The following is a 130,803-nucleotide window of genomic DNA, read 5'->3' on the forward strand; positions in this document are numbered from 1 at the left end:
CGGCCTCCCCAGGGGCCTGGGACTGTTGCACTATGTCATTAGGCACCCCGTGGTGTCAAACAGGGGGCTGCAAAGGGCCCTCTGGGCCAGCCGTGACCCCACCAGCCTGAGGCTCTCAGCACCAGAGACGACTGGAGGTTGGAAAAGAGCACAGATTTCCTCTGAGCTGATTGAGCTAGCATCCCGGTTCCACTCCGGACTGACTGTGAGATTGTCAACAGGTTTCTTGAACTCTGTGAGTCTTTTCTGGAGTATGGAGCTAATATCCTCTGCCACCCAGGAGGCTCAGAACTACTCAGTGATCTATTATATATAAAGAGCTCAAAGGGACACAGAAGGCAGAATGCCCTTCTCACCCCATGCCCACCTCCCAAGAACGAAGAGCCTTACAAAGCATGCCTATGTTATAGGGTGGGGACAACACAAAACCCTACTATCAGACAGCAGAGGAAGCACATTTTAATAAGGACAGGAAATCAGGAAAAATCTGGAATGTGGAACACTGCAAGGATTTATGCTGCAGTTTGGAGATAACCAAACTGGGGGTAGCCCAAGGGCAATGGTTGTAGTTAAGGGGCTCGCTAAGACAGAGGAGGGGGGCCAGGAAGAAAGGAGGGTGTTACAAATAAATCTGGTCTCACACCTTGGCCTATAGCTAGCCCTATATCTGACATCAACCCCTAAAGCCACAACACGTGTGATGCTCCTCTTGATGACAAAGCTCATCTCCCTTGCCAGACCTGCACCAGCAGGACAGGGGGCTCGACTTCTTCCCTTGCTCCTCTTTGAGACTTCTAGCCCTGACATACTCACAGCCTGATGTCCCAGGGGTTCACTGAGAGCAAATCTGTGACAAGCATAAAGAAGTTATAGGGATACATGAATGGCAGTCTATGGAAGCGGTCATTCATCAGGCCACAGAATCTAATTTGAAAAGCCATCTGCCTCTGTCCTCCATCAGGATGCTGTGCTGGAGCAAGGAGCTGCCCCCACAAACACATCTCCTCCGCATGGGACTGGAGAAGCCAGCCATATGGTGACCTGGGGAGCGGTGGCAGGCGCAGCGTGGAGGGGGAGCCCTACTCCAGTGTCACGTGGTGAGGGGTGTGGCTCTGAGGCCCAAACCACCACGGGCCCCCTGCCCTCATGGGGACTCACTTCTCCACACTGGGCCAAGTGAACATTTCCACTCTGCTCTTCCCTGCTCATTCTTTGCTTTGTGCTCTTGGCTGCTCAACTTTTGAACGCCAAGCCAACCATTTAAATGTCTGTATGTTCCGGGCATTCCTCCAGGGGAGCAGTGTTGCAGTGAATGTAATACAGGGCACTGCCTGCCCCCTACCCAGTTCATGGAGGGGACTCAGAAATCCCCCAAGGATGGGGATGACTTGATCATCTCAATCATGGAACTCTGGGGGTCATGATGTCACTTTGATTTACCCCAAACTCTAGACTTGATCATGATAAGCCAAATAAATATATGATTGATAGTCTCTCTACATAATCCAATCACACGCATCCCCGTAGCAGGGAGCATTTGGACGAGATTGCCAGGTTTTGCTCATTTAACAATTCTGACTGGCTCAGAGGTAGTACCACTAAGATATTGATTTCCTGGGGGAAATTTTCTTCTGATCGTGCATACTGAGCTTGAAGCCCTTAGGCATATGCAGATCCAAAGATTTTATTTTTTTCACCTGAAGCCATTTTTTGTTTGTTTTAGTCTGACATTTCAGAGCGTTTATTATGTTAGCTTGAGGAAATGTGCCCCCACTCTTTACATGTAGGTCCTCAGTCATTTTGTCATAAGACTGGATGTGATTTTTCCCACTACCTTTTGACCACACCTCTGGAAGCAAAAGATGGCAGCTGCCAGGGCTCTTCTTGCCCATAGTTCAGATTTGAGAAGGCAGGAAGATATGTTTACCAGTTAGCAAAAAGGCAGGTGATTCGGTCTCCTGCCACACAGCTTATGGAAAGGCTTCTCTCTTGGGGGGACATCTCTAAAGGATCACAACTATTATTCTCCCCATAAATCTTACTTAGAAGCTAATTACCAAGCATCCACCCACCACCTCCAAGGCAGACACAGTTATGTTAGATAACCTGCAGCTAGTTAGATGAGAGTCAGACCAAGATAAACTCTTCATTCTACACACCAAGAATAAATCAATAGCATAAAAGATTCCAAAAAATTTAAGAAATCCAAATATAAAGTAGATTCAGTCAATATGAGCTTCTAGAGCCTCTTAGCTATTGCTCTAGGAGAAAGTCCAAGTGTAGGATTAATGTAAATAGGTTCCACTTGGAGTGCTGTGGAAATGTTGCCTCATCTTTGTCACATGGTTTGATTTGGGTTGTGCCACTCGCAGGGAAGCTGGAATATGTGTGAAATGTGTTTGGGAATAGCAACCAGTGTTTGGAAACGGTAACCAGTCCAATGGGGGTTAAGGTCTAAGTTTGAAGGAGCAACCAGTTGGAATTAAAGAGAGGTCAAAATAAAGACAGATGGGTAAGTCTGGAAAAGTTGTTTGCTTACAGTTTTGAATAGGTATATTGTTGGTTTTCTTCTTTCTTCTTCATTCCCATAACGCTAATAGCATTGCTTCAGCATTGGCTTAAAGAATGGGGAAGGCGGCAGGACACACTGGGAATGTTCTGGGTAAAGGGTGAGCACTATGTGTACTTGTCCTGGTCTCCTCCCCCATGCCGGGCTGGCCCCCCTGCAAGGGTCTGTTAGCTTATGATTCTAAGTGATCATCCATCACATGCTTAAAAATCAGCTTTGCAGGGTTGCCCTAGGTGGCTCAGTCGGTTAAGCATCTGAATCTTGATTTCAGCTCAGGTCATGATCTCGGGGTCGTGGGATCGAGCCCTGCATCGTACTCTGTGCTGGGCAGGAGTCTGCCTGAGACTCTCTCTTGGTCTCCCTCTGCCCCTACCTTTGTTCACGCTCTCTGTCTCTTAAATAAATAAAATAAAATCTTCCAAAAAAACTCAGCTTTGTGGATGAGCTTGCTCCAATCCATTTGTGATAGCCTTTGATGGCAAGGTATAGTAAGTGGTCATTTGGGGTTGAATTGTATCCATCAAAACGATATGCTCAAGTTCTAACCCCAGGTATCTGTGACATGTTTTGGAACTAGGATCTTTGCGGGTATAATGAAGTTCAGGTGAGGTCATACCGCATTAGGGTGGGCCTTTAGCTGATTGCCGGCATCCTTCTAAGATGAGGGAAATCTGGACACAGACACAGGCAGAGGGGAGGCCATGTAAAGGGGGAGGCAGATGAGGCAGAGGTCGGAGGGATGCGTCTCCAAGCTGAGGAAGACCAAAGATTGGCAACTGCCAGAAGCTAGAAGATAGGCACGGAATGAATTCCTCCTCAGAGCTTCCAGAAGGAACCAAACCTGCCATTCCTGTTGAAGGGAACCCTGTGTCATCCCAGAAGCAACACCTTGACTTCAGACTTCTGGTGTCCAGAACCATGAGAGAATAGATTTCTGTTGCGTAAGCCCCCCAACCTGTGGTACCACGTGAGAGCAGCCCCAGCAGACTGGCCCCAAGGCTAACATAACTGGACGAAGCTTAATTAGATCCTTTACATTTCAAGGGGACCCTTTTTGGTCTCAACGGCAACTTTATTTTGAGAGGATTATTGTCCTTGACATTCCTCACTAGGTGTTTCGGGGATGAAGATGCATTCTGTACTCTTAAAAAGATTAAGCGTGCACGTGCACACACACATATATTCACCTACTCAGTTGTATTTCATCTAAAAAATACATATATCCAGGGGGTTTCTTGTTATAAGGAAATTAATTAATTAATTAATTAATACATTTTTCCAGAAGAAGGTGACCCACGTTACATTTTTAACATCAGATTTAACAGCTCTGGTGCAGTGTTAGTGCATCCTCTAAGAGTACTAGCCAACCCCCAGCCAGTGGGGCCCCGCTCTCTTTAAGGCAATTTGAGGAAGAGTGATCATCCCCTGTGTGGGACACTTGAGACTTAGATTCAGATCCACTGGAAACTGCACATCTCCACCCAAACCAGAGGCCACACTCGCCCATTTTGTTTTCTGCGACCCAAAAAGATATAGACATCTGATGATGATTTGGTGATTTGCATAAATGAACACTCACCGAACTTGATCATCTGGACCTCAAAGTTAATTTTTCTTTTAAACTTAATGATCGGGCTTAAGGATTAATTTTTTAACTGACCGGTCTGATTTTCTGTCACAATGTCATTTTTTACTGGCTCATTGAAACAGCCATGGACTTCTGCACTCAGTGGAATTCAATCCTGCTTTCCATACTTTCTGTCCTATCATTGTTTTATTTTTGGCTTTTTGTTCTTTTTTTTTTGTTTAATTTGTTTTTCTGGCTATAACTGATTTAAATAAGAATAGGGAGCTTTTAAAAGTAATTCTACAAGAGTTCATATTATCACTGGGAAATACATACAATATTCCTTTAAATGAAACAAGTAAATACAAATCAGTTTATGATTCTAAGTAAACACATTTTAAAATCAGCTTTTTAAAATGGTAAAATTTCAAATATACTTTTAAAAATCTTTTTGAACTAGAAAGAGAGAACTTCTGGCATTTTCACAGTTGAGAACTTTTTATGTGCCCTCGAATTAACAAGAGAGACTAACTACCCATCGCTGGTCAGTTGGCCTGGCAGAGTGAGAAAGATAGTCTTTAAAAACAAAATAGCTTTCTTTTTTTGTAGAAAGTGTGTTTTGTATATTCATCATATATCTGTATAAAAGACAAATAATCCTGAGCATAGAAACTGACGTATATTCAATGTCAATGTCATAATGTCAATGTCAACAGGGTTATTTTAGGGTGCTGGGAATGAGTGATTTCTCCCTTTTATTTACTCTTCTGTATTTTCTGCAGAAAGATGTCATTGTATGACAATGGCAAAATATAATATAATTAATTGTTAAAATGATCTAAGAGCAGCCTGGGTGGCTCAGTTGGTTGGGCGACCGCCTTCGGCTCAGGTCATGATCCTGGAGTCCTGGGATCGAGTCCCGCATCGGGCTCCCTCCTCGGCGGGGAACCTGCTTCTCCCTCTGGCCCTCCCCCCTCTCATGTACTCTCTCTCTCTCTCTCTCTCTCATTCTCACTCTCTCAAAAATAAATAAATAAATCTTTAAAAAAAAAAAAAAAACCTGATGCTATGAAACATGTCTACAGACAGCCGGGAAACAACCACAGTTGACAGAACCTGCTGTTCCACTGTTTTCAAGGATGAAGAGTGGCCCAATTTGGGTGAAAAATGCTCACACCAAGGCCAACAGACAGGCCAGCAGCAGCAGGCTCTGCAGGTGAAGTCCCAGCTGGCCAATGGCCTAAGACCAGCCTTCTCCAGGCTGGAGTGTCATGGTGTCCAACTGGCACTGTTTTTGTGGCGTCAAGCTCATTTTGTCTTTAATCCCAGCCTGCTTTGATGTGTTCAGATGAAATGCTGAGAATTTTTAGAGCAGAGAAAGCAATGAAGAGTCTGGCTCCCCAATCTGTCCATCTGGATAGACACACTTTGAATCCAGAGAACTTCTGGCACCTTCACAGTTGAGAACTTCATGTGCCCTGGTATTAGCAAGAGAGACTAAACTATTTATCATAGGGTATTTGGACCGGCAGGATGAAAAAGATTGTCTTCAAATAGAAAAAAAAAACTGCCTTCCTTTACTGTAGGAAGTACATTTTGCAGAGGATATACCTATGGGCAGAAACATTAATCCTAAGGATATTAAAGATGCCGCTAGGGGCGCTTGGGTGGCTCAGTCGGTTAAGCATCTGACTCTTGACTTTGGCAAGGGTCAGGATTTCAGAGTCCTGGGATCGAGCCCCACGTCAGGCTCCCTGCTCAGTGGGGAGTCTGCTTGTCTCCCTCCCCCTCTGACCCTCCCCCCGCCGCCACCTCTCTCTGAAATAATTAAGTCTTTTAAAAAAATTTTGAAAATAAATAAATATGCTGCTAAGGAGGACTTTTATTCATTCATTCATCAGTCACTCACTCATTCATTCATGCAACCAATCATTAACATGAGCTGTGTGCCCTAGTCCTTAAAGCAGAGATTCTCCAATTCACAGACTCAGTCCCAGAACTACTGAAGTACGGTCATGGGGGTGGGACCCAGCAATCTGTGTTGTAACAAGCCCTCCACACGATCCCCATGGACACTCAAGTTTGAGGACCACCGGTCTTGTGCGTGGCTGTGTTACTGTAGGGTGGGGAGGAATTGCTAACACGTATTTCAACTAAAAGAGCCAGGAATAGGACATGGAGGGAGCTCACTGTTCTAGAGGAGCACAGTGTGTAAGGCAGTCCTTTGCCGGATGGACAGGGTTTTCCAAAAGTCGTTTTGTGGCCCTGGATGCCTGATTCGGTGGCAGCTGCAGTGTTTATTTCTCTGAGATTCAGTAATATTAGTCTCTTAAAATGTCAGACAATATGTGATCTTCTCAATCCAATATGGTATTGATTTGAAGTATTTTTTCAATTTGCTTCTAGAATGAAGTCAAAGGATCCAAATTAAGAATATCTCTACTCTTTCTTGCTGATGTTCTCCGATCAGAATGTCTTTGTGCTATTACGGAATGGCCACAGTCCAGCCCTCACGGCCCAGCGGAAGTCTGCCAAAAGGTATTCTGGGAACTCGAAATGGCTCTTAGAGATGTCACCTGATAGGTGGCTACAGCCACACGACTCCCTTAGAACAAACATTTTCCACTTACAATGACATCCACTTATTTTCTCTTTTCGTCTTGTCTTCTTTCGTCCTTACTGCACCAGACTTAGTCGAGAAAGGGGTAATTCTACAAACTACCTCTCCTATCAAATTTAACAGGCCTGGGCCCAGCTGTGTGGGAAGCAAGCCTGCCTGTGATGTGAGCCACGTTGATCTCCCAGGTCAAAAGGACTTGTTCTGCAGAATCTGTTGTGTCTCCCATGTTCTCTCCTTCTCTGCCCGAAGGGGCGTGGCTGCGAGGTTAACCCGGCTATGCCGTGGCAGCTGGCTGCTTCCTTCATCACCTCCTAAGGGTTTCATTTTGGATCCTGTCCAACCAGCCATGTTTTGGATAGAAAGTGCAAAACAATCCAACTGAAGTCGCTTTCGTTGCCTATACGGTGGGCGTCCTCCTCATAGGTTTCAACTGGAGGGTTGACGTTCTGTTTCCAGTTCCTATTGCATGTCTTTCTTTAAATTCCATCACAGAACTTAATACCTACAGCTAGTCACAGCAGTTGAAAAATAGTATAATCATGACCATTTATTGAGTGCTTGCAACGTGCGAGGCATGATGTTAGTATTTTCTGGTATAACCTCACAACAACTCGCTGAGGTGGGTTTTACTAGCTCACATTGCTGTTATGGAAACTGAAGTTCAGAGAGGTTAAATGATTTGTGCAAGGTTATATGACAAGGAAGCTGCAGGCCTGGGATTTGAATTCATGTCTGACTCCCTCGTGCTATGGTGCCTCTCTGATATGCCTACAGTGAAGGGGTAGAACGTGATGACTCATTTGGCTGAAGAACACATGATTCTGTGTTCTATAAATGTGCTCTGGCCAGGCCTCAGACAAAGCAGTCCAAACTAATGACTACATCTCTGAGATTTCTTATCAGCCTGAGATTAATCAAAGGGGAATTTGCCAATGAACAATAGATTCCAGAGCTGGCAAATAAGTTTCTCCTCACTAATTCTGATTATTTGTTAGTTGGTTCCTGGCCTGCTGTGTTGAGAAGGAGTCAGAGGCCATATGTGAGCCCAAGGACAAAGAATGCTGTAATGCATGAGGGATATCTGTCCTGGCCTCAAGAGAAGCAACGACAATGAATCTGCTACTACATACATCCTATCTTTGATGTATCCTGTTGGGTGCCAGGGGTCTTAAAAAGTAGGCTCAGCCCCTGAATTTAGATTACATGCTGAGTCAATAATATTTAATGCATAATGAGGTACTATGAAGATGAGCTCAATAAAATGTGGTGTTCACTGGTTCTGTGTGACTTGGGGACAATGAAACACCACAGTAGATCAGATTGGAATTAATGATACAGGCCTGCCTCGTTTCAAAGAAACCTCATTTTGAAAACGTGAACTCAAAATGATAAACAGTAAGGTTCTCAATTTTACAAAAGGATTGCTAGGATGCTTTTAAACAGTGGTGTCCCACCACCATGCCAACACTTGCAAAAGGTTATTTACAATCCCCAGGAGAGGGAAGCAGGCTAAGAAGCTTAACTGTCAGAAGACATTCCTTGGGGCGCCTGGGTGGCTCAGTTGTTAAGCGTCTGCCTTCGGCTCAGGTCATGATCCCGGAGTCCTGGGATCGAGCCCCGCATCGGGCTCCCTGCTCAGCGGGAAGCCTGCTTCTCCCTCTCCCACTCCCTCTGCTTGTGTTCCCTCTCTCGCTGTGTCTCTCTCTGTCAAATAAATAAATAAAATCTTGGAAAAATAAAATAGAAGACATTCCTCATTGGAGAGCAGTCGAGAATGAGCACTTATAAAACTAAGACTGGAGTGTTAGAGAAGGGGAACCATGTTCAGTGTATCAAAATTTAATGTACATGACTTTTCAAGAACAGATCTGTCAAAGAAAGTCTTAGCTATCAATATTCTTGAAGAGAAGGAAAATGTCACTGGATGAGGAAAGATCTTGATACCAAATCCTCATAGTCTGTTCAGTTAGGCTCATCTTCACAGCATAAGCTCAGAAAGGATGATGCTATCTTTGGTGTAATCCAACATCTCCAGGAAATTTTGACATATGTGCAGCAAACTTACATCTGGAAACAAATCAGAGCCCCAGGGGCTTTGGGACTACAGGTGATTCAGGGTGGAAGGCTTGCCCAGTACCACTGGGACCTCCCCAGCCCATCTGGGACCATCACCTGAGACAGGCTCTCAGGGACCAGATTGGAATTGGAAGCTATCTATGTAGGCATGCTTGAATTTACGAGAGTCTTGTGTAACTTTGCTCAGAATACTGTGAAAGATTGCTTGATTTTCTGTTTCTTTATCTATTGAATACTTTCAACTGTTACAACTATGCAAGAGTTACTGTTCGCCAATTAAAGAAATAATTTCATATTGAGAACATCTTGTACATTCAAAATAATTGGGGGTACTGTTTATATTTAATGAGCTTTCAAAGTACATCTGCAATGTACTTTTTACTACCAGAAGAAGGGGTGACCAAATGGCATACAATTGTAGTTTGAAAGCCTGCAAAGCTAATTTGACATTTCATTGATCATTAGTATTGACTTTCCAAAGGCAGTTCTCTTCTGGGTAACTGGTCTTACAGAACATCCTGGATGTACCCAGTGGATCACTGAAGTAATCCTCCTAACTGGCCCCATGCAGGGCCAGGAAACTCTAACGGGAGTAGATACATTGGGCTGGGTTGGATATGGAAAGCTGAGAACATCTACAGCTGTACAGCGCTGGTCTCTCCGACTCACTGAGAAGAATAAACCAGCAGGACAGCTGTATGCACCTATTTGTGCTCTCTGCAGTCTCACACAAAATACTAAGAAGCATTAGGTTTACAAAAATCCCACTTGGTCCACAAAAGGCCTTATTTATCCTTCTTCCTCTAACAATCTCCCCTCCTCTCTTCTGTTCTCCACATCTGTAGCCAAAGAAAAGAACTTGTCTTTTTCAGAGGCTTTATCATGACACATGGTGAGAAATACATTTTACACTATGTATTATGGAAACAAAAGACCCATGAAAGAGAGGTTAGCTTTGTTCTATAGAATGTACTCGGACACTTTCTATTTTATTTCATTTTTTTAGAAAAATGCTGGCATTTTGGAACATCCAAGAAAGAACATGATGGAAATGTTCTGTATCTACACCGTCCTTATGGTCACCACTAGCCACACAGGGCTATTGAGCACTTGGAATGGCCGGTGTGACTGAAGGGCTGAATTTTACATTTTATTTCAAGTAAAATTTAAATAGCCACATTTAAATTTAAAGAGCTATGAGGGTGGTCTCTGCCCAGTGGCTATCATTCTCCATGTTTGGTAGCGTTTACTCAAGGTAAACATTTACTAAAGCAATTCCAGTCCTAGGAACATACCCAAGGAAAGTAAGTGCCTATGTCCACCAAAGGACATGTAACAAACATGTAAAATAATAGCACAAAACCAAGAATAAGCCCAATGTTCATCACCAGTAAGATTAAAATTTTTAAGTACAATATACTCTTACAGTAAAATACTATAAAGCTACAAAAAAAAAAAAATGAACTGCTACCAAATGGGTATAATGTCTGGGTGAAAGAAGCCAGACAGAAGAGTAAAGCTGTATGTGTGATTCTGCTTACACGATGATTAAGAATAGTCAAGATTAACCTCTGGTTATCAAAGTCAAACAGCGGTTGTCTCTGGAGGGGGTGAGTATTGCCCAGGAAGTCACATGGAGGAAATTCCTGGGGTGCTGGAAATGTTCTATATCTTGATGGAGATATTGGTTTTACGGGTATATACATATATAAATGACTTACTAAGCCACACATGTAAGATTTGTGTACTTCATCATGTATATTATACTTCAATAAAAAAGCTTTAAAGAACCTTGGTTCTCAGCCACTAAATTGACTGCATGATCCTCTCATGGGTTGGGAACTGCGGTTTGAAGAACAGTGCTGAAACAGATATAGCTCAGCATCCCTCCCAAGAGCACAGTTCCTTCCTGGAAAGGAAAGGCACAAGTATTAAACGGTGTTTTCTTATTCCAGCCTGGATTTCTTTAAATTTGCTCATGGCTCTCCTTGCTACCGCATTCTGATACCATTCTGCCTTTGGGTGGAAGAGCTGATATAAATGTATATAAAATCAAATCAACTCACTCATCACCCCCAGTTTGTTTTTCTTTATTTCATATGGTTCTCTCTGTTCTGCTTCTCCTGCTTTGTGTGGTCACAGTATGAAGGCACTCTGGAGGCATGAGCTAGAACTGTATTTCACCTTCTCCTCCTCCTGCAGCTGCAAGACAAACAAATAGTGGATTCATCTACATGCCCACAGGCACAGACAGCCAAGTGACAGGAAGTGCTGTCCTCCCTGGCCGGAAGGGCAGTGGGTCCGCACCACACTTCCCTAATGGCTGACATTCTGCCTAGCACTGCCACTCGCTTACAGAGGACCCACGAGGCTAGATATGCCAGTGCCACAAGAGGCTCACTGGCCACCGGAAGGAAAGAGCAGAAGCATCACAGAATGGTTGCCCATAAAAACACTGGGGTGGGAAGTGGCCCAGGAGGAGAGAGAGAAACTAGCAGGGGAGCACCTCAAGAACCAAAGGGCAAAGAAACAGGATGTAGAAACAAGGTGGGAAATGCTAGCCTTGTCAGCATGGAGCCCAGGGAAAATGGGAGTGAATGGTGAATGAGAAGGGAGTTTGGGCATACACACACGGTGTGAGACCACCAAGGGAAAAAATGAGGGAACTCTTTAGGGCAACAGTGAGGAGAACAGAGATTTATTAAATGCCTATTATGTGTAGATTCTTTAATTCTTGTGATCTCATTTAATTTTCATAATAACCCCGTGAGATAAGTGGTATTCTACCCGTTATACAGATGAAGAAGTTCATGTTGAAGACCTTGGTCGAGGTGCATAACAATTAGGTGAGTGACCCTCGGCCAAGGAAGTAACAATCTTCACCAGGACCCTCCACTTCCAGCCCTGCCTTCCCAGATCTCAAGGGGCCTTTGGACTAGGAAAGTGGTGACTTACTGAGGAGTAAAAAGCATGCTCCCTGATGTTTGGCAAGCAAGAGGTGATCTTGTGTGATTGAATGCATGTTACTCCAGCAATTCCAGGCCAAAGAAGATTTCTCTGCCCTAGGAAGTTCATTCTAGTCTGAAGACATCCCAAGAGATTCTAGCTCTCTCTGAAGAGAACTAAAAGTCCTGCCCAATCCGAAAGGATTTCTGGAAGGGCAGTATGAGGAGTTTCCAGTTCACTCTGAAGGGTATTCTAGAAGGCAGAGCAAGTTCCTCTTCCAAGCTTTCCCAGAGACTTCCAAACCTAACTGTGTTGCCCTAAAACTTGATGTCTCAGGGCTTGCCACTGGAATTTCCAAAGTAAACCAGGAATCAAGAGAGTCCCTGCATTTTCCAGGATACAGGCATACTCCTTTGGTCCAGTGTTGGCAACAGTAACTTTGGTCCACTGTTTGGTGATTTTGAGTCTAGATTCAGATTCAGTTAATGGTTACTAGGACCTACTAGGTGCCAAAGGTACTCATATATATTATTTCATTCTTTCAATAAGCCCAGAAACAACGTGCGATTATTTCCATTCGTAGATGGAAATCAGAGAGATGAAGAGAACTGTCCAATATTAAACTGCTCATGAGTGGCGACTGGTATCCAAGTCCAGGCCCTCCAGCCATGTGATCTGAGTCCATTCCATTGTGTGGCTCATCTTCACATGGGGGGTGTCCATTTGAGGGACCTTCACTGTATCATCATGATCCTTACTTAGCAGGCACTTTAAAAAGCTCATGATGGCCTGATAAAAGAAGGAGAAGGTGCACCCACCTCACTAAGAGTTCTAGCTTACAGATGGCTTATAATCACCACCAGAGTGTGATCAATGAGTGCCTGTCCTGCACCAGGTCCTCAGCCCTGACAGTCAATCTCTGATGTAATTTAGCTTCATGATAGGAATACAAATGGTGGGGCGCCTGGGTGGCTCGGTCGGTTCAGTCTCTGCCTTCATTCAGCTCAGGTCATGATCTCAGGGTCCTGGGATACGAGCCCCACCTCAGGCTCCCTGCTCAGCCGGGAGTCTGCTTCTCCCTCTCCTTCTGCCCCTCCCCTCCTCCTGTGCACACACTCACTCTCTCTCTCTCTCTCTCTCAAATAAATAAATAAAATCTTTAAAACAAACAAACAAAAAGAATACAAATGGTTATACGCATAGAGTTCACCCCAGGTTACTCCTCAATCTTTTGATACTTATGATACCTTTGAGATCAGCCCAATAGAATCTCTAATATTAAAGGGTTATGCTAAGAATTACTTCATTCCTGCTGATCGTCATAGGGCTACAAGAGATGGCATCTTTAGTAGTACTCTAGTCCCTTACAGTGAAAGAAGTTGTATTTTTCAAGAGGGAGTCAGACTATATATATACCTGATCCCTATCTGAGAAAGCTTTATAAAATAATAGAACTAAAAATAGTAAAGTATTAATTGAACCTCAGTGGTTTCACGTCAAATTTCTCTAGTGCATCTGGCAACCAGATGACAAGATTTTTCAGTTTTGTTCAAGTATGTATGAGGTAGATTATTAACCACATAACAAATTAAATCCACTCCAGCAACATGGTTGTCCAGGTTGTGTGGTCAAGCCTAACCATCCCTGAAACGTGTTCAAAGATGTGAACACCTCCTTTGTGAAATAGCATTGAATCCAATAGACCCCAGATTATCATGCTTAGCTCATTGGTGATCATGAGACAGATGATTGATGAAGTTTGGAGTAGATCGCAAATATTATTCCCTTCTACTCAATAAGTAATTTTTCTATAAGGCTTGGTGATAAACATTTCATTTACCGCACTAGGAAGGGAGCTTTAAGTGGTTTTTTATTTAAATACATATAAAATGTGTATTTTACATATAGTTAATATAATTTAATTATAACATACACTTATAAATGTTTAAATATATAAATTCTCTTTCATATGTAATATATTATATGTAATTCATTACATAATTGTATAAAATACCTACCCCTTCATATTCACAATGAAGTTTCATGAAGATAAAACCAATGATCTATTTACGGTAATGGCAGTTATTCTATGCAGAACAAAGAAAAGTTGAATTAATTTAGGTAAAACAAAGAAAAACAGTTTTTGTTCTCTCTCTTTAAGATTCAATCAATAAGGACAACATACAAAATGTTGGCAGCAGAATTTTGTGGTGTTTGCCATTTATATAAAAGGCCGATACAGTTAAATTTTTAAAAACTGTAATCCGGAAAGTTGTCACCTGATCGTGTGAAAGTTCCTGGTTTTCATCATACATATTGTGGTACACTTACGTTTTTAATTGTGCTATTGACTCTGCCAGTTTGCAGCGATATTTGTGGCATACGTGGGGAGTGAGAATGGGAGAAAAATAAGGATAATGAGTTTAAATGAAGTTGGCATCAACGATGGCTGTAGATCTTAGAAAAATGTTTCCTTTGCCAAGAAAAAGGAAGCTATTAAAGTGTGACTAGATCTCATAGAGAGTGTTGAAAACCACTTGAAGTGGGCAGTACAACTAACTACCAGCAGTTGGGAAACCAGAGTGGTTGCTACTCGGAGTCAGCGTGAGCAATATGCCATCCGCCAGGTCTGAGGCCACGGTCACCAGCTGCATTTTAGGCCGTTTAAGCAGATAATGGACAATAATACCTATGGAGGCTTCACATAAATCACATTCAGCAGAGGGTCCAGGGCTTAGTTTGAACAATTGCTTCCATATTCATGGGGCAGCTTGTCCTTGATCCAACCACCCTTTTCTTCAGTTTATGAATTCCAACATTATTAAAGCAACCCTGGGAAGAGGCAGGTTAGCAATTAATATTGCATCCCTTTCTATTGGCATCCTCAAAGGTTTGGTGAATATTTTGTCTTTCCAGTATGGAGAAGAGTTTCTCAAAAATTAAAGACTTTTAAAAATTCATGTGAAGGTGAAGGATGGACTGAGACAAGGAAGTACTTACCATCTTGGTAAACGACATAGACTATGTCTATACAAGACCAACCATATGGTGGAAAAGAAGAAATCATGTCTTCCAGATGTTTTATCTGCATAACATGAAAAACTTCTTTGATTAAATTTTTCACTTTCATTCATGTGTTTGATGTTCTATGGACAAAGTCACAGATAGGAGAATATGAGAAGAAAATGAAAGGTGTGCAGAAATACATCATCAAAAATGCTTTTTGATGATAATAAAGTTCCCCTTTAATATTTTAGAGTTTTCTTCCAACCAAGATTTGACGGGTTTGATATTTATATAGGACATATATCAACATGTTTTTTGGCCTTTAGGAGCTGTTGCTCTCAATGTCTAAAAATCAAAAATCAAAGAGGAGAGAGCCACAGACTGATTTTTGGAATGTCCTCATCATAAAAAGCTTGCTCCTGGTGGTTATTTTAGAAAATAAGCCATTAAACCAGAGGAGAAGCTAAAGCAGGAAAACAAAGTTTACGGGGGAGAAAAATCAAGAAGTTGGAGGAAATGTGTGCAGCAAAGGAAACAGAAGCAGAAAAATAGAGACACACAACTATGACACACAGTCCTGGAAAGTCCATGGGTTTGAGGCCTTATCATAGAGAAATTTGGAGGCCAGGCTCAGGAGCTCTCCAGGAACCGTTCAATATTTATTTTTAATTTTTTGTTTATTAGTCGCCAATAATAAAATGCCCTCTGCCTCACCCAAGCTGAAGGAGAATTTTTCAAACAATATTAGGTAGCTTATAGAATCTTCAAGTGAGCCAAGGAGTCTGGCTCTAAAACTAGCTAACAGGAGCTACTGTCATAAAAACACCATCAACCCTCCCAAAGATCCAGAAACCTCCCCACACTGCCTTTGGCAGAAGAATGGATCCCAGTATGCAGTCACCTCCTCGTGTTACTGACCTTTGGTTCCGCTTCTCTTGCAGGAACCTGAGGCCCTTGAGAGTCACAGAACTGAAATCATAAACCTGAACCTTAGCTGCAAGGGAGTCTGGGATATGAGGTTTCTACTTGAGGAAGCCATTGACCCAAATGGCGGGAGGATGTTCAGTGATGTTGGGCAGCCACTAATGACAAATGTCCACTATAGCAATGAGAGGACCCTAGCTGTGCTTTACAAAAGTTAATTCAGCAGGATTTGCGTGGAAGGATTGGAACGGGACAAGTGGGACATGGCACGTGAAGACAAGTTGGGATCCTGTTTGCAATTGTCCAAGGAAGCATTAAGACAATCTTTCACTACAGGGTTAGTTGTGGGAGCACAAGAGAAAGGCAAGATTCTGGAATCACTACAGAGGTAGAATCGACCACATTTAGCAATGACAGTTGAGGCCAGTCAGCAGAAATAGGGAAGTCAAGAGGAGGTGCCATTCTGAAGGGGAGGGTTGAGTCCAGCCTGGGACACAGCAAAGTACACATGAGGTGGACAAATCCAACAGGCCATGGTGAAGATCTGGAGCTCTAGAGAGAAGTATCCAGATACAGGTATCAGAGTCACCTACAGAGCGATGATAGTTGAAAGAACGGGACTCGGAAGGTACAGTTCAAAATTAGTGCTTTTATTCCTTTCCAAAACTGGTTTCTTTTTTTTTTGTACCCATGTTTCTGGTTGTCAGCTTTAGCGATTTAAAGAGACCTTAACCCGGAGCCTTTTTTCCCCTAGCAGAAGAGGGATGAGTGGAAGCTTCACTCTTATCCAAATAACACCTTCTTTTGCATTGTGAGGAGCCAGCCTTCAGATGATTCCCGTAGTCTTTGTAGAACTATGTCTTGGGGGTTTGAAGACTTAATTGTTTGAGTCCAGGTGACAGGATGTATCATAAATAAGGAAAACGAAGGCTGCTTTTATTTCGGTCACTTTTCACCTGGTCCGACAAAAAGCTAATGACACAGTTGGTAGATCAAAAGAGTCCACATCACAGGAGAGAAAGTTTCTGAATCTCCAACCTGGTCGGGGCTCTATCTGAAAGGAGAGGGAGGGGCTTGTTCCCACGCATTTAAAGTGCCCCAGGGGCTCACAGCACGGGACTTACTGTCCTACATTTCTACTTTCCAGTCTCCTAACGATGAGGCCCTCTCTGAGGAGAAAGACCCTCTGGAAAGTGAATGGGAAGCTTGTGACCCACAAAGAGTGACCTAAAAAGTTGGGACCAGCATTTTCTTTGAGATCAAGGGACACGTGTTTTGAAGGACGCGACTGCCTCAGAGCAGCTGAGCTGCTGTGCTGGGAAGGAGTCCCAGCCTCCCTCTCCGCTCTGATAGGGACCCCAGGACCCCCCGGCCTAGGTCAGGGTAAGGGTTCCGCATACCCTGGAAAGATCCTGAATCTTCACTTCCCTGAGAAGTGCGGACCAATCCGTTGCTCTGAGTCGGTGACTTGGGCACAATGTCACGGGCTACCTCCTTCCGTCTGAGAAACTCACCTTCTGACATGGAATCCTTTCAGCAGATGCCTTAGAGAGATGGACCTACCCACACAGGTGAATGCCCTGCCACAGAACCGACTTTCTTAATGTGCCATTTGTTTGCTGAAAAGTAAGATGATCTGCAGGTGCTCAGCAGGGAGGCACCACGGAGACCCAGGGGTTGAGTCCAGCCGGGTGCTGCTTCTCTATGGCAAACCATCCGTCCTCTGCACAGTACGTAGTAGAGAGTTGGGTCCGTCTTCGGAACTCTGTCTTCCCAGAATGTCAGGGGAAGCAGGGCATTATTATTTAATATCTCGGAGCATCACAAGTGTGCATTACTCCGAACAATAATTAACATTGTTCCTGAGACGGAAAGTCCTTTGCCCAACTCAAAAGACACAATAGGACAGCTTGGCAGGGCGGTGTGGGGGTTTCCTTCGGGAGGCTGGATGACCGAAGAAGGTCAGGACTGGCATCTCTGCTCTGCTTAAACTCCAGTTGTATACTCTTTCTGTGAGGAGGACTTCTGCTGTCAAAAGTTTCAACAGACGGTTCTAGATGTGGCCACAGAACAGTAAAGGGAAAAGCAAAGACTTGCTTGGCAGGGCTTACACTTTCTCAAGCGTTGACCTGGGTTTTAGATTTTCACGACTGTAATTTTAGATGGTGTGGGACACTCAGAGAAGCTGCCTTAGAGGTGTCGGGAGACAAGGAAAGACTTGCTATGGACTCAGTCCTCAACACTCAAGGCAGGCGGTAACACACGGGGCAGAGCACCAGGAATAAATCAGTTAGTTGGGTATGAATAGGCATGGCTTCCTTTCCTTCCCAACTGGGGCATATTCTTAGACTTTTGTGGAGGCTTCTAGGGGCCCCAGTAATGGCCGCATTGCCATGTTGGCCCTGACAATGTGCCAAGGCACTTGGGCTGACACTCACAGTGCTTCCATCCAGCAGAGGCACGGTGGAGAAAAAAAAAAAAAAATGTGATGTTTCCTGCAGAAACCTTCAACATCTCCCAGCAGTGGCAGTAAATCTGGGGTCCGCTTTTCTGCCCCTTAGGGATTAAGCAAGCTACAGGAAGAGAGAAAGATTTTAGCTGGCGCTTGGCCCTGCAAATCATGAAGCGTATCCCAGTACACTCGGCTGCAACCCCCGGAGGAAAATCAGGATAACAAAAGGGACAAAGGTGTCAGAAGAGAGGAGTGAGAAATCTGAGTCATCAGCTTACTCAAGAATGGTCTAGGACAAAAAAGAAAGGGGAATTTTGGGGCTGGGGGGCAGTGTTAGGCCAGAGCTCCGGCGTGGTAACCCCCTGCTGCTCCTTGCTTCACACCAGCCAGCCCTGTACAAAGATGTCGTTTACCCACCAGCATTGAGCAAATGCCCCTTCATGGGTGGTCCGATCTGGGCCACAGGTGAGGTGGAGAGAATAAGGCAAAGACACGATGACGACTTGAGCCCACTCACCCTTCACCTTATCCCGTGTCTGAGGGTGGTCTGGTTCTCCCGGGGCTTCGGAGAAACCGCAGTGGTCCCCTTCCTGCCAGGAGTGGCTGGAAGCCTTGGCTTCATATGTGTCCTCCTTCCTCTGGCAGGCTGTTGACAAACAGCACCCTAACATCCGGAGAAGGGCTTACAGACCGCAGAACACTTAAGTACCTGTTAACCCTCACCACAGCCCAGCGGCTGGTTACTGTCCTCACGTTCCCCGTGTGCAACCTGAGGTTCCAGAGGGGTGAAGAGACGTGTTCAACACCACACCATCTGAAGAAAAAAAATCTAGATTTCTTTTAGCCCAGAGTGTGTGTGGCAGGGGTGTTCTTGTCCCGGTTTGCAGATGGGGAAGCTGAGGCACCCAGAGCCCACCCACGCATCTTGCCGGTGGACTCAGCATTCGTGGGAGGTCAGTATCGGGTGATGACGTTCTATACTACAGCTACATTGTATTGTTATCTGTCTGCCAAAATCCATTTCTTTCTCTCCCACTGCCCAAATCCCTTGTCCCCTCCCAGGCACACTACTGCCATGCCTACTCCTAAATGTACCTCTCTGTTCAAATCTGACCTATTCTGTGGTTGCATTCATTAGGACAATGGCCCCTCACCAAAAATGAATGTAATAACTATTTGGGGAGCTCTTTGAACACAAAAACACTCTTGTCTCAGTTGCAGTCTGATCCAGTATAGCAGGAGCAGGGCTGGGGTAAGCAGAGAGTGATTCTCTGCTGTTTCTAGGATAAATCAGTCTATCCTTTCAATTCACCCATTACCCAGGTAATCTACCTAACAACCCCCCCAAAATGGGCTAGCAAAGTCAGAATTTGTGGGTGGTGAATACTCTTCCTTGAATGGTTCTTCTTTCCCCGCCGCACGAGATAGGCCCACTTCTCTGCCAATCACACAGTGCAGGTGCAAAGGATTGGCTCTCCTGCCTCCACCCCACCTCCAGTGACACAGCTCCCTAACCACAGACTTCATTCTCCTGTCACCTGTCAGCTTAGCCAATAGGCATAAATCTGAGCCTTTCTGGAAAGGATCAAAATCACTTCTGATCTAACAAGTATAAGACTGAAGGAGCATCGGTGGTTTTTCTCTCTCCCTTGAAGCCCTGAGCCCAGTAATCTAGCTGTTCTGAGCCTTGGCCTGAGAAATAAGAACTCTTCAAGAAGAGCCCTCTCTCTTTAAGGATTTTCAAAGACCAACTCCTTATTTGGTTATGTTTTCCCCGGACTTTTTTCCTACAATTCCAAAGAAAGCCTCACATTGAGGAAAACTAGAAAGGCATGATTCAGTGATGTCAAATGCTCTCAGGATTCCTCTTTCCAAAGTCTTTGTTAATTGTGCCCAGTATCTATAGTGATAAATTTAAAGACACCAAAGCAGCGGGATCCCAAAGACACTAGACTGTTGTATTGTCCCATTAAGTTGAAACAATGGAGCAGAGTCTTGAGCCTGTCTCCAGGGCAACTGAAAATGCCAGTCACCGTCAGGTGGGCTTTCTGATGAATCTTTAAAAATGGACTTCCACATAACTTTGTTATTTTAAATATGGGAAAGTTAACTCATAAGTATTTAGGTAAAATTATGAATACTTTGAACCAAAAATGTATCTTTGCTTTAATCCCGAATTTTCTTTTTTGGCATTTTGTTGATCTGTGGCAAGATAAAATTTCTCAAATCAGGAGAAAGAAAAGACCCCATGAAAAACACAAAAGCAACATATTAGCCAAACAAAAACAAAAACAAAAACAAAATAACAACGAACATAACCTTTTTTTTTTTTAACTTCATCTATTTTAGGATTTAAATATGGCAACATCGTATAATCTGCTGGTGCTCTGAGATGTAGTCTTAAAATCTCTATCTATTGCCAAACGACTTTACTTTGCTCTGGACATCAGCCTTGAACCTTCCAGGAAGGCTGAAACAATCAGATGTAAGTGAGGAGCTCTGAAAATACAGCTGTAGGCTGAGAACCCCTGAACCCTGTGTAGGGGAAAGCACCATTGCATCCCATCTGACACTCTGCCCCCAGTCTCTCAGGCTGGCCTTGTCCCTGTCTGGCCCCAGCTGGTCCCCTGCACTCAGCTTTGAATCCTTGCCATGACCTCTCGTGCATGTCCATGCATTTTGGCAGCATTATTCTTGGCTGACCTCAGTATTCTCTTTTGGATACAATTTTAAATCCTTGCTCTCCAGACACATTTATGATGACAAGGAATGAAAACTTCTAGAGCTATGCTATCCATGCTCAAGATGGTAGCCACTAGCCACGTGTGTCTATTTAAATAACTTAAAATTAAATGAAATGTAAAAATCCAGTTCCTCAGTCACACTAGGCATATTTCAAGTGCTCAACAGCCACATTCCCTTCTGTGCAGAAAGTTCTGTTGAACAGTGTGGATTTAGAGATATTCTTACTTTCATTCCAACCCCAAGGGACCAATCTGACTTTACTTAGCAGCTTCCCCAAATGCCCCTAATCCAAGTAATACGAAACTGAAATCACTGGAGTCTGGAATAATCTTGTTAGTATCCTCCTGAGATAGTTCCAGCAGTGGCTCAAAGTTCCTTCAGATGACTCCAGAATGCCTACAGCACCACTTTGGCCATCTAGACACCTAAACACTTCAAACATGGCGTAGCTAGATCATCATTGAAGAAAACTTAGGTTGAGGAACTCAGAGCGGCATGGAAAAGATGATTCGAAGAACAGCAGAATACCACATTTATTACAACACATACGGGCCAAGCCAGACAATATTAGTCAGCTGCTTACTTGTCTATTTATTTGGTAAGGTGCAGACATTCCACCATTAGAATTTTATTCCTTTGGATTTTACAGGTATCTTCTTTAGTCTCTAGACTGGGACAGGTTACATGGACTACACCGTGGGCAGGAGAGAAAGAGACAGAACTCTAGTGCAATAGGGGTAGTTGTTGATGTTCTCTTGACTTACTGACACCTAGAAACAACCCTACAGGTGAGAGAGAGCAAGAATGAGGTCCAAGAGTGCCTCCTCATATATCATATATGATAAGTGAGAAATTATGTTTTAATGTTACCTATTATATACTCTGCATAGCATTGGGCCCATAGGTATTCAACACATACCTGATAGATACTCAATGTTAAGAATAGTTTTAAGATTAATTTAGCATTAGAATCATTCTGAAGCACTTTTATCCACCATAAATTTTAAACTAATTTCTTTTTTTAATTCATGTAAGAAATATATTCTGAGCACATAGTAGGTGTTGGTGCTGGGTTAGACACTGGGTAATAAAAATACATGTTTTGACTTGCAAAGCTGCCCATTATGGAATATTGAGCTTAAAAAACCATTTTACAGTGTACAATATATCGGTATACATGCTATTATGCATTTCTATAAATGTAATAGTAAACATTTCTTGAATGCTGAGATTCACTATGCCTGAAAAAGGAGGCTAAGCCGTCATACATGAGAACTTCATTTAATGCTTATATCTGTGAGGTATGTATTAGCCTCTCCATTTTGCAAGACAAGTGAGATTTAGGGAGGTTAAGGAACAGTGCTAAGTCATACACATACCCTTAAGCGGCACAGTTGGGATGGCCTCTAACTACAGAGCCTGAGATCTCTGTCACTGTGCTGTATAGTTTTTCCAAAAATATACACATACGAGGAAGAAGTGATCTGTGCTTTAAACTAATTTCTTAAGTACCCAAAGCAAGTTTTCTCAATGCGTTTTGGGTCTAATGAGCAAAAATCCTCTCTTTCGCACCCCCTATCCCAAACAAAACTTCATTTTATTCACTCATTTGTTTATTTCTTCATTCAGCTGCTATTTTGTGTACATACTCAAACACTGTCCAGTCTCTGCAGAGAATACAAAGTTTAATAGTACCACTTGGTCTAGAAGCTCGACGGGTGACTTTACGATCCGAATTTGGACCTGAAACTTCTAGAAGAGAAGATTCCTGGCTTTGCTATCTCAGGTTTGTAACCTCCATCCCCAGTTCCTGAATCCCAGTCTTTCAGTTAGAATTCACTTTGGGTGCCTAATTGAGGAAAGTCTAAATAGTAGTGGCTTACACCAGATGGAACTTTATTTCTCTTTAGGTTAAAAAACCAGAGTTAGACTTCAGGACCAGCATGGCAGCTCTTCTGGAATCCAGGCTCCTGTCTTCGTGTTTCACCAACCTTATTCCACACTTTCATGATCTAAGATATGCATTCCAGTGACAGAGAGAAGAGAAACGGAAAAAGAGCATCCCTTCACCCTTTGGGGGGAGGCTTCTTCTTAATCTCATCGGGCAGGATTTAATCCCATGGCTGCACCTTGCTACAAAAGAGAATGGGAAATTTCACCTTTTTCCCATCAGGCTTCTGTTCCGAAAGAGAACATTTAGAGCATGCAACTCTTGATCTCCGGGTCGTAAATTCAAGCCCCGCGTTGGGTATAGAGTTTACTGAAAAAATAATAATAAGTAGGACAGGGTGATAGAGTAGGCACCTAACAATCTCTGCCACCTGTTACACACTGTGCCTAAGGCACTGTCCATTCTAAGCACATTGCCTTCCGATGCAAAGGTAATAATCCACGTCCTCTGGTGATGGAAACAAAAGTCATTAACCTTGAATGATATTATTCACATCACCAACTTTCTTTCAATTGTGTATATTGCAAAACTCTAATCTCATCTTTTGCACACTTACTTGTTACTGTAAAATAAGAGTAAAATGGATGTCAGTGGACAAAACTACTAAAACCTTTCATAGATATTAAGACAAAACCCTTGCAGAGGCAATAACAAAGTCGTAAAACACGAAAAGCTATAAAATTAGAACATCTAAGTTTTTTATAAAAAAATGAAACAAAACATTAAGTTGGTCATATTGACCGAGGTAGTTTAAATTTCCAATTATCCTGCTAATTGCAATATCTTAGAATAGGACATGGAAAATGGGGAAGTAAATTAATGTTACCCAGAGAACTCTAATTTTTCGGACCATGACTTTGAAATAACTCCATGTCTTTAGTTTTTACGCATAAAAGGAAGAAACAGAGCACAGTGAAAAACACTAGCCTGTGGAATACAAAGACAAAGTCCATGGGGGCTTTGATGTTAATATATGACAGAGTTTTAAAACAGAAGGGGTTGGGGAGCCAGATCAGACCTCACCTGCTACTGTTACTCAACTGAGGATAATTAAACCACCACCAGGTTTCCCAAGCAGAGAAGAAAGGCGTTTTCTCATGAGAAGAACAATGCTTCTCTAAGTTCTGCTCAAATCATACTCTAAATACACTGAAAGAACATCTCTTTAAATTGTGATTTATTGGGGCGTCTGGGTGGCTCAGGCCATTAAGCATCTGCCTTCAGCTCAGGTCGTGATCCCAGGGTCCTGGTATCGAGCCCTGGGATCGAGCCCGGCATGGGTCTGGGCTCCCTGCTCAGTGGAGAATGTTTTTCCCTCTCCTGCTGCCCCTCCCCCTGCTTGTGCTCTCTCTTTCTCTCTCTCTCTCTCTTGCTCTCTCGATCACTCTCTCTCTCTCTCTCAAATAATAAAATCTAAAAAAGAAAGGTAAATAAATTGTGATTTATTGAAGATTTTAACTGTTTGTAGCCCAAGCTTCATTTGCTTTGGTTAATGTCAGATTCCCGCCTTCTCTTGTCTCCAAATGTTTCTGAGACTTCATGTGCTCCCTGTGCTTGTGGAAGAGCTTAGTTGAATTTCAAGAGGCAACTGTGGTGTTTGTTTTTTTCAGGCTCCCTGGTATCCTGGCCCTCCTCTCTCCCAGGAGAATGCCACACCTATAAGCCGGTGACTGGTGGTCATGTCCATGAGCGCTGGGGCTCCCCCTGCACCCTGCTAGCTCTGCTGGTCACTCACAAGCTCTCCAGCCTCTCACCTCACTGACACAGATCATAGATTCCTGGCCAGTACTACCTACAAAATCAGTAGAAAGCTACAGCATGACTGAAACCCAGCAATGGGATGAGCATACATGGGAGCTGTAATCCTGTGGCAGAGACTCTTGTCTCCCAGTATCCTTTCCCCCCTCTTTCTATAATATCAGAATCCATAATTTTCACAGGACAAAATAAAAACCATACTTTCTAGCATCTTCTGCATTTACACGTAAGAGCACATGTCTATGTTCTGGCCAAAGAGATATGAGTGAACATGCAAGAAAGGAATCGTGCCCCCCCCTTTTTTTTTACCCTTTTTCCTTTCTGTGGATGAGAATATAAATGCAATGGCTGGAGCTCCAGCAACAATCTTGAGCCGTGAGATGACCTGGAGAATAGAAACTGTATATGAAAAAACAACCAACCAAACAAAAAAAAGTTTAGGTTCTCCTGACACTATGAAGTAAGTCTATCTCAGAAGTAACTGTCTCTGGACTTGCAGAACATAAAAGAAAAGCACTCTATTTTGCTGAAGTCACTGTTACATGTTACTTGCAGCCAAATTTAATCCTAACTATATGCTACAAATAAGAGCTAGCCATGCTCAAAATAGCAACTAGGTGGATTGGTTTTTCATCCTCTGGGCCCTCTATTACGATTTTTCTCCCAGAGCCCCTGTTCTCTGATGCCTTTTGTCTGCCTCTGAATGCCCTCCAATGAAGTGCTCATGCTCTGCAATTTTTCCAATCATTCTTTTTCTATCCAGATTTACCAATCCTACATCCCATTCTTTTGGGATCTGACTAGGTAATGTGATAATTAAACTTATACTAAGTTATTCATGTGAAATAATGAGTGTTTTAATTCTAATATAGCATTCTAACAGGGGATTGGGTGACTAGACTGGAGAAATAACTAAACATGGATACCCTAGCAGGTAATTATGGTAGGTATTTTCAGGCAGGCAGGCTTTTTGACATTTGATATAAGAAATATGGTTCTGCAAACTGTCAGGCAGCTGCAAGTTTACATAGCATGTCAGATTCAATTAGGGTTCCCAGATACTTATCTCTACTTGCTCCTAATACTGTTTACCCATATAAAGAACCACACCAATGTTGTTCCAAATAAGATACATGAGCCTAGGTACGATGCATTATGGAAGTTAACAGTTGGAAAACTTCAAGTTTTCAGAAATGATATTCTTTTGATTTTCCCACCTTGGAAATTAGAAACAATGTTTGAAAAACGCCCACATCCAACACAACAATGTGTGTTGGGAAGCCTCAGGCTCCTCCCATAACCTCCATCAGCTAGCACTCAACCCCCCAACATAAGCATAATCTAAGTGGAACCCACTTAACCCACATAACCCACATAACCCAACATAACCCAACATGATCTAAGTGGAACCACGTGCCATATGGGAACACCCCTTCTAGATAAATCCAGGCCTTCCAAGAAAACCATGCCCCCCCAATACCCTTCCATTTGGAGAAGACAGGGCTACCACAGATCGATGCAATATTGTTTTTCACTGCGTCAAACCATCAAAGCCAAATCTACTAATTCCCTGCGCCCCAGTAGTGATTTGCGGTTATTTCGGTCCTCATACTCACGGGCTTTTCTCTAGCTTCTTATGACTCGAGCTAGCTCACCAGGAACTATGTACTGAAGAAATGCAGGAGACCACCTGAGTCATCAAATGCTGCCTGAGTAAACACCCACTCTTACTTAGACTCCACGGGCCTCACTTCCACTAGAATTACGGTAATCTGAGCCTATGTCTTAGACCCCACCGCAACAGCTAATGACCGAGGTGTAATTGTAAACCAACTTCCTTGAAGATTGCAGTGAAACGTGAGGCCAGCCCTTGGAAAGGAGGGAAGCAAGTAACCGCCCGGTGGCCTCTTATCTTTCCTGTCAGCACCCCTTATCTTGCGGCCGTCTTCCGTCTTCCCCTCTCTCATCCCGCTACTGTTTACGACAGTGGGCCCCCCGCCTGGAAAGAGTTAAAAAAAAAAAAATCTGTCGAAATATCTTGTTACCCACAATTAAAAAAATTGTTTTAGCTACCGTCTCCTCCTCTTATTTTCCATTTTAAGAAATGTCCCTGACTCTATAATTGCTGTTATTTTTTAGGCCCTTACTGCTAGGACCCCCAACCCAGAGTATCACGCTGGACTCACACCTTTTGACTGACCGGCACTCCCCTAGGCACTGTGGGGGCGGATGAGTCCTCTGGTCGCCTTGTGGGAGGCAAGACAGAATGGATGGAACGATTAGAAAACCATGTCAATTGAAGATAATGAACAATGATGTCACGCTATAAACGCGTCCTTGAAACAATGTACATGTACATGGCTAAAAATAGAGCTCAGGTGAGTCAGGAACGAGGTGGGTGGAGAGGTGTCAGAACGGGAAAGGTCCAGTGAGGGCAATGTGAGCCATGCCAACTTCAGAGAGTTTACAGCACTGCTGAAGGCGATTGTTCTGGCCAGAACTTGATCCTGTGAAGGTCTTTGTGCATTTTCAGTTTTCTTTCCTTCTTTTTTTTTTTTTTTCCCCTCAGTAAGTCTAAAGAGAATTTTCAGTTTTGAGGCACTTGGCAGTGGTTAAAAGGAAAAGGATTCTCATGTATGCCCCTTCTTGCTTCTCGACTCGAGGGAAAGCCACTCAGGTGACTGCGTGGGAATGACCCTTCATTCTCTTTTGTACCCACCTGCAGGAGAGCTCGCTTTTCCTATTCAGCAAAATCCTTTGGGATGTGAGGAAAGGAAGGAAAGAGAAACACTTCCACTAAAAAGCTATTAGAGGAAAGTCAGTGAAAATGAAATGAGGTTTTAATTTACTTCTAAGCCATATTATGCATATATAATGTTTCATTCTAATCTTTTTGTAAATGAGCGATAATTTGGATGCACTAAAGTCAATATTTAATTACACCATGAGTTCAACTTAATTTGTCCCTTTGCAAATGTAAAATTCTTGCCATTAGGAAGAAAAATCCAGTTTAAAGTAAGATTTGGCTTCTAATTCTAGATTTAAATAACGGTTTCCTTTAAACATGGTTTAAATGATTGAATTCATCAGTTTATGACTCTATGTTAAATGAGATAGAGAAAAAAAATGCCTCGCACACTGGCTGACTGTGGTGTGTGGTGCTCAATAAATGTTTAATTTAACTTATTACTTTATAACAAAACAGCATAAACTATACTCTGCAATAATACAAATTTATTGAGCATTCCAAATTTCTCATTAACTCACCTTGTGTTTTTCCATTTAGATGAGTTTAAAGTGCACAATGGAAAATGTTTGAAAATGCTCATAGTTTTAGATTATACTGGACCCCTGAAACTATTAGCTCGAGATCGTGCCTTAGAACTAATTATTCCTTGTACACTTTTGTAACCATGCTCTCTTAGCCAAGAACTCAAAGCTGCAACGTAGAATTATCTCACCCGTCAAACAAGTCTTCACTGACTGACAAAACGATTTTGCTTCTCCAAAGTGGGGACATTTTTGTGGATATGCATGCGGGGGATGTCTGTGGGCCATTCGTATTTAAAGAAACTGCTGTAGATCTGTGTGGTAGTTTAACAGCTGTTACCTTTCAGACTTTCTTTAGTGAGTGGTTAGCATCTTTGGCCATTTGCTGGACATTGCCGGCTTTACCCAACAGAAGGACTCTTGGTATAAATGAAATGTAGGTAAACCGAACTACTTTAAATGCAACAGAGCTTTCAAACAAATCCTCTGGTTGCGCCTTTGCAAAGTGAAGGATTCTCTTACAAACCCAATAATCACTTCCTAATGCATGGGTTTTTGCAAATGTGGAATTTAATCCATCAGATTTACTTAAAACAGGTAGACCCCTTCTTTATTTGCTACTCTGAGAGTTGGTCTTTTGGTTTAATTGTAATGTAAAGAATAAAAGAATCAAGACCACATAGCTCCAGTCATGCTGTGGTTTTGGCAGGGTTGATTATTCATGTACAAAGAGTAGTAATTTGGTGTCGATGGAAGGGAACGTAAGGTGTAGAGGGTGGGCTGGTGGGGCAAGGGAGGCTATGACACAGAACCGTAAGGTCAAGGTCCTGGCACAGCCAAAGTTTGAGTACCTTTGATTTTCTTTTTAAATTTACCAGGCTGTTTGGAAAAAATTACACCGTACAAAAACAAACAGATGAATGCAAAACCCAATATTCCGCATAGCTGAGAAAGTGGAAAGGAATCTACAGCTGATTCTGTTCATGGAGTGGTAGCAACAAGAGTGGATGAATCCAGCACAAAAAGACACGTAGGTAGAGCAAGGAAATATCTAAGTTGATGTTGTGAAACAAAACCAGGGAGATGGAAAAGGACAAAATGAGTTGCAGAAGTATGTTTTTCTAACCTGGAGAAGAGAAAACCAAAGAGCCAGACCTTCCACCTATCGAGAAAGGCTGGACCCTGTCATTTACATTTCTCCTTTGTTCCCCTCACTCACGTGCTTCTGTCTTCTGTTACCGCCCTGCAATCCTCAGGGGAGAAAAAGAATCTTGCTTTGTCCCCGCCAGACCTTCAAGGCAAACGTAGCCCTTTGTTTCAGAGCTCTTTCACCTTCACAAAATGCTGATACAGTTTCTACAAATCAGAGGAAATCTGATGGTGGGAGTGGGGGCAGGTTTTGCAGAAAAAGAATTTTCCTTCCTGCAGCCAAGACAGGATATATTTAAAGTAATCTCCTCTGGGATAAATACTGATTTGTGGGTGGCCTAGACCCTATATGTTTTAAGGATTCCTTTCTGAGACTCTCTGCCAAGCGATGTAGGAATTAGAAAAAAAAAAAAAAATCTTTTCCACCTAAATGCCCCTCTCTCTAGCCATCTAAATGTTTCTCAAGATTTTTCACTGAATGTTCTTCAAGGTGATGCATTTTCAAAAGGAAACCTCTAATTCTGACTGCTCAGCTCAATCAACCTCTTTGAACTTCACTTTTGGGTTCTCTAAATCCTCAGTGTGCTTTACTGCTTGAAATTGAGCGAGAGGGCATTTCAGGGGATCAATCAAAGGTAATAGGAGGGTTCTGAGCTTTTATAGTTGAAAAGAATGCTGTTTTCAGAAATCATGAATAGGAGCACGATTATGAGCATTTAATTATTTCTATGAATATATTACAAACTCCTCCATCACTAGAATGTAATAACTAAAAACTGCCTTATAATGAAATTTAAATGAATTTCATTCCATGAAATGAGACTTTAAAATCAGCCAGGCAAACAATGGCATTTTTTTCCCTGTTGGCTCCTCAAAACTGTTGCTCCATCAACACACAAGAGGAATGTTGTTCCTGTCATGTAAGCGTGCTATTAACATAACTTCCGTCAGAGCTCTGAGACCCTGGTTATGTAATATTTCCAGGGCAACTTCAACTACTGCATGGTTATTGTGAAATCTCTAAAAATAAAAGAAGAAGAGAAAAAACTAAATAAAGTTTAATACACATTGAAAAGACAGACAGGTGGCATGAAGGATTTTTGGAGGTAGAAGCATCAATTACCCATGACATGAATGTATTTATTCTACTGTGTACATAGTCAAAATATAAATCTGCTAATTGCTAAGAGCTCCAAGGCCTGGCATCTAAGGATGTTAGACTGAGCTTGAAATTGGAAAAAGTAAGAAAATTAATGAACATTTGAAATATAGTCAAAGTTCACTGTTTAAGAGTTAATTATGCAGTTTCCGGACCTTTTATTTTTCTTCCTGATTATGCCCGGACCTTAGGCCATTATTCCTTAGGATCTCCCCGAGACGCTGGGTTTGGCAAGAGAGAGGATATGAAAGTTCATATGCAGGTAACTGTTTCAGCTCAGATAAAAATGTTAAAGGGAAATATAAATATAAAAATGTACACATGTGGTGACATGGCCTTATGACGGAACAATATGCAGTCTTTCACTACAGTATTTACAAAGAGTTATGATACTGACAAAGTGTTTATGGGAGTGAAAACAGGCAAGAGTCCAAATTTCATGAGTACAAGTCCAAACATTTAAAAGAAATGGAGAAAACAAAACCGATGGAGGGGGAACGGGGGTAGAAGTTAGGCTTAGGGTGGTGGTGGAACTCGTTTTTCCGACTTTATGTCTTTTCAAATGTTTCTAGTAAGGATATATCACATTTGTGGGATACTTAACAAAGTTGTAAAGGACAAATTCATGTCTGTACCTTTTCTGGACTCAGTCATTCTTAATTAATCCTTCTGTCGTTTTTGCAAAGGTTGGAGTTAAAGAAGGCCTTTATGTACTGATACAAATAGAGACTCCAAAGGACCATGATAGGTATGACCCAGTTTCACAGACAGGGTAGATCAGAAGGCCTTAGGCAGCGTCCATCTAGATGCAGTACATGGTACCGTGTATATATCTGTTAAATGGCTGTCATGATTAATAAGGATTACCTTTTAATGGGTAAACAAAAGATACTCTTTTTATTCTTCTAGGAAAAACCAGATGGCTTAGAGTCTAGTGAGCAACAGCTTCAAAGGGAATACAGGCAGAGAACAGAGGACAGTTCCAAAAGAGAGACTTGGTGTTTATTTCAGTGGAAGCTGAGAATCAGAAGAGAAAACTCTTTTTTTGGGTCAGAGAAGTTTAAGTGGGAGCCCAGCCAAAACTGGGACTGGAATCGAGGGCCCAGCGGAAACCCTGCTTTGGCATTCAGGAGGAACAGCTCGGCCTAGTGTAGGACTGCACAAAGATCAGGACTTGGCTGAAGTCAAGCAGAAGTCAGGATGACGGTGGCTGAAGATGGACCTGACTTATGAGGCAGGACAGAGCGCTCCACATCGCGGTTTCTGAGTCACCTGAACCAAACTAGGCTCTATTTTATTACCTAGAACCACCCACCCTTGGACAGATTGCACTGTTGTCAATTACCATCTAGAGGAAAGTTGTTTGCATCACTATGCTCACAAAGACTGGCCTGCGTGCGTGCTGCTAGCATGAGGGTGACCTCCCCGGGAGCAAAGTACATACAGGCAGGCTGGTAGACTTCAAGCCAGAGGGAGAAGGAAGAACTTCAAACTCTTCAGGAGAGAAAAGCAAGGACACGGAGGCCTTCGTTACTGCACCATGCTCTTGGATTGTCCTGCCACAAGCAGCAACGCTAATTAAATTGACATTCCTTATAGCCACTTCTGTAGTTTGCTGGGGACATTCATATTTTGACATATGAGTTTGTCTCTGTAATGCTATCATTGTCTTTTAAAATAATCCTTTTCCTTATATGACCACTTGCCACGGCTGTGAAAGGGGAGCCGTTTGGTGGGTCCTATAGACTCTACCTTAAAACATACCCAGAATCCAACCCCCTGTCCTCCTCTGCTCCTTCCCACCTAGATAGTTCAACTCATTATCTTTTCTTACCCAGGTGATGGTTAAAAAAAAAAAAAAAATCTCCAGATGTATGTCCCTGCTTCTTCTCATGCCCCCTCTATAATCCTTTCTCTATATAGTAGTCAGGGCGATTTATATAAAACCTAAGCCAAGCGTTGACCCTGTTCTGCTGAAATCCTCTGTGGTTTCCCTGTGCATTAACCTCAAGCCACACTCTTTGCTGGGTCTCCGAAAACCTGCATAAACTACTTGTGATGTCATCCCCTGCCATCTCTCCCACCCTCTCTCAAGCTCCACCTGTCTCCCTATTTCTTGGACTCACCAAGACCCAAGCCTGTCCCCATCCCAGGGTCTTGCCATTTCCTGATACCTTTGCTTGGAAAACTCTTACCTCTACTCTCTCTCTCTCTCTCTCTCTCTCTCTCTCTCTCATTTTTTTAAATTTGATTTTATCACAGATATTTTTTTAAGATTTTATTTTAAGTAATTTCTATGCCAAATGTGGGGCTCAAATTCATACCCCAAGATCAAGAGTCCCACTCTCTACCAACTGAGCCAGCCAGGCACTGCCGTCACAGATGTTTTTTAAGACTATGTTTTCAAATACAATTATTGTTCAGAAATACTATGTAAAATCATAACATTTTGCTATGTGACCACAGTACTTGGCAACCATGTCCAAGTCGGCCTGAGTGCACAGTAAGGTGGGCGGGGAGGGAGGCTCAGGGCTCTTCACTGGGGAAAAACACACCTGGCTGCCCCCCCCCCCAAGAGGCCTCTATGGTGACGTCTCCTTGGTAACTTTACCAAAATCCAGGTTCTGGACTTCAGTTTTCCCTCGATTCTTTATGTGGCTTTTCTTCTCGCCATCACAGATATCCCTCCTCAGAAAGTGAGGCCTTTTCAGCCACCCAGTTTAAGTTAACCTCCTCCCATCACTTCCTGTCTCCCTGTCATTTTCTTCCTAGCACTTAACCCAATCTGAGGTGGTCATACTTAGTTACCGTATTCCTTTTCAAGGGTTGTCATAATAAACTACCACAGACAGAGTGGCTTACACAACAGAAAGGTCTTTCCAGGTTTATTGAGATATCATTGACATACAGCGCTGTAGAAGGTTAAGGATACGGCCTAATGATTTGACTTACATATATCACAGACTTATGTGGCCGTTTGGAGACGGCCGTCTTCCTCACATGGTCACCACACTGTGCATGCATCCTTTCTGTCTTTCTGTGTGCCCTAATCTCCTCATCTCACAAGGTCACCAGTCAGATTGCAGTAGGGCCCCATGCTAACGGCTTCATTTTAACGTAATCACCTCTTTAAAGGCCCTATCGCCAAATCCAGTCACATTCTGAGGTACGGATTAGGACGTCAACATAGAAATTTTGAGAGGAACCCGATTCAGCCCTTAACAATGATTTATTTGCTTTTTCGCTTACCTGTTTACTTTTATCTCCCATACTAGAGTTTCAGCAGTGGTTTATCTTTCGTTCTCAGCTGCAGCCATGATGCTAACCCCATGTCATTTCATGCGAAGTGCTAAGCGTTTGTACTAAAGCAGTGAACAGTCAGTGGTTTTGCATAATTTTTTAATACCTTTCGCCACTGTACCCCATTTTTCTGAAAGCTTTTTATCTCCTAAAATGCATTTGTTAAGTTTTTATTGATAGATTTTCCCATGAGATAATCAGCCCAGACCCAAGAAATCTGACATTTGAGTACCTTGAGCAGCTTTGTCAGTCATAAATACACAATTTCTATTAACCTTTTCAAAGTGTTGAAAGTATCTCAAGGATTGCTCCCTCCTCTCTTCCTCATCACCATCTTGTCAGATCCCTGGCATGAAGAAATCCAAGCCGGAAGCCCAGTGGATTAACCCTTCTGGGTTTTGCTGCTCTAAATTTCCCTGGTTATGGTACAGTAGGTTGCATCGACTGACCAAAACCTGAAAATGTCACCCTCTATCAGAACCATGTTTTCCCATGTCTGTCTGTGGTAGTTAAAGTGAATTCCAGACCCTCTCCCAGTCAGCTTAGCTGAGGTAAAAACAAAGGCTAAAAGGAAATCATCCACTTAGCTTAAGAATCCATGGGGAATCATCCTATAAAAAATGATCCATTTCAAGAACAGTAGGTCCCTATTCTTTGAATGCTTTGTCATATCTCGCAGTCAGCAAAAAGTTTTTACAAGAATGAATATAAACACACCCATGGTGCTATAAATAAAAGGCGAATCAGGAGCCAGCTCAAAGGCACACCAACCCACGAAAGCACGGGGGATCACCAGACAGCTGTGCTGAGAAGCACAGCACAGCCCTGGCAATGGAGGTACTGAAGGTTTAGAATGAAAGATTTTAATTTTATATTCAGCCTCACAAGAATCATCACTCCTGCAATTTGTTTGTAAACTTGAGCCTTCACACATTTGATTGCCACAGGAACTAGGACAAAATAACACACACCCACGTAAAAAGAACATACACATACTCTCATATAATTGGAAAAGTTTTGGGAAAAAAAAACCCAACAAAACTCTCTCAACAACAAAAACAAAAATGTGTTATTGTAACTGTGATTTGGCATATTCCAAGGGAATAATTTTATTCAGAGTGAACTGGTCTCTTAATTTAGTGACCATACAGTATAAGCCCCAAAGAACCACCGGATGAGGGGTGAAGCACACTCAGGCTTCCAACAGAATCATCCTTCGCTTTATTCAATGTGCCGCCTGGAAGAAAACTTGAATTTGAAATTTGACAAAGACTTCTTTAGAATACTCTAAAAAACGAGCTTTGGGCCACTTGCTTATGCATCCTAGCAGGATAGTGCTTACCAGAAAAAGAAGGGCCAAAAGTCACAAGATCTGTCCAGGCCTTCAAGCATTTTACAGTGTCAGCAGATGTGTTTAAGCTTGCCATCATTTTATTCTAATAAATGCTAGCGGTGTGATTCGGTTTTAAATAAATGGTGAATTTTTATTCTGATCACATTTACTGCTTTATAACGCAGAGCTACCTGTAATCCTATTTGTAGAAACACCCTTCCAGGAATAAGACAAACCCAAGAGTAAATGTGATGGATAAATTATATCCTTATAAGAAAGGAAACTCAAAGTCCCGCATTTTATTAAGCCAGTAGCATTTCCAGGTCCCTAAAGCTACTTCTCTGTTTTTGCTGTCTATGGAAGAAAAGCCTATATGCATGAACTAAGGAGAGTGAAGCTTATGTTCTTCGAGGATTTTAGCTACACTTGGCATTAGTGAATTAGTGCAAACTGTCACACAGGACCTTTTCTAATTGTTACACACACAACCCCCATCTAATTGTTAACGTCTAATTGTTACCTGCTCTTCTCCTTCATCCTGCTCAGAATGAAACAGACCTCCGTATGAATCCCAGTGACCTTGACAAAGTTATCTAACTTCTGAGCTCTTTTCTTCATCTGTAAAAAATGGGCAGAGGGATGTGACTTTCCAGGGTTGTCATAAAGATTACAAAAGCTAAGGTTCTTAAAGTCCTAAACGATGCCTGACACACAGAGGTCATGTGGGGAGGGCTGGCGCCATCCAGCAGTCTTTTGCCGCTGCTCCCTTTTCTCTCGATTGTTCTCTTGTCTTTGCCTTCTCCTGTCTTTGCCTTCTGTATGCTTAAGACAGGCAGAGAAGTGGTAGTAGAATCCAGGAGAGTTTATGAGGGGTTATTCCATATTCTTTGCCATTCTGCTACTTGATTAAAGCCTCATGCAGTATGAAAAATTGCAAGTAAAAGAGCTTCACAAATTCATTCATGTCTGTGATTTTGTAATGGGTATGAATCCCCTTGGGCAAGTTAACGAACAGCTCCGGCATAATTTACAGATGTAAGTGTTGAGAGCTAGGAGGAGTCGGAGAGGGTCAAGGACACTTGGCCTGGCTCCTCAGGGGAGAAGCAGAACCACTAAAGGGGGTTGCCACCATCCTCTGCCTTCTGCCCAGGGCATTCTGTGCTTGTCGCGCCTGTATTTCAGTTAACTCACTCTTTTGCAAACTTTATGTCTAGGGGTACAGCTCTGTTTCTTTTATTTTTCTTCTGTTTATGTTTGACTTTTTAAAAAAGATTTATGTATTTATTTTAAAGAGAAAGAAGGAGAGAGCGTGAGCAGGGCTAGGCGCAGAGAGAAAGGGAGACAAGCAGATTCCCTGCTGAGCACACACCCCCCCCCCTTCCACCCCCAGGTCTTAGGACCCTGAGATCACGACCTGAGCCGAAATCAAGAGGATCAAGAATCGGTCGCTTAACCACCTGAGCCACCCAGATGCCCCTATATTTGACCTTTTTATGGAGCACATAGAAGTATTTGGGGCGAAGCGTGCTCTGAGCTCCTTAGGATTTAGGGAAAAAATGACTTTGCTAAAAGATAATGAATCATGGAGATTCTCAGTAATGAAAACTGCTGGGGTTCACTATTCAGATCTTCAGACTATCGTTGTGTACAATGAGAACATCTTTGTTCAAATTGCAGCAGTGTTCTGAAGTCCTCACAAAATAAAGTATTGGAGGGAAATCCCATGTTAGATTGTCTATCCGTAGGGTATATATCCGTAGGGTATATATCCGTAGGGTATAACCTTTTTCTTCAACCTTGAAGGTGATTTAAAACCCACGCAGGTCTTAATTTTCAAGCTCATTCAGAGTGTTTATGATTTCACTTCTGTTTAAAGATGGCAAGACACAAATTCCACTAAATAGATTTATGAAATGCTCTTCTGGGGATCTAACAAATGGACAAAATTACTGTGTTTCTCTACCATGCCATCCTGATCTCACTGAAGTACTTCTATTCCTACTTTAATGTCACTTGGGGATAAGATCAGGGATGGAAATGTGACAAAGGAAAAAATAACAGTGGGAAACATACAGAGAAACATTTCATGAAAAACCTACCCACAAAGACAAAATAGAGAATTCATCTCCAAATCCCCATAGAATTTTGAAACAGTCAGAACTGGCCATACCCTAGAGCCAGAAGCAGCTTAGCTTGCAAGTCTGAAACATACTAATGCCCCACTGACCCTTTTTCTTTGCCTGCCCAAGACAATCCAACAAATCTTGTAAAGCAATATTTTCCCAACAGGGGGCATGCTAGAAGAGTCCTAAGAGATGCAGACCCCAGTCACCTAGACTTCCTAGTCTCTTTGGCTTCACAATCCAACTCATAGAGTTTATTGAGCAACTACTATGTGCCAGATTGTGACAGCATATCAGGTAAAGTTAGGAATTTAGATGTTTCTAATAGTTCCTTTAAGTGAGGAATACCTGCTACCTTCTGCCCCCCAAATCTTCACTTGGCTGGTGGTCCCTTGTTTTCATTTAGTTCTGAGAATGTCATCTTTTCCAAGGCCTCGGACCATCCAACCTAGAACTGCCTCCGGCCCCCTGCACCTGTCACTCTTCATTTCATTATTTCATTTTGTTTTTATTTTCTTTGAACATTTATGACTACTTAAAATTATCTTGTATACTCGTGTGTTTTACTTTTTGGGTATATTAGCTATCTCCCCAGCTAAAATACAAGCCACATAAGAGCTGGGCCTTTTCTGTCCTATCCACGTACTCACCAGGGGCCTGACACTAGTAGGCAAATGAGGGCAAAAGCAGAGTACATACCTACTAAGGCAGTAACATTCAAGCAATGCCACTTGGCCCAGGTGGTCCCCAGTGTCTTCCCCTTGCTCCTTCTGAGGCTGCAACTATGATTGAGGTTTGGGAAGCGCATGGACTAATTCTGGTGAGACACTGAGTTTCAGAGGATGAGCAGGAGTTAGTTGGGTGACAACAGGGGAAAGATATACCAAAGGAAGAGCTCGCACAAGGGTAGGGACCCTTGAAAGAACTTTACAGAGTCTCAGATTTACAAGTTTTTTGTGCAACTGTAACAGGTATTGAAGGGTGAAGACAAGTAAAAATTTAATGGGGGAAGAAGGAGGAAAATCAAGAAAACAGAGGCCAGACACGGAGAGAGACAAGCGAGGGGATTTGGGATGTGATTGAAACATTTTTAAGCAAGGAAGCAAAAAGTACAGTGGCAAAGACTAATCAGAGGCTCCTGAGTGAGTCAAACCTGGGTCCAAGCCCCAGTTGCACTGCTTACAGGCCATGTGACCCACTTACTGTCTGTGCCATCTCTAAATCGGTATAAGACTAAAACCCACCTCACACACCTGCTTTGAAGGTTAATGCATGCAAAGTTACTTTGCCTTGTGATAGGCATGTAAAAGTGTGCAATCACTTTACGCTTGGATGATGATTACCGGGGACAACAAAATTGTTTGTACATTTTAGAAAGAGCCCTCTGGAATCAGTGAAGACTAGATGTGAAAAGCTTTCAGATCTCATGACCTGAAAAACAGTTCATTCGTTTGTTTCTTTAAAACTTTATTGAAGTATAGTTGGTGCACAACAAACTGCACATTTTAAGTATATTATTTGACAAAACATTTTAAGAGTATTTGGAGACCAAATAAGAAAGTTAATTTATAAAAAAATATGTAACGATGATAACCTACTTTCGACTATTTCAAAAGAAATTGTTTCAATGCCAAAGAAAAGTCGGTAGAACATTCTCTACAAACAAAGGGCAAATGTTTAGATTGGAATATATTACTTTATGGAAAAACTTACTGCATTATTTTCAACAGTTTCCCACAGATCAATGAAAACCCTATCCTGCATTGGTGTTTGCAACCTCTGACATTCAGACTTTATTAGAGGGTGTGAGCCTGGATGCAGGGAGGCAATCTGGGGGGCAGTTGGTTCCAGGAAGAACTTGTGAAGAAATGGACCGAGGTTATGGGAATGGGCATGGAGACGGGGGTGACAGATTCGAGAGATACTTAAGAGGACAGAATCAGTAGGAATTGGATATTGGAGGTGAATGATAGAAAAAGTCAAGGATGGACTATGGGAAGAAGGAGGTGCAACTCAGGAGGAGGAGGAGGTTTGGTGGAGAAGCATCTGATGCCTTTTGGTTTGTAACGTGTTAACTTGTGAGTTTCTGCGGGCTATCCTAGTAGCCAGGTCTAGCGGGCAGTTGGGATGCATGGATCTGGAGCCCAGGAGAGCAGTCTATGCTTGAGAAACAAAACTGAGCACCATCAGGTTCAGGGAGGTATTTGAAACCCCTGGAGTAGAGGGTGTGCAGAAGGGGGAGGGAAGAGCAGCGTAAGAAGAGCCAGTGGTATTTTCTTAAGCTCCCCTGACCCAGGGAATTTTAATAAGCAGTCAGGAGAGAAAAGCACCATAAAAAGAGGCAGGTGAGATATTAAACTTTGATAGGAACACCTCATATTTGTAGAGGGATTTAAAGTTTATAAAATTCTTCTGCATATATTGTCCTATTGAATTTTTGCAATCATACCCTGAGGTGAGAGGTACACCCACCCAGGTAAGGAAACCAAGACCAAAATCAATATTTAAGGATCAGATATGGCAGAGAAATTGGGCAAGAAGATGGAGAAGGAGCAAAGTAGTAGTGGGAAAACCTGGGAAGGGTGGTATTGTTGCAAACTGCGTGTCAATTTTTTAAAAGATAATGATAGTGAACGTTTCTAGAGTGCCTTTTTATCTCTCAGACATTGTGCTAAGTGCTTCACAAACGATTTCATTTGGCCCCGAGAACAACCCTCTGAAGAAGATACCATTATTAACCGTATTTTACAGCTGAAATGCTCACATTTGGCTCAGATTAAGTAAACTTGTTCACAATTCTGTGAGGGGTACAGTTCGAATCTAGGTCCACCAGGTCTGGTGCCAGACCCATCCAAGAGCGAGGGAGCAGCCAGTTATGTTAAGGACTCAGCGAACTGGTCAAGGACAACCAGGCCTGAAATGTGCCCACGGTATTTGGCAGTTCAGTATCTTAGCTCGAGAGTCTGGGGGAAGTGGGAAGGAAAGCAAAAAGGACAAATGCCACACTGATGTGGATAGGGCTGCCATGTGGGGTCTTGAAAAATGTGTGTCACCTCCATTACAAGAAGCATCACTCCTCTGGGGTTGTGACAGCCCCTTGCCGCAGCCCTGAGTGAGGGTTAGACGGAGTACACAGGACATACTCCTGTATACTTTAGAGAAGCTGATGTTAAGGGAGAAACAAGAGAGGGTAGGAGTTAGAAAGAGTACTGAGCCTCTTTTTTGTTTTTTAAGATGGGAGAGATGTAAGCATATTACCATGGTAAAGAAGAGCTGCCTGGGACAGTCCCAGCCTCCCCGTAAAATTGTCAAACATGCCCCCTTTCCTCTAGCTTTTCCTGGTTAGGACAACCTATTATACGGTCACCCTAGGTAGCAGAACCTTGAGAGGGAGAAGCAGAAGAGAGAAGCGTTGTTTGTTGGAACAAGGTTCTGGAGACAGAGGGAGTGGCTCTGGGCAAGTAGGAGGCCATAGGAAAGAGGGCCATAGGGGCCCCCCCGCCCTCCCCCAGCAGCAGGAGAGCGATGAGGTAAGAGTAAGTGTGGATGCTAATGGGTCAGGGGCTGGATATAAATTTGTGAGATTTCTTGCTTGACTTTTTACTCTGTGAACTGAGCGGCCAAGGGGTCACAGTTTAGTGTTCACATTCATGCTCAATTTGCTTTTCAGGCTGTTCGCTATGAGGCCAATCTTTTCCCATAGGTATTTCCAGTGGTCTCCATAACAAAAGGCAGACAGTGTGGAGAGATCCGAGCTGAGCATGAACCACTAGCTGAAAACATGTGCCCTAAGAGAAGGTGATTTAGTCGTGCTACTATGGCCCATGAAAATGTTAGCACAACAGCATAATACCGTGAGACAAATCTACACCACGAATGCTTAAAAGCATCTATCCTATTTCACTGTCATTACAATAGCAGCTTATTATTGAGAGCTTATTATGTGCTAGGAAGAGCTCTATTTTAAATCTATATTTTCATGTAATATTATAAATGTATGCACTTTTCTATTTTTATGACTCCCCCATTTTTTAATTGATGAGAAAATCCAGTAACTCACCCAAGTTCACACACCTAGTCAATAGCAGAACCAATATTTAAATTCAGGGCTCACACTCATAATATGTTACCTTCCCCCGGCTCTCTCTCATTATAATCTGTTGATTTAAGTTCATTTCAGGTCTTCTCCTTTATCTGTGGCATTAACCAAAGGTTGACATTATGATACAAATGACCACTGACTCCCCCCAAAAGAGATGAAACAGTAATCTGATGTAAAGCCTGCTGGCACGTGGGACTAGACCCCCTATTAAAGAGGGAATCAGTTCCTTGATGGTTGCTAGCCCTTTGAGACGGTCAGGCCCTGGCTACTCTGCAAAGTCTGATCGGCATGCTAGAAGAGGCATGTGCTAACCGGATTATTCAGTTTAGGAAACACGGTCGTGAAATCCAGCCATGTGGGCAGTTGCCCAATAAGGCCTGACTAAAAAACTGAATCAGCGATGACAGAGGCCACTCTCTGGCTCCGGTCGTTCTCCAACGATGGTGAGCTCCCTGTCGATGTGATGCGCACTGGAAGCGTTCAAGAGCAAACAGGAGGCTTTGAAGAAATGTCTTTGATTCGTTATTCTGCTCTCTTAAATATCAAGATAATATGCAACATATTTGTTGATAGACAGTGTCACTGTCTCCCTTGGTGAATAGGAAAACAATTTGAACAGTGTGGGAGAATTATGGATCAATCACTCAAAAAAACTAGTGTCAAAAATGACTAATGGTAGAGGTTACCGGGGTAAAAAAGAAATTGAATTTACAGTTCATGCCACAAGATTAGTGGTAAGGAGAGTTTTCTTGCCTACATTGATGGGAACATAATGTTGATTTAGGATTTTAGTGTTTTTTTTTTTTTAAGATTTAATTTATTTATTTGAGAGAGAGCATGAGAGGGAGAGGGAGGGGGAGAAGCCAACTCCTCACTGAACAGGGACTCCAATACTGGATTCTGTCCCAGGACCCTGGGACCGTGACCTGAGTCAAAGGCAGATGCTTAATGGACTGAGCCACCCAGGCAGCCTAGGATTCTTTTTAATTGGATAGAGTTTTACTACTTTTGGCATTAAAAATTTTTTTTTCGTTGAATAACTCTATGATGGTGGGCTGATTTGTATGACAATGAAAACGAAGAATAATGTCGTGCTTTGTGATACCAATTCAATAATACATCTTAAGCTTATTTGGTGTGTTTGTCATAACCTAACTCAAAATTATAAAATAATAAGAACCATTTCATCTCTTTGTTTCTTGGAACATCTTGGAGGAAAGTCATTCTTATGCATATTTGAAAATTATAGAGAAAGTGTGGCTGCTTCTCAAGAGGGTTCTATTTCTTCACTTGTTAAAAAAGATGGAGATGATATCATCTCTAGGTCCCTTCCAGCTTTAGCACTGGATGCCTCAATAGCGTGAGCAAAAGTAGGGTCAGGTCAGGAAGGAAGGCATTGTGGGACATCAATAGGAGGCAAAACACAAGCACTACTTTTCTGGTGGCTTATGAATTCTTAGACTGCCCAATTCATATTGCTGTATGTTAGCAAGCAAGCAAGCAAGAGCTAGAAACATGTTACTGTTAAAAAATACAACTTTTGTTTTTTATCAGAAGTGAACTCCAGGCTTCACACACAAATTGTCTTCTTCTCTGTTGGCATACACTCTTATTCATGGAGAGCAACTGAGCTAAGCCATGAGTATCATTTCTGTGTGAATGAGACACACTTCTAGGTCTGAAGATAACATGATAATGTCATCCCTCATTTAACTGAAATCACAGAAGTAGGAAAGGAATTCTAAAAGTTCATCTCTTCAGTGTAAGCACTGACAAGTTTTTTGGGGTGCTATAATTCACTGTTAGGCTCTGGGGGATACAAAGGTGAGTACAACCCAGCTCTGGCCCTTCAGAAGTTGGTAGCTGCAGTAGGTGGAGACCCATGGCACACACACACATGGAAAGGTGGAGGTAGCCTATGAGATAAATAACAAAGCTGCCGATCTGCAGCAAAACTTGGTGCCGCCCCCTCCAGCCCTGATGCAGTGGCCCGGAGGCTGTGTTATGTCAGTACATTTTTGTAAATAAGAACGTAACTTCGGAATTTTATCAAATTGGTATTTGCTCTAAAATGACCCCTCAGGGTTGAGACAGTGAGTCTACAGTCCAGAAGCAAGCTCCCAAATGAGTGGTCTTCTGGGGAACTAGCAGGTGAACCGGCAGTCCTGCCGCTGTCCTTGTGCTGCGTCCCGCATCTCTCTCCCAGGTCCCGCGGGTTGGAGAAAGTACCCATCTCATCCCAAACCGGGGGTGGGTGGGGGGCCGCCCCAGCTGTGAGGTAGGCCTTCCGGGCTTAGTCCCGCACCCGCCGTAGACATCACTGCATTTGCTGCACTCTTTCGACGTTCTTAAGGTCAGTCCTTCAGAAATGTTTATTTCTTAGGCACACAAAAAAGATCAAAATCCTCGAACTACAAAATGAACAACCACAAAGCCCGGGGTTTTTTGGGGTTTTGTTGTTGTTTGTGTGTGTGTGTGTGTGTGTGTGTGTGTGTGTGTGTGTGTGTGTGTGGTATTCTCATTCACAGGTAGCTTTCTCAGCAGGAAAAGAACTTGGCTCTGTAGTTCAAGAACCACAGGAATGCTCACAGACTTTGACTCAGTGATAACAGTTTCTGGACTCTCGCCGGAACACGTAATTCAAAATGCGGAAAGATTTATATGCATAGAAACCAAACAATTGGGAGCACATCTTTAAGTCCTCCAAAAAGAAAATGATTTCCTACACTGTAGCAAATGGATGCAACAGAATAGCATGCAGGACTTAAAAGTGAGGAATAGGAAGGTTAGGTAGCCATTTGTAAACACATTTGTTTTTGTGTTTAAGAAATGAATTTTCATTTAATATTTACAAGAAAAATGTATGTATACATAAATATATGAAGTCACGTACACACACACAAAAAAAACCTGGAAGAAAATACATAAAAAGTGAAAATAGTGGGGGGCCTGGGTGGCTCAGTCATTGAGCATCTGCCTTCGGTTCAGGTCACGGTCCCAGGGTCCTGGGATCGAGCCCCGCGTCAGGCTCCCCGCTCAGCAAGAAGCCTGCTTCTCCCTCTCCCACTCCCTCTGCTTGTGTTCCCTCTCTTGCTGTGTCTCTCTCTGTCAAATAAATAAAATCTTTTTTAAAAAATGTGAAAATAGTTTTTCTAATTTCTTGTATTTCTATAATATTGATATTACTCTTTATTTTAGAAATAGTGGACAACATGATGGCTTATGTAGAAAGTCATAAGGAATTAAAACAAATAAACAAACATGACTAGAACTAAAACATAAGTTTAACAAGGTCTCAGAATACAAGGTCAACATATAAAACACCAATTGTATTTCTACATATGGGCAGTAAATAATTGGGAAAATTTTTAATTCATTTCCAATAGTGTCTATAATAAATAAAGTTCTCAAGAATGAGTTTCATAAAAGACATGTAGAGTGTCTATGTTGAGAACTATTGAACATGACTGAGAGGAATTAAAGAAGACCCAAACAAATGGAGAGGAATATCACATTCACGGAGCAGAAACTCAATAGTGTTAAGATGTCACTTCTTCCCAAATTGACTTATAGAACCCATGGAACCTCAATACCAGCAGGCTGCTTTTTAAAAATAGAAATTGACAAGTCTACTCTGAAATTTATATGGAAATGCTAGGCATCTAGAATGCCAAAACAATCTTAGACGAGAAGAATAGATCTAGAGGACATATACTCCCTGACTTCAAGACTTGGATAGACAAAGAGATCAATGGATAGACCAATGCAGCCGAGTCCAGGAATGGACCTATTCTCATAGAGTCTGCTGATTTTAAGCAAAGATGCCACATAAATTCAATGGAAAAAGAAAAGTCAGTTCTCCAAATGGTGCTGGAACAACTATAAAAATATATAATAATATAAGAGCTGAAACAAAGTAGAAAACAAGGTAATTTCATGACCTGGAGGTAAGCAGGGAGACAGAAGAAAAATTGAAGAAAAATACTGGTAACTAAGACTTCATTAAACTGAAACAATCATGTTTATCAAAAGATACTGTTAAGAAAATGAGAAGGCAACCTACAAACTGGGGAATATATTTGCAAAGGACTTAGTTCTAAAATACCTACAATGGAATAAAAGAAAGTGTCAAGAGGAAGACAAATACTGTATGATCTCACATATATGGAATCTTTAAAAAAAAAAAAAAAAGCAGAGGGAAAATACATCCTGGACTGAAAGACTTTGTTTTTGTGGGACTTTGTTGGCAGGACGGGGAGTAGTCGAATAAGCACTGTTTAAGGAGTCGGTTCTGGTCTCCCAAGAAACCAGTGCCTTCCTGATCTGTGAAATGAAGAGCTGGGGGTTGGACAAGCTCCAAGACCCTTTAAGAGTTTTTAAATTATGTGGATCCAAGAGGACACACAACAGGACAACTAACCCAAAACATACAGACAAAAGTTACCATTAGACTTTTTTCTCTATCTCTTACTGGACTCTGAGCAAAGGAGAGAAATGACCTGGGAGAGAGTGACTTGGGCTATATCAGAGGTGAGGTCAATGCTCTGGTTGCTAAATGAGCACAATGGGGTGGGCGTCAGGGGTGGGAGAGAGAAGTGTGAAAGATTATTCCTTAAACCACTATTGCTGTGGCCAAGGGCCACCTGGACAAATCACCGTATCTTCAGTTTATCAGTTCTATAAAGGAAACTTGATGGGGGGAAAAGGAGTTCCCTCCTTGGACTTGAAGGTATTTGGCTTACATAGTGTCTCTACTGTGGTTGTACATGAGAATTATGTGGGGGAGCTTTGAAAAATACCAGGTCCAGGTCCAGCCCTGGAAAGTCTGTCTTAGTTGTGCTGGGGTAGGGCTCAGGCATCTGTCTTTTTAAATGGCTCTTTGTGACTCTTATGAGGACCATATTAAGAATCTCTGGTTACGGAAGTATAGTGTTAGAAGGGCGGGCCATATTTGCAGTGTGTGTGTGTGTGTGTGTGTGTGTGTGTGTGTGTGTGTGTGTGTGTCGGGGGGGGTGCTTCTGGGAGTAAAATTAAGTCAGTCAGAGTGTCCCATCTATTTCCTTGATTTACACAATTTAATTCTGTTCTTCAGATCCCAAACTCCTTCAGATCACAATTCTCAAACCAGAAGAACACACACATTCATTCTGCTCCGGAAAGAGTAAAGACTAAAGGGGGGAAAGCCCATTACTAAATTGGTAAGCAAATTTTCTCTACTTTGGGAGAAAAGACCTTGACCAGTTGTGGCAGGGAATTAACATCTCTTGAGACCCCTTCTATGTTGGGGGTCTTTATATGGGTATTAGGGGGCTTCATGTAGATTTTCTCAAGAGAAAGAAATGTCTAATCTTACAAAATGAACCTTTGAAATGATTCTTCCACTGGAACTAAAGAGGACAAGGCCAGCCTTGGGCAAAGTTGGACAGAGGTGGCAAAAGTTGTCTTCAGAGCTGAGCTTCTACTTTCAGCAATGCTGTTGGGTCTGTGCCCCCTTGCCCCCAGCCCCTTTCCCCCAGGCATTGTTGCAGACCTTTCTCTGCCTCTTGTGGCATTTTCCTAGTCCCAGATCTTTAATAACTGAGACTGGATGGAATAATGAGATAATCCACCCAAGTAATACTTGATTAAAGGTTACTGGTCTCACAGAAAGTAATACTTCTGTCTAGTTAAAATTCATGAGTTTCCTTGAGAAGGCCCTTAAGGAATGATCCTTAGATAGAAATCATTTCAGACCCCTTACACGGCAGATGGGGGAGATATAGTTTTAACGGCTTCATTGAGATACAATTTACATATCATAAAATTCACCCATTTTGCAAATACCCGAGAGGTGGAAGCGACTCACATGTCCATCAATGGATGGATGGAAAAACAAAATGCGGTACATACGTACAATGGAATATTTATTCAGTCTTGAAAAGGAAGGAAATTCTGACACGTGCTATAACATGGATGAAGACATTACGTTAAACGAAATAAACCATTCACGAAAGGACAATTACTGTATGATTCTGCTTATATAAGGTAACAAGAGGAGCCAAATTAATAGAGACAAAAAATAGAGTGGCTGGAGGGAGGAGGAAGTGGGGAGTTGTTCAGTGGGGATGGAGCATCAGTTTTGCAAGATGAAGAGTTCTGTGCATGGATGGTGGTGATGGCAGTACCACAGAGTAAATGTATAGAGTGCCACTTAATTGTGTACCTAAAAAAGGTTAAGATGGTCAATATTATGTGTCTTTTACCATAATTATAAAATAAAAAAATAGATTCGCCAATTTAAAGTGTACAATTTAATGGTTTGCAGTATACACACAGAGTTGTGCAACCACTGCAATAATCTAATTTTAAAACATTTTCATCACCTGCCCCTCCTCCCCCCAAAACCTTCCACATACCCATGAGCAATCACTTGGGGAAGATATTTTTAACACGCCATAGGTGTCATTCAACACTCATAGACTCTTAGAAGGCACCTGAGAGATTTAGTCCTACCACCTCAGATGAAAAAGTTGAGGGTTAGATAGGCAAAGTGTCTTGGCAAAGGTCACATGACAATTCCTGACAGAGCCAGGTCCTTTGGTTTTCTGGGAAGTTCTTTGTCCTGCTACAAAAATGCTGTCCCTTCCTTTCTTCAAATTGACGCTTACGGTAGATAAATAGTATCAGGAGATACTACTGTTGCCTGCTGAGGACAACTGGGCTCTTTCCTCAGCCTCCCTTTGCATCTGCCCAAGTTAGGAAGCAGAGAGTAAAAACAGTATAGTGGAAAAATTCGAAACTGTGTTCGGGAATGCTCCCTGATACTTTAATTCTGCTAGGGAGGAGCTATAACAGGTTTTATAATGAGAATCATGTCTCAGCCTCTCTTAGAAGAATGACTGGAAACACAGCTAGGTGCAGTGATTTTACTTTTGAAGGATGTGCCTTTTGTAGTGGTGGCAGGGGTAACCGGCAGCAAATAGCAACGTCCTGTGTCAGCACTGCCAAGGTCTTGGGCTGGCCGTGGTGGTCACGACGCCCCTTGCTGTCTGGCTGTTGGGAGAGCTGAGGGGAAGTGGGAGCTGGAGTTTCTCTAAGTCCTGTTCTCTTCTGCTTCCAGTAGCATGTAGGCCCAGCACAGGCTTGGCCAGGGCAGTCACTGGATAAAAGGCGGGGTTAGGGGAGTGATAGATAACTAACTTTGCCAGTGAAAGCCTTCCAAATGTGTTCCAATGTTCCTTCTGGACTCATTGGTCAATTGAAGCATTTTCAACTGCCCTTATTTCCAGGAGGGCTGGTGGGGAGGGCTCTATGGATGTTAACGATGGAGAATGAGCAACCAAGTACCAGAGGCCATGGAAAATCATGTTGTGGTAGATTTGGAAATTTCTAGACCAAGTCCTGAGCCTAATTGTGAGATATGGGCCTTTCTTTCTCTCTCTCTTTTTTTTTTCTTCTGTCCTCTTGTTTCTCTGTGAATTTGAGCTATCCTCCTCCTTCCTGGTTATCACCCTAACTCACTACAGGCTGATGGAGATCCCTAGGAGTGCTTGGAATGTCTTCATCCAGGCTACTCAAGAGGCGAATACTCTAAACGTCCTGTGAGCTTCCATCCTAATGAGACAAACCTGCCTGGAGAGACTGCTGTGGGGAATGACATAGGTTTCTCGACAATGAGTTCCCTGAGGACAGTGTCTGGATTATTCCTTTTTAAGCTCCTGGTGCCTAGCAGAGCGCCTGGATCATGTGTTTGCTCAATGAATGAGTAGTAACATTTCCTATCAGGTGATGCATTATTATTTACAAAGTGATTTGTTTCCCATGCATTAACTCATCCTTGCAACTGCTCCTACCTTACCCCTGGAAGGTAGGCAAGACTGTTTTACAGATGAGGTCACAAAGCTGTAGGTTGGTTTTCAGACTCTAAATCCGTTGGCATTCTCATACAGGTGTCTAATTTAGACTGCCCTTGCTAAAATATTCTGCCAAAGCCCTGAGAGATCTGAATATGGATTCAGATAGACATTGGTGGTTTCTGCATTTCGTTCCTAAATTTGGAATAGACGTATTCTTCATCTAAGTCTAGTCTCACCCATAGTATGATTTTGTGCTATTTGCTAATCACTGTGGGTGTGTAGGTTTTTTATTACATTTTGAATTAAATAGAATTTAGGGACTAGCCTGGTAAACTGGTGAATCCCCATGTAGTTTGTAGCAGCTATTTCCTGATATAGATTTGGCATGATATACTATTGTACCTAATACAGTTTTTGGTAATTTCAATTAACTAGATTGTAGCTTTATGGCCCTAGGTCTTCAAGAAACACATGTTCAAACATTCTGCCTGCTTAATGAGATCCTTGTTCCTGTTGAACTTCTACAACCTTATTGGAAATCAATGATTGCTTCTGATCTTCCAAATGTAATGCTGAAAAGACCTATTTGAAATCACTGTATAAAATGCTTTGAGATTGCAGGATGTGGAGAGCGTGCTGTCATTAAAATGAATGATTCTGCTTGGAGGTAAACCGTATTTTCAGTCTGTATGTGTATTGTGCATGAGGGAATTTCTCTGTCCAGAATTATTTTCTCCAAATAATTCGCACGCTCACAGCACTCCGGGTAGCGGGTATCACCTAACTCCTGGGCTGCAGCTTGGCTAAAGCGAGCAGTTCTTTCCTAGCAACTGTTGCTAAGAGGGGCGTGGCTAGGGAGTCCAGCGAGGACGCGTTAGGTCGCCCCCCCCCCACGGCGTAGACTACACTTCCCATGATGCTCGAGGGTGGTCTCCGTAGTGACGCACCGGTGTCCGCGGAGGGGAGAGGGAAGGCGGGGGCGGTGGCGGCGGCTGCGAGGAGGGGTAGTGTTCTCTCCGTGTCCCCGACTTGCGCTCAGGAAGCAGCCGCCGCCGCCGCCATGTTGGCTTGAGAGGCGATGACAGGAGGCGGCTGCGGCGTTTGGGACTGAAAAGTGGAGGAGGAGGAGAGACAAAGCTCCGAGAGGAAACCATTCCCGGGCTGAGGAGAGGGAGGACCCGGCCTCTTCCGGGGACCAGCCGAAGTCGGCGTCGAAGGGGAGGGGAAGGTGGCGACGCGGGGAGGCGGAGGCAGGAGAGGAGCGCCGAGAAGCCGGAGACGATGCGCCCCGAGACCCGCCGCTGCCCGGAGGCGCCCGCGGCCTGAGCCCCGAGGGGCCGTGGGGTCTCCCGCCCGACCTGAGCGCCCCGCGCCCCCCGCGCCCCCCGCTCGCCGCCCCGGGCTTTCGCTTCGGCTCCCAACTAGTTAAATGCCCTTGAGCGCGGGTTTCCGCGGCCCGGCCGCCAGCCCCGGCAGCGCGAGTTGAGCTGTTTGCCCCGCGCCGTCCGCCGGCGCCGGCCCCAGCGCGGCCGCCACTCACTGCTCACGCGTCCATGTGTAGCCACATAGTTATCTATGTACATCCACGCCGGGGCATTTTCTTCCTGCTTAATGAGGACTTGACTCGGGAGCAAGTGTGAATCACTGCCGGGCTGGGAAAGGAGGAAGGCGATTTAACCCCCTCCCACCCCGCTCCATGTCCGTGTGTCACTCGGCTCGGTCTACCTGGCGCGGCCGGTCCTGGGGCTGCTGCTGCCGCTGACGACGACGGGGGCTGCTGCTGCTGCCATCCCGGGAGTGCTCTCCGGCGCCGGCCACACAGCTCCTGGGGTTGTTCTCTTCGCTCAGAACCTCGGCCAGCCCGGCACTTTGGCTCCGAAATAACTTATTTTTTGGAAAGCACATCACGAACCAGTCAAGATCGTTAAGGCTGATTGCTGTACCTTGAAAACTTTTGCTCTTTTTTGTTTGTTGTATTTTTTTTTTCCCCGGTAAACATCTGGGTGTATATCAAACGGCAAGATGTCCAGTAATGTTCCGGCAGATATGGTAAGTGAAGGATGAGTTATGACATTCTTTGATTTAATTGTGGTTTCCAATCTTATTTAATCAGGATGCAGGCGTGGGGTGACGGTTTGCAGGGGACTGTTCAAAAGCCATGGTGCTGGGAGATTTGGAGAAGTTGCAGGTTCTCGTTCCCCCTCTTAGGAAGTACCTCTTTTAATATGGCTTTTCTCATTCGGTTGTGTTTTCTAAATCATTAAAGACAGTGGAGAAGTAGGGAAAATGTGGCAGTGTAGCTCGAAGTGGAGAAAATATCTCCCTCTTTGCCAGAAACCTTTGAACATTTGTATCTTAAAGCTTCTGAAAACGTCAGTGACAAGTAGGCAGAGCTGAGGACGGGTGTCCCTACTACATACAGAGGTAGACAGGGAAACCGGAATCTTGTTCTTTGATACGAAATCGTTAATGCAGTAGATACAGACTTGGTGTTTTCAAGAGAAGGGACGTGTATGTCTTCAAGAAAAAGTCTACTAGAATTTGCCGTGAGCTTTTCGAAATGTCTGGGTGAACAACTATGGCAACAGAAATATTAAGATGTTTTGGAATTTTCACAAATCTAGACCTACCGTATATTGGTACTACTTGTGAATTTACAGGACTTTTTGTACCAGATATTTAGTACTACATCATTGGACTTTTAAAAGCTAATAAAACACAGTATTGAGCCTTGATCTTTGAATGTTGAGATCTTGAAACAAAAAGTACTCTTGTTTATTGATGCTTTTCTTTCTGTTTTTAAAGGTTAATGTTTGTTAATGTGAGTCTGTTGACTAACAGGAATCCTGTAGGCTTACAGTGCCGGGAGGTGGTGGGTTTGTGTGAGTTGAAATTACACTTTGCAGTCCTAGGGACAAACATAATGCAATTAACAGGAAGATTAAAGATCTTGTTTATGAAAGAATTGAAGTTAGCATAACATTAGGATTTGAGTGTTCGTGTATTCCAGTGAAGAAACAAAATTGAACTTTGCTGATTAAATTTTAAAAATGTCAGATGTTTCTGTAGGAGCGAACCTCACAGACTTAAAAGACAAACCTAAATAGCTGTAAATGGCATATTTTGACCTTGGTTTAAAGCCATTTTGCTTATGTTTGATTTGCCATTTGATGTACTGTTTTAATGTATAGGAACCACAATGTTCAGTCTGTTGTGTGGCCACACAGCAACTTAAACTCTCCTTCCTGGGTCTTAAAACTCTTGCATTTTCCCTTTAGTTTTCCTTTCTCTCCTGGTGTGCACAGGGGATAATAGTCTCCTACCCATTTAAGGATAAGCTGGACATGGTTTCCTCTACCCTACTCTTGAAGTTGCCTGGAAAGGTGTCTGGACTGAGTTGGAAAATGCTGTTTCCCGTCTGATGAGTATTTTTTTGGGCTCATCGCTTCCAGCAAAGATTTGTTCTCCACAGTCTCCATTTTTTATCGTCATGCACGGTGCAAGATATGTTCACTCTATTCTGTCATAGAAATTGTAATGAAATAGATTTGTGTCCTTAAAACAGTGCCACTACTTTCTTTAGGCCCAGTGTTGAAGTAAAGCTGGAATGTGCGTAGCATCAGTTACAAATTGAAATGATTTGGGGAATACCATTTCCAAGTCAAAAGAAGGTTTTGGAAGCTAATGTTCGGATTGGGGAAACGGGAAGTAGTGGCAAGGTTTTATTAAGAGGTGCAATTATAAAATACAACTATTTCTGTTTTAGACTGTATTTTAAGGCCTTGATTCGGTGGTGCTTTGAGATCCCTTGATTAAAGGTGATATGCAAGGGCAAAGCAGTATTATGTAATAAACATATAATGCCCTGATGATGCTGTTTCAGAGTATGTCTAATCTACAGCTCAGATTAGATTGTTCTGAGTATTTTTTATGTTTCATTTTCTAACTGCTCAACTTCTTGGAAGTCTTGAGGTTTTTTTTCCAATGTCACAACCTCTTAAACCTTCATTTGCTATTACTTATATTGCATTTTTGCTTAAAAAGTGCCTTTATTTGGTAAGTGCCTACAATTCTCAACTTTTTGAAATATAACATGATAAATACGGTTAGAAGTTGTTGATTAAATGCTTTGTATTTGTTAAACTCTTCATATTAATAATTGACAGTTTGCATTTACACTCATGACTTAAAGTGAGAACAGTTTCACCACTTTGAATCTTGAACAACCTTAGCTTCCCTACCCCCCATCTCCTTCCACAAGTTGACGTTTCTTTTGCAACAAAACTCCTAATTGATTAGGATATGTACTCTCCTAAGTATGAATACATACATTTTTGCAAGGTGTAGTAAAATGTTTAAGTTTCTTAGTGGTGTCAGCTAGTCTGTGCTATGTAGAAACAAATGTTACCCTCTTTTACATGTAAATGGTGCTTGGCCTTGTATAGGAAAATCATAGTTGGGAGATAAGGTGGGGCAGTGAAATTATAAACTCTGTCATTTTTTCATTAGAGATAATTCATTGTTGAGCTACAGTAATTGCTAGATCAGTTGATGTTTTTGGTAAAGTCTTCATATAGCAATGATTGTGACTGACTTTAAAACCGATTTTTTGGCATCTTTTTTTGTTTTGTAAATATAACTCACATTTCAAATTTATTTCTAAACATTTAGTAAATTTTTGTGTTTACCATAAGGAATCTCTTTTTATAATCTGAATTTAGTAAGTTGATCTTTTTGGAGGGGGAGTGGCACCCCTAGTGAATGGATTTGCTGTACTCTAAAAAAATTTACAGTTGGTACTTTAGCAATTAACATTCTGTAAATATGTCCTTTATATAAGTGTATTTACATAAAATATTCGTTTTCTTTTGCTAAAAGGGATTGCGTTTGAACTAAGAGATATACTAACATTCCAGTGTAATAACTTACTTGTGGGAAAAAAACCCTAAAAATATCTGAACAGAATATCATTGTAATACATTGTATTGAAATGATTCATTTCCTTTTTTTTTTTTTCCCCAGCCCAAATCATAATTCATGATGGGGCAGTATTCATTGTTAATAATTGTAGGATGAATTATGTTAATGACTGTAGGTTTTCTGAAAGAAAATGTTTACTCTTTCTGTTAATCGTAAGGCCTAAGGCTGGATAGATAAGGTGGTGGTTTTTTCTGGACTGGGAAAATTAATCAAGAAATAAATTATTTATATGAGTATTATAGAAAACATTTGAGCTACTGTTTAGAGCTTTGGACTAAAATTATATTTCATGATATCTATAAAATTGAAAGCCCTACCTAGGAAAGAAATTGACAGTGTGAGAAAAATAGCAAAGCGATTTTGGTATTTGAAACATTTTATCTTTTTAAGCTATCAATATAGAAATTGTAATAGATATAATAATTTTTAGTCTGGGGTTAAATAAGATATGAATAATTTGAGTTTTTTCAGTGCTTAATGATTATTTTTATTGCAATGTTAGATCTCTTTTATTTGTGGAGAAATATGGGAGCCCTCTGGTGGACAGGAAATTACTAAAACGAATTTCCTTTCAAAGTGAAGTTTTATCACTTTTCCAAGTTAAAGTAAAATGACAGATGTAGTGTATACCAGGGGAAGATGTCATGCTAGAAAAAGGTACAGACAAAAGAAAATTTTTAACTTTGAAGAAAGAGTATATTAAGATCTAGTGCCCCAAATGCTCTCTTTACTTACAGCTTCTTTTAATTTTTCTTTATTTTGCTGGAGCTCTTATTTCAAGTATAAGTGGGGAAGTTTTATGAAGCTAAAGCGTAGATAAGTACGTTTACATATGTAAGTATGTAACAACGAACGGTTTAATAAATAATGTATCTCAAATGGCATGTTCTTCTAAATTGTTTTTATTTGAATATGTCTGACATTTGTTCTGAATTAGACATTTTTCATTAAGAAAGCAAAAGACGGGGGCGCCTGGGTGGCTCAGTCGTTCAGCATCTGCCTTCGGCTCAGGTCATGATTCCAGGGTCTTGGGATCGAACCCCACATCAGGCTCCCTGCTCAGAGGGAAGCCTGCTTCTTCCTCTCCCCCTGCTGCTCCCCTTGTTTGTGCTCTCTCTCTACGTCAAATAAATAAATAAAATCTTAAAAAAAATTTAAAATTAAAACAAAACAAACAAACAAAAAACAAAAGACAATTTACCTCAGCTTTGAATGCCTTTTCCTATCTGGCTCTAAATCCTACTCCAACTCATGTCCCTCTCCTGTGAAAACCGCTTTTAGTTCATTTCTAGCCCTCAGGTGTGAACCATTTTCTGTCAGTGTGTTTGAGATTCTTCTTATACAGTGTCAAATTTATATGGATATGTGTCTTATATTACATCTCCCATGATTTTTAAAACACATTTAAAAGCCAGTGAGTGATTTTCTTGACTCATAGAGCACTATTACTCATAGAAAAGTAAATGTTGTTCCATACTACTACTACTGATTATGGTGTTAAATATGAAGTATATGATGTCTGCTTCTGTTACTACTTTGAATATCAAAAATGTATTTTTAATATTGAGGCTAGAAATTCTTTTAAATTGGTGATTGGTTAATGATGGCTCTAATTTTCTTAATATGGAACAGTAAATATGTTGTAGGAAACTGAAGTATATGCTTCTTAAATATATTCTTTAAGAATTCCTCTCATTCTGGGGGAAAAACCTGAAAGTGACTGTAGAATTCATGGTAACTGGAATCCCTGAGGAATATCATTCTGAAACAGTAAATTTTCTGAATACATGAAGGTTATTTTGGAAATACCCCAATCTAACAAGTTAGACTACTGTCCTATTTACTTCAGTGTGATATACTGCACATAATTTAACTTCTTTTTGATGACCTAGAGCCATAATTTGAATAATATTGATTCAGTTCAACGTATGTTCTTCATTGAGTACTTCTCTGTGTAACATGTCATTATTCTATAAGCTACAACTTCAAACCCTGAGCATCTAATATAGATTGTGAAGCTTTATGCCCCTTCACTAGGTCAGTAATTTACAAAGTGACATGAGGCAAGTCAGTTGAGATGTGAGAATAAAAATATTAGAATTTCTGTTTATTTCTTTTATGCTCCAAAAAGTGGGAGCTTTCGTATTAATATATGGATTGGCTCTGAGGCTTTTCTAGGTCCACATTCAGATGGTTACAATGAGTATGGTTTGCTGAGGGAACTTGTGGGCGTTCTGTAATGTGGAGGCCAACAGCAGGTTGACTTTCTCAAAAGTTTTTGTAGTTTTTCTGTTACAGTATATTATATAGTTACTTTAAAAAATGCTTTTTAAAAGAATCTATGATACTTTGAATTGAGAAGGGGAGCAGAGGTTCACTGTCAGTATTTAAGAGTTGTAAAAAAAAAAAAAGAGTTGCAGAACTCAAAGCGGAATTACACATTTTTATTTCTCAAAAGAGGAATATTATAGCTGCTGATATTTTCCATGATGACAAGAAGTTATCAGTATTGTGCTACCTAGCAGATATTTTTGAGAAAACAAACACTAAGTTGTCTCTACAAGGCAAAATTGACATTTTAATCAATAAGTGAGAAAGTGTCTGCTTTTCAGAAGAAACTAATGTTATGGAGAGAACATTTTGAAAACATGTTTAGACATTTCCAGTCTGTTGAAAAATCTTACAGAGAATTTCAGTGGACTTTGGACCCATTTGTTAGAAACCTAAAAACACATTCTACTGAGCTTGCAAAAATATCTGACTGACATCAGGAAAAATAAAATTTTCATAACACTGACATCTGGTAACTGACTTTTAACAAACACTTGTGCATATTTGGTGATAGAATAGAAAAGTGATACGATTTAGTAAACCAGTAAGTGACATAGTCTTCTATAAAGATCTGTGCATCTTTGTGAACTAAGTTTTTCAGTTATGACTTAACAATAGTTCTTAAAATGTCAAAATACATTGAACTTCACAAATTAGGAAAGCAAAATTAAAAAAAATAGACATATTGAATAACAGTGCTCTCACTTAAAATGTTAATAGTAATAGCATTTTTAGTGATTGCAAGATTAAAACAAATTAATATTTAACATAGTTAATAGTTAAAATTAAAACAATATTGTAATCTTTTGTGTTTTAGTATTTGTTTTACAATATACATAAAATATTTACAAATGAATATGCATATATTGGAGGTATATGCTCAAGTATTTTATAGTTTGGACATTCAATCAGAAAAATTTAGGAGTGTTTGGGTGGCTCAGTCAGTTAAGTGTCCCACTCTTGATTTCAGCTCAGGTCATAATCTCAGGGTCCTCAGATCAAAACCTGTGTGGAGCTCTCCACTCAGCCAGGTGTCTGCTTGAGAGTCTCTCTTTCCCTCTCCCTCTCCCTTGCTCCCCCACCCCCGCACCTGTGCTTCTCTCTCTCTAAAATAAACAATTAAATCTTTAAAAAAATAATAAAAAAAATGTAAAAGTCACTGTATAAGACAACTTCAGATTTCTGAGCATTTTAAGTTCCTGTGCTTGATGCTTAGTTTTAATGTTTCCTGCTTTGTTGAACAGTTACATTTTTCTGTGGTCAGTATGCCTACCTATCCCTCTCTAGCTATTTACAGTTGCTAATTCTAATTTGCTGTGGGTGTGGAAACCAGATTTTTAAAGTTTATTGAAGTATGTTAAAAATATCAGATGGTGTCCGAATAGGATTTTCAGGAGTTGCCCTATAGTAAAGTTCATCATCTTTGTTTCGTGGACTTCATCATGTCTGTTTTGGCTGCTTAGAGTTCTTTTTCCCTGAAGGCCTTATTTTCTGGCCCTTAACTGTGTTTTGCACAGAGGCAGATTTTTGATAGTGAAGAACTAGGTAGATGACTTAAAAAATAAAATTACACATATAGCTTTATTTTGAGTGCATAGGAGAGAGAAGGTAATATTTGTTGTGCACTTGCTATACCAGGCAGCTGCTTGGCATTTTCCATGGTAATATTTTATTTAATCCTCACAGTGACCCTGGATAAATTTAGTTGGTATATAGGTAAAGAAGCTGCTACTACCTACCAGAAAGGAGACCATCAGGAATGCATCTGTAGTGAAACAAATTAGGTTATTGACTTGCTCTAGCAAGGAAGAGCACATGCCTGAGGAACCATGCCTAGCCTCAGTAACAGGAAATGCGAGAAGTTTGGGGTAGGGTTTGGGTTGTGCTGAATGATTCTGATGAGAAACCAGAAGTGGAGACTAGCTCGGAATTGTATACTACGGGCCATGAAGTGGAGTTTAGTAATTGGATCTGTCAGCAGTCTTTGTTTAGGAGGCAGGAGAAATGAAGGGGACTGGGGCAGATGTTAGTCATTTTGGAACTCTGGTGTGGCCGTGGGAGAAATTTTGTTGCCTATTGGTCTTCTGTTGGCCTTGTCTGTGTCTTTTAGAGACATCACAGTGTGATTATCAGCACAGCTGAGTTTTACTTTCTCACAGTCTAAGTTCAGAGAGGTTAAGGAGGTCATAGAGCTAGTAAAAGGTAGAGCCAGGATAGGAATTTGGTAGTGATAAACATGCTAAGCCCTTTCCCCCTACCATACCTGAGCAAACATTGCTAAATCCCTGAGGCAGAATACCTTAGATTCCTTACCAACCCCTTGCTCCAGACATTCACCACTGATTGGTCTGAGCGAGGATGGCAGAAATGACACCTGTTTTATATATCTTTGCAAAATACTATGTAACCTCTGGGTTGGAATGATTTTAATTAGCATGGATTATCTTACTAAGTGCTAGAATTAAAGGGAATTTTCTTTAAACTTGTTGGAACTTTGTGTATATACAATATAATACAGTACAATAGAATTTTTTCCTGTAAACTTATTATTTGAATGTAGAAACTGTTACTGCTTTATATATATAACATGGATTTTTAATGGATTCAGTGCTTTCAGAGTATTTTGTTTTTGTTTTTATACTTTAGCTACTTATGTATGGTGCAGATTTTCTATTGGTTGATTCAAATCCAGTAGCATGTTTTATCGTCTAAATAAAATATATATGTGGACAACTTTCTATGACTAGGTTTTGAGAAGAAAATGTTCTTTCTGCTGATGAAAATTGTCTAAGTTAGGCATTATATCTTTTGTTTATGAACTTAAATTAAGATGGCAATTCATTGTGTCTAGACAAAATGTTCTCATGATATATGTTCAATTTTCTTTACTTTCATATAAAATTGGTGTCTTTGCCTTAGAAGTATTCCTGCTTTTGTATGCTCCTTTTTTCATTTAGTTGTATATCATGAACAGCTATCCATACAAATAAGTATAGAACCATATTATAATTTTGAACTGATTCTGATAGATGTACATAAATTGTTTAGCTAATTCCATACCCATGGGCATTTAAAAGCTGTTATAAGCAATGACATAATGAATATTTAAAAACATATTTCTATGCCTTGCCTGATTTTTTTTTTTTTTTAAGATTTATTTATTTATTTGAGAGGAAGGGAGGGAGAGTGTTTGAGCTTGTGCCCAGCTTGGGGGAGGGGCAGAGGGAGAGAATCCCAAGCAGACTCCCCACTGAGCATGGAGCCACGGAGCAGGCAGTTCTGGCAGTTCCGCTGGATCTTGCAACCCTGAGATCATGACCTGAGCAAAAATCAAGAGTCCAACACTTAACCGACTGAGCCACCCAGGCACCCCTGTCTGATTATTTTCTTAGGATAAAATTCTTAGGAATGTAGTTGCTCTTTGTTGGATATGTGTTAAAATTTGGGGATGATGTCATATGAACTACTTTAAAGCATCCTTGAATTTCTGGATAACCTTAACTTGTTTTTTATGCATTATCCTGTTAATATGCTGCATTATACTTCATTTACAATGTTTGCATTTTTGTTCATGAAAAAGATTGACTAGTAAAGATTTAGTTATCAAGCTTATGATGTCTTCATAAAATGGGCTGGGAAATGTTTTTTATTCTTTGGAATAAAAGATTGTGAAGATTAATTTTATTTCATCCATAAATGGAAGAATTCACTGGTGAAGCCATCTGAAGTTTTCTTGTGGGGATTGCTGAAACTATTTCTTATATACATATATATATAGGACTATTCACATTTTTTATTTTGTGTCAATTTTGACAAGTTTTGCTTTTCAAGAGATTTGTCCATTTTATCTAAATTTTCCAGTTTGGTTTATAATTCTACACGCTATCTTTTTATTCACTTATTTTGATGTTCATAGTATCTAGTGATACCTGCTTTTTAAATCTGCTTACTGGTAATTTGTGCTTCCTCTTTATCTTGATCGGTTTTCAGAGAGCCAATTTCAGATTAAAAATATTCTTTATTTTCTAATTGGTTCTACTTTTAGCTTTATTTCTTTCCTTCTAGTTCTTTTTTTAAATTTAATTCACTGTTCTTTTTCAGGTTTCTTGAGATGGATACTCAAATCATTATCAGTCTTCTTTTTTTAATGTATGCATTTAAGTCTATGAAATTTCCCTGTAAATGCAACTTTAGCTGGATCTCACAAGTTTGATATGTCATATTTTTATTTATCACTCAATTCAAAATATTTTAGAATTTCCTCTCTGGTTTCTTCTTTGATCCATGGATTATCTAGAAATATATTACATAATATCTAAACATTTGGGGGATTTTCTAGCTATATTTTTGTTGTTGATATCCAGTTTAATACAACTGTGGTCTAGGATTATTCTGTGATTTTATTTGTGGGCAATTCATTGACACTTGCTTTATGGTCAAGTTTTAGAAAATTTGAGTGTGCTGTGCTTAATGTCACTTATGTCAAACTTATTAATCATGTTCAAATCCACTATATTGCTACTTTTTTCTTTTTTTCACTCAATTGAGAGAAGTGTATTAAAATCTCCAAATGTGTTCTTTTGGTTCTCTCGAATTTTGCCTTATATATTTTGAGGCTAAGTTATTGACTGCAAATAAATGTACAATTATATCTTCCTGTTGGATTGATCCTTTTATTGTCATTCTCTAGTAATCTTTGTTTTAAAGCTTATTTTTTTGGATGTAGTATACTTTTCTTTTGGCTTCTTTTTCCATCTTTTTTTCTTAAAACCTTTCTTTGTCCTTAGAGATGAAGATGAATCTCTTCAAGTATCATATAGTTGGGTTTTGTTTTTTACTAAACTTGATACTGTGTGTTGTTTTATATTTAATTACTTTAGTACATTTTTGGGGTTTAAATTTACCATTTTACAATTTGTTTTCTACTTGTACTGTCATTCCTTCATAACATCCCTTCTCATTTCTTGCTTTCTTTTGAATTAATCAAACTTTTTTCCCCTCATATTTCCCCTCTTAGCTTGTTATAAATTCTTTTATTATCTCCTTATGGATAACCTTAATATACATCTTTGACTTGAGTCTGCCATAAGTTACTTCCTTTACCGCTTCCAGGAAAGTGGAAAGGCCTTAAATACTTGAATCCCAATTCTCTCTTCCATGTTTTGTTTTATTTTAAACCTCCAAAGACATCATTATTGTTGCTATTGAGATAATAATAACAGTAGTAGTAGTAATAATAATAATGTTGTTATTAAATAGCCATTATTCATTTCACTTTATCCTCACACTTACCCTTTCTGGAAGCCTTCATTTCTTCCTCTTTTACTGCATTTACCTCTGGGTCATTTTCCTTTGATATAAGGAATTCCCTTTAGTATTACTTATAGTGCAGGTCTTCTGGTCATAAATTCTGTCTTCATATGCCCTAAAAACTTATTTGTTTTACCTTCATATTTAAAGGGTCTCTTCTTTCTGCACCTTCAAGTTACTTTATGACTTCTGGCTCCCACTGTTTCTGTTAAGTCAGCTTTTGGTTTTACTGTTGCTTCTTTGAAGTTAATGTGTTTTCCTTTCACTGTGTTTAAGATTTACCTTTGTCTTTGGTTTTCAGCAATTTTACTGTTGTGTGCTTATATATGACTTTTATTGTAATTATTCTTTGTAAAGTTTCTAGAGCATATTGAGTCTATGGCTTGTTATCTTTTGTTTCTTTGGGAATTTTCTTAGCTGGTATTCTTTAAATACTGTTTCTATCCAGTTCTCTCCTTTCCTTCTGAGACTACAGTTATATGTATGTTAGGTCATTTCATAGTTTCTACTTCCACTCCACTCTGTATTAGTTTGGATATTTTTTTTACTGATTTCAAGTTCACTTACCATATCTTCTCTGTCCAGTGTGCAGTTATACCCAATTATTGAGTTCTAAATTTCAGTTTTGTATTTTGTATTTCAGGCCCCAAATTTACAAAGGTTCAAGTTCTCACAACGTTTTCATCAATTTTCTTGATATCTTAATCATTGTAGTGTTTCTGTTTGATAACTGATACCTAGATTACCTGTGAGCCTGTTTCTGTTGCCTGGTTTTCGATCATTTGATCCTTTTTTCTAGGACACCTGGTAGTGTTTTATTAAAATTGTGATGAAAAATTATAGAGGATCTGAATGTTGTTATCTTTCTCCAGGTAGGCTTTAATATTCTCCGGCAGGCAGAAAAACATTGGTCACTTTGATTCATCAGTGACTGATACGACATGAGGCTGAATTCTGGGCTATCAGGAAATTCAAATAGCCTCACTCCTAGTGCATAGCCCTTCTATGGTCTCACTTGAAAGTTTGGAGTAATTACCAAGATTCTTTTTTGGCAAGCCTTGGCAATTTTAAGTACAGTTGACCCTTGAACAATACATGTTTGAGCTGCACAGGTCCACGTACACATTTTTACAGTACAGTACTGTAAATACATTTTTTTTCTTCCTTGTGATTTTCTTAGTAACATTTCCTTTTCTCTAGCTCACTTTATTGTTAGAATACATATATAATAGAAATAACTTACAAATTATTGGTAAGGCTTCTGATCAACAGTAGGCTATTAGTAAAGTTTTTGGGGAGTCACAAGTTATATACAGATTTTTGACTGTACAGGGATCAGCACCCCTAAACCCCATGTTGTTCAAGGGTCACCTGTATTGTGAGGCTGATGAAAGCCCTGCTGGCTTTTTAGTCTCTTTGCAACATCTTTTTGCTGGGTTTTCCTGCATGTCAATCCATGTTGTTCATGATTCAGCACATTTCTGGAGGGCAAAAACTGAGCAGAATGTTGGGCTCATTCTTTGAAATTCCTTTTTATCTGAGATCCTCAATTCCTGGCTACATGGTAGTACAGAATTTCAGTTTTTGTCTTCCCAGTCCAGTGAGACTGATACAAACTCCAGGATGCTGCTTTCTGCTTGGCCTTTATGCCCTGTACTGGCAGTTGTCAAATAACTCAAGGGGAAAAAGTGGCGATATCAATGTGTTTTCCTTCTCTGTGGGCTGTTGGCTCCTAACGTCCTGGCTCTCTTGGTTGCTCTCTCTATGCCTTCAAATAGCTGGGTTGGTTTGTTTGTTTTGTATTTTACTCACTTTTATAGTTTTCAGTGGGAAATATGGTTGATATTGCTATTCCCTTGTAGCTTGAGTAATTGCTCTTTTTTTTTTTTATAATTTTGGCTATACACTCACCACTTCTCTCTCTCTTTTATTCTAAAAGTAGCTAAGAATAGCTACAATTAATTAAATACTTAAGTATGTTACTTACCATGCCACCATCAGCCAAGCAATTGCTTAAGTCAGACATCTAGGAATAATCTTTGAATCCTCCCTTCACCTCACCCCCAGATCTAGTCCATTACAAAATATATCTGGAATCTATCAACAACTGCTCTTCATCTCCATACCGCCACTCTGGTGCAAGCATCATCTCTCTCTCCTGGACTACTGCATTAGTCTTAGAGTTCATTTTTCCACTTCCATTCACATTCCCCTAAGTACATTTCCAAAAATAGCGTGAGTGATGTTTATAAGACATAAATTGCATTATCTTTCCCTCTGCAAAACAGAAAACTTAAGCAGCTTTTCATTGAAGAATAAATTCCCATAGAATAAAGTCACAAAACCTTGCCATGGTCGTTCAGAGTCATCATCTGGCTCCTGCCTGTCCCTGAGATCTTCTCTCATTTGACTTATGAGGTTTCAGTAATACTGGGTTCCTCTCAGAAGCCATAAGCTCTTTTCCACAGGTAGGCTGAGTCTTTGCACGTTTCAATCCCTGTGCTTAAAACAGTGCCCTCTGTATATGGCAAATGCCTTCTTATTTTTTCTGTCCCCAGAGATACTTCCTGACCATATCTAAAGTTGAATTCCCTTGCTCTCTTGGTTTATGCCTCTGGACTCATAGCTTCCTCCATAGAACTTGTCACACTTTGTATTCATTTGTCTGTCTTTCCCAGTAGACCATAGATAGAGTCTGTGAGTAGTAGATGTATATCTTCATTTGTCACTATAGCTAGTATCCAGTATGGTGCCTTTTGTATAGTCAGTTCTTTGTGAATAGTTGTGGATTAATGGAATAAATGACTGTTATAGGCACTGTACCAAGCTTATCACTTGAGAAATTTAATCTTCCAAGAAAACTTTCAGAACAAGCCTGTCAGGTAGGTAGGTTCTAGTTTTAGCTGTATTTAATTCATAAGGAAAGTCAGATTTAAGATGTTTGGTAATTTTCCTGAAGTACAAGCTAGGTGGACTTTTTTGTGTTCTTGGATCATTTTTTACTTCTCTAACTTTTAGACCATTATTACCGTGCTTATAGCATATCCTCTTCACTATGTCTTAAAGCTAATTGCTGTGATTATACAAATATTCAGGTATTTTAACTTAAGCTTTTTGCCTTTGCTTAACATTTAATCACCAAAATCAGAAAAGAAATTAGTAATTTATAATGGAAGTTGAGAAAATGTTAATAGGACTTAAATACTTGAAGTGGTGGATTTTCAGTGTGGCTATCAAGTATGGTGAGTGATCTTTCAAGCTATAAAATCTCTCATTTTATGATTGTAAATAGACTGTTACAAGTAATTACATATATTTGTATATATTATCAATTAAATACAACTTTAAAGAAAATATTTTGTCTTTTATACTTAAAGAACTATTCAGTTATATAGATTTTTTTAACACTCAAAATAATAAAATTTCCATGTTAGATATCATTTTATATCTATACTTCTTAGTCTGATATAATAACCCTGCTCTTTTTCTTTCCTTGCATTATTCATTCAGTTAATCAACAAGTATTTGTTGAGCATATACTGTATACCAGGCAGTGTTTTAGGCTTTGGTGTACAGTGGTGAATGAAACAAAGTTCCTCCCCTAATGGAGCTTACATTTAGGTAGTAGGGAGACAGATATTAAACAAGTAAGTAGTAAAAAGTAGAGTATAGAGTATAGTAGGTGTTGGTAAGTACTACAGAGAAAAATAAAGCAGGAAAGAGGGTTAGAGAATGCTAAGAGAGTATGCTGGTGTTGGTCGGCTTTATTTTTTTTTTTTAAAGATTTTATTTATTTATTTGAGAGAGAGAGTGAGAGATAGAGAGCATGAGAGGGAAGAGGGTCGGAGGGAGAAGCAGACTCCCCGCCGACCAGGGAGCCCAATGCGGGACTCGATCCCAGGACTCCAGGATCACGACCTGAGCCGAAGGCAGTTGCCCAACCACCTGAGCCACCCAGGCGCCCTTGGTCGGCTTTAAATATTGTGTTCAGGGAAGAGGTCACTGGGATAATGACATTTTTATATGGATCCGAAGGAGATGGGGAACATGCCATCCAGATATCTTAAGGAATCACATTCCAGGCTGTGGGAATACTGCCTCATTTTACTTGTTATTTTTTTTGTTTGTTTGTCTCACTATTTCTTCTGCCAGTCCTTACCTTAAATTTTTGTTTTTCATGGTTTTTGTTTTTTTTCCTTCTGTGTGAACTAAGTGATTATTACCTTCCTCGCAATTTTTTTTGCAACAAACATTTATTGGACTCCATTGTGCCAGATAGATTCTGTCAATAGTTAGAGCCGATCAATTTTCTCTAGTGTCTCTCAAGTCAATCTTCTCTTCTTTATCTCCCATTACCTTCAACTAGGTCTTCATCCAGACATTGGTCCCCTTTATCCACTGCTATCTGCCTTTCACCCAGGTTTGTCTTTTGAAAATACAAATCTCATCCTTTGACTATTCTTCTTAATAGTCTGTCACTTAGATGGCTATCACTGACAGGCCAATCCAGGCCAAGCTCCCTAGGTGGTGGCATTAAGGCCCTTAGCAGTTGGCTTCGATCCATCCTCATGAATTGTGACGAACCCCCTGCTTGCCACGCATCTTTCTGTTAACTTTTATGCTTCTCTCTCTTAACCTTGCATGGGCTTCTCTCTCTGTATAGAATGCACTGTTCCTCCCCCTTCTTGCTCCATTTGTACCTGAGACTTGTTCTCAATTGCAGTGCTAATTCTTTGGTAATATCTTATAACTTTGTCAGGCACTCAGTCACCATAAGTATAGCACATGCTGGAGGCTCCAAACCAAGTGACAGTTGAGGCAAAGCTGCCTTCTAGGAGAGATTGGGGAAAATAGCCAGAGTGGCAGGACAGATTTTTTCCGTCAAGGGTTGGCAGCAGTGTAAAGTACCAAGTCCAGAGAGATGGGGCTTAAATCCTTTTTAGGGCTTAGCATCTCTGGTTCTGAGTCCAGAGATTTCGAGGTCGTGGTGAGTCTCAGCATTTCTTGCTGTACCATCATTACACCAGATGAACAAGGCCAAGTCTACAGAAAAGCTAGGTAAAAGGATTGGAATCCTAGTTAATTGGGCTGGAATAAATCTTATTACCTCTACTCTAGTACTTACAAATATTTTTATCTGTTTCCTCCACTCAACAAGACAATCTGCTTTTTGAGGGCAGAGAGGAGCCTTATCTTACTCATCTGTCTGTACTCCTCTACCTAGCACAGTGCCTCTTATGTAGAGAATACTCAGTGAATGTTGAATTAGCACTGCAGCTTTGTCCAGTAGAACTTTCTGCATTGATCAAAATGTTCTTATCTGTGCTGTCCAGTAAGGTAGCCGCTGGCTGCATGCATGTGGCTTTTGAGCACTTGCAAAGTGGCTAGTGTGACTGAAGAACTAAATTTTTAAATTTTATTTTAATTAACTTAAATGTAAATAGCTATGTGTGGTTAATGGGTACTGTATTGGACAGTGCAGTTATATACAGTTTACATAATTAATTCAGTGGGTTAAAAAGATCTCTGGGGTTTTTTTCCTTTTTTTTTTTTTTTTTGGCTTATCTTCCAAATGGTCCCAAATTTCTGAACATTTGGTTTTACTATTTGTGATTTTTCTGTTCTCTTAGTGTCAGCATTCATTTTTTGCTATTATCATTATGCATACTGTCATCAGCCTTTCTTTTAGTTTTTTGGATTTTAGTCTAAGTGGCATAGAAAGACATGTAATCAAGCTTACAGCATTTTTTAAAAAGAGCAAATAGTGTAGGAACCTAGGAGTCATCTTTGGCCTTTCTTTAACCCCAGTAAGAATGTGAAATTAGCCCCCAGGAAAGAAGAGAGGGCTAAAAATATAAATTAGTGTGCACATTCAATTGAAGAAAAAAATCCTATCAATATGATATACATGAATTCACCAAGGGGGAGGTGGAACAGCCCAAAAATACAATGCCTCTATTTAGAGATAGGAGAATTTAAAAAGTGAGAACAGGAACAGCGTTAAAGGAAATTTTGTTTAAGTTTGATTATTGTGAAAGCCATGCAAGGAGAAACTCAAAGAGGAACGGGGTGGGCAACAGCAGGTATTGCAGGGAGGTGAAGAATAAGGACTAATTAAAATCCATTTGGGGAAATGCAGTGAAGGCTAAATGGATCTTAACTCATTGTCAAGTTTTGCAGTGTGGTTAAAACAGTGTTTTCCTTGTAAGTCTTCCATATTGAAGTGCTAGGGATGGAAGGATTCAAAATGGTCACTCTTTTTGAAGTCATTACTATTTTTCAGTTTCTGTGTCCACATCTACCTTTTCTCAACCCTTTCTGTCAAAATGTTTTGCTTTGCTACTATATAATCTGGACAGGCATTAATAGTACTTTTTGCTCTAAAGTTGATTCTTTCCTAATTCTGTACAGGCGAATTTCTGTATTACCTAATAGTAGGGCTGTTGTTTCAGTAGTGATCATTCAGTTCATGCTTTGACGCAGGGTTTACTAATAGATATTGTTTCTTGTTAAATTCTCCATACCCAGAGAAAGACAGTTTTGCTAAAAATTGGGGCATCTTGCCTCTTAGAGGTGCTGTCGGATTCCAGCTGGCATAGGAAGCAAGCAAATGGCTCTTTCATTTCCCAGTTTTGTCTACCTTACTCCTTTGTGACTTAGGACAGGCAACCAAGGGAAAAACAATGGGGAAAATATTTTTCCTAAATATCTTTATTCTGAAGTAGAGATGGATTCATTCTTAGGTTGTGTATAGTGCAGATGAAAGCTTATTGTATTTTTATTTTCAAATTATGCCAACACATGAGTAATTTTTGAAATCTCTGTTTCTCAATTAGAACCACTACCTATACAGCTGAAGTCTTCCTAGAATAGTTCAAGTAGCCATCCCTGTTGGACGCAAGGGAGAGCAGTCTGTCCTGAAATTGTAAAACCTTTTTGTTTCCCAAGGGACTTGAATAACTTATGTAAATTACAGTTACCTGGGAAATGCACCAGAGTTAATCATAAGTACAAAAGGGAGATGTCTGAGAACAGGTACATCGGATAGTAAAATGGCAAGAAGAGTAGTGCCTACCACTTCCATTCTGTTTGAAAACAGCACATATATTAATTTTAGCTAAAGAATAACTTTCCTAATTTGACCATCCTTGTTTTGTTAGTCTTAGCATCTATTTTTTAAATAAACTATTTAGAAGGAAAAGTAATCGTAATTATGCATTATCAAGTAGGTTAATGAGCTTGTCCCTCAGCAATAAATGAATATAACATTTTACATAGTAAAATGAAATGGTATTTATCCTTTCTGTGATCTCTTTTTTTAGAAGATTTATTTATTTATTTTAGAGAGAGAAAGTGTGCGCATGCGCACATGGAGGAGAAGTGGAGGGACAGGTCGGGGTGGGGGAGGGGGGAGAGGGAATCCCAAGCCGACTCCCTGCTGAGGGCACGGAGCACAACTCAGAGCCCAGTGCAGAGCTCAATCCCAGGACCCTGAGAATGTGACCTGAGCCGAAATCAAAGGTCTGACACTAACTGATTGAGCCACTCAATGGCTATCTTGATTTACCTGACCAGTGTTTTCTAAGTGTTTATTTGGTTTGTCTTACTTTGCCATTTTTTGGCCATAATCTATTTATTTTATGTATTTGCATTTATAAGTCTGAATTTCATTGTTTTATTGTTTTGTTCTAATTTTATACTTGATTAGAAAAGCAGTAAAATTATTGTAAAAACTTGTGAAATAGAAAAGTACAGATGCTTAATGTTTTTGCTTTCTACCCCCTAGACTTTTTGTGTGTGGGGTGTGTGTGCATGCATGTATACAGTTGATGATTCATTTTAGAATGTTCTGATTTGGGGAGGTCTTAAAGATCAAATTTAACTTTGTGTAGGCAGTTTACATTGACTCATAAAAAAACCTGTAAGTCTTTGAGTTTGTCCAAAGAATAAAGTAAGCTTCTTTTTTAACACATCATATCTGTACCATTACTTTTTTTTAAAGATGTAGTCTTTCTGGGCATTCTGTAGAGTCTAATATAAATGTGCCCAGAAACATCTTGCTAATTTTAATTCAGTAATTTCCCTAAAGTCAAATCAAAGCAAAAATTCACCTAAACCAAAGTACTTTATTTTAGTAGAATCAAAAGGAGGAGGAGTTCGAGTTTATTTATATTTGAGATTTGCAGAAACGCTTTTGTAAGGCTTTCTGATCTCACCAAGGGACCAAGGGACTCACCTTTTTTTTTTTTTAAAGCTTTTACCCCCTCCAGTTAGTACTTTCCTTTATCCTATTTTTTTTTTTTTAAGATTTTATTTATTTATTTGACAGAGAGAGACACAGCGGGAGAGGGAACTCAAGCAGGGGGAGTGGGAGAAGGAGAAGCAGGCTTCCCGCTGAGCAGGGAGCGCGATGAAGGGCTCCATCCCAGGACCCTAGGATCATGATCTGAGCCGAAGGCAGACGCTTAACGACTGAGCCACCCAGGCGCCTGCTTTATCCTATTTCTAGTTTGGAAATATATATACTGTATATGATGAGATCGATATACATCCTTATAGTACACGAGATTTTTTTTAAAACAATCTTATACTTTGAATTTTGTTATAGTTTATTTACTCCCCACTTGTCAAAAATAAAGTGAAAACAAATTTCTAAAGGTATGATTTACAAAATTTATACATTGTGTTTACTTTTGAGAAATCAATTTGCATAAAGGTCATTGACTTACCGAGTTTAGTTCCTGCCAGTTTATGAGCTACTTTGCCAGATATATTCATCCAAAGCAGTCTATTCCAGTGGTGGTATTAGTTATAGCAAAATCAGTAACATCAGAACTGTTTCTCAATAGTCCTGAAGTGAGAGATTTCTACATCTTCTTATTGAAGTAATTTAACAAACAGCTTTAAAAAGACCAGTTGCAGTCACCTGGTGACTACTTATACAATACTTTTGGTTATATCTAAATTCCTTAAGAGCAGGTTTGTTAATGATTCTGTTTTGGAAATTTATGTGCAATCAGGTAATTCAGATTATGTGTTTCTTTATCACGTCAGTACAATACGATTAACCAAAAGCAAGTTTAAAGAAAGTTCAAGTTTTTATATGGCCTTGTACTAAAGAAATATTAAGCAAGTAAAATTGGCATACTAAACCTTGCTATCTGTGGAATATAATATATTCAGTAAATAAAGGATAAATTCAGTAATTAAAGAATGAACAAGGAAGATGGTAGAAAACTCAGCCAAAGAAGTTAGCATGTTCTTTTGAAAAGGACAGGGTCTTCAAGTTCCAGGTGAAATTTAAGATCTGCAAAGTAGTAGTAGCACAATATTTATTTGAAAGCTTTTAAAGTTAGGCCTACCAATAAACTTTTGCAGAATGGCTTTCTAAGCAATTTGATTAGTTACCCAAAAACTGATTACTATGAAATGGCATAGTAGAACTGTAAAGAGTAAACATAAATTCAGTCCTGATATGTGTACAGCTTTGCTATGTCACAAGGAAAGTATTTTCTTTTTCTCTGTGATGAGTTTAGTGTAATAAATCAGATATGTAATCTACAAATAATAGGTTTAAAAAGCACACAAGCCTTAGATATATTGAAACATTGCTCAGATTTCAGTCTTTTGGAGCCTAAGTCAGTCAATAAGCCTTCTTGTCTGGTTTGTATTATTTTTGATATGTAAGTACAATTTAGATTAGCATGTATTGAGTGGCCAGGTGGGCACTGTTCTAAGTGCATCACACATTAATTCAATAAAATTTCCCTAACAGTGCCATGAGCTAGGTATTGCTGTTATCCTCATTTTAAAGATAAGGAAACTGAAACATGGAGAAATTAAGCAATTTGCTTGTATCTGGTGGAGTCAGGATTCAAACCCAGTCCTTCTGTTTCTAGAGCCTATTATGTGACAATGCAACATCTCTGGATTTCTGGGAAGTTGTGCTATATTATTAAATACTACATATATTAGAAATGAAGCAGTTCATTTTATGTATGCATGTGGTAATATTACAGAACAATATGGCAGCATCGATTCAACAAATAATAGCAAAAAAGCTAAAGGGTTGACTTTAATATTTTTAGTATACAATTAAATTTACAAAGCTAAAGGGCTAACTTTATTACCTTTAGCATGCAGTTTACTATTTAACAGATCATGGTTGTAACCTAACATGTTGATTTGAGCAAGGTCCATAGTTGATTTTTTAGGTTGGAAGAACAAAAGTAGGGTGGAAGATAACTCAAGGAAAAAAAAAAAAAACCTTTAATATAATGTTTTAAAATGTCTAATACCATTTCAAATATAGGAACCATGAATGTAAAATAATCTCCAGGATTGCAAGGAATCTGGGAGTAGCCTAAATCTAGAATTCATTTTATGTTACTATAAAAAGTCTGAGGACCTCTCAGTGAGATGCAGCTCATCTTTGGTACATCTTTTTTGCAGAGTCCCTACACTAACACTAGGGTCTTCATTAGGAAGCTTCTTTCCAGAAATAAATAAAATGCCATGTGTTAGAAGCATTATAAGTTAAGAGACATTGTGAGGCTTATCCAAACACCATAAATCATTCTATTAAGTTTATTCATCAAATCTTTTATATTTCCAAAGTGGTTGATATTTCATTCTTGCAGTTGCCCATAGAAAAATCTAGGGGTAGGGGGTAGGGGAAAGGGATCATTGTCCTTTGCTGTAATGAAGTCTCTGGTCTTTTAATTAGCCTTTGACATTAATGAATGTTGCTCATTCTTTTGAGGGGTTTGTATTCTTTCTAAATTGTCTCTCTCTAAATTGCTAATACAATTCTCTTTTAACTCTCTTTTTCCTTTTTTTTTTTTATAAATGGTGTCTGTTCTGGTGGAAAGAAGAGTACATTTTACTTTAGAAAACTGCTCATAAAAAAAGAAATCTACCTAATTTGCAGTGCCCTGGTATTTTAATTTATTATTATAAGTAAGCTGTATTATCCAGGATTGGTTATAGAAAATGTAACTGCTTTATTATATCAGGTCTTCTAATTCTGTGACTAGGTGGGTTAATTTTTTCCAAATTTGTAGTAGTCCTATTAAAAACATCTCCTTAGTTTATGGACTTGGCAGAATCTTGTGTTCCCAGGTATTTCTTTTGAACTCTATAACCATGTGTCTTTATGCCAGGACTTCTGGAATGGATACATACTGCAACAAAATAGTTGGCCTTTCTCTTCAGTCTTACACTGACTGTACATTTTCTGTCCCAAAGCTAAGTGATCAGCCATCCGGTTTGACCCAACTCTTCAAGACTGTAACATTGAGAGAAATGGAGAGAATAGTATGATAAAACCCCATGTATCCATTCCCAGCTTCAACAGTTAGCAACTCATGGTCAATAATGTATTATCTGTAAACCTGCTCTACTTGCTCCTCCTGGATTATTTGGAAACAAATCCCAAATAGTATGTGGGATATTTGATATATATGTATATGAGATATAGGATAATGACTCTTTAAAAACTACCACAATACTCATCACAGCTTCAGAATTAGCAATAATTACCTAATATTACCAAACATTACAGATATAAAACATATAAAGACAAATTTTAATGCTACCTTTTAGCAGTTTGAACTGAAATCACTGAAAAATTAACATTTCAAAATGTGTTTAGCATTAAAGTGGTTTGTGTCTTACGAACACTGAGAAATAGAAAATACACAGGAAAGTTCTTTTTTAATCCCACTTTAGACAATATTCTTAGAATTCTCAGTTTTTCTATCTTATGTCAGAAAGAAGTAAAAAAAAGTATTTTGACTTTGCTGTCAGAATATATACATTGGCCACTAATGGTAAGCACATACAAACTTGTGACATACGTGTTTTGTAAAGTAGGATTTTTTTTTTTTAAGTAACAAACTTTTTGAAAGGCTAAAAAAATAGCCTCAATATTTAGACATAGTTCTTGAACAGAGAAATTTCTTTCTGATGATTGATTGGCTTTAATTTGGGAAATCATTAGGTTGCTGTCTTCCTTTTTTATTGAGAGGAAAAGGAAGAAAATAAATAGTATTTTTACCTCTGGTCAAGTGACCTAAATACTTTGTTCTCTTTTTCCTTTGCTCTCTAATAGATGAGTATTTATTTAAATAATTGATGTTAAGTGTCCCTGAATTCCTGTGGTTTGAAGCCTTTCCAGATACTATTAACTTTCTCTTCCTGACTGAGGAGGTTGTGCATGATAGTATCTTTTTTACTTTTAGTCAGTCTAAATTTAGACTTCTTGATCATGAATTAAAAAGCCTGTGAATGTATGTGAAGTAGAGGTAAAATATGTCTGTATTCTTATAGTTCTTTGCTTTTTCTGCTTCTTAACTTCCTTTTTTCACTCCTCGATGCAGTTAAGGGTGAATGGAGAGCTCAATATAAACATTTGCAAACAGCTCAAGTTAGAAGTTGTTTTTTGTATAACTTTAAACTGAATAAAAGCAAGTGTTTAAAAAATGCTCTGCATCAAATTTAATTTACAATTCTTGGCTTATAGAGAAAGCAGTTCTTTATGTCTGGTTGCCATTTACCAGGCTCCTGCTTTCCCATCTCTCAAAACCTTGACCCATTTCTGGACTGGAGTAGGGATTGGCCGCATATACATGTGAATTTAACAAAATTGATCTTCCATTGACTAGAGATAATTTTTTTCTATGATTACTTTCTGCTTTTAGAGTTGAATCACTGATTGACATTTACAAAATTAAAAACTTTTAGAAACCTTGTCCTAATACATTTGAACTATTTTGTTTATGGCTTGCTCCTTCTTGTGCCTCCCTTGACCCTGTTCTCTCATTCCCATCACTGCTACTAGCCTTTTCATCATAACCCTGTATCTTCCACCCCCAAAGGGGGGCAAGGGACTAAAGCAATGACTAAAATATGAGAACAAGCCTAAAATGGCTTAAATCATATTTTTAAAAAGTCAGGGTTTCTGCTGCCTCTGCATGCCTGCCACACAGGAGGCAAAGTAAACAGGGACACTGAAATTTAATTATTACAATTTATATTTTCATTCTAAGCATTTAGTATACTACTGTAGTAACCAGTAGTCTTTCCTCATACTGACTTTCAAAATCTAAACTAGAAAATACTTTTGTTCCTTTATTCCAGAATGCATGCAGTATAGCAGGCAGATTAAATTTATATTTTCACCTTCTACTCATGATTTTAAAGAAGGAAATGGTTTAGCATTTGGCACTGTAGCTTGGAATTGAACAGTCCTCAGCACAAAATGCCCAGGGATAAAGAGGACACAGCATAGCAGCATTACCACAGGCTTTGTCTTGCTCTTGAGGATGTTGCATGGCGTCTAGATAACTTGTGTTGCGTATCTTGAATCAAGAAATGATGCAACATAGGATAGATGATCCCTAATTTGCCTAGTGGTTATCTCTGTAGCAATCTCTGCTACCTAAGACCAAGAAAAGAGCAACAAAGGTCTCCAAATAGCAAAAAAATCACACCAATTCTTGTAACCAAGTTGATAAAGTTTATTACTGGAAGATTTCAGAGTTCAACATTGATGGCATAGTTGCTCTCATTTTAGACACAGTTTAAAAAACTGATTCTCTCAGCCCAGCCCATAGCAAGAGATACGCTCTCTAGGTTAGACAGGAATGCTGCACAACAGGCATCTTCTGTGAAAAAACTTACAACTATTCATTGGTTCCAAAAGTAAATTCCCCAAATTTTGTGATTATATGCCATAGTCTAGTCGGTTTCTTCAGTACCACATTGCTTTAGCTGAGGGGAAGAAGGGACCTTATACAAAATAACATAATAACAGTAACATTAATACTATTAAGTAATACCAATAAAATTGTAGTATATTTACAGAGTGCTTTATAATTTACAAAGTGCTTTCATTCATATTGTCTTATTTAAAAATAGATTATTTCTTTTAAGTCTGACTGAAAAAAGAAATCCCAGAAAGTGGCAGAAATCCTAGCAGATAGCATCACTGCAAGTTTAGGAAAAATATCCCTGAACACCTACCTAAAGGCGTCATTGTATGGTAAATATTTATAATGGCTATGCAGACTGATTATTTGATAGATATTGAAGGATGCTAAGCTTATCTGCATTAGAAATGTATAGATTATGCAACTGTTCACAACTTGAGTTGGCTTCAGAAGATAAAGTTGACATAGGGCTGTGTGGGTTCTTTTCTTCATTGCATTAAAGGATTTCTTCAGACATCTTCCACTGAGTGCTTTTCTGTTTGGATTGGAATCCATTTGATCAACCTGTGAATGATAAAGTCAATTGCCCATGCATCGAACTCATCTTGTAGCTTAGAGATCGATCTCAGTGTGGTTCGGGAAGCACAACTGAGAATTTCCACAATATCCCAGTACTGTTGCCTGAATTTTTATTTTATTTTTTTTTTGAGAGAGAGTGTGCATGCACAGGAGGGGGTGGGAAGGGGCAGAGGGAGAGAGAGAAACCTAAGCAGGCTCCACACCCAGCACGGAGCCCAAGATCTCAAGACCCTGAGCTCCTGACTTGAGCCGAAATGAAGAGTTGAACATTTAACCAACTGAGCCACCCAGGTGCCCCAACCGGAATTTTGTTTTATGGTTCTGGGCTGAGAAGATAGTTCATATAGCAAATTTTAGAATGAAGAAAGTGTTTTTTAATACTTTTTAAAGTATAATCTGTATTAAAGCTAAAGAACTCCTCACCTAGTATTTATAATGAAGCAAATATTTTGGTACAATTAAAAAAGGCATTAGACTGAGATCAGTAAATATATGGCACCCTTGCATTTTAGCTTTCTCCACCCCTGTGTTCCCCCAGCCCTACCCTTTGTTTATGACAGATGTGGGGTAATCAGTCACAACTCATGTTCTACTGAGTCCAGAGATGGCATCAGAATCCTTCTTAGTGGAGCAGTTTTGGCATCTGCTATAGATCAGTAGGAATTGGCAAGAGTTATAAACCCCATTTTCCAGCCTGGCGTTAGATATTTTCTGATTATTTTCTTTTCTAAAGTAGACTAATGTAAAGATTAGTATGTCAATCAATAACCATGAAAGAGGAAATAACTACCCACTGAGCAAAAGGCTTTTTTTCCTTCATGACACAGTTTTATCTGATTGAATGACTTCCATGTAATTTACTAACATAGGATGCAAGATGCTACTTAGGAGGCCCACCAGTTTATTCTGGAAGGGGATTTCTAATGTCCCTGGTTTTTTGTAAACCCTTAATAGTTTTCTTTAAAAAGTAGAATTACTTGTTAGGAATTTATTTTTAAATCGAGCCTGTGTATAATTTAATGTTGGATTAATTGCATGAAAATGGTATACAATGAGTATTTAAAACCATGCTCTATCATTTCAACTTCTTGAAACTTGAGAGGTTTCAACCATTCATACAGTGCAAACTATGGCAGGACAAGTATCTGGAAGTATAAGAGCAATGGAATTCATAATATTTCTTTCAGTTGTTACTGAAGGAGTGATTTTCTTTCTGAAATTAAAAGAGACTAATTTTTATGAAAAGATGCAAAGCATATGTAGTCATGATTCTCAAAAAGAAGGCAGTATTTAAGGGCCTTTTTCAAAGTAGAAATGGCCAGGATTTCATCCAAGAGGACACATGAGAATTTCTCAAGAGGGGGTCCAGCCTATAAATACAATTTTAAAAAGCTCCCCAGATGATTTTAAATCTCTACAGCCTGAGGGACTCCTGAGACTTGGGAACTTAAAAAATCTAGCTGGAAAATTAAAATTTGAGTTTGTTTTTCAGGTAGAATTTTAAGATGAGAATTACTGTGGAAAGCTGCTGGGCCATTTAATTGTTCTGTTGTCATGAAATAGCAGACATATGCTTAGTTTGACATATATGTTTTACATAAATATTAGTGTTTCTGAGATTTTAAGTATCTTTTAATCATTTGTAGTCTCTACAGAGGTTTTTTTTTTGTTAGTTTAGCTTAATTGAAATGGTCCTGTGCTTCTGAATCAGATGACAGTTTTTAATTCTGATGCTTGCAATACAAGATTATATGTAACCAAGTTGTTATGTGTATACATACATATATTTGTGAGGCAAAATACATTTTGTATGTCAGGTCAATGCAATGTAGAATGATTGAATATATCAAACTCTGTTTTCATAATCTTTGTTGTTTATAAAAGTATATCCATGCTCATTGTAGAAGTTTGGGAAAATGCAGGAAAAGATAAAGTAGAAACTCAAAATCACTCATTATCTTATCACAGATATCCATAGTATGCAGGTATTCATAATATTGAGAAATATGAGCTATTACTATTTTACAGGTTTACTTATTTGTCTCTTTGTCATGCTGTAAGTACAGTTCCATGTTTTGCTTTTTAAAATTAGCATTTTGGAATGTTCATTTTTTTTTAGGATACTAAATATTCTTAAAAACACAATTATTGATCCTTATTTTCGAAGGAAATATATAATGTCTAGCATAGTGTTTGACACGTTAATAAACATAAAACAAATATAAGTTCCCTTAGGGTTGGAAAGGTCTTACAGGTTATCTAGAGTCCGGTTCAGTATTATAGCTAGTACATCAAACAAGTAGTTATTATATGGCCCTCTGCAAGCATACTTATCAGGAAGGGAAACCCATTTCTTCATAAGCTAGCCTGTTTCTTTTATTTCTGGCTCTGGTGATTTGCATTCCTGTAATCCCCTCCCATTGGTCCCAGGAATGCCCTGAGAACTACCAAGAATTAATCCATATACATTCCTCAGTGACAGACGTTCAAGTCCGTATGAAGGTAGCTTTCATGTCTGCTTTCCCCTATTTTTGCATCTGTTTCCCCATCTTCTTTTATTTTACTTATAAATATAATTTTTTAAAAATCAGAATAAGGTCAGGTCAGTTAACCCAGTCTCCCTTTTTCCACAACAGATCTTTTAGAGGTTTTAGTTATTCTTATAATTTTAATCATAGCTTAATATTCTACTTGATCCCAATTCTGATAAGTTGTGGGGTTCCCCTTCTGTTTTACTCTTCTTTCTTTGCAGAATACATATTTTTAAAAATCATAATTAACTTTTACTTTAAAAGATCTAAGTGCTTAATAGCTATAGCTGTTTATTAGTTTTTGCTTTAAAAGAATTAATTAAAACATACCAGAATTCAATTTTTAATACAAATTTTGCAAGTTCAGCATTTTCCTTTCTAGTACCAGATGAATCTGAGATAGTTCTAGCCTTTTCATTCATGGAAAGTTAAAAAAAGTGTTTTTAACTCTTTTTTTTCCTCCTATATGGTAGTAACTCATAATAATAAACTAGTCACTGAATTTTTACATTCAAATTTTTAAAATAGTGCTGCCTAAACATATACAATGTAACCATCCAGGCGGCATTTGGTCACAGGTTTAGGTTGATTTCTGACTGCTCATCAGTTATAATTTCTAACACATGCTCTTTACCCAGATAGCTAAATGCCAGTTAACTGTGGTCATAGCTAAAGCAAAAAACTAAAAAAACTTAGTTTTATAACTAAAAGGTATCATAAAACATAAAATATATAAAATATATGATAATATATTTTTGGTAGTGGTTCTTTGGTGTCTGCCTAGAGATTGGTGTGTGTGTGCTTTTTTCCCCTCAGCCTCTCAGTGTGCTAATTGAAAGAACATTATTTATTTGAATGAATGTGTGTCTGAAGGACATTGTGGCTTCAGTAATTTGACAGACTGGCAAGTATTATCGTACCAAAAGTTTGGCTTGACTTTTTCCGTCCAGATTTTCCTATATTTTATAAATCTTTATGGCTGTATATAATATTCCATCATTTTGGTCTGCCATATTTTTATCTTTTTCTTTCTTTCTTTTTTTTTTTTGGATGTATTAAACCCAGACTTTCCTTTTCATTTTTAAGGTTTTTCAGAGATAAAGATTTTTATGTCATATCTTTGTTTCTTCTGCTTATTTTGTTTTTTAATGCCTTATATCAAATGCATTTATAGGAGTGGAATCGATGCGTAAAAGAGGAGGAACATTTTTTACAGATTAAGATATTAATCACCAAATGACTTTCCAGAAGGGTTTACACTGTCTGTACTCCTCTCTCTCCTAAAATTTTTCCAACCATTGGCCATCAGAGCTCATTCATTCATTTGTCTAGGGTCAGAAGCGGAAATAAGCTGAAATTTAAACCTCTTCTCATTCATTCAGTTAGGGTCAGAAGGGGAAATAGGCTGAAATTTAAACCTGTCAGTCGTATTAACTTTTTTGGTATCTCTTGTCATCTTCCATTTGACATCTTCCTCTAGAAGATGTCAAAACTAGTATTTCAAAAGACATTTTAAAATTGTTTGTGAAATTCAATTATTTATCTGTTTGAATTGGCTGTAGGGTATTTGGAGAAGTAAAACCCTCATGATCATAAATATAAACATGACAAGGAATGACTACTCAGCAGTTGGATTTTGAAATAAACTCTTGAAACCTTTGGATATTAGTATAGTCATTCCTTCCCCTTCCTCCTCATCCCAGAATCATTTTAGGAAGTTTTATCCTCAATCCATTTATTCTGCCATTGTATTAAATACTTTTACTCTTTGGACTTTTTCTTTTGGTATCCGTAGTTGTGGCAAACCTTGTCCTTTAAGATTTGGGCTTATTTTGAAAGCAAGCAAAAGTCATTCAAAACAAAGTCTGAAATAAAATGATGATAAACTGTATAATATTTCTCTAGGCTAAAAGAAAAAGCCAAACATGATAGGTAAAATAATAGGGCAAAATTTGTATACGGATATGGAAAGGAGGTGATAAAGAACAAAAAAGAAGAGTAGTCCTTAACTGGGTCTGAAAATACTTCCAACATTTTGATTCTTCCCCCCCTGCCAATGGCAGCAATTGTGTATATTCAATCTAAAGGGCGACGTGACACTCATCTGCATCTAAAAAGTTCTTTTTTTTGTTTGTTACTCATAATTTTGTGGTCTTTGTATATGGAAGCAGAGAAAATAAAATAGTGTAATTTATTGAGTTTAAATACCATTAAAACATTTTTACTTAACCATAGAATATCTTCAGTTAGTATTTTTTTTTCGGTTGGTCTTATTTCAAATGATTTGAAATAGCCTTTTTTGCTGTGTAGTTTAAAACAAAGTTTCTCCATTGCCCTGGATTTCTCCAAGAATGTGGTCTTGATGATTGAACAAGTTAAAGTGGTTAGTGAAGTGTTCCTTAACCAAAGTGATACTGCCCCCCAGGAGACATTTGGCAATGTCTGGGGACTTTTTTTTTTTTTTTTTTTGTATTGCCATTACTTCTGGGAAGGCGAGGTACCACTGGCCTCCAGTAGGGAGAGACTAGTGGTGATACTACACAGCCTTCAATGCGCAAAACAGCCCCTCACAACAAAGAATCGTCCATTCTAAAATGCCATTCATGCCGGGCTTAAGAAATCCTGGCTTAGCCTAATGTCTGGGGCTCAGAGGTAGTCAGAGCTGTGTTCAGTCTTCCACTTCACCTTGGCAGGATGTTTAAGCTCAGTTAAGCCTCAGTTTTCTTATCTGGAAAATAAAAATAATATCTGCTTTATGTAATTGTAATTAGCATGGTTTCTGACATATGGTAAACAGTCAGTAAATCTTACAATTGTTATGAGCACCACCAACAGTAATATCAAGCATGTCAAAAATTACTAAAATGGTAAAGTTTGATGAGTATTTAATGAGGATCGTACAGTTCAGTTTCTTTGCTGAATTCCCTCATTTGAAAAGTAATTCATGATTGAGGGGGCGGAGCAAGATGGCAGAGGAGTAGGAGACCTGGATTTCGTCTGGTCTCAGGAATTCAGCTGAATAGGGATCAAACCATTCTGAACACCTACGAACTCAACAGGAGATCGAAGATAAGAAGAGTAACAATACTCTGAACAGAAAAGCGACCACTTTCTGGAAGGTAAGAAGTGCGGAGAAGTGAATCCGAGGCGATATTCGGGAGGATAGATGGCGGGGGAGGGGGCCTCCGTCGGCCGCTTCTGGAAAGTGATAGAGCCGCGGAGCACAAAATCGGAACTTTTAGAAGTTGGCTCCGCTGAGGGACGTCGCTCCAGTGGCTAAGTGGGGGGTGGAATCCTCCCGGGACAGTGTGGTCTCAGGACCCTCGGGGTCACAGAAAGACCCGAGGATGCCTGAGTGCGGCAGAGCTCCCAGGTATCGGAGCAGGGAAGCCAGCTGCACAGACGGAGCCGAGGCGCGGCCTCTCAGCTTGGGGTGGCCATAAACTGTGATCTGCGGCCCAGTCGGGCCACTGCTCCGCCAGCAGGGACCCAACAAGCGGCAGATCCGGGGAGACTCCCCTTCCTCCCCTGGGAGGAGCAGCGCGGAAGCACACCGCAGGGATCTGCTGGGTTTGGAGACTTCAAACGGAGTCAGGTGCCAGGCATAGAAACGCTTGATCACAGGCTGGGTGAGCATGGAGTGCCGGAGACCGGGGAGACGGGAGTGACTGCTTTTCTCTGGGGGCACACTGAGGAGCGGGGCCCTGAGTTCTCAGCTCTGAGCGGAGATTGGGAGGCCACCATTTTCACCCTGGTCCTCCAAAGCTGTACCGAGAGCTTGCAGGGAACAAAAGCTCCTGAGAGCAAACCGGGGCAGCTTGCTTAGCCCGGACTCACAAGGGCGGGGCAACTTCGCCTCCGCAAAGACATTTGGGACAGCCAGCAAGCCAAGACCAAGTTTACCGATCAAGGAGAACGGGAGAACTCCAGTGCTAGGGGAATACTGCACATAGAATTCATGGCTTTTTTACCATAATTCATTAGTTTTTCAAAGTTAATTTTTTTAACTTTTTTTTTAATTTTTCTTTTTCCCTTTTTCAAACAACATCTTTTCAATCCCTTTTTAAAAAAAACATTTTTTATTTTTCATTTTTAGAGTAATATTTTTATCCCTTCATAGTAGTTACCCTTATTTTTGGCATATATATATAAGTTCTCTCTTTAAAATTTTGAGATACAATTTCTTCTAACATCAAAATATACCCTAAATCACTAGTGTATGGCTTTGTTCTAGTCTCCTGCCTGATCACATTCTCTCCCTTTTTTTTTCTTTTTTGTCTTTTTTTTTAAATCTTCTTTCTTTTTAAAAACAACTTCTTATCAATTCCTTTTATAAAATCTTTTATAATTTTCATCTTTACACTCATCTGCCATCCCTTCATTGTATCAACCCTTATTTTGTACATATATCAGTCTTTCTTCCTTTAAAATTTTAGCAGGAACTTTCTTCTAACAGACCAAAATATGCCCAAAAGCTAGTGTGTGGCACTGATCTATGTACTAGCCTGATCATATTTGATCATATTCTGTTTTTTTTTTTTGTTTTGTTCTATTTTTGTTTGTTTTTATTTTTTTCTTTTTCCTTTTTTTTTCTCTTCTTCCTTTCCCTTTCTTGTCCCCTGGTTTCACGTCTTTTCTAATTTGTATAGAGTATATTTGCTGGAGAGGTTGTTAACCTGTTAGCATTCTGTTCTCTCATTCATCTGCTCTCCTCTGGACAAAATGACAAGACGAAAAAAATCACCTCAACAAAAAGAACAAAAGGTACTACCGTCTGCCAGGGACCTACTCAATACTGACATTAGTACGATGTCAGACCTAGAGTTCAGAATCATGACTTTAAAGATACTAGCTGGGCTTGAAAAAAGTGTGGAAGTTATTAGAGAAACCCTTTCTGGAGAAAAAAAAGAACTAAAATCTAACCAAGTCGAAATCAAAAAGGCTATTAATGAGGTGCAATCAAAAATGGGGGCACTAACTGCTAGGATAAATGAGGCAGAAGAGAGAATCAGTGATATAGAAGACCAAATGATGGAAAATAAAGAGGCTGAGAAAAAGAGAGATAAACAACTACAGGATCACGAGGGCAGAATTCGAGAGATAAGCGATACGATAAGACAAAACAACATTAGAATAATTGGGATCCCAGAAGAAGAAGAAAGAGAGAGAGGGGCAGAAGGTATATTGGAGCAAATTATAGCAGAGAACTTCCCTAATGTGGGGAAGGAAACAGGCATCAAAATCCAGGAGGCACAGAGAACCCCTCTCAAAATCAATAAAAATAGGTCAACACTCCAACATCTAATAGTAAAACTTACGAGTCTCAGAGACAAAGAGAAAATCCTGAAAGCAGCTCGGGAGAAGAGATATGTAACCTACAATGGTAGAAGCATTAGATTGGCAACAGACCTATCCACAGAGACCTGGCAGGCCAGAAAGGACTGGCATGATATCTTCAGAGCACTAAACGAGAAAAATATGCAGCCAAGAATACTATATCCAGCTAGGCTCTCATTGAAAATAGAAGGAGAGATAAAAAGCTTCCAGGACAAACAAAAACTAAAGGAAATTGCAAACGCGAAACCAGCCCTACAAGAAATATTGAAAGAGGTCCTCTAAGCAAAAAGAGAGCCTAAAAGCAGCATAGATCAGAAAGGAACAGAGACAACATACAGTAACAGTCACCTTACAGGCAATACAATGGCACTAAATTCATACCTTTCAATAGTTACCCTGAATGTAAATGGGCTAAATGCCCCAATCAAAAGACACAGGCTATCAGATTGGATTAAAAAACAAGACCCATCAATATGCTGTGTGCAAGAGACTCATTTTAGACCCAAAGACACCCCCACGTTGAAAGTGAGGGCGTGGAAAACCATTTACCATGCTAATGGACACCAAAAGAAAGCTGGGGTGGCAATCCTTATATCAGACAAATTAGATTTTAAAACAAAGACTGTAATAAGAGATGAAGAAGGACACTATATCCTATTTAAAGGGTTTATCCAACAAGAAGATCTAACAATTGTAAATATCTATGCCCCTAACGTGGGAGCAGCAATTATATAAGGCAATAACAAAAGCAAAGAAACACATTGACAATACAATAATAGTGGGGGACTTTAACACCCCCCTGAAGGAAATGGACAGATCATCTAAGCAAAAGATCAACAAGGAAATAAAGACTTTAAATGAAACACTGGACCAAATGGACTTCACAGACATATTCAGAACATTCCATCCCAAAGCAACAGAATACACATTCTTCTCTAGTGCCCATGGAACATTCTCCAGAATAGATCACATCCTAGGTCACAAATCAGGTCTCAACCGGTACCAAAAGATTGGGATCATTCCCTGCATATTTTCAGACCACAGTGCTTTGAAACTAGAACTCAATCACAAGAGGAAAGTCGGAAAGAACTCAAATACATGGAGGCTAAAGAGCATCCTACTACAGAATGAATGGGTCAACCAGGAAATTAAAGAAGAATTTAAAAAATTCATGGAAACCAATGAAAATGAAAACAGAACTGTTCAAAATCTTTGGGATACAGCAAAGGCAGTCCTGAGAGGAAAGTATATAGCAATACAAGCCTTTCTCAAGAAACAAGAAAGGTCTCAAATACACAACCTAACCCTACACCTAAAGGAGCTGGAGAAAGAACAGCAAAGAAAGCCTAAACCCAGCAGGAGAAGAGAAATAATAAAGATCAGAGCAGAAATCAATGAACTAGAAACCAAAAGAACAGTAGAATAGATCAACGAAAATAGGAGCTGGTTCTTTGAAAGAATTACCCCCTGGCCGAACTTATCAAAAAGAAAAGAGAAAGGACCCAAATCAACAAAATCATGAATGAAAGAGGAGAGATCACAACCAACACCAAAGACATACAAACAATTATAAGAACATATTATGAGCAACTCTATGCCAGCAAATTAGATAACCTGGAAGAAATGGGTGCATTCCTAGAGATGTATCAACTACCAAAATTGAACCAGGAAGAAATAGAAAACCTGAACAGCCCTATAACCACTAAGGAAATTGAAGCAGTCATCAAAAATCTCCCAACAAACAAAAGCCTAGGGCCAGATGGCTTCCCAGGGGAATTCTATCAGACATTTAAAGAAGAATTAATACCTATTCTCCTGAAACTGTTCCAAAAACTAGAAATGGAAGGAAAACTTCCAAACTCATTTTATGAGGCCACCATTACCTTAATCCCAAAACCAGACAAAGACCCCATCAAAAAGGAGAATTACAGACCAATATCCTTGATGAACATGGATGCAAAAATTCTCACCAAAATCCTATCCAATAGGATCCAACAGTACATTAAAAGGATTATTCACCACGACCAAGTGGGATTTATCCCTGGGCTGCAAGACTGGTTCAACATCTGCAAATCAATCAGCGTGATACAATACATTAACAAAAGAAAGAACAAGAATCATAGGATCCTCTCAATAGATGCAGAAAAAGCATTTGACAAAGTACAGCATCCTTTCTTGATCAAAACTCTTCAGAGTATAGGGATAGAGGGTACCTACCTCAATATCATAAAAGCCATCTATGAAAAACCTACAGCGAATATCATTCTCAATGGGAAAAAGCTGAGAGCTTTTCACCTAAGGTCAGGAACATGGCAGGGCTCTCCACTCTCACCACTGCTATTCAACATAGTATGAGAAGTCCTAGCCACAGCGATCAGACAACAAAAAGAAATCGAAGGCATCCAAATCGGCAAAGAGGAAGTCAAACTCTCACTCTTTGCAGATGATATGATACTGTATGTGGAAAACCCAAAAGACTCCACCCCAAAACTGCTAGAACTCATACAGGAATTCAGTCAAGTAGCAGGATATAAAATCAATGCACAGAAATCAGTGGCATTCCCTTACACCAACAAGACAGAAGAGAGACAAATCAAGGAGTCGATCCCATTTACAATTGCACCCAAAACCATAAGATACCTAGGAATAAATTTAACCAAAGAGGCAAAGGATCTGTACTCAGAAAACTATAAAATACTCATGAAAGAAATTGAAGAAGACACAAAGAAATGGAAAAACGTTCCATGCTCATGGATTGGAAGAACAAACATTGTGAAGATGTCAGTGCTACCTAGAGCAATCTACACATTCAGTGCAATCCCCATCAAAATACCATCCACTTTTTTCAAAGAAATGGAACAAATAATCCTAAAATTTGTATGGAACCAGAAGAGACCCCAAATAGCCAGAGGAATGTTGAAAAAGAAAAGCAAAGCTGGCGGCATCACAATTCCGGACTTCCAGCTCTATTACAAAGGTGTCATCCTCAAGACAGTATGGTACTGGCACAAAAACAGACACATAGATGAATGGATCAGAATAGAGAGCCCAGAAATGGATGGACCCTCAACTCTGTGGTCAACTCATCTTTGACAAAGCAGGAAAGAATGTCCAATGGCAAAAAGACAGTCCCTTCAACAAATGGTGTTAGGAAAATTGGACAGCCACATGCAGAAGAATGAAACTGGACCATTTCCTTACACCACACACAAAAATAGACTCCAAATGGTTGAAAGACCTAAACATGAGACAGGAGTCCATCAAAATCCTAAAGGAGAACACAGGTAGCAACCTCTTCGACCTCAGCCGCAGGAACTTCTTCCTAGAAACATCGCCAAAGGCAAGGGAAGCCAGGGCAAAAATTAACTATTGGGATTTCATCAAGATAAAAAGCTTTTGCACAGCAAAAGAAACAGTCAACAAAGCAAAAGATAACCGACAGAATGGGAGAAAATATTTGCAAATGACATATCAGATAAAGGGCTAGTATCCAAAATCTATAAAGAACTTATCAAACTCAACACCCAAAGAACAAATAATCCAATCAAGAAATGGGCAGAAGACATGAACAGACATTTTTCCAAAGAAGACATCCAAATGGCCAACAGACACATGAAAAAGTGCCCAACATTGCTTGGCATCAGGGAAATCCAAATCAAAACCTCAATGAGATACCACCTCACACCCATCAGAATGGCTGAAATTAACAAGTCAGGAAACGACAGATGTTGGCGAGGATGTGGAGAAAGGGCAACCCTCCTACACTGTTGGTGGGAATGCAAGCTGGTGCAACCATTCTGGAAAACAGTATGGAGGTTCCTCAAACAGTTGAAAATAGAGCTACCATAGGATCCAGCAATTGCACTACTGGGTATTTACCCCAAAGATACAAATGTAGGGATCCGAAGGGGTATGTGTACCCCAATGTTTATAGCAGCAATGTCCACAGTAGTCAAACTATGGAAAGAGCCAAGATGTCCATCGACAGATGAATGGATAAAGAAGGTGTGGTATATATACACAATGGAATATTATGCAGCCATCAAAAGGAATGAGATCTTGCCATTTGCAACAACGTGGATGGAACTGGAGGGTGTTATGCTGAGTGAAGTAAGTCAATCAGAGAAAGACATGTATCATATGACTTCACTGATATGAGGAATTCTTAATCTCAGGAAAGAAACTGAGGGTTGCTGGAATGTTGGGGGGTGGGAGGGTTTGGATGGCTGGGTGATAGACATTGGGGAGGGTGTTTGCTATGGTGAGCACTGTGAATTGTACAAGACTGATGAATCATGGATCTGTACTTCTGAGACAAATAATGCAATATATGTTAAGAAAAAAAAGAAGAAGAAGATAGCAGGAGGGGAAGAATGAAGGGGGAGTAAGTCGGAGGGGGAGATGAACCATTAGAGACGATGGACTCTGAAAAACAAACTGAGGGTTCTAGAGGGGAGGGGGTGGGGGGATGGGTTAGCCTGGTGATGGGTATTATAGAGGGCACGTTCTGCGTGTAGCACTGGGTGTTATGCACAAACAATGAATCTTGGAACACTACATCAAAAACTAATGATGTAATGTATGGTGATTAACAGAACAATTAAAAATTATTAAAAAAAATAAAAAATAAAACACTGAAATCCCCAATTAAAAAAAAAAAAAGAACCTTGCATGAACATCAAAAAAAAAAAAAGGTATTGAGGAAAAAAAAAAAAAGCAATTCATTTATATATTCTTCTTGTAATAGCTGTGCTGTATACTAAACAGTTTTTGTTTTCCGTGTATTTTCTTATTATATGTGCTTCAGGCTACCTTATTCAGATTTCAATTATCAGAATAATCATGGTTTAAAGACTGAAAAATTTATAGAATGATTGTAGATGCTCAGAGGATCTTAGTCTTCGGAGTAAGGATTGTTAGTAAGCATATGGACTGTAGCTGCTTCATTTTAGAGCTACCTCTTCGGTAGTTGCAATAGAGACTGCACTGGTGATCATGGTAATCATGATAATCATGATATTTTTCTCTTCCTCCCTAATGGCCCCCTGATGATTTTATTGACGCACATTGGGGAAGATTATCAGCTGGTTCAGTAGTTGTACCATGCCTTCATTAAGGATATTTAAGGGTGCTACCACAAATACCCACTCTGAAACACTGGCTAATGGTAAGAGGAAGTAGAATGAAGTAAAGACAAAAGCAACAGATGGTATTATGATTCTTGCCCTTGAGGAGTTTATAATCTAATTGAGGAGATATAACTTTACTTACATGTTTAATTAATACTCAAAGGATTTATAGGCCTAAATGTATGTCAGATGTCACATACAAGGTAGGAAATAACTGAGCAAGGTTAGGAAAAGGATAACTTGAGGACTGCCATTTTATTTGATCGAAGCTGATTGTTTCTTTTATATAAATATGAGACTAATAGCACTTTAAGGTCTCAGAATTTACAGTAAATGTTCATACTTACTTCATTTGATCTTTGCAATAGCCATAAAAGGTGAAGTAACAGCTCTTAAAGTGCTTCCCTAAAGCATGTAGGTAATGTATATAATGTGAATTAAATTGTAGATTTGAACGTGTATTGGGGAATGTCTCTGTGGTATTAGAAGAGTAATGGTGTGTCTCCAGCACTGCCCAGGCCAGTGGACATATATGTTAGGAGGCCTTAAAGAAGATTAGCAATGTTCACCAGATAACTCTATCTTTTTGTTTTTTTAAAGATTTATTTATTTATTTGAGAGCGTGCATGAGCGTTAGTGTGCAAGTGGGGGGAGGGGCAGAAAGAGAGGGAGAGAATCTCAAGCAGACTACCTGCTGAACACAGAGCCCGAAGTGGGGCTCAATCCCATGACTCTGAGATCATAACCTGAGCCAAAACCAAGATTCAAACACTTAACCGACTGATTGATTTCAAAAACCAAAACTGAAGTAAAGTTTAAAAAGAATTTTCTGTGTACAAAAACTACCCCAGCCACAGAAGCTACCTCTGAGGGTTCCAAAAGCAACTCAAATCTTTTAGCCTTTTAGTATATGGCTTAATTTTTATCATCTCATTATTTCTATTAGGCCAGCTCTAACATGCCTCTTCCTTTGCAGTGGATTTTTTTTAAGCTTTATGTTCTGTTTTCTTTTCTGTTTTTTTCTATCATAAGAATTGAACAGCAGAACTAAGTTATTTTTGATGTCATTGAAAATAAAGACTTTAAAAACAAAACAAAACCCAAACACCTACCACTGCTACCACACTTTAAAAAAATGGTCCTCAGTATTAATTTTATAGCTAAATGGAAGCTTTGACTTGGTAGAGAGCTTGGAGTTTTAGTTTAACTCGTGATTGACCCAATTACATAGCTTGGAGCAATATTGGATAAGTTACAGTTGACCCCTGAACAACACAGGTTTGAACTGCATGAGTCCACTTATATGCAGATTTTTAAAAAGTAAATATATTGAGGGGCGCCTGGGTGGCTCAGTTGGTTAAGCGTCTGCTTTGGCTCAGGTCATGATTTCAGGGTCCTGGGATTAAGCCCTGCATGGGTCCAGGCTCCCTGCTCAGTGGCAAGTTTGCTTCTCCCTCTCCCTCTGCCCCTCCCCCTGCTTGCATGCTCTCTATCTCTAAAAATAAATAAAATCTTTTTTAGAAAAGTAAATATATCGGAAAACTTTTTGGAGATTTGTGACAGTTTGAAAAAAAACTTGCAGATGAACTGCATAGCCTAGAAATATAAAAAAAAAAAAAGAAAAAAATTAGCTTTGCCATGAATACATAGAATATATGTAGATACTATTCTGTTTTGTCACTTACTACCAGAAAATATACAAAAATCTACTATAAAAAGTTAAAATTTATCAAAACTTATGCATACAAACACAGACCACATACATGGTGCCATTCACAGGAGAAATGTAAACAAACATAAAGATGCAGTATTAACTCATAACTGCATAAAATTAACTATAGTGCTACTGTAATAATTTTGTAGCCACCTCCTGTTTCACATTATCTTTCCATTTTTGATATCTAGTGTTAGTAATACATATAACATCTACAGTGTTTTGTATCATATAAGATAGTAGTGATGTAGGTACTGACAGATGATTCATCTTATAAATAGATGACATAAACTTACACTATTGATAAATATAATACAATACTGTGTATTTTTTTCTTTCTTATGATTTCCTTAATATTTTCTTTTCTCTAACTTTATTATAAGAATACAGTAATACATATACAAAATATGTGTTAATTAACTGTTTATGTTATTGGTAAGGCTCCTGGTCAATAGCAGGCTATTAGTAAAGATTTTGGGGTAGTCAAAAGTTATATGTGGATTTTGACCATGTTGGGGTGAGGGGATTGGTGCCCCTTGTGTTGTTTAAGCATCACAACTGTATTTACTTAAAAGAAGTGCAATTTCAAGAATACCAATATGATTCCCAAGGAATTACATACTGTTTTTTAGATAGATTTGATTACTCTGAAATCAAGTCTCATGGCAAGGGAGAAAGAGGCATTGTTCCTAATTTGAGGCTTCATATAGTGTGATCAGTCATGTGTCCACTGCTGTTCCACCTGGAGGGAAGTTTCCCACTGGTCTGTTCATGTTCACTTGGGTTGAGAACAAGATTTTTATTTCACACTTGTGTCTCCACACAAGGTGGCCCAGGTATCCAGGATTGTTGACCTCAATTGTCCATGAGTTATGAGATCAACAAATAGTCCATACTACACCCCTGATCTTTGAGTCAGCGATTTCTTTTCCCTCTCATTTGGGGACTCTGTGTCTTCATTTCTTTCTCTCTAGTTTGAATCCTCACTGAGCTTTCTCTACATTTTCCAGCCCTTCACCCCTGCCCCAGTCTTCTTGTCTTCATGGAAAAACTAGTCCAAAACAATCCCATATGCATAGCAGTAAATCTTTCTGATTTGAACCTATGTTAGTAATTTGTTTGAATCTCTGTTTCTTGGGTTGAGGAGATGATGCTACCAAGATTTGTATCACCAAGAGCAGTCAGTGGTGGAGGGAAATTTACAGAAAATGAACAAATGAAAATATCAAGCTATAACCCTGCCTCCAGTAAATATAACATACAAGACAACACTAAGAATTGGAATCAAAAGTTAATTCAGTATATTTCTAGAGTGATTTATGTTATGGAAGTTGTGGCAATATTTGCTCTTACAGTTAACTTCCTAACAGATTTTTTTTGTTTTTTGTTTTTAAAGCCAGAACAAGTCAGATTTATTTATTTAGGAAGCATATGTTTTGGAGGTGAATGGGGCAGTGCAAGAGCTTCAGCTTACCCAGAGGCTTTGACTGTATAGTGATCCTGAAGTAAATTCTTATATATGTATGTATGTGAGCAATTCAGTAAATAAGTAACAATGAGGGAAGTAATAAAACCATTCAACTTCAGAAGAACCTGAAATATCAGATGAGTCATATGAAGTAAAACCGTGTTGTACTCTAAAAAATTTGAATGCTCTGCAGGGTTAAACTAACTAAAACTTTTTAATAGTTAGAGGCAATTTAACATAGTGGCTAAAAGCAGGGTTGGATTGAAACCCAGTTCTGGTACTTCTTAGCTGTTGGACCTTAGGCAGGTTCTTGAGTCTCTGCTTCAGTTTCCTCCTCTGTAAAACATGGGCATAATGATAGTAACTTTCCTATAGGGTTGCTATGAAGAGTGAACGGTAGATACAGGTAGAACACCTAAAAGAGGAGCTTGCACATAGTAAGTTATATGCGGTTGTGACTATTAGAAGTGTTACTACTTTTCACTGCATGTTAGGTATATCTTAGTCATATTATTATATAAAATAGACTCTTAGGAATTCTCTGGGAAACTGACAAGCCATATATAGACTTTTTTCTATAGAAATGTAATCTAGGTTACAAACAGTGGATTTACAAATGAAACCTTGGGACATAAAAGTTTATAAATTAGAATTGGTTAGGATCCAAATTATTTAGTATTTGCTAAATTAAAGCCATTAATAGTAGTTGTTCTCCCCCAAGGCATGAGGTCCTGCATACATAAAAGCTTATGTATATGTGATCAAAATCACTAACTCCATTCATGAGCGAATAGCCTGAATACTTGAATGTGAAATGAATGTTTGCTATGTTCAAAGTTTAAGAGTGCCAAGAAAAAATATTGGCTTCAATAGGTAGGTAAGAACTGTAACAGTAACTTTGGGTAGAATTGTACCTTTGTTATTTTGTAGGCGTGATGCATTTAGTTCTTCCCCAGAACTGCTGTCAGAAAGCATAATCACATTCATAAGGCACTTTCATGATCTTAGAAGCACATACTAAAGTGTGCCTGCTAATTTCTCTTGCTTTTGTAGGTCTTGAATATTTGTGGATTCACATAGTAGGCCTATGATAAGTGCCCAGTAAATATTTGTTGCATGGAAGAGTTATCATACACAGGATTAAGCATGGGAGAAGGAGGCACAGAATACCCAGGAAGACCAGTTAGTAGATAACTAGTGATAATGGTCTAAACTAGGATGTTGACAGAGGGAATGGGGTTGAGGGATGGAGAAAGAATAGATTAGCAGTAAACACTGCAGAAGAAAAATTAATAAAACCTTGTAACAAGCAGCTATGGAAAAAATAATTGTGATCAAAATAACATTTAAAATCATATCCACTAGCAGCCTCCCTTGTTGAGGCATCCATGTTCTTCATATCTTCTTCTAACTTTTAGATTCATTATCATATTCTCCACATTAACTTTTACCTGAATACTTACTTTTCACCTAACAAACAGAACTAAGCTAGGCCAGAAAAGGTCAACATACAAGTTGGCATGTGTGTGTGAGAGAGAGAGAGAGATGGGGGAGTTGGGGGGGGGTGTTAATAGGGAGTGCCTCTTAGCATTGTTGAATTGCTTCTGCAGAAAATTGGGAAAAAATTATTTTATTATATTACCTAAGATAGCAACTTTTATGCCATAGTCATACTTTATAAATCTTTGAAGATAAAGTAAGGATAGTACCTTACGAATTGGTAATTATTCAAACATTAACATCATCAATATTCTGAAAATAAAAGAAAATCTAATTTAGGAAATGAAAGTGATAGGAATGCTGTCATTAGTTCTTGTAATAGGTCCAGAGACTCATTAAATATCTTTCCCAGACTTTTATATCTGTTTTATGGTGTTAGTTACTCTGTGTTATTGTTGATATAAGTTAACAACTTCTGAAATTTCTCACATATTCTTGCAGATGGTGTTTAATAGACACGAACATAAGCTATTTCACTGGTTTAAAAAAAACCCCAAAAACATTGCTCAGCATAGAGTCCAAGTCCGAGGGTTGTCATACTTAACTGAACTGCATCAGTTGAAGATTTCTATCTTCTGGTTTCTTCATAACCTTACACGAATTTTCTTTATCCCTCTCTGGACCTAAGTTTCTAAATTTGCAAAAAGTATAATGTGGTATTTTCAGCGCAGTGCCGGGGTCCTTTAGTTCTTGAATTATTTCTCTGGCAATGATACTTCCTGCTCTTTTCTTGTCCATGTATTCAGATAATTATCTAATCTGCTCATAACAATCTTTCCTGTTTATAAATATTTCTTCTTTTGCTGTTAGTCATTTACTTTTCCCCAGTTCACCTGACCTTTTCCTAAACCATTTCTTTGTGAACATTTCCCTTTTAGTTGTAATTTGTACTGCAGTTCTCTATTTCCCCTCTTTGTAACCATCTGCTGTCATTTGTTTTGCTTTCTGTGTTGTAATACTAGATGTTTTGATGTTGCTGGCTTTATATTCTGTAAGAACTTTTTATGAATATTCAGGGTTTGTGTGTGTGTGTATTTTATGAATAGTATAATGTATTCACCTCCAATGACTAGCATTCAATGATTGTGTTAATTAACATTCTTAGATAGTATATCCTGCATAGATCTTATGCTATATTTTACTAATAATTGTATTTAATGTTATCTGCTGATGTGGATGCATTTATCACACTTGCTTGTTTCATTCCCTGTTTGTTATGTAGAGCTCTGCTGCTGAATAATTCGTCACCCTAATCCTAAGTAAACTGATACATTATTAGTTTCAAAATTTAATAAATAATAATTAAAGCACACTTGTATTCAAGTAAGAATCCATGAGTATTCCAGAGACATTAATTTATAAATGAGAACTTCCATATTAAGAGCACATGAGGTCATGGCTATCTGGGGCACCACTAAGTGACAGTATCACTAGTCACAGGTTGATGCAAATTGTCTGTGCAAGCTGAATAGGACTGCAAAGCACAGGCAGCCTGGAACAATTGTTTTCTTCATGGACAGACAAAATGTATTCTTCTTAAATAGGAGAGCTTGCTATCACTTTTGAATAATGAGTTGACTGACAAACATATTGTAAAGAATAGAATGATTTTTTAAATGTCTTTCTTTCCTCTTCAGGGCAATGGTTTTTCATTATCACTGTGGTCTGTTTCAGGACTTATATTTCATAATAGTTGTGTATGGAAAATAGTCTATTATCACCTAACTGTAACAGTAAAAAAATACTAAAATAAATTTTTTCTTGGTAATTATTGGTAGATCTGCTTCCTGGTTATACTGTTACATGTACATTATCGAAATATTTTAAGAATATTGTCTGTAGTCTGCCATATTCTGGTACATTATTCATTCATCTTCCAGCATATTAAGTACCTACTATTTTTCAGGCACAGTAAATCATATGAGGTTAACTATATGAATTAATTTAATATGCATTTTTTCTTGTTTTGATCTAAAATGATCTAAATTGGGAAACAAAAAGCAGCCAAAGGCGCCTCATCTCTACAACTGTTCCTGTTGATATGTTAGCAACTTCTGAAAGAAGAGAACTATTAAGAAGTTTTAAGATTGATTTACCACCCTCAAAAATGATTTAATTTGGGAGTTAAGACATAAATAAAATATATCTTGCTGCAATAAATGATATGATACATGTAGGATGACCTTATAATTTATTATGTAGGTTGAGATACTTTTGAGAATAAAAGGGAGCACTGTTCATTAGAATAGTAATACCACAAATGTAAATCAGAATTGTCTCAGGCAAACATGGATATATAGGACTGCTTCAGCACATGCCCATGATTGGGTAGAAACTGAGTGAGGAAGGGGCAGTGGAGGCTAGAGTGGTCACATAGGCTTTAAAGGAGGCATTAGAACTGAATGAAGAGAAGCAGGAATTCATTCTTGTGATTCTTGGCAGGATAGGATTTATAATGAATTTATCAATTTGGTTGGAATAGAAATTTAGATAGGGAAATAGTAGTTGGATTGGACTGAGAAGTTTGGACTATGAACTATGTGATCTTAAGTTACTTAACCTCAGCATCCTTACTACAACATAGAGGTGATAGTACCTAGCCCCTACGGTTGTGTAACAGTTAACTGTATACTTCATGCAAAGTACTGTATGCTACTTGTAAGTGATAGTAAATGTTAGCTACCTGTAGCACAATGACAAAATTTTAAAGTGTCGAAATTGTCTGGCAACGTGCAAGATGGTTTGGGGGTGAGAGGCAGCAAAGAGAATTTTAAAGAATTTAGTAACCTAGTAAAGGGGGAAAAAAGAGCAGGGTAAATGACGATGCTGAGCTTTCAGGCCTGAGTAACTGGGAGACCAGGAGAATTTAGCAGCAATAAATTAAGTCAGGAGAGATACCTCTTATTTAGGAAGAAATAAACTTAAACAGATCAATTTTGAAGAGACAGCAGGCTATCCAATTAGAAATGGTCAGCTAGCAGTTGGAGAAATGAAATTGGTGCCCCATGGAGAATTAGTTTGGGAATGTTCCACGTAGGTGGCAATTGAAGCCTCGGGGGTAGATGAGATCTCTGATAGTGTTGGGGAAGAAAAGATTGATGAGGGAACCTTGGAAAGCCCATATTTGGAGTACAAGAGGAAAAAGAAAAACTAAAAGAGAGGGTCAAAAGCAGGAATATTAGTATTCCCCAAAGTATGTTTTACCAAAAACTAGATCTGTGGGATGGTAACAGGTAATATGAAAGAAAAATTGGTTCTGTGGTTAAATACTGCAACTGTGTTAAAGTTAGATGAATTTGTTCACTAAAAGAATTCTCTGGGTTTTTAGTATGTTAACATACATGGCAGATTTCCAAGACAGGAATATATGAAGCAGTGTTTTGCAAATTCACCTGACCGCTGAACTGTTTTCTCTCCCAGAATACTTCATGGAGGCTAGTGTTTCAGAAAATACATTTGGGGAATTACAGAAACCTAATGAGGAAAGACTTTCAAGAAGGAAGGAATAAGCTGTGTCAGATGTTTACAGAGGGATTAAGGAAGATGAGAAATGAGAAGAAGCTATTTGATGTTTTTTATTAGATGGTCGTAAGTGACCTTCAAGAATATGGTTCAGTAGTGTGGCTTCAGTAGGCAGATTTATAGGGAATTAAAGATCAGAGTTAGCGATGAGGAAATGAAGGCACTGGGTTTGCATCATTCCACCTCTATTAATTCAAATAAAAAGTGACTGATTGGAATAACTTGGTCATTACTGAATGCTTACATATCCTATGCATATTTTTTATCATACATAATAAAATTGTTATATTTCAGATAACATGCCCTTTTTGTATTAGAGCTGGAGGGGACTTTTTAATAGTCATCTAGGACAGTCCCTCAGAGAACCATTAGTTTCATTTTTATAGGGCAAAGGCACACATTAAAATTATTTTGTTTTCTTGCCACAGCCATGGCATCAAGTCTAAGCCATTTTCCTCATTTAAAAAAAAAAAAAGTTTATGGAAAAATAAGCCTTTTCCAATGTGTGTTTTTAAGATGTCCATCTTAGGGGCGCCTGGGTGGCTCAGTTGGTTAAGCGACTGCCTTCGGCTCAGGTCATGATCCTGGAGTCCCGGGATCAAGTCCCGCATCGGGCTCCCTGCTCGGCGGGGAGTCTGCTCCTCCCTCTGACCTTCTTCCCTCTCGTGCTCTCTATCTCTCATTCTCTCTCTCTCAAATAAATAAATAAAATCTTCAAAAAAAAAAAAAAAGATGTCCATCTTAATGTGAGTTTTAGTCTAACATTAAAGACCATCTCTGGGAATATCTTATCCTTTCATACAGCAGTGATGCAAATATTTAATTCACAGCTATACTGCAAAAAAATTACGTCACTTTGACGTCCTCTAGCAATAGATATAAATAGGTTATTTTAATTACAACCATTTCAAAATTTTTTGTGGTAAAATATTATGCCATAAGACTGAGTACTGATTTTTCATTACGTGCAAATGAGGTTCCACATCAACATATTATGCCCAACAAATTTGAAATTCAGTAAATAAACTTTTTCAGTGGCCTGCCTATGTTAGCCCCACTGCCTCCTGAGGTGGTTGAATGCTTTATAGCAAATTCTAAGTACTGATTGATTATGTTTTGATCATCTTTGTATCTCCTACAGCATCTAGCCTAGTACCTTGTTTACCAGACTTTTGTGTGTTCAGTCGTTTGAAGTGTCATCTGAAAGTAGAATCACAGGTCCCTCTTCCCCTTAAAGATTCACAAAGTCATTTTGGCATATAAAAGATTCTGAGAACTTTTGCAATGAAGAAACTTTGAATTTTTTTGTAAATATTTTTTGGCTTTTAGATTGTAGTAAAATACACATATTTACCATCTTAACCATTTTTATACTTTGTATAAAATGAAATATTTTATTATATCAGAATTACCAAGATGAGATTACTCTCCAACTGTTTTATTACATTTCAATACTTTAAAACATCAGAGGATCAAGATTAATTATTAATGGGAAGTTATTTTGTTAACAAACCATCTTTGTTGGTTTGTAACAAACTAAGATCTTTGTGATCTTAACCGTTTTTAAATGTACAGTATACGTTCATAATCAACAAACATCACCACCATCCAGAACTCTTTTTCCAGAACTCTTTTCATTTGGCAAAACTGAAAATCTGTAATCATTAAACATTAACTCTCCATTTCCCTTCCTCCTGGCTCTTGGCAGACACCCTCTTTGAATTTTTTAACCTGGCACTTCCAAATTTATTTTACAATACATACGAACGCTTTTTTTTTTTTTCTCTTAACATTTATATTCCCTAGAAGTTCTATCACTCAGAGAAACAGAATTAGTTTTCAGGTAGCGTATAGCAGATTAAGGAGTATTTTGTCTCAAAAGTTGTGTGAATCCTAAGAGAAAAGCAAGCCCTTCTGGAGTGGCTGTTTGAATAAAACATAAGTCCAATATTTAGAAGGATGTAGGGAGAGGTTGGGAGAGTGTTTGGGGAGACACTGAAGTGTGCTAGAACAAACCCTGACTTCAGGGAGAAAACCTGGGCAGTGCTATTCTGCTTCGCCACTAACTAGCTAGCCACCCGGGGCCTCTTTTCCCTTGTCTATTCCCTGTCTGTGAACTGGATGAATTCTGAGACTCCCCCCCAATCTTAAAGTCTTAAAAGTTGAATGAGGAAAATTGTAAAAGACATGAGATTTAAAGTAGTACCGAGAATTCGATAATAGCATAGAAGAAGTAGGAGGGAAAGAATCTGGGAATTGATACCCCCAGCAAAAGGGCAAGCACTCACCTCAAGGGGAATATGGTGCAAGGCTCAAATAATGGCAAGCCAAGACAAATATAAGAGGTTCATCCTGTGTTCTACCCGTTTTATCGGAGTAGCTAGGTGATTAGAGACAAGAAAAAGAATTATATAGTAGATACTAAAATAAGATGTGTGCTAGAACTACTCAAATGAGATACTATATGGAAGGAAAACTTCTGGTGCGTAGTTGATATTCAATAAATATTAATTTCCTTCCCCATGATTTCAGGCTTTTAGCCAAAAAACGTACACCATCCTATTTCTACTAACGGGAGATGGGCAGAGAAAAGAAAATTGTCATCCTCCTGAAATATGTGAACATAATATTATGAATATAGGAAAAGCTACTCTCTCCCTTCCCCAATGTCCTCTTTATTGCTTTGCCTTTGCCAGTTCCCTTTCTTCTATCTATAATTTAATATTTTCAGTACTTGGTTGACAGAAACTGTTGTACTGAACTGTTGTTCTTAATTAAGTGAGTCATAAGACCTGAAAGTCTTTCTCAAAACAAAGGTTTCCCTAGATACAGATCCAGTGTCCCAGAGAGACTACTTTGGTTTCATTCAAATTTGCTATTTAGTTGATAGTATGTATAGGAAATTAGACTACTGCACTTGCATATTTGAAATCTGGTTAAAGCAGCTGGCTTGTATCTTACAGTTAAGTTTTAAAGTGATAGTATAGAACTGTAATTCAATTTCAGAACCAACATGTTTTCTAAGTTTATAGGATTTGGAACTTGAAAAATTATAATTTTAAGAATAATTTGCAGGGTTTCTCAAGAAAATTTATTGTTCAGTCTTCATATGGAATTTTAATTTTACAAGTCTCCCAAACTTATTTTAAACTGTATGTGTGTTATAAAGTATTTAAAGAGAGAGCATTGTATAGTTAGTATAAATGTGATCTACTAAACTAATGATGGTTATGATGATGATGAGGATAGATAATTTGTGATAATAGCTAATTAGGCACTGACTGTGTGCCAGGCACCAAAGCCTTATAAATTTTGAGCTACATTATTTGATTCTGAACTGTACTTATAAGAACCCAATGGTTTCTTTGTTTCTTCACTGATGAGGAAAAAAAAATCAGTCTACATTTCCTAGAAAGCAAGTAGGCTAATTTAATATTGTTGTTAATTCATTTGTATAACTCAGCAGTTTCTTGTTTGTGTTCAGTGATCAAAAAATAATTTAATGAATAAATAGTTGACAGGTTCATATAATTTAAAAAGCATTAAATGTTGCTTTAGAATGTCTTTCTCAATCTACATTTTAAGGTGAGTTAAATGTTCTGGAAATCCACATTCCAACTAAAATGAGATGTCAAAAGCTTTACTTGGGAACTTACACTGGAGAACTGTCTAGCCTCCCCTTTGCCTATCGTTCAGGGTAGGTAAGTGTTTTTATAAATAAAAAGGAATTCCACTGAGTTTTTACCTATAAAGATTTTATATTTCATGTATATTAGAATCAACATCATGCTGAGCACTAAAAAGAAAATAGAAAAAGATCCTGTAGTTTCAGTCCATTTAGCAAATCTCAGTGTAGCTTGGTTTATGACTCCATAATACAAGTAAATGCATATACAAGAATTCAGGTATATTTTCTTAGAAGTTAAAAATCTGTTTCCATGGATGCCTCATATAACTTCTTCATAAATAGGATTGCTGCTTCATTCCAGTGGGGAATAGGAATGCTTTCTTGGCTTCCCTAATTCTATTTTGAAATTCTTTTTCTACTGTTTCTTCAAAAATTTAGTTTCATTATTTCATCCAGGAGGATGAGGCTCAGGAGGATTTATTTATGCCATCCCATCTCAAATACATGTAAGCCAGAGTGTGTGTGGATTGGGGTGGGCAGTGTGGGGCACCAAGCATTCCACGCACAAGAAACAACCTATGTAAAGGCCTTAAGGCAAATAAGAACTTGGCACTTTTGAGGAACTGAGAAAAGGTACCTGTGGTTGGACCATAGTGAGGGCAAGAGTGGTTGAAATGATGATGGAGAACAACATGAAGACCATGGTAAGGAATTTGCTGGGACCACCTGGTTCACTTGACCCGAGTGGTGAACATCAAATATTGTGTTGTTAGCACACCCAGGTTCAAATCTCAGCTTACCCACTTACTAAAGTCTCTAAATTCATTCCTACAACTCTAAAATGGGGTAGTAATACCTGCTTCAGAAATGGGCTAGGTGAGTAGTAACTAAGAGCAATACCGGAGATACAGTAAAGCCACACAGTAAATGTCAAGTGTTAGCATTTCTCGTTCTTTATTCATTGTGCCATATAGACCCGACTCTAGAATGTCAGACTCACAGGTTCTCCTTTTGTTGTTTTAAAAACTCATTCAGCTAATATTTATGAGCACTTAAAATTCTATATCCTAGCTACCCCCTCCCCCATAATTATGTTTTTATGTCTCATAGCTTCAAGGTTATGAAATTCTCAAGGGATTTCATATTAAATCTTTTGTAATCCAGGCAACAAGCACAGTGTCTGTTTCAGAAAATGTTTGAATACATGAACAACTAAAAGAAAGTTTATGAAATATATGATTACCATATTTTAGCACTGCAATTGTTTGAATAATTTGTTTTAAATCAGTCCTATGTAAAAAAAATGAGCACATTTCTCCCTCATTCCATTTTTCTGTAATGTTTAGCAAAAATTGAAAATATGCCATTTAAAATCTATAACTCTAGGGACAAGAAAACATGCTTATCGATCTTTAAAATTTATACATACTGTCTTAAAATAAGTCACTGATAGACTTATATACTTTTTTCTAGATCAAGCCTCTATTTTCATAGGTTATTTTTTTGAAAAGCATTATTCATCTTCAAATGCAAATAAGAATAAGACAGACATATAATACCATATAAATTTTTAGCAAGTTCAGTGTTAGTTTTTTAAAATATCATATTTGGAGAAATTTATAGATTCACATGCACTTGTTATAAGAAATAGTACAGAGAAATCCTATATATCCTTCACCTGGATTTGCTATTGGTGACGTCATATTATATAACTGTAGTACAGGCTCACAGCAGGAAATTGACACTGATAAAATCCACAGACTTCATTCAGATTTCTCCAGTTTTTCATGCACTTGTTTGTGTGTGTATGCATTTCGTTCTGTGCCGTTTTATCACATATGCAGATTCATGTGACCATTCACCCCAGTAAGAGACAGAACAGTTCCTTCACAAGCATCCCTTGTGCTTCCCTTTTATAGATACTGCCACCCCTCCCCCTTCCCCTCTTCCTAAAACCTGGCTACCACTAACCTGTTCTCCATTCCATAGTTTTGTCATTTCAAGAATATTATATATTTGGAATCGTATAGTATGTAACCTTTTGGGGTTGGCTTTATTTACTCTGTATGATCCCCTTGAGATAAATTGAGAGCTCTTAAAAAGTGACTTGCAAAGAAAGGCTGACATCTTTCCACTGGCCACTTGCGCTTGCCCTTTAGCAAAAAAGGCAGGAATGAGCACTACAAAGGCAAAAAGATTCTTCACTTGAATGTGAAGTAGAGTAACCTCAGTACTCATTTTAATCTTAGGAGACTGAGAGGAGAAGTTGGGAATTCCTTTCCTTCCTTTCCCCCCTCCCTCCCTCCCTCCCTCCCTCCCTCCCTCCCTCCTTCCTTCTTTCCTTCCTTCCTTCCTTCCTTCCTTCCTTCCTCTCTCTCTCTTTTTTTTTTAAGATTTTATTTATTTATTTGATAGAACACAAAAGCAGGGAAGGAGCAGAATTTCTTTTCTGACCGACCTGTTGATTTCTTGGTAAAAAACAGTCATATTTCTTTTAAAGGGCATGATCCATCTCCATACTTGTCTGTTTTATTTCCAAAGACCATTCCGATTAATTCCATCTTCCAGTCTCCCTTTTTACTTCCTCTTTTTTCACCCTGATGAGTTGAAAACAAATTGTTGTGTGAATTAAGTTCTAGATGAGATTTCTCCAAATTGTTATAATCTGACAAATAGAGATAATTTGAAATTACATGCATAGAAGAGTTCTTGTCATTTCCATTGGCCTTACAGGAAATGATTAAGGTTGCTACCTCGCTAAGAGACTTGTTTGGATTTGTTTTGCCTCAAAAGTAACTATGAAATGTATCATTCATTTGGATAATCTGAACACCATCCCTTGGGAATTTTATTCAGAATAGGAGCTCCATCTCATATCAAGTCATTTGGAGTCTTGATTAACAGTTTTATTTTTAGACAAGTATGTACCTGTAGTATGTCACCTTATTTTAAGCTGTAAATAAGAGTTTTTAATCCATTGTCAGTGTGTCAAGAATTCTAGTATCCCACAAGCAAGAGTTCTTTTAAGGTATTTTATAGATTGACTTAGCATGGCTTCAAAGAAGTAAAAAGATCTTTCATTAATAAATATTTAAATAAATGGAACATAATCTTTTAAAGGAAACTAGCTCACATTTATAGGAATTGCCATACAATTACTGAGAGGAGGTATAATTGACATTATTTATCTGAATAAGCTTGAGAAAGTTCTTACTATGATACAGGAGTAATTAACTACTGACTAACCTGTGTATCCAGTTGTTTATCTGGGTGATTGCTTTCAAAATTTTTTCTAAAGAAAGCATGGAAATTTAGTGTTTTCCTCCATTGGTGTTACAGCCCTAAGATACACTTGCCTATATATTGGGCCAGATGTATACTTCTAGTCTAGGAACAAGGTTGTCACACAGAGATAAACATAGGAACAAGTCCAGACTCATCCATTAATTTTCCATATCAATAACCCAGTCTTTAATTCATTTGAAAATTAAGTACAATCAGAATTAATTTTACCTTTGAAAATTCCTTACTAAATTATAGTATTCATATAAACTGTGGCATGTTACTGACAAGATCCAGAGCCTGACAAATTAAGCACTGAGGTGTTTACATGTTGGAACTATCCACATGTCCATGCAACTATCAAAAAATGACCATTCCCATTCTTTTTTTTTTAAGATTTATTTTATTTGTTATTTTTAGGGGGGGGGGGGAGGGAGAAAGAGAATCTCAAGTAGAGTCCCCACTGAGCATGGAGCCTGATGCAGAGCTCGATCTCACCACCCTGAAATCATGACCTGAGCTGAAATCGAGAGTCAGACCCTTAACCGACTGAGCCACCCAGGCGCCCCCGCATTCCCATTCTACATACCACACTGGCCATTTGATAAAATGCCCAGAATCCTGAAGCCTTTATTTGAATCTTCGTGCTGGCCTTTCCAGTCTGCATTTCCACTTGCATACTGAAACTAAAGAAACTGAAATATTAGTCAACAAATATTGAACACCTACTATATGCCAGCCATTGTACCAGGCACCAGAAGCATTTCAGGCAATGTGTTACTTTACTCAGCAATTTAAGTTTGTGGGTTTATTGCTGTTATTTTTAATTTAGGACATAAACTTTCTTCCTGAAGTAGTCTTTAACTGTTATTGTCAGTTTTAGATAGTTTTAAATGTAATATTTGATGATTTCTTAGATTTATGTATTTATAGACTTAGAGTTTTCATATTTTCTTTTTTCCCTACCTGGAGGGGTGATTAGGTTCTCAATAGATTTTGAAATCTTACCTTGTATCTTGTTCTGATTTTGTAGCCCAAAGCTCTACCATGAGTAATAAACTTTAATGTTTTCTGGGGCCAGGCAGGTATAAGTGTATGAAGCAGGCCAGTGTGAATAAGTAGGGCTCAGTAAGCTCTGTGTCAAACTAAAAAGTTTATGTCCCCCTGTAAACATTAAAAAAAAAAAAATGTTTTTAAACCTGTCAAACACAGCTAGAGGCCAAAAGTTTCCAACATTCTGAAAATTGAGATGCACATACATTCTTTAGACCATTGATTTTGAAATACAAGGGTGAACTATCAGTTTACTGGTGACAGTGATATGTATTAGTTTTAAAATAAATTCTGGGAACTTTGCTGCATGAACCCATTTATGGTATGGGGAGTATATATTATTTAGTTTAATATATTGTGGACACCTTTGCATGTCAGATCATATAGATCTATACCTCATGTTGTTTAATAACTACAGATTTCCGTAGTAAGGATATACCGTCATATATTTTTCCATTTCCATATTGATGGATAATAGGGAAAGTCTGAAGTATGCTTTGGCATTGTCTTTGCAGATTCTAAGAAGTAAGTCTTTTTTCCCCCCTTTTTCTTTGTTATTTTTAAATATAATTTGAATAAAAGCCCAATAGAAATTAGTTCTAAACTTTAAAGATGATTCTGAGAAAAAGTAGATTCATATAATTTACATAACTCTTAGGAAGCTTGAATTTAATTATATTTTTTTTCCCGTTAAACACATGTGGCTGAACCATTATGAGGGGCATAATTTCTTGGGCATTAATGACTGAAGGACCCTTATACAATAGTATGAAGCCATTAAAAGATTCCATATAAATTCAAAGTATATAGTATATATTTATCAGTATTCACATATAAAGAGACAGCTGTAAATAGTGTATCTCTGAGAACTAAAATTCATATTGTAGAGATATTGCATTCCTTGCTTTAAGAATCACTCATTACTTATTTGTTATATGAAATAAATAAGTGGTGCTTTCCTAAAATTTAATCATTCTTATAAACTATTGAATTTTGTTCAGATGGAACTTAAAAAGTTTCTGGATTGTATTACTTATTTACAGCAGTATGATTTTATCAGATCTCTTCCTGTATTACGTACGCTCTTTGGTCTAATTTCAAATTTCATTCTGGTTAAAAAAGGCAGCAAGAAATTCTTACTGGACATATAGAAAGAGCTTTTCACCTGGAATATAGATTTCTTTTTCTTTTATCTTCTAAAAAACTTTTTATGGAAATAAAATGCACATACAGTTAGAATTTAATTTCTAGTATGGTATCTAGTTCTACTCCATCTAATGGATCCAGTCACATCCCAGTAAGTGAGGAATTCTTTGTGCTTAGCATTTTTGTAGAGGAGATATTTTATAACTTTCAATACATTTTCAAAGTGCTGAGGCACTGGGAATGGTGTTGGCCATGTTGGTGGTAGATAGTAAATCAGTGACCTGGTCTCTAAATGGTGCTGTGGTAGGCACCAACTTATTCATTGTAGACTTGGCCATCTTAAAGATGTTCTGGTATTTTTTGTAGAAGAAAAAAGTATTGGTAGCTGAAGAAGAGAGCTTGGCTAACCTGGGACCAGGCACAAGTCAAACTGGTACAATGACAGTCTCTGTTCTTTATGTATAAAGAAGCTAGGCTAGTTCCAGGACTCTGCTCTGGACTAGACCCAACTTTTGGGAAGGTCTTAATTTGCTCTCTTAACAGAGGCCTAGAAGTATAGAAAATCCCGCTTGCATTTCTGTAACTTATAGGGAAATGAGTGATGTCATGGTTTTTAAAAATAACATCAAGTTAATTATGGATAGAGAAAAAATTAAAAAGTGAACATTTAGAAATGTTTTACAAAAGGTATAAATAAACATATTTACTTGAAATGTAAATTCATTGGACCTCAGAAATGTTAATTCCATTATTTACCTTAGGTTATCCACTGAGGATGAATCTATGTCCTTTGTCACACACAGCTTCTCCTCTGCCCTCCCAAAATAAATGATCCTGCATTTGGGTTTAACATAGCTATTATTGATTCCTCCTTTAACCATTGTAAAGTTCTTTATTGTTTCTGGTTAATTTGTTTAGATTTGAATAATTTTGTAGGATAAAGAGTTATATATAACTCAGTGTTTTCCCTTTATTTTTTCTAAGTAGATTATCAACTAAATTTTTCTTCTGTTTAGTGGTGTGACTTGCAGTGTCACCTCTTTTGTTAGTTTTTCAGTGGAAAAAATGTATACTAAAGTAATAGTGATAACCTGTAAAAAGTCCAACTCTGAACATTGTTGAAGTAGTTAAATACAAAAGCATAATGAATTTTGGTTTTCCTTTATTTTTAAGGCAAACATATCTGCCCCCCCATATATATTAAATAATGGAAATGAAATCATATGCCAAATTCTCATTCTTAAAAAAAAAAGTCTTTACAGAATTTAAATAAATAAAAAAGAAAATAGCATTAGTAATAATTTAGAATGTGATTGAAATGAAAAGCCTAGGAGTAATTTTTTTACTTCCAAAATTTCAAGATTTATATTAAAAGAATCCTTGTCTTCTTTCAGATAAATTTGCGCCTCATCTTGGTAAGCGGGAAAACAAAAGAGTTCCTGTTTTCTCCTAATGATTCTGCTTCTGACATTGCAAAGCATGTGTATGACAATTGGCCAATGGGTGAGTGGTGTTTTTCTCTTGAGAATGAATAATGTTAATTCTTTATACCCTACCTTGTTTCACAAACATTTTGAAAATGTTATAAAGATTTAAGAGAAAAACAAATAATTGAGAGATTAGTCTTCAGAGTTAAAGGGGAAGGAACACTATATCTGTCCTTGGATTTTGTTCTTCAGCTACCTCATTGCAAAATAGGGAAGGAGCCAGTATGCAAAATCTGTTTTTGCCTTAGAACTGTTTTAATGTAAATGAAAATCATTTTTTAGAAGAAAAACACAAAGCTAACACATGCACACAACTTTCATATCAGTAAATCTGTTTATAACAAAACACAAAGTAAAAGGAAAGAAAAACTATTTTTAACAAATTAAAATACATTCTCATTAGTCTTTCCTATCTATAACCTATATAAAAAGTTAATTTCTAATTCATGTCACTTCATGTGTCCTCTGAACTACAAGAGCAAGAAGGTATAAAACCCATTTATGCATTGCATTTTCAAGCCAGTATCCATGACAAACAAAATTTGAGGGAATGGGGGAGTGGTATTCCTTCCTTTCTCTGATTCTTTTCCATGTAATAAGACTTTGTCTTGCCATCCTAAAGTGGGTCTTTGGCTTGTGTTTTTCCTTTGAACTTTCTTTTTAGGGCATGTATTATAGTAATATGAATGTTTCAGCTGATTTAACATAATTTTACTAGCCAAAGCAATTTAGACTTTTAAAGGACAAGACTCATTTCAACAAAGAACACAGTGTATTCAAAATGAATCAATCAGATCAGTGTTTCTCAACCTTAAGTAATATATGGTACTCCTTTAGAGGAAGAAAATTCTTGTAGATTCTCTAGTGCTGACTTAAATTATTTTTATTACAATGTTTTTTTTTTAAAGATAGAAACATGAAACCCAACTAAGATGCTTTGTCCTTATTAGCTCATACACAACCATAAGACAGATCTAAAAAGAAAATGGAAATATAACTCTAAAACAAGTAATGTTCAAATTAACAACATTAATGTGCCAGATGATATATTTTTGCTTAAACCAACTCACTGCTTGCACCATGAATATAGTACTGTTGAGTTTGGCATGCCTATGCGCCTGCTTGCTATATGAGGACCCAGTTATCTGCTGATTCACCACAAAACCTTCATTCACACAGTGTACCCAATTGTCATTTAGCCTTCACTTAGCAAGAATGCATTGTTTATGTATTTAGTCAACCACTGTTCTATTCTTATTAGCCTCTTGACAATTAAAGAAGTACTGCTTGGTGCCAGTACAATCATAAACTGCATATGTGGGCAATAAATCCCAAGACTGTACTTGGTTCTAAGGTGATTATTTGAATTATCTAGATAATCTCTTCCAGATTGTCATTAAAATGAAAATATGATTTAAAAATTCTTGAGGACTTTCAGAACCTAAGAACATGGCTCTGTTGTTCATGAGCTCAGGATTCATAGACATGCATTTAAGAAACACTGATTTGGACAAATACTGTCAAATGACTGAATCTTTCTTCCATTGATAACTAAGGGACTAGTCAGTGTTAGTTCCTAAATCAGGGAGGGACTAAAGCAAAAGGTTGGAGGTAAGAGGGAATTTCAGAAAATTCCTTCAGAAAAAGCTAAAATAGACTAAACTTGGGGCTCTTAGAATATGGGATTTTCCTCATAGCCAGATATGACAGTACCCATCAGTAGGAAAAGCATTTTTTAAATACATAATAGTGATGTTGTACTAAATATGATCTAGAAAATTACTTTTGTGATTTGGGGAGGAGAGGGTAAAGATCAGTTTTGACATGTATGGTATTGTAGAAGAGGTTACACAACACAAAAGGCAGTTCCTCTCAAAAATTTTTTTTTGGGGGGGCAGCATTATAACGTAAAAAAGAAGAACTTTTACCTCCATAATTGTTTGATTTAGATATGAAAATTACTTTTAACTGAAGGCAGGACTTGAGTGCAGGTGTCTGCCTAAATGGTGTCCCAAATGGAACCAGCCCTCTACCAGCCTTGGAAATTGCTTGTATTTATCCCACGTTACTTATTTTCACACGTAAATTTTTGAGCCCAGCCTTTCCTAAGTTTGCCACTTCTACCCAGCAATTTTAGACAATGCAGGGAATAAAAATAAATTTTTTATTTTATCTAAAATATTTAAATTAACAATCTAGTCTACATTTTATCTCATAATAGGTCAGCAAATGTAAATATTTGTTGGTGCTAATAATGAAAGTATAGTAAATATTAAATCGGTAGAAGAAAACACTTGGTGCAGTATATTTTTGGAAAGAGTTTTTCTTGGTCTACTCTTAGGCAGTTTAGTGGAATATAGTTAATAGGTGGAATAGCTCTTACCAGCTCAGAGGTCCAAAAAAATATCCACTAAATATATGTTACTAGTTGCTGAAATTCCTCCTTAAAGCATTGTTCTTCTATAGGTCTCTCTAAATTTCAGATCCTCTTGAGAGTTTGGAAAGGTAGATAGCGTATTAAACCCAATGAAGTACATGGAAATCACAATACTCTGTATAAAATAATGAAGTATGTAGCTTCGAGTTTTTGCATCTCAAAAAAATACTTAAAGATTTTTAGAATATTTTTTTTTCCAGTGAATCAGACACTGTCATTTGTCTTTATATGTATGGACACTTCCATCTTGACCAGAAAAAGTCTATTAAACAGTAATTTCGGGAGCAATGAATTCAAAGTAATCCATACTGAAGTGTTAGAGGTTTAGTTGATCTTTTTTCTAGAAGAAGAGGGACCTGGGAGCACTAGTGTCAGAAGGCAACAGAGGTGTGCAAGGGGGGGGAGAAAGGACCCCGCAGAAAAAGCACCAGGGGACTAGAAAAGAAAGGACGCCATTTCATTTCTCTTGTCCCATTTCTCTTGTGCTGAGTCAGTGGGAGGCACACTTTTATCAAATTCATCTTCATCATTTTGAACACTCAAAAGGAAAAGTGCTCTACTTACCTCTTTTCTGTCACTTCTCTTTAGGCTATTTTAAACTCATCCTTGTATTGACAGTTAGCTCCTGATAATAGGAGCTTCTTTAGGAAACAAACACATCCTACAAGAATTCTTGAGAAAGATGATAATGGAATTCTTAAATCTTTGTCACAATCAGAGCTTAATCATTTTTTTTTTTTTTTAAAGATTTTATTTACTTATTTGACAGAGAGACACAGCGAGAGAGGGAACACAAGCAGGGGGAGCGGGGGAGGGAGAAGCAGGCTTCCCGCGGAGCAGGGAGCCCGATGGTGGGCTCCATCCAAGGACCCCGGGATCATGACCTGAGCCAAAGGCAGACGCCTAACGACTCAGCCACCCAGGCGCCCCTACTGCAAGTAATTTTTAACAAAGAATGTCCCAACGTTCCGTCTTTAACTGTGTGTGACAAAGCCAAGATACCCCACCAATCCGATACAAAAGTCAGGGGGGTAGTTTTAACAGCGTCCAAGTAAGTAAGTACAGCGTCCAAGTTAGTGAAATCACTAACCCTGTACCCTATCACATTATCAGTGTCCTTAAATCATTATTTTAACAGAGTAGTATTCCATATTTCACTATAACATAAGTTGTACACAAAATGAAATATTCTGCTACCCATCCTACTCACCAGTTTTTTTATTTTCTTTATGTACTTTCCTATCATATTTGTGTAGTACCTTCTAATATATGTTACTTTCAGTTTTCTTCTTCTGAATATTTTGGGTAAAGTGAACCTAAAGTTGTGTCTTCTATAATGTTTTATCATTTGGCTTCAGAAGACAAAGTATAAATCAGTGTTATCCAAAAGTAAACATTGTTAATTTTTTTGTTATTTTTTAAAATTTGTGTTCTCCAGTTTTATTGAGGTATAATTTTTTTGTTATTCTCTGTATCAGTATATCAAAATCTCTGTTAAACTTATTGTCTCTAGCTTCAAATATATATTTTAACAGGTACAAATATTAGAACATTATAATATTCTCTGTTAATTGCTGATAATAGTAATTTTCAAATGACATTTTTCTTTACCTAGGATTAGATTTTTCCCAACTCATTCACCTTAATCTTTAAACTTCAGGACTATAAACAGTGCAGTAATACCTTAACTCCGTCTTGAAATACACCTAACAAGTTCACTGCTTCTTTTCAGACTGGGAAGAAGAGCAGGTCAGCAGTCCAAATATTCTACGACTTATTTATCAAGGACGATTTCTGCATGGAAATGTCACATTAGGAGGTAATAGTCACCTTTGTAATGGGATTTAATGTCTGTCTCATGGCAGTGGCATTCATTTGTTTCAATGCTGTTGGCTGATTTTACAAAAAAAAATTATTTCAAACTTATGAATTCTGCCTATTTTGGTAACTCAACTTCTTTACATTTTGCATTCTGTTAAATTTTATTTTAGCTCTGTGATAAGTGTTTACTCCCTTATGAAATAAACTCTATCTCATTAGATGTAGGAATCCCTACCTATTGTTTTGTAAACGTAATTTTATGGTACTTCTGGATAATATAAATTAGATGTAATATTTTTAAGTTAAAGCCAGACACACAGAGTAGGCGAAGTTTATGATAATTGGTTTTCAGTTTGACTCTGTTATAATTGCCCATCGTGCAAGAACGAAGGTAAATGTTATGTTAGAGTGAGGATTAAAAGAGCAGATTTAGAACCCAGTTATCCTAGTTGTATCCTGGCTCCCCTGCTTCCTGCTGTATAATCTTGGGGAAGTTAATTAACTTTCCTCTGTGATAAAATGGGCTAACAATAGTGCCTACCTCCTAGATTAAGAGGATTAAATTATATATTCAAAGCACTTAGAACAAACACTTCTTTGGTATCACTGCTCTTTATATGTGATTGGAGAAGTGTAGCTCAATAGTGCCCCCTTATGGGGTACATTCTCTACCATCAGCAGGGTTTGTTTTGTTTTTAGTACCTACATTTCAAATATATTCTGATAATTAGGTATTTGCAGGCAAATTAAGTGATTTACTTTAATATTTTTGTTTAAATGTAGTCTGACTTTTTTCTCTAAAACCTAACAACAAAATTGATCAGTATATCTGGGTGTTTGATAAAGGTTGAATAACATTCACCTATGTGTTTTTTTGGTCACAGTTTTTCTTTTTAGTTTCCCTGTGTTCTTGAATGTGAATAATAAAGGAGACAGTACACAGGGTCATGGTAACTATCTTCAAATACTTGAATGGCTAGTACAGAGAAAGGTGTAGGCTAGCTTTGCATGGCTTGAGACTTGCTCTGTATAACCTTGCATTAGACTTAGGACCAACAGCTGGGAATTAAAAGCAGACAGATTACTATTCAATACAAGAAAGAATTTATTTGAGCATGTCAAGCTGCCTAAAGAAAGAATAGACCACTGAGGAAAAAGAGTGAAATCCTTTTTATTGGTTACAATCAGTAGGTACAGCCATGGATGGGGTTCAGTCATTTTGTGGATGGTTAAACCAGGAGACCTGGGCATTCTTTGCCACTCTTACAATTTTGTGGTTCCAGTAAGTTTCAGGTTTAATTTTTTTGTTACCAAGTTTCTTAAAACGCAGCCCTGAATCCCCTTGTTTGAGATCTAACTTTTTAGTTCCATAGAATTTCAGTCTACTAAAGAACGGGTGTGATAACAGTCTTACTAAGGATAAAGAAGATCAGTTACAAGTTTGACACTCAATACATTGCAGTTCATTCTTTCCCAAAATGTGGTGGAGACTGGCAATCAATCAGGAATCAACTGGGATACTTACTTTGAAATGCAGATTTCCGCATGCTGGCTAAGTTGGAGGAGAGCTTTCTCTGTCTCCCTCCCCCCCTCCCTCCCTCCTTCTGTTTCTTCCTCCCTCCCTCCCCTTCCCCCTTTCTTTTCCCCTCCCTTTTTCCCCATCTCCCCGTCTACTACTGCATTGAAATCCTGGGTGATTTTTATGTGAGGTTGAAAACTCCTGTTCTGGGGGCGCCTGGGTGGCTCAGTCGGTAAAGCATCTGCCTTCTGCTCAGTTCATGATACCAGGGTTCTGGGATCCAGCCCAGCATGGGGGGGGGGGTCCCTGCTCAGCAGGAAGTCTGCTTCTCCCCTTCTCCCTCTGCCCCTCCCCCCCAACTCCTACTCGCTCTTGCTGTTTCTCTCTCTCTCAAATGAATAAATAAAATCTTTAAAAGAAAACTGTTCTAGATATTGTACAGAGTCATAATAGAAAGCAGAAGCCTCCACAGTGAAGGAAAGAGAAAGCCTTTTAAATTCTTGTATCCTTCCTTTCCCTTCTTTGATACTGTTAGCGTCCATATCTACTATTTCCAGTTAAAATTAAAATGGAGAAAGAAAATAATAATCCCCATCAATCAAATTTGTAGCTTCAAATGGTAAGCCACTCAGCAGCTTTCCAGGCCTGTCCACACCTCTCTAAATGTACAGCTCCATTCACTTACCTGTTTCCTGAGATCTGTCTTCCTTGCTTTCTCAAAATGATGGTGATGATGATGAGGGTAATATTTACTGCATGTATTCTTTGTGCCAAGTCCTGGACTAAGCACTTTCCTTGGATTGTTTCATTTAGTCAATACAGCTGTAAAGGGCAGGTGACAGAATTACTGTCTCTGTTTGGGTAGAGGAAACTGAGGCCGGGGGAGCAGGTAAATGACTCTCTCATGCCTCATCTCACATTGGCAAGTAGTGGAGATGTGATTTTCAACTCAGATCTAGCTTACTGGAGTCCAGGAGATGATAGGAGAGTGACATGCAACCTTAAGTTCAGTCAGTCTTTCCCAGTACATTTAATGAAAAATTTTATAATACAAAGTTTTATTTGCATTTTAATGTTAAATCAGCCGTAGGAGATTATCCAGAAAAGGCCCTCCTCTTATTTCATCAGAGCATGTATTTATGGGCCATCATACTTCATTTGGACTTGAGAAGTTAAGAGAATAGACCAAATAATGGCTGGCCAACTTTAAGTAAGGTGGAAACTCACCTTGATTACATGAAATATGAATAATATTGAAGATATTTAGGACTCTTTTTTAATCTACATGTGAACCATTATCCTATGGAGCAAGATTTAAAAAGCAGGTAGCAGGAGGATCATACTTGCTAAGTAATGATCTTAAGCCTGCCTTAAGTTTGTAGTTAGTAAGGAGAAAGTAGTTCTGGATGTCGGAACTAAATCTCAACTATGGAAATAACTTTATAAGTTAGATATACTGGCTGCTTCTAATTTTATACACAGAATAACAAAGAGATTCACCATGAAACTTAATGTCTATATTTGCTTAAGTGGTTCATGGATGCATGGTGTGTGTTATATCATTCTGTGTTTGAAATATTTCATAATAAAATTTTTTATTATGAATGAGGAAAGCCTTTTAAATTAAGACCTGATTAGAAAACAGTAATTATTAATAATGCCAAGATAGTGATTCTCTTAAAGTAACCTTTTAAGAAAATTATTTTTTCATTGAATAATACAGGGTTGAGAATAAATATTTAAAATTAAGTTTGTTGTTCTTTTTCTACATTATAGTGGCCTGTTCAGTGCAGTAATTTTATTAGATGACTGCATATTAGACTGATAATTAGATTCAGAAACAAATATCTCTTAATCTAAACTTTTCCCTAATCTAGAAAAGGTATTCTCAAAAACTTTTTTTAGTTCCTTTTCTCCCCTGAAGGTTATCTCCAATGTTAATTATATATTTTCTCTTGTCCCCTTCCTTCAACAGTATGGTTATTGGTGTCAGACTAAGGGCCATAGCTGGGCAGAATCATTTCTTGACTTGTTTCTGTTATGATATTAACCTAATTTCATTTTGTAAGAGATGCTCTAACTGGTCAGAAATTCAGTCTGTTGAGGAGGTCCTACAAAAAGCAATCAATTCTTTAAATGGTTTCAGTTCTGATTAGTGATTTCAGTAGGTCAGTGTATATGTAACAGACTATCTTCTGCTTTTCCCATAGCATTAAAACTTCCTTTTGGCAAAACAACGGTGATGCATTTGGTGGCCAGAGAGACATTGCCAGAGCCAAACTCTCAAGGTAAGCCACACCCTGCAGAGGCTTCTCACTCAAGCCACAGAGACAGGCACTCAAAAATGGTTCCGTGTTTTTGGACCTTCTGAGGGAAAGGAAGTTTTCATTGTTTATGAACAGAGCTTGTTAAGCAAATAACCAGACATCCTGGAAACGGGCTATAATTAAAACAGGCTATAATTATAATTATAGCTTTTTAATTAAAAAAAATTGGAAACATTAAAAAAAATTCTTACAATGTTTGGATGCCACCCCCCCCCCCCATTTGAGCATTTTTATAAACCAGGCTTTTCTGCATTTTCTCCAGGTCAGAGGAATCGCGAAAAGACTGGAGAGAGTAATTGTTGTGTAATCCTGTAAACACTGTCTGCTAGGTGTGCTGTGATGTAGTCTTTGTCTTTCATGCTGCTGGGACAGAAGAGACCCAACATTGCTTCAGAAACCCTTAGGAAGAGTCTGCCTGTAAATCCATGGAACTGAATAATCTCATGAACAGTCATCTTCTTGCGTCAGAGTAAAAAGAACCAAGAACATTTTTTCACTATGATTTTTTATTTCTAGTATCTTTGTTTATGTTGAGCAGTTTTAAAATATATTGGTTTTTGAATGCTGTCAATCGCCGGGGGCAGAGTTAAGTTCTCTTTCCTAGCGGAAGCCATTCTGCTGCCACAGAAATTTGCATCACCAGAACTAACAAATCAAGTGTTCCAAATATAGTTTGCACTAAAAAAGATTGACATTATTTTCTTCATAGCAGAATTTACAGCATGGTTTATGGCACCTAGAAATGCTCAGAAATACAATATTCCACACTGGAAAACACTCAGCAATTAATGAAGTTAATTAGTGGGCCAACTGGAGAGGGAAAAATGGAAAAGAAACTGAAATGTTGGGTGAATTCTATCAGAGTCAGCCATGGGGGCTGCACTGGCACAGAATACAAACCTGAGTATGACTATTTTCACTGCAACAAATGAGAAAACAAAATGTGCCTGTTGTTTAAAGCACTCAGCAGAGAGCTGATGAAACAAATTTCTTTTCCTTTCACACACGCACTCCTCAGTCACGCTGTCACCGAGTGCTTGTCCACACAGCACAACAGGGGTGCGAGCGCGCTTCCTAGCCTTAATGTGGGAGGGTCAATTCCATACTCGTAGACTTGCATTGCCGCGCAGAGATAATAGAAAACCTCATTTACTCATCAGTTTTATGTATTTGAAGATCAGCAAATTGAATTTTTCCATAATTATTGCTCATCTGTAACTGTGTCCAGTGTCACACTCATTCATTAGAGTTCAGATGAATTCTTAAAATTTAAATAATTCTCCATAGTAACTAATTTTGTTTCTTTATGTAGTTTGCATTTGGTATTAGTGCTTGCAATTGTATTAAAATCAAAAGTTGACTTTTAAAGCATACTACATGAATAAGGATGCCATTCTTTTGTTTTGTACCAATAATTTAAAAATTGATATGCTAAAATAATTTGCACAGCACTAAAGCATGAGCTAGTTTCATCTAAACCTGTAAAAATATAAAAGATTTTATATTTTTTCACTGGGAAGAAATTCTTCCTGGATGAAATTACAAATATGTGTAGAATATATTTAATAAAAAACTTATAAAATACCTAACTATAGAACTTAAATATAGATTGGCGTGTAGTATATAGAACAATATTCCATATAAATAACTTTAGCCTTTATAAAAATGAAGCTGCAGGCTGACATTACGTTCTGTACTTAAGTAATTAAGTGTCCGTGGCCCTTAAAAACATTCAGTGTAAATGGTTTCAGATGGTCAGCTTTGTCTAAAGGTAATCAGGTTATTTTGTTCATTGTCAGTGCTTTGATGAAGAGGCTTTATATGCAGTAGATCTACGAAAATATTGTTCATACTGATCAGAATTAAATTTGTATAGAGCAGAGTTTTAAAATGAATGTAAATAGCACTAAACATTTTCTTCCTGCAACCTATACTTATTCTTTCTGTAAACTAAAAAATATAATGCATTTCAGTGGTAATTTTAAAGGTCTTGATTAAGTCGATTATTGTTTAAGCACGGTCTCATCCATGTTAAAATTTGTTTTCTACTTTTGTTTCTGAATCTTTAAGAAATTTGTTTAATATTCTCTTGTTTCAGAGTATTCCATGTATCTTTGATATTTAACCTGGTTAATTTGTGCACAGAGCAACAATGGACAGCATTATGCAGTCTCTGTCATCACTAAAATGTATTCAGATGTTAAATATTTATATGCTTTGTTGACTAGCTCAAATGTGAATTCCTAGTGTTGACTAAAGAGGAATCTGATAGTTACTTAATTGGGCAATTAAGCCATTTATGGCTCTATTCTTCTTTGTAAAACAAACTACTGGTAATTATTTTTAATACCTATTTTAATTCTAATTTTACTCTTCTGTCTTTCCAAAGTTAGACTATCAGTTAATTATGATTGAATTTTTATGATTGTTTAAAAAATAATTCTCTATTGGTTTTCAATATATTTTTCTGTGTGTTCTCATGTTATAAATTTCCCTTTTACAGGACCTCAATTTAAAGTTTGCAAAATGGATAAACCGGTTTATTAGTAGAGAAGGAATTATGTCACTTAATTCCTGATAACATTGTTGTGCAAAATGGGAAAATAAAATAGCAGTAAAATTATATACCGAAAACACCAAAAATTGAGATGCCTTAATAGTATATCCATGAAAATACTCAACTGTCCCTTTGAAAATAGTTCCTTGGACTGCCTGAAGTTAAAATATGATTAATTATATCCAAGGCTACTATTGAAGATCCCTCTGCCAAAAATAACAGCTCACTTACCGAGAGGTAAAGGCTGCATAGATCCAGTAATGTAAATAAAGCCTGAATTGTGGGCCTGTGACCTTGCCCAGCACTTGGTGTCTAATTCACCTCTTTTACCTAAATTATCCTAGACTTTGTTAAGTGTTCTGGACAAGGCAAAGCTTTTCTTCTTTATTAAAACCTTAGCATGTCTCCTTGATCTGAATTATTTGCTTTCTGTTCAAGATAGGTTGTATCTTAAATCCTGTCATGAAAAATAGAGTGTCTAATATCGCCAGTCACATCAAATGAGGTTTTCTCATAACAAACATTTATCCTTAGTTTTATGTCATCTTGACCAATGTTGCAGTAATTTCTGTTAGCTGATTGTGGTAAACAATGTTTAATGTGAAAAGAAATTAAAACTTTCTTCATCTGCTGTAGGATATTTTCTTCTTTTAAATGACTTCTATTTGTAATTTTGATGTGTTTCCCTGTTCTTTGTCTCTACTGCTTTTCTCTTTTTTTCCCTTTGATTTATTTTATTACATTTTCCAGTAAAATCACACTGCACCAGCCTTTATTCTTTCATTTTAACAAAATCAAAGAGAAATGATCAATCAAAATTTAGCATGCCTTCACACCATCCTTACTGGTCATTGTCACGGGCATGTCTTCAGTTTTTTTCCATTACCGTTTTGTAATACAGTTGCTTGTTAGCTGAACAGTAAATGGATGGGAGGAGGGCTTGAGAGAAGAGTACATAACCTAGAATTATGGCTGGAAGAGAACTGCAGGCCTCTGGCTGCTGTCTAAGCGTGGTCTCCCTGGCCTGGGGGCAGTGGGCTTCTTGGCTGTGGCAGCAGGTGACCACTGTGCGCCCCCCGCCCCCAGCCTTCTGGTGCGCTTTCTTCCCAAGACTGCAACACCCATGAAGCTCTTTTACAGACTTGGGGGGGGGGGAGGGCATGGCTTCCGGAAGAGCTCACCAGCAAAATTAAGTGAGAAACATGTAATCCTTGGAGAGTCAAGTTTAAACCAGCACTAGAACATGAAAAACTTTCACTTATTTGGTGGTCTTTGACAATGATGTCACATGTTCGTCCTTTAATATTATTTTGTATGTTCTGCCTCTTTTTCAAAATCACAACTTTCAAGAAATACAGAATAAGGGCGCCTGGGTAGCTCAGTCAGTTGGGTGTCTGCCTTTGGCTCAGCGCATGGCCCCGGGGTCCTGGGATGGAGCCCCGCATCGGGTTCCCTGCTCAGCCAGGAGCCTGCTTCTCCCTCTCCCTCTCCCCCACCCCCGCTTGTGCTCTGTCTCTCTCTCTCTCTCTGAAATAAAATCTTTAAAAAAAAAAAAGACAGCGCAGACCTAGGAAATCAATAGCAGAGCAAAGGGAGTGTCAGTCTCTCCTATGATGCAGCCAGTGAGAGAGGTAAACACACACACGTTTCTTAAAGTAGCTTTGAAGTGATTTGGTTTTGAGTTGTGAGAACCTACCTGGGTGTAAAGTATGGTTATTGCGTGTTCGAACATTATTCATTATCTCATTTTTATTTTTTACATTTCTTGAGTCATATTTTGGTGTGAGATATCTATAGCGTATTAAGAGAAACTTTAAATAACACAAGGAGGGGACAGAATCTGGAGGGGAGGAGTGACCATAAGTCGTCCTGGAACCTTAAGGTTCCAACTGGTGCTGCTTTTAGACTGTCCAGACATTCCATATAACAATACAGTGTGGCGGGGGAGGGGGGGAGGGTGTTGGTTATTCAGTTCTCAGTTGTCTGATAATTTTCCCAGCAATCGAGCCTGGCTGGTTCAGCCTCCCCTCCCCCCACCTCAGTGTCCTCTGGGGGCATCGTTTAATGACTGCCACTAATTTGCCACTTTCCCCTCACGTTTCGCGGAAGCACATTTTTAAACTATGATCATTTTAACAGTCCATTTGACGGATATCAGTCCTCAGATTTCAGAATACCATGAGAATATCTGGACTTTGGAGTCCGGCCTGGCTTCAAGCTGGTAACTTTGAACAAGTTATTTAATCTGTGGGCTTCAATTTTTTCATATATAGAATAAGAATCATACCTATTTTGTAGGCTCATAAGGATTATTTTTAAATATTTAGAGCACTGTTTTGCCCAAAAACTTCTATGACAGACTGGCAAAACTGTTAAAAGTCTTTGTCAAAAATTAAGTGCTAGGCATCAACATGTACTCTAAACTTTACAAAAATAGCTTACAAAAATGTCAGAAAAGACATGGACAATTCTATGTTCATAGACTTCTAAAATGACAAGAAGTGGGGAGATCTTAAAAATAAGCCTTACACTAGAGGAAATGTAGAGGACCCAGGAATTCACCGATGAGATGCGGCTTCAGATAGGGATGCCAGGTTCCAGAGCTTGGACAGTAAGCAAAGGACTGGACATATTAACACAAGGACATAACTCTGTCAAAATTTGCGATGGGATTTGTTGACCAAGAGGTAAAAGTACACATAGACATTGTCCAAAAGAGGTAGGTCTAGTAAGGGTGGGACGCAGCACTATGTCAAGAAGACACAGCCCTATGTCAAGAACTTCACAGACGTGAGTGGTGAAGGGGGTGAAGAGTGTCCGATGATGCGTAGCAGAGACAAAAATGAGGGCCAATACTTCAGATTCGGGCAACCGATTTCTGATTCTACCTCAGGAACCACCGAGGCCAGCTAGCTACTGTGCCCATGGAGCAGGACCTCCCCGGAGTTCTTACTAAGACAATCTGTTGGCTCTTGACTTGCCGGTAAGGCCATCTCATAGTCGTGCTCTCGTAGATTTCTGTGATGACCAAAGTAGGGAAGGCAGACAGTGCAGAGTGCTTCTCCAGCACACTCCCCTCTTGCTGTCTGGGCTCCGATGTTGTTACGCTATTTGCCCGCCCCCCCCCCCCGGGGGGGCTCAGGCAAGTGTGCCCTTCTCCCAACACCAGGGCTTAAAAAGCCCCATTTCCTCTGGTGTGATGGGTTTGGGAGCGGGCATGGGACCAGTCCCGGCAAATGAAACTTGAAGGGAACTCTGCTGATGGAGTTTCTGGGGAAAGTTCTCACGCTCAAGGTGACCTTACAAGAGACTTTTGCCTCTGGACATCATTCTGTCTGGATGTCCTGACTGAAGCCACTGTGGCCTGGAGGGCAAAGCCGGCGCCCTGAGGTTGCAGAGCAGAAAGAGAAAAACACTGGGCCCTTGAAGACATGGCAGAGCTGCGGGGTTTGCCCAGTGTGGAGCCCACGCTCTAGACCTGAGAGGCCATCTCGTATATTTATTGGGGTTTTTCCCCACTTCCACTCAAAGACATCCCTAATGATACATAGAAGGGAATGTTACAACACATACTCCAACTTCATGAAATTAGCTTGCAAAAAGAGAAAAAAATTTGATGATTCTGTGTTCACATCTGTCAGAAATAAATCTCTTGACTAGATAGTCGCAAATTATCCTGATGGTGAAGGAAAACCGGGACCTCTAAAGACACCATCATGGCCCCAGGCCAGCTCCCCAGTCATAATTTTTTAAAAGGCACAAGCAGAAAATGAGAGTTTGGACATATAAATCAAAGATGGGGATAGTAAGTGTCCCAACACCCCTGCACATCATGTCAGAAAGGCCTGGAATGAGCTGGAGTTGACAGAAAAAAGTACATGTTTGCTGTGTTCGAAAAAAAAAAAAAGAAGAGAGCAGGGATACACCACTGGTTGTCAACCCTGGCTGCACCTTAGAATCACCGAGGGAATTTTTTATATATTTTGTTTTTTAATATCGATGCCTGGGCCTCTCAGCCAAATTAAGGCTGCACACTTGTGGCTTGGAGGAGTCGCCTGAATTTTCTGCCAATGACCCAAAACAGAGCCACATAAATACCAAGAATACAAGGGAACACAGGGGAGGGGTAGGAGTAAGTACAGTTCAAGTGGGATTGGAAGCCCAGTGAGCTGGTGGAGGCAGGAATCAGGTGCCAGCTACCGTGGGCTCAAGCCCCCAGAACCCAGACCGCTCACGTTTCCTGATTCTAGGGAACACAGGCTCGGCCGCTCCTGTCCTGTTGTCAGGAGTGGAGGGGGAACCCCAGACCCCCCCTCCTGCTGACCCTTGCACATGCTCTCTCCCGCAAGGAGGCCCAGACACCCCTCTCTGTGTCCTCGCCGTGATCCTCAGTCCCCGTGTGCCCCATTTCCTCTCCTCATTCCAGAAACCCTGTCAGGATCCAGCAGAAATCTGCCATATTGTCACAACCTGGGAGTTCTCTTTCATTTTCGAACCTTCCCTTGAGGATACTACCTCCCCTGCATTCCTAGAAGTACTGTGTTTTCGAAAGTGGTCATGGACTGAGTGCTCGCTTGGTGGCAAGGACCATTCTAGGGTCCTGATGGGGGCTTATGTGACAGGTGACAAAACAGTCCTGTGTACTTTATTTTTTGAACATCGAGGTTCACTTTCTGAGGCAGAGACCATTCTTGAAAATATTCTTTGTTGTTCTCTTTTGTTTCTAAAATTACTATTTGCTCATTGTAGAACATCTCATGACTACAGAAAAGTATGAGGAAAAAGAAACGAATCCAATCATCCAGAACCAACTACTAGAGTATCTTGGTGAATTTCTTCTAGTCCTCCTTAGTAGGTACACTTTATTAAAATAAAAACAACGGACTATGTACCAAGTTTATATATTATTTTTTCTTCTTTAACATAAGTATATCCCCAGAATATTACATCTTCTTTGAAAACACATTTGTTGGAGCTATGTAATAATACTCCATTTTATAGGCATATCATTTTCATGTATGCATTTAATAAATGTGTAATGTTGAAATTACAATGGAATAGCACTACACCCTCACCAGAATGGCTAAAATTAAAAGGAATGACAATACCAAGTGTTGGCAAGGATTTGAAGCAATGCTCATATACTCTTGGTGAGAATGTAATTTAGAACAACTGTTGTACAAAACTTTTGTAGTAGCTACCAAAGCTAAAAATATGACTATCTTGTGACCTAGAAATTCTACTCCTGGATAAATACCCAACAGAACAGAATGTGTTTGTCCATAAAATACAGCTACAAGAATCTTTATAGTGACTTTATTCATAAACAAGAAGCAACCCAAGTGTCCATCAACAGTAGAATGGATTTTCAAATTATGGAATATTCCTACAGGGGATTATCACTAGGCAGCATAAAACAACAAACCACTGCTATGCTGCATGCAGCATTATTAAAGGAAAAAGCCAGACATGAAGGAATACATACTGTATGAGCTCATTTAAATAAAGTTCACAAATAGGCAAAGCTAGTCTATGGTGACGGAGCCCAAATAATGTCACCCTTTGCTGGGAAGGGGCGCTATTAACTAGGAGAGAGAGTGAGGGGGTCTTCCGCAGTGCTCAAAATGTTCTGTTTCTTGAAATGGTTACAAGGGCCCGCGCACACAGGTAAAAATTAATCACGCTATTCACTTAAGGTTTATGTTCTTGACTGTATGTAATTTCTGGATATAAGTTAGACCTCCATAAAAACTAAGAAATATTTAACGCACACGGACCTTGCACCAGGAAACACACACACACAGGGCACTAGGGATGTAGAGGCCACCTCTGAGCTTCCTGCACCTCACCCAATCACCTAATTAAGGACATGCAGGCAATTTCAAACATTTCGACACATAAACCAAGACAAGAAATTAACTAAGAGGGGCACCTGGGTGGCTCAGTTGGGTAAGCGTCCAACTCTTGATTTCGGCTCAGGTTATGATCTTGGGGTTCTGGGATTGAGCCCCTCGTCAGGTTCCATGCTGGGCGTGGAGTCTGCTTGAGATTCTCTCTCTCCCTCTCCTGCCCCTCTCTCTCTCTCTCAAAAAATAAAGAAATAAAAGTAAAGAATAAAGAAATTAGTAAGAAAATGTCAAATGCTTGACTATATGAAGAATGCAAATTTTAAAAATGTCCCCAATTTTGTATTTGAAAAATTCCAAACCTACAGAAAAGTTGCAAAAACAGTCCAGTGAAATCCCATATATCCTTCGTCATCATAACCATCATTTACTGTTTTGCCACATGTGCTTTCTCTCTATATATCCATAGAGAGAAATCGGTACATGGAATACAAAGAAACCAAGGTTTGGGGGTGAGTCCTGAGTCATTTGGAAGGGCAGATCTCAGGTCTCTTTACTCCGAAATCCTCTAGCACCTATTTTCTAAGAAATATCCAGTAAATTCCTTTCATATTCAGGAAATTTAACTGATTTAAAGTATATTACTTATAATACAGCCAATATTGAAATTTCCACAATTGTCCCAATAACACCCTTTAAGCTGCCCCCCGCCCCCCTCTGGGGCCCACTCAAGTATGATGTATCTCGTTTGTCACATCACTTTAGTCTTCTTTCTCCCCGGGGAATCCCTGTGGGCTTTGTCTTTCAGGACACTGATATTATTGAAGGGTCCAGGCTACTTGTGCAGCCTCTCGAGAGATTTTGGAGTCCTTTTACTTCTGCCTCCCTGACCCTCTTGCCCCTGAGGGCCATTCGCCCACCGCAGCTGTGAATCTCCTGCCATCAGGCAAGAGTATCCGCTCGTCCTTTCCTCGTAGTCCTCAACCTCACTGCAGGGAAGCGGACTTCTGCCCCCTGGCGGTGGAGAGAACTGCTCAGACGTCCTCAGTCTGCGCTCAGGGCTGTGGACACAGGTCACCCATCACACTTAGGGGCTGGGGCCCATGAGCACAGCTGCCTAGGAAAGCATACCTAAAAATAGGAAACAAATGGCCCTGAGTGCTATTATTGCCTTGCAATCTTATTTTGAGAACATCATATTCTAAAACTGAGTTAAGCAAAACTGGAGAAAAGTGAGAGGAAAGGAGAGCCATGGAATGTAAGGAGCCGAGCCTCCTGTACGGAGCCTGGTTCATACATGTGTTCTTTCCAGACCATTTCCCCATTGCTAGCTCCGGGCAGCAGGATGCAGAGCATCTGTGTTGTATGAACATACTGCAATTAAAAATCCATTCTACTACTGGTGCACATTTGGGTTGCTTCTTGTTTACGAATAACGAGGCCGTGAAGATTCTTGTATGTGTGTTTTAAGGGCAAACACATTCTTCTAATGTTATTTCCCTGTCTCATCCCCATGGTGGATCAGAAAATTGGGCACGTGTATCACTTGGGAAGCTGTGTGTGATGGCTAACTTTGTGTGTCGACTTGACTGGACTATGCAGTAACCAGATGTTATGCTGGGTATTTCTGTGAGGATGGTTTTGGATAATATTAACATTTAGATCAGTAGACTGAGTCAAGCAGATTGCTCTCTGTGATATGGGTGAGCCTGATCCAATCAGTTGAAGGCCCGAATAGAACAAAAAGCTTCCCCGAGTGAGAGAGAATTCTTCCTGCCTGATGGCCTTCAAACTGGGACATCAGCTGTTTTCCTGCCTTCAGACTACAACTGAAACAGTACTTTCTGGGTTTCGAATCTGCTGGCTTTTGGACTGGAACTATACCATCGGCTTCTCTGGGTCTCCAGCTTGCCAAGTGCAGATCTTAGGACTTGCCAGCCTCCCTAATTGCATGAATCAGTTCCTTATAATAAATCCCTGTCTCTACATGTACATACATCCTATTGGTTGTGTCTCTGGAGAACTCCAACATACTATGCAACTGATAATCCTTAAAAATGTTAAAGACTCAGCAATGTGGGTGTGGGGCTGCTACCATAATAGCTCCCAGGGATATGACATCTTCAGAGATTCCTATCTCACTGTTTCTTTTATGTTTAGTTTTTTATTTTTGTTTTCCTCAGAGGTCTGCATATTCGAATGTCTGTGGGATTCTTATATTTCCTGACATCAGTGGTCCAGCTGTGTTACTAGTTAGTATATGCTGCAGCCCTGGCCAATAATTCCCTTTCCTACATATAATTGAGTGTTGCCTGTGTCCTAAGCATTAGGTGAGCCACCAGGGATCCTGAGTGAAATGGAATGATTCCTGCTCTAAAGAAGCCAATAGTCTAGTGGAGGAAGATGACAAGCAGAACTTATATGTCAGCAATTGTGATACAACCTGAGAGGTATGAGGGTATATTCACAAGATATCACGAGAACACAATGGTAAATTCCCTATTTACCATTCCCAAATAGGGAAATCAGGGATGGCTTCTGGGAGAAGATAATGTCCAGGTAGAATCTTTAAATGACTAGGATTTGTACGTCAGAGTTCAGTGTTCAGCATTATTCACAGTACCCCAAAGGTGGAAACTATCCGGATGTCCATCAACAGATGAACGGAAAAGCAAAAGGTGGTATTTCCATCCAGCGGAATACTACTCAGCCTTGAAAAGGGAGGACATTATGACATCCGTGCTACAGCATGGATGAGCCTAGAAGGCTCCATTCCCAGTGAAGTAAGCAGACACAGAAGGACAAATACTGCATGATTCCACTTACACGAAGGACCTTGAATAGGCAAATACGTGGAGCTAAAAAGTAGAATAAAGGTTGCCAGGGGTTGAGGGGAGGGAGCAATGGGGAGTTAGTGCTTAGTGGGGACAGAAATTCAGTTTGGGAAGATGAAAAGGGTCCTGGCGATGGACGGTGGTGATGGTGGCACAATGGTGTGAATGCCCCTTAATGGCACACTTAAAAATAGTTAAAAAGAAAAATTTCATGTTCATGTATTTTTTACCACAATAAAAAATAATAACAAAGGATTTTCAAAAAGAGGAGTAAGCATAATCTAGGAAAAGGAGCATGGTGGAGCATCCGAGAGGGAGGGCAGAAGGGAGCCACAAGCAGAGCAGATAGAAGTGAAGAAGCCCCGAGACTGGGCCACCTGGCCAGGAAATGATGAGTGGCTCAATGTGCCTCGAGCAGGGAATGCATGACTCTGATGGAGGAATGGAGAAAGTGGAGGGTACCAAGGTCTGCAGGGAGTGTGACATGAGGGACCTGGGAAGCCCTCCTGAGGACTTTGGACTTTTTATGAAGATGGTTGCACAATTAAGTATCATCCACATTCACATCACCCGGAATGAACGCCAGTCATCATCTTGGCCTAACTCCCACGAGCCTCTCTACTGTAATAAACTATAAATTATTGTTTCTGTTTTTTAAAAAAATGCTTAATATCAGATCTCAGACCCATAAATACAGAGAACAAACCGATGGTTGCCAGAGGGGAGGAGGGATGGGCAAAATGGGTGAAGGGGAGTGGGAGGTGGAGGCTTCCAGTTACGGAGTGTATCAGTCCTGGGGACGAAAGCCACTGTGCAGGGCATGCAGTCAAGGGCGTCACAGCAGCATTGTCTGGTGACAGATGGGAGCCCCGCTTGTGGGGGACATGGCAGCAGAATGCACAGACTTGTCCAATCACTATGCTTACATCGGAAAGTAGCATTAGATGTCAACTATACTCAAATTTAAAGATTTTAAAAGCAAAACAAAAAAAATGCTTTATTAGAAGCATTATTTATCTATTAAAGAATAAAATTCTTTATTTGAAGAATTCAAACAGTCCTAATCCAGAGACGACCCCAAGCCCAACACTCATAAGTAGGAACATGATCTGAGTATTTTATATTTATATAGTTGGTGGAGATGGTTAATGAGCAAAATCACTTTTACACACTTGGGATCGTATCATAGAAGCTGTCTTTAATTTTTAAGGTACTTAATTTTAGTTGCATTTAACAAAATAAACTGAAGTGAAGCTGGAAGAATTACTAAGGTCACATAAAAGTTTTTCAGCACAAGAGGGCTGTTTCCCAAAGATCCCTGTAGGGTTAAAGAAAGCAATTAGGGAGGAGAGAGAAAGAAGAGCCTGCGTTATTATTTCTGTAACTTTATGTATCAGTTTCAGAGAATGACTGATCGACTCCTTTCTCTAATAGATGAAAATGTTCAAACTTCTTTCATTCAACCCCCTCTGAATTCTGTAGGTTGGGTGATAATTTCAGTATTTTCCAGATTCCTAAGACATACACTGTACTCTATAATTACTTCTCATAATTTTTTAGTTTTGATAAAGGACTTGTCAGTCCTTTGTCAGAGCTTCCTTACCCTTGATGGGTTTTGTTTGTTTTGAAACCATGATTTATGTCTCAGTCGGTGAGGTCTTAATGTAAATTTTTTAAAAGGAGACTCGTGATACTGTCTAAAGATGTCTGTTGCATTTACATTTGAATGGCATCTGGACAGGTTATAATGATCTTAGGTCACACTTCCTTTCAGAGCTTGGCAGACACTAATCCATCCTATAAGGCCTTGACGGCTGTGAGGCATTCAGAGGTCATTTGCATCCGTTTCTGTTATAGTTGATGGTGTTCTTCTGGATGCCTGGAGATTTCTTCATGTATGCCTACAGTTCAACAACTTCTCCAGGGTGCCCCTTGGAACAAAGCCTATAGTGTGAAAATCTCCAGGAGCATGGAGTTTCCTTTTATTCTGCAGGATCAGTTCTGTCTGGGAAGTTTTTTTGTATCTTTGAGTACATCTTCTGCTTCATTTGTCAATCCTGTATTTCAGGGACACCAATTATTCTTATGTTGGATTATCTTCATGTCTGCGCCATGTCTGTTATCTTCCCTGTTTGCTTTAACATTGTGCCTTCTCCGTTTGCATTTGCTGAGATTACCGCAAGTCTTCCTTCCGTGTCAGCATTTCAATTTACAGCTATGTCTGGTCCTTTGGTTTTTAAATGTATACCTTAGTTCTCTAACTGTGATGCTCTGGAGTCTGGGGAAGGGGGCAGGAAGCGGGGGTTGGGGGGCAGGGGATGGAAGGAAAGAAAGCTCAGCTGCAGCGGCGTGCAGTCCCTGTGGAGAAGCGCCACCCTGCCCTCTCTGCCGGCGCGTCGCTGAGTGTCTGGAGTCAGGGTTCCTCCACCTGGCTGGGGGTGCTGTACAATCCCACGTGGGGCTACCCTCAGGGTTCAGGCTGCTCTCAATTTAGATGTAGTCCTAGAATTCTCATTTCTGCTGCAGAATCAGCTCCATTGGTGACTTTCTCCTCTTTCTCTATCCTTCAAGCTCCTCAGTCTCCCCCTTGACTCTTTATAAAGTGCTCTTTCTATTTGCTTCTCAGGCTACTGGTTACAAAGAGGGGATAAGAGCAGCACTGCCTGACCCATTGTTTTAAGGAGTTATTTGCTCACTTGCCTTTTGACAATCACTCACCATCTTTGACTTACCCTTCTCGCTCACTCGTTAATCATATATTGGGCACCTACTACAAGCCAGGCACTGGGGGAGACACTGAGTGTTCAAGGACAGGTGATATGTCTCTGTGCACAGTTTAGGATTCATTTTGTTACCCATCTTGTCAGTCACCACATATTCTCAACTTGCTGTTAGTTACTATTCTCCTCCTCTCTACCTCCTCGCCCCCACTCTGTGCCCTCCGTATCTCTGACTTTAGAACATTACGGCAACGATCTCCTGCACGGTGCTTTTTACCTAAGACTTCTTGGAGACAAATCTAGTCTGGAGAATGTTTTCATATTTTTATTTTATTTTATTTTATTTTATTTTATTTTATTTTATTTAAGATTTTATTTATTTATTTAACAGAAAGCGACACAGTGAGAGAGGGAACACAAGCAGGGGGAGCGGGAGAGAGAGAAGCAGGCTTCCTGCGGAGCCGGGAGCCTGATGCGGGGCTCAATCCCAGGATCCTGAGATCATGACCTGAGCCGAAATCAAGACTTGGACGCTTACCCGACTGAGCCACCCAGGCGCCCCTGGAGAATGTTTTTAGATAAGTCTTTTCAAAATCACTGGCTTCCTAAAATACAGATTTGAAAGGGCACATGCATCCTGATGTTTATAGCAGCATTAGCTACAATAGCCAAACCATGGAAAGAACCCAACTGTCCATCGATAAAGAAGTCCATGGATAAAGAATGCTAGGAGGGTTTGGGATGGATGTTGGATAAGCCAGTCCACAGTGTTCACTCCAAATGGAGGGCCTGGAGCCCCAGGACAGAGAGCCGTGCCTGGGAGCTTGGGTTTATGTGGTCACAAGTAAGCAGTCGCTGATGAGTGCTTGGCCTAAGGAGAGTCAGGAAGACAGTGATTTTTTTTTTAATTTTATTATTTTTTATTTATTTAAATTTTAAAGTGATTTTGCTCATTAACCATCTCCACCAACTATATAAATATAAAATACTCAGATCATGTTCCTACTTATGAGTGATGGGCTTGAGGTCGTCTCTGCATTAGGACTGTTTTTAATTTTAAATTTATTTAAACACACACATACACACACACATACACATACACGCATACACACGCACACGCACACACAATATACAAACATATACACACA

At 39.1% G+C, this 130,803-nt stretch overlaps 1 protein-coding gene across 1 annotated transcript; it reads left to right on the forward strand.

Moving 5' to 3' along the window:
- The first annotated feature begins 49,829 nt into the window (after positions 1–49,829).
- Positions 49,830–118,893, forward strand: UBL3 (ubiquitin like 3). The gene is made up of 5 exons (XM_025875113.2): positions 49,830–50,934; positions 107,502–107,610; positions 111,764–111,850; positions 115,582–115,659; positions 115,961–118,893. The coding sequence occupies exons 1-5, from the start codon at positions 50,908–50,910 to the stop codon at positions 116,011–116,013; spliced, it is 354 nt and encodes a 117-aa protein (XP_025730898.1). The 5' UTR covers positions 49,830–50,907; the 3' UTR covers positions 116,014–118,893.
- Positions 118,894–130,803: the final 11,910 nt, after the last annotated feature.

The sequence above is a fragment of the Callorhinus ursinus genome, unplaced genomic scaffold, assembly GCF_003265705.2.
Source record: "Callorhinus ursinus isolate GAN/ISIS: 27379988/994484 unplaced genomic scaffold, GSC_fseal_2.0 scaffold7, whole genome shotgun sequence".
NCBI lineage: Eukaryota > Metazoa > Chordata > Mammalia > Carnivora > Otariidae > Callorhinus > Callorhinus ursinus.

What these genes read in the sequence shown, in the direction of transcription:
- UBL3 (XM_025875113.2), top strand. Translation starts at nt 50,908, where the DNA reads ATGTCCAGTAATGTTCCGGCAGATATG. An exon ending in GTAATGTTCCGGCAGATATG is followed by an intron (nt 50,935 to 107,501) that starts GTAAGTGAAGGA and finishes GTCTTCTTTCAG; the next exon opens with ATAAATTTGCGCCTCATCTT. An exon ending in GCCAGAGCCAAACTCTCAAG is followed by an intron (nt 115,660 to 115,960) that starts GTAAGCCACACC and finishes CATTTTCTCCAG; the next exon opens with GTCAGAGGAATCGCGAAAAG.